Source organism: Eubalaena glacialis, chromosome 1 (assembly GCF_028564815.1).
Source record: "Eubalaena glacialis isolate mEubGla1 chromosome 1, mEubGla1.1.hap2.+ XY, whole genome shotgun sequence".
NCBI lineage: Eukaryota > Metazoa > Chordata > Mammalia > Artiodactyla > Balaenidae > Eubalaena > Eubalaena glacialis.
In genome coordinates this window covers 13078748-13222926 of record NC_083716.1, presented here as the reverse complement: position 1 = coordinate 13222926, position 144179 = coordinate 13078748, and the positions used below count along the sequence as shown (strand labels likewise).

The 144179-nt window shown below is 39.7% G+C and overlaps 1 protein-coding gene across 3 annotated transcripts; it reads right to left on the bottom strand.

The window, feature by feature from the left end:
* Positions 1–37845: 37845 nt before the first annotated feature.
* RAB11FIP2 (RAB11 family interacting protein 2) lies at positions 37846–131464 on the bottom strand. 3 transcript variants are annotated; one of them, XR_009701231.1, is made up of 6 exons: positions 130565–131463; positions 124712–125154; positions 123532–124000; positions 99705–99750; positions 48193–48334; positions 37846–37908 (listed from the first exon to the last, which is right to left on the bottom strand). XR_009701231.1 is itself a non-coding variant. In XM_061192840.1 (5 exons), exons 1-5 carry the CDS (start codon positions 130915–130917, stop codon positions 93701–93703), a joined length of 1539 nt encoding a protein of 512 aa, XP_061048823.1. In that variant the 5' UTR covers positions 130918–131454; the 3' UTR covers positions 92883–93700. The 3 variants fall into 3 exon arrangements, 2 of the variants coding, with proteins under 2 accessions (XP_061048823.1, XP_061048835.1); XM_061192840.1 differs by lacking the exons at positions 37846–37908; positions 48193–48334 and adding an exon at positions 92883–93928 and having other exon boundaries at positions 130565–131454; XM_061192852.1 differs by lacking the exons at positions 37846–37908; positions 48193–48334 and adding an exon at positions 119647–119717 and having other exon boundaries at positions 99704–99750; positions 130565–131464.
* Between the last annotated feature and the right edge of the window lie 12715 nt (positions 131465–144179).

Genomic DNA, 144179 nt, shown 5'->3' with positions numbered 1-144179 from the left:
TTGATCCAGGGTTCAAATGCTGTGCCTGAGATCCAGTTTTTCTCTTTCCGTTGCTCAGTTCCATATCTTTGGTGCTGATTTCTTTCTGTGGTCCCACTTGGATGTAAGGTGACTGCCAGTGGTTCCCAGGAATCCTATGCAGTAGGAGATAGGAAGATCTGGGTACCTCACTCCCACTCAAAATCTCCTTGACCATGGATAGGACAATGTGCGCTCATCAGCTTGATCTAAGCCACGTGTTCCAATCCTGAGCAGGGGATGGAGTCAAATGTACCAGAAGCATGTGGACTGAAGGGGAAGGGAGGAGTGACTTCACAAAAGAAGAGAGAATGGATACTGTTGGCAGAGATGCAAATGTGTCCCAGTTATAAGCTAACTCGAGGACAGAAATCTCAGCTCCTACTTCTGTGTTTTCCCCACACTTGAGCACCGTATCCTACATTTAGTAGATGCTTCATGAGGGGCATCAATTGATTGATAACTACCTATGTAAACTTTTGGACTAATAGCACCAAAACCAGAAATAATAAACATTTTAAAAAGTGTAGCTAATCAGAACTTTGCCTTGATGCCTCTTGTCTTTTGGCCGGCAAACGCCATCCAGCTCACAGTGATGGTGACTGTAGACACAAGCTCTGTTTAGTTGTCACATGTTTTGACAGGTGCCTGAAGCTGCCAAAGCAGATGGCCTGGCAAGATGCTGGCGGTTCCCCAGATGATGTTTCCTTTTACTACATGAAGTCTTCCACGTCCTTGAGAAGGAACTGTCCTTGGCTTCGCATTGACTGTTGACTGTCTGCGATGCTGGCTTATTCGTCACCTCTGATCCTGGTAGAAGGATGCATTTCTCTTCCTGTAATAAAAGTCAGAAGGGGGAGAAAAGTACTGTGACTGGGGTTCTAGATGATAGAGCAATACTATTTATTTACTTATTTAACAAAACATGGCTGAACTGGTGGCTGCAAGCAACCCTTGATGTCCCTTGGCTTGTAGACACTTCATTCCAATCTTTGCCTATGTCTTCAGTGGCCTTCCCTTCTGAGTCTTTGTGTCTCTGATCTGTCATTGGATTTAGGGTCCACCCAAATCCCGGGTTATCTCATCCTGAGATCCTTCACTTAATTACATCTGCAAAGATCCTATCTCCAAATAAGCTCACATTCACAGGGGCCTGGGATTAGGACTAGGATATAGCTTTTGGGGGGAGAGGTCACTATTCAACCCACTATAGGGAATCTTACTGTATCTCACTACCTGCCCTCCTAATGTTGATCCCTTGCCCAGTGCCTCTCTACCAGTTTTGACATTGTGCCTTTCCTGGCTTCCTGCCTTTCATGGCTTGCTACAAAGACTGTCTCAACCTCACACACCCCAGCCACCCTGGCTCTGGGTCCTGATGCCCTGATCTAGCCAGTTCAGACAGAAGGAAGGGAACCCGATAACCCATGGCCAGTAGTCACTGAGTGAATGCCTCTTAAAACTTTTCGAAATAATAGAGTGAAATATAACTTCCATTGGCAGATATCACCTTGAGACCTTAACAAACTTTAAATGTCTGTGGTTTCAAAGGAGAAAAATAACTCAAGATGTTTTAGCAGGGAATGACTAGTCTCTGGTGGATAATTTGACGTTGTGCTACATTTATAAATTAAAAGAGAGCAGACAAAATCTAGAGAATTATCCACAGTTGAGAAGTAGGAAGAAGGCTGTGATCAAATTTCTGAGGCTAAGACTCAACACTGAACCGTCGGATAAATTAGGCACCCACATCAGCTGTGGACCTCTCACCTAATTTAGAAAAGTGATATTCACAAACATTGTCAATATTTCTGAGTTTACAATCACACCTTTGACTGTTGACTTAAAGCATCTAGTTTGGTTCAGGCTACTGGTGATGTTTACACTTCGGAATCTATTATGCATAGAAAAATTAGGGATTATCTTTGACCTGGGTACCACATATTCTTATGCAAAACTAAGTAGGGTTATTTATTCATTTAATCAATTCCATATGTTTGCTATCATCATCACCATGTAGAGCAGATCTGATTTCTGCTGAGGTCAAACCAACATCATCCTGTGCGCAGGGATGGTAGGTCTGATTGCGAACACAGATAGCCTGGTTGGCATTCAGACAGCGTTAAGCCTTCCTGACTCCTGCCACACAACGGCCTCGTTTTTTCCGAGAGGTCACGTGGCATTCAAAGGCAGAATCAAGAGAAGATTTTTCTTCTTTGTGAAAGTACAATTTAGGGCCTAATATGTGGGAAAGATTTGACTTGGCATTTGCTTTCTAGCTCAACCTGGGGTATGTGGAAGAACGGAACATAGACATCGATGAAGAAAGGCCAGTGAGTATTGCAACAGGTGAAACTGTGACCCAGAGAGATTACATTTAACTTTACAAAATCACACCAGCCTCATTGCTGACTGTGTTCCAGGCACTGACCTCGGCCCTGGTGCTGCGAAGATGAATTTTTACCTATTTTACCTATTTATCCCTAAGGGAGCTCTCAGACAGACAGACAGACAGACACACACACACACACACAGAGAGAGAGAGAAAGGACGTATAAGGGCTAAGGGGATTTGTATGAAGAACCATTGATTCTATGTGGTTGAGCCTGGAATGGAATTGAGGAGGGGAAAAAAACAAGAAAAAGTTCAGATAAGTGTTCTATCTTTATGTGATAGGTTTAATAAGTTGATTATTTGGGCAAGGCCAACAGAAACAGTCCATGCAGAGGGGACCACGTGAGCAAGGCAGAAAGGTGTGCAAGTACGTGGTGTTCGGGCATTACAGAGATTTTCATGTGTGCGGGGTGCATGGGGCAAAGAACTGGGAGTGAGGGACCAGGGCGGTGATTTGATAAGAAATCCAAGAGGGGAAATAAGATGGGCTGTGAAGGACCCTTTATGAAAACCTATGTATTTAGGGCTCTTCCCTGCAGCTGATGGAAAATCAGGAAAGACTTTAGAACAACAGTGAAATAGTGCTTTAGGAAGATGACTCAGGAGAGGGGAGCATGGTGGAGTAGGGAGAGGCTGGGGCAGGTGGGCCCATTTGGAGGCTGTTCCGATCATCCAGGCATCGGGAAGTAGGTAGGGAGAGACTGGGGCAGAGATGGGGACGTGATAAATTTGAACCTGGGACAAGATGAGGTTCGTCTGCCTGAGGGGCATCAGGAGCCCATGCCCAGAGAGCAGAGGCACAGAGCTCTGGAACTCAGCGGGGACAGGCTCTACCAGATCCATCAGTGTCTCCTTGACCTTCATTCAACCCACTCAGCAAACATTTGTCCAGCATCCAGTATGTGCCAGGCATTCTGCTAGGCACCGGGGATTCCAAGATGAAGAATGAATGAATCCCCATGAAACTTAATGGAAATCCAGAAAAAGTAAAGGGGAAAAATGGTTTCTCTCTCTAATGATTAAAAAAGAACAAAATAAATTGAGATACCATTTTCTAAATATTAATGTAGCTTTTAATAATTTTCCAAATGACAAAATTTTCCGCTGACCGGGTGGAGCCTGACCCGTGTGCTTCCGTGAGGCGCCGCATCACGCACCCAAGTAGCCTCTACTCAACAGCTGCCATGTTCCTGCCTGCCTGGCAGTTTGGGTACATTCTTGCTGGCTCTGGGAAATTCTCAGCACATGGGACCTGCTTTCCCCAGCAGATGCCAGACACCTGAGCCCTCCCTCACCCCCTCTCCACCGCCGATGGTCAAGCCTGGTCCTGAGCAACTGAGCAGGTGGGCCCACACGTCCACGTGGCTGGTGAGAGGGTGGCAGCGGTGCCAGGCCACCCCTGGAGCAAAGCAGGCACTAGAGGGGCCGCAGCAGGATACAGCGGAGGTGATTCCCCTTCAGGCCGGTTCCTGGTGGCTGAGAAGCTACGTGTTCAGTGGGGTTTAGGCAGCTGCATTTCATGAGGCCAAACAAGACAAGTGTCCTGTGTTTGGGGAATGCCTCAGGAAATTATGGTCCATCCGCATAATGGGGGTCTCATGCAGGATTGAATCTTGAAAGCTGTGTTGAAGTGTGGAAGAGGTGTGTCAGTGGTAGGTCTAGTGTGTCAAATATATTGGAACAATCAGCGTACCACCCTGTAACATGCAAAATGTACAGCTGTGAAAGGTTTTTTCCAAATCAAGGAATTAGCTCTCTTGAGAGAGTAGAGCTGTGAGGGCTGCCCTTTTCATTTAAGAGCACACTTAAAGACGCCCTCCCTTGGCCTTCCCCCTGCGTTGGCAGTGACCTGCTGGCTGCGCTCACCCCGCTTCCCAGGCCAGCATCTCAGCCTGGCCACCACCACCTTCTGCCCCCGAACCTTCAGGACCCATCTCCCCGGGCCTTTTTCACCTGTTTACTCATTGGCCACATGAGCCCAGGCTCCCAGGTTTCCCTTTATCCCCTAGGACCTCATCCTGGGGGTCCAGGGCAGGTACTGGCCAGTCTCAGCGGCCCTCTGCATCCTCCAAGTCTCCCTGAACACCCTCCATTTTCTCGCCCCGCGGACCCCCTTCTCCCGTAGTCTCTCAAATAGAGGGTCCTTCCTCTTCCACGACCTTTAGACCAGTGGGCCCCAAACAGGTAAGTTGGCAGATTAGGCGGCGAGGATGGGGTACATTCTCTTCTGATGGCTTCTATTTTCTCAGCAGGTGAAAGTAAAGGGGGGATGTGTTGGAGGTTTGAGGGGAGGAGAAGTAAGGGGAGGTGTGGATCTTCTCCCCAAATAAACACTTGTTCTGACTCATATTCACACTGACGCACGCGCGCGCACACACACACACACACACACACACACAGAGTTTTGCTCAATTTCAGGAAATCTTCAGAAACCCTGGCATTCAAGGGTGTTTGGGAACTAAGACTAAGGATTCTTGTCCTAGAGGAAAAAAAGACCAGCCAAACAGAGTTCAAACAACAAAAGTCAGAGCAAAAAGAAGCTTAAAAACAAGCATGAACCGATGATGCAGGTATAGTACTGTGCAACTCAAACCAGTAATAAATGAATGTGTTTAACACTTTTATGAAACATAAAGCCCCTGATAGGGTTAAAAAAATCCAACTCTCTTCTTTTATGACACATATACCATCATTTCTTCTCCCTGCCCTCCTACAATTTGATTAAATATAAGAATAGAAGCAAAATGTAACAAGTAAATATAAAATAAAACAAAACAAGGATAGACATTTTAGCCTCAAAGTCCAATTCAAACCAAAAAAAATTCAATGAGTCAAAGAGGTCATTCTATGTTGGCCAAAGTCACAATCTTTAATGTATCTTCTGAATTCTATTTTTTTTCCTCCAAATAAGCTTCCTGTACTAGAGAGACAAGAAAAATAATTTTTAAAGCCTTCATATTTTGCAAAGTATCTATCTTCAAGATTTTTAAAAATCCACAATGCACAATAAAGATATATCAGTTTGTGTACATTTAAATGTTAAAAATTAAAATTAGAGAACACAACTTATTAAAAATACAATAAGAAATTGGTAGACTGATTTTTGAACTGGGTATTTTTTTTAACATCCCATTCTTAGTCCTTGTCTGATTAAGTTCATTAAAAATCAATAAATAGAGTATTAGAATAATAAACTAAAGTTGAATCAACAGCTATAAATCTTGCACCTTAAACACAGAATTCAGCATAATAAAATTTGAGTTAAAATGCATGCTTTTTATGCATAGAAAAAGTGTTGCAAAATATACAGCAAAATGTTAATATTTATCATCTTTGAGCAATGTGATTACTGGGGAAGCATTTTCCTTTTATTATTTTCTGTATTTGTAAAGTCTTTTTACAAATTTTAGGTCACTTTTACAATAAAATAAAAACTAAATTAAAAATAAAACAGTTACAGAGGACATTCTTTAATATCTCTCTTCTCAAGAGCCGTCAGTGTAAACATTTTTTCTTTCAGCACCAGGAATCATGTGAAAGTTGTATGGAAATTTTTGCCAAAACACCTGCACTGGAGGGCTTAAGATGTTTTCCAGTTTATTTTTCCTCTTTGTGGCGTGTCCACTTGTACTTAGAAAATTCTTCATTTTCGTCTGATGCAGAAATTATTAAAAGATGCCAATTTCATGGGACTGCTCTCTCTTTCTAGATCCCGGGCAGAGTTTTTCAAAACTGTACATAGCCATCCAAAAGAGGAATGCTGTTTTTTAATCATCAGGCAGTTTGCAGGTGGATGCTGGGTTCCAAGTCTAGGGAAAATTCTTGTGGGTGAAAGAGTTCTGCAGGATATCGTATGGCATAACCAATAGTGTAAGAAAATTCCAGAGATGGAGGAAAGGGTAAGTAGGGGAGAGCACTGAGAATTCTCCTTCTTATACTTGGTTCCTTTGTGGCCAGTCTTTATCAGAAGAAAAGAACAGGTGCAGAGGGAGTGTCCCCTCAGAATATGCTGGTTTTATTCCACATATTTTCAACCAGCACCACTGAAAGGAACTGGCTTCAGGGTGAATTCAAAAGCAGAGAGAAAATAACGTGATAGAATATTTCTCAAAAGATTTAAGAACAAAAATCCTCACTTCCCACTCTTCCCAAGCAGGAACGATAAATTACAGGTGGACATTCAGAAAGTAGCAACTTCTAAATTCAACTGAATTTTTACCAAGTTGGCCACAAAAAGTTAGGAATATTAGCTACTTAACTACAACTGATTTCAGTGAAAAGGTACAAAGAAAAGTTACCTATTTCTTCACAATAAAGAGTTTTAGTGCCTCTGCTACATTGCAATTTCAAAAGCAACTCTATATTCAGGTACACCCTGGAGGGGTGGAGAATTTGATGAATGAAACTATCATGTATAATTTATATGGTAGCAATGGTAATAGATGGATTGGAGGTGGAGTGTATATCTCAATCAACCCCTTCAATATTCATGAAACGTTTGTTTCAGCATCATCATGCAACCTGAATTGAGCAGGAAATTACCTAAGAAAGTCATCTGGCTGACTCACAGCACTGAGTTAGGTCAATAGTTAATTCAGTGGCTCCCAACCTTCTCAAACACAAGGACATTTCTTTTAACTTCAGAAACCTTCTTCAATTTAATATTAGTTGTAATTTTAATGCAAGTTCTTTGAAAACAAGTACTTCAAGGGTAAAAGCTACTATGAATTCAAGAATAATTTGAAATTCAGTAAAACACTTCTATAGCTATTCTAAATAGAACTACATTTGTCCAATATATATAGTAATTTGGGGGTCTTTAGACAGTGCTTTTAGCCAATGTGGAATCATAGACCCCTGGAAGTATTGCTGTGGCCCTCCAGAAGTCTGTGGCCTCAGGGAAACTCCAGGCTAAATCCTTGTGCTAGTTATTAGTGCTGTTTCCCCCAAATATCTAATTCTCTTCCTCCTAGGTACAGGGTAGAATTGCACTTTCCTGACCTTTAGTGCCTCATGACTTGCCTTGGCCAGTCAAATGTGAGTGGAAGTGACATGTGTAATTTCCCGGCAGAAGCCTTTAAGAGCCAGTATGTGGTTTGCCACTCCCCTTTTCACCTGACACTGACTGGCAAAGCCCCAGATGGTTGAGGTTCCATCAACCAGTCTCTGACTGAGAATGACATGCAGGAAAGCCCCCAGTCACACTGGTCATACTAAGAGAACTATGGAACATTAGCTAGATATAAACCTGTGTTTTTTTAAAGTCACTGAGATGTTAGAGCTGTTTGTTACTGCAGCAAAACCTGGCTGATCCTGACTAGCCCAGTTCTTTAGGATGGAGAGTTACTTGTTCTTTATGGGCAAATCCTCTAATCCAGTGTGCCAATCACTTATTCCAAAGTAGTATGTATTACCCAGTTCGTCTAAGATCTTCTTTGTAATCTTCTACAAGCTCATAGAAGATTCCCAAATGTATTTCTGTTTACTGAACTGCCATCTCCTATGGTTCAGGAATTTTTTTCTCTTTAGAAATCATCTATCTTAGCCAGAAAGGTTTTTGGCTAAGTAAATTTTTCTAGAGGACAGAATGTGGAGAAGAAATGATTAACAACAAAAATAAAACATGCTGGGCTGAATATGGAGGCCAAAGGGAGGACGAGAATGCCCCAACTATCAAATGGAATTCAGGAGAGTAGCTTGATGTGGAATCAAGACTTTACCAAGAAGGGTCTGGCAACACCACTCCTTCAAGTTCATTCAACAGCCCCCAGGCCTCCCATCAGAATTTCTCTAGGCTGCTTCCTTTCACACATCACTCGAGATCTGTCCTGGCAGGCCTGGCATTCTCTCCCCATTCACTTAGTTGTTGCATTAGCTTAGCTTTTTTTTTTCCCTTGGCTGCACCCAGAGGGATCTTAGTTCACATGCAGGATCTTAGTTCCCTCACAAGGGATCGAACCTGTGCCCCCTGCTGTGGAAGAAAAGAGCCTTAACCACTGGACCACCAGGGATGCCCCTGCATTAGCATTTCTGAAGTCCACTTTGACTTAAGACACTTTACCCGCAGAGAGTAGACTTTAATACTATCTGCAATCAACTGAGGAGGAGCATATTTCTTCTCACAAAGAAGCCCAGTGGCTGTCAACCCAGCACAGCACGTTAGAATCTCCTGGGCAACTTTGAAAAATACTGATGGGACTTCCCTGGTGGTGCAGTGGTTAAGAATCTGCCTGCCACAAAAACAGAAATATAGATCAATGGAACAGGATAGAAAGCCCAGAGGTAAACCCACGCACCTGTGGTCAACTAATCTATGATAAAGGAGGCAAGGATATACAATGGAGAAAAGACAGCCTCTTCAATAAGTGGTGCTGGGAAAACTGGACAGCTACATGTAAAAGTATGAAATTAGAACACTCCCTAACACTATACAAAAAAATAAACTCAAAATGGATTAAAGACCTAAATGTAAAGCCAGACACTATAAAACTCTTACAGGAAAATATAGGCAGAACACTCTATGACATAAATCACAGCAAGATCCTTTTTGACCCACCTCCTAGAGAAATGGAAATAAAAACAAAAATAAACAAATGGGACCTAATGAAACTTAAAAGCTTTTACACAGCAAGGGAAACCATAAACAAGACAAAAAGACAACCCTCAGAATGGGAGAAAATATTTGCAAACAAAGCAACTGACAAAGGATTAATCTCCAAAATATACAAGCAGCTCATGAAGCTCAATATCAAAAAACAAACAACTCAATTCAAAAATGGGCAGAAGACCTAAATAGACATTTCTCCAAAGAAGATATACGGACTGCCAACAAACACATGAAAGGATGCTCAACATCACTAATCATTAGAGAAATGCAAATCAAAACTACAATGAGGTATCACCTCACACCAGTCAGAATGGCCATCATCAAAAAATCTACAAACAATAAATGCTGGAGAGGGTGTGGAGAAAAGGGAACCCTCTTGCACTGTTGGTGGGAATGTAAATTGATACAGCCACTATGGAGAACAGTATGGAGGTTCCTTAAAACACTAAAAATAGAACTACCATATGACCCAGCAATCCCACTACTGGGCATATACCTTGAGAAAACCATAACTCAAAAAGAGTCATGTACCACAATGTTCATTGCAGCTCTATTTACAATAGCCAGGACATGGAAGCAATCTAAGTGTCCATTGACAGATGAATGGATAAAGAAGATGTGGTACATATCTGCAACGGAATATTACTCAGCCATAAAAAGAAACGGAATTGAGTTATTTGTAGTGAGGTGGATGGACCTAGAGTCTGTCATACAGAGTGGAGTAAGTCAGAAAGAGAAAAACAAATACCGCATGCTAACACATATATATGGAATCTAAAAAAAAAAAAAAAAAAAAAAAAAAAGGTTCTGAAGAACCTAGGGGCAGGACAGGAATAAAGATGCAGACATAGAGAATGGACTTGAGGACACGGGGAGGGGGAAGGTTAAGCTGGGATGAAGTGAGAGAGTGGCATTGACATATATACACTACCAAATGTAAAATAGCTAGCTAGTGGGAAGCAGCTGCATAGCACAGGGAGATCAGCTCGGTGCTTTGTGACCACCTAGAGGGGTGGGATAGGGAGGGCGGGAGGGAGATGCAAGAGGGAGGGGATATGGGGATATATGTATACATATAGCTGATTCACAACTAACACAACAAGGTAAAGCAATTATACTCCAATAAAGATGTTAAAAAAAAAAAAGAATCTGCTTGCCAAGGCAGGGGATAGGGGTTCTATCCCTGGTACGGGAAGATCCCACATGCCACAGAGCGACTAAGCCCGTGTGCCACAACTACTGACCCTGCGCTCTAGAGCTCACGAACCACAACTACTGAGCCCGAGTGCCCCAACTACTGAAGTCCGTGAACCTAGAGCCTGTGCTCCGCAACAAGAGAAGCCACTGCAATGAGAAGCCGGCACACCGCAAAGAAGAGTAATCCCCACTCGCCGCAACTAGAGAAAGCCCATGTGCAGCAACAAAGACCCAACGCAGCCAGAAATAAATAAATTTATTTTAAAAAGAAAAAGAAAAATACTGATGCCCAGATAGGACCTGAAATCAATTAGACCAGACTCTCCAGAGATGAGAGTCTCTAAAAAAAAATTAGTGAAAATATCTTTTTGTTTTATTATCTGTAGTCTTAGAAAATAACTAATTCTGTTCCTATAAAAGTTTTATATTTATAAGTAAAGCTGAAGAAAGAATTATGCCCCAACTTTCTCTCTAACAGCTAATCCCAAATTCATGACCAAATTCCCGGACAAAACCTCTCACCTTTATATTATTTGGTCCTTTGTATAGGTATCTATCGCTATGTAACAAATTGCTACAACCATTGTGACTTAAAACAACATGCATTTATTATTTCACAGTTTCTACGGCTCAGCCATCTGGGTCCTGTGCTCAGGATCTCAAAATAGTGTGATCAAAATGCTGGCTAAGTTGTTTTCCTTTGTGGGCCTCAGAGACTTCCTCAAAGCTCATGAGTTGTTGGCAGAATTAGGTTCCATGCTACTCTAAGACTGATGTCCTCATTTCTTGCTAGCTCTCAGCTTCTAGAAACCACTGCAATGTCTTGCCACATGGCCCCCTCGCAGGACCGCCTACGGTATGGCAGCCGACCTCTTCATGGCCAGGAGGAGAATTTCTTCTAAGCCTTTCACCTGATTAAGTCAGGCTCACACAGGACAATCTTGCTTCTCATTAAGTTAAAATCAGCCATTTGGGAACTTTCATTACATCTGGTAATTCCCTTCACCTTTGCCATATTCTATCGACTAGAAGCAAATTACAGGTCCAACCAAACTCAATGGGAAAGGATTTTAGAGGGGCTGGCTCACCAGGGGTCATTTTAGCCACATCATTTTAAAAAATCATTATAATTTTTGCATAGTTTCTTAATATTATGATGGCTCAAACTAGACAATATCATCATCATCAGCATCATCATCACTATCATCATCTTCATCCTCATCCAAATCATTCTCTGAACAATGGAGAAAGTACTGTAAAGATAGATTAGCCCCTCTTTCCCTGCCCCTGGTCTAGTTCCTAGCCTATTGTAGTAGGTTTATGGTCAACAGCTGTACCTTTCTGGCTCATTTTCAGCCTGTTCCCAATTATGACCACCACCTCCACCCAGTCTTCTGAAAGTTTATATTTAAGATCCATGCACAAGAATCAAAATTGTTTCCTCCAACTAAGAAGAACTTGCTAGCCTGACGATACCCTAACACATGCCCACATCCAATCGATGTTAGAAATCAGTCTAAGTTAAATAACATAGATCCTAAAATGATATTATCTCCTAAAATAACAAAAAGCTAATGGTGACTACTAGGCAAAGAAGATATTAGTAATTTGATGTGGGAAGGCCCTGGATAAAGATTAGGAAAGACCTCAACGGACAGATTTTAGACACTAAGTAGTAAGAAGGATATTCTTCCTGGTTTCTTTTCAGCCCAAGATTTCTGACTGTTTTCCCACAAAATACAAAGCAGGGGGGGGGGGGGAAATATGAGATACTGATTATTTCATACTTTAGTAGCAATCATGAAATAGATTGCAACCTCTTCTCTGTCCAGTAAGTGAGCAGGAAGAGTGAAAACAAAAACAGAGCAGTGTGATAGAGATATTAGATAGAATGCTAAAAAAATTAACACCCAGGGGAATTTTTTTTATAAGTTTCTACTTTTCTGAGATTCAACATTGATATGTTTTTCTCATTTAGGTTCACTAAGATATGTTTATTATTAATTCAAATTCGCAATATTGAAGGGGAGATATTTCCCATATGGTTGACATGTTGCTCTGGAGGTTCATAAATTTGGAGGAGTTTTGATTAACACTGACAGAAAATCCTTTGAAAACATATGGCTGTATATACATCATGTCATTTCTAATAAGATGACACATCCTTCTTCACTTTTCCCTAATAAGATGAGTTCAGTTGTATTTAAGAAACATGATAATACTTTGTTGACTTTTCTTTATGGGGAGAGAAACTGAGTAAAAATAAACTATTTTGTTGTTGCAGCAGACGCTGAAAGCATAGCAGATAGTTTGTGGGAATTAAAAAAAAAAAGAATGCTATCTCTAAATACTTTTTATAGATGCAATTAATATGTTGTAAACTTGGAGTGATTTTTGACACTCCCCTGCAGTTTCCTTCTTGGTGACTCTGGTCGTGCATTCCACCTAACTGACTGGAGATTCATCTCCTTCTCACCAGGTTTTAGAACTGCTCTCTGCCGTCCTCGCTGATCACAGCTTTCATACCATTTTGGCTCCAAAAACATTCTCGTCCTTGGTAGCTTACATTTTCAGATGAACAATTATCTTTGTTTCTTGAACTGATTTGTTTCCACTTCTTCTGAAACCCATTGCAACAAATTCATTTTTGAGAGTTCGGACATTAGCTGTTGGAAGTATATTTTAAAATACAACAAATATGGAAAGCAAATTGGCAACTTGTATCAAGAATCTTAAAAAAAAAGTCTAAGCTGTTTGACCCAGTAATTCCCCTTTTGGAAACCCACCATAAGGAAGTAATTTAATACGTGAAGAAAAATTTATTATCAAGGATGTTTATAATAGTATTATTTATTATAACAAAAAATTCAAGAAAAACTTACATGGCCAAAAAGTGGAAGGTGGTTCAATAAATATGGATGATCCACTACAAATCATTTACAGGCTGCAGGATAATAGTAGAAAATTAAAACTAACTTACTAAAGCATATGCAACCCAGTACCCAGTGAAATGTACACAATTAGTTTTTATAAAAGGATAAAAATTCAGCAGCAGCAATTAAACAAGAAAAAAATTCATGTCATAAACTACTAAAGTGGTGGCTAAAGAAGGAAACAAATGATTTTGCTGTGCCAGTATGACCACACCCCCACACAGCTCTGAAGAAAGAAAGCAAGTTAGTGAAATGCTGAGATGTCTCATTAATACCTTTCAATTTGGAGAGAAGACTGAGAAGTGAGTAGGTGACCTGGAGAGACACTAGGAAAACTCATTTCTTATTGCATCCCCTACATATCACATGGATGTCAGCAGAGGCAGGACAGGGTGCCAAGGCCTACCATTTCCACAGTGTCAATTTGGGAAACAAGCTAGTGTATAAGATCCTTAGCAGGACCTCGGAAGAAAGAGCAGAGCTAAGTTCCCCTAATGAGCTTCCTGCATCTCTTGTTCCACTCCATACTGTTAAGGTGAGGGAAAAAAAGAACAGATAGGAATACCCTCAAACTCAGAGAACACAGAGAGGCCCCAGAAAAGCTAGGAACATTATAAAGGAGAAATTACCACACCATACTGTGGCATAAAGAAGATCTGGGCAACCATGCAAATGTCCTTTAGGAAGGAGAGGGTACAAATTTTCTGCTATAAGATGAATAAAGTCTGAGGATCTAATGTAAACATAGTGACTATAGTTGATAACACTGTATTATATGATTGAAATGTGCTAGGAGAGTAGAAATTAAATGTTATCACCAAAAAAAAGGGATAAGTATGTGAAGTGATGGATGTATTAATTTGCTCAATGGTGGGAATCCTTTTACACTGAAAGAGAAAGAAAGAAGAAAGAAGAAAGAAAGAAAGAGAAAGAAAGAAAGAAAGAAAGAAAGAAAGAAAGAAAGAAAAGAAAGAAGAAAGAAAGAAAGAAAGAAAGAAGGAAGGAAGGAAGGAAGGAAGGAAGGAAGGAAGGAAGGAAGGAAGGAAGGAAGGAAGGAAGGAAAGAAAGAAAGAAAGAAAGAAGACGGAAGGAAGGAAGGAAGAAAGGAGGGAGGAGGAAGAGAGAAAGAAGAATGAAAGAAAGAAGAAAGAAAGAAAGAAAGAAGGAAGGAAGGAAGGAAGGAAGGAAAGAAAGAAAGGAAGGAAGGAAGGAAGGAAGGAAGGAAGGAAGAAAGGAGGGAGGGAGGGAGGGAGGAAGAGAGAAAGAAGAATGAAAGAAAGAAAAAAGAAAGAAAGAAAAAGAAAGAAAGAAAGAAAGAAAGAAAGAAAGAAAGAAAGAAAGAAAGAAAGAAAGAAAGAAGGAAGGAAGGAAGGAAGGAAGGGAGGGAGGAAGGGAGGGAGGAAGGGGAGAAAAAGAGAGAGAGGGAATGAAACAACAAAACATAGATGAGAAATCCAGTCTGGATGAAAACAATTTAAAAAACAGAAGAAATCATTCCAAGAGATTGTTTCATACTATAGAAAAACTTACAAAGTCAATAAAACAAAACAGCAAAATGAGAATAATAAAATACCAGAGTGAGAAGAAAAGATCTGGTGCAATAATTAAAACATTGAGAACTAAAACAATAACATTACAATAAATTAAAATTAGCAAGGAATAGAATAGATGTAAATAAAAATTAAAATTGCTGGAATGGAGAAACTCTTGAGATCACCATAGTGAACACAGAAGTAAAAGCGGAGAGTAAAGCAATTTAAAAAGATGGAAGATGAGGATAATCCAACATAAGGATAATTGGTTTTCCTGAAGTGATACTCCAGAAGAAAAGGAAAAGTTCTTTTGAGGTATAATAGTGAAAACCAAAAATCTTTGAAAGGAAGAACCAGATCTACAAACTACGTTTCAGAAGAAAAACTGACAGAGGAGTCCACGTGGAGATATGTCTTGGTTCAAATAGTAAACTCAAGAGGAAAGATTTTTTAAAATATATTTTTTATTGAGGTATAGTTGACTTGCAAGATTATATTAGTTTCAGGTGTACAACATAGTGATTTGATATTTTTATAAATTACAAAATGATCATCATGATAAGTCTAGTTACCATCTGTCACCATACACAGTTATTATAATATTATAGATTATATTCCTTAAGGAATAAAGAATTCTTCAGGCTATCATGGAGTAACACAAGCCACCAGCAAAGGGAAATTATGAGGTTGGTCTTGGACATGCTATAGATTTCAGTGTCAGAAGGTGATGGGGAATTTTTACAAGATTCTAAGGAAAACAAAATGATTTTCTAAAACATGAAGCCAAGACAATTTATTGTTTGAATATAAAAGTCACAGGCAGATATTCTCAAACATGAAAAAATATGGTGAAATATAGCATCCATAACCCATTTTTAAAACAATTTCTAACAGAAGGAATCAGCCAACCAAGAGATGAATCAAATACAGAATTTAAGCATAGAAAAGTTGTGGTTTAAAAGGCTGGTGACAAATCATGAATCCGACTAAATATGGTCTAAGATCTAAAGTGAGAATTTAATTGCAGAACAGAATGTATACCTTATTAATCTGGAAAAAGTCTGCAAAGCTATATAACCAATGAAATTGGGGGGTGGGTTTTGGGGAGAGAGATGGTAAGAAATATAAAAGAAATAATTTTATCTTTTTAGCAGATGAATAAAATGTGTAATTAAAAACTTAATGACTCCAACCTCTTAATTTTTTTCATAATATTTATTTTAAAATTTAGAGTAGGGGCTTCCCTGGTGGCGCAGTGGTTAAGAATCCGCCTGCCAATGCAGGAGACACAGGTTCAAGCCCTGGTCCAGGAAGATCTCACATGCCGCAGAGCAACTAAGCCCGTGCGCCACAACCACTGAGCCCACGTGTCACAACTACTGAAGCCCGCATGCCTAGAGCCCGTGCTCTGCAACAAGAGAAGCCACGGCAATGAGAAGCCCGCGCACCGCTTCGAAGAGTAGCCCCCGCTCGCCGCAACTAGAGAAAAGCCCGTGCGCAGCAATGAAGACCCAATGCAGCCAAAAAAAATTTAGAGTGATCATTTAGGAGACAAATCTTTATGGTAGAGAAACATTAATCTGTGGTTTAGGATTTCTTTATGTTTATTCAGTTTCTTTTTTTCTGTTAAAAATAAATAACACTTATCTATAGTGTGCTAAATCCAGTATGGTACCGTGCATTGGATTGTGGAATGTAAAAAAGGACAGTAGTGGAAAAACTGGTAAAATCCAAATAAAATTTGGAGTTTAGATAATAGTAATGTACTGATGTCTATTTCTTAGATGTGACAAACCTACCATGGTAATATAAAATGTTAATAGTAGGAGAGTTTGGGTGAGGGTGTGCTACCTTTGCAACTTTTCAGTAAATTTAAAATAATTGCAATATAAAATGTTTCTTTAAAAATATTATGCATCATATCCATATACCCTTTTATCCACATCTTTATGAAAAATGAAGTCTAGGATAAGGTTTATAAAAATTCAACACTGGCTATTTCTAGGTCAGTGGCTTCACGGTGATTTCTTGCTTTTGTTTTGTATACTTTTTGTATTGTTTGAAATTAACACAGATGAATATCATTTTTATTACAAATGTTATTAATATTCCAAAGTTTTTAAAAGAAACAAATAAAATAGTGTTATAGATGAATATTAACATAGGGAATGTTTATGATAAAATATTTCATGAAAAAAGCAGAAGACAAAAAATAAATATAACAGTAATAATTTTATTTCAAAAAATATATTTATGAAAAAAATGACCAGAAAGAACTGCATTAAGTTATTGCTACTGATTGATTTGGGATGAGTAAATTTTAATTTTTTCTTTATACATTTTCAATTTTTACAGTGGTTTAAACAATGAGTATACCTTCATAATAACTGAAAAATAAACGTTACAGTTTTACTGTTATCCATTGAAGTTGGAACTGGCAGTTGGCAAGTCAACTGGAAAAGTTAATTAAAGCAGTGAATCATAAAATGTGATACATACATACCTTAAAGATTTAATTTTAACCTGAAACATATGGATGCTCACTCAGTTGCCACTCTTTTGATGTTATGCCAAGGCCCTTTCTCTGTGCTGGGGTCTGCTAATCAGAGTCCCAAGCCATCATTCTTTCAAAACCACCCATAATGCATCACCCAGAAGTTCTAGTTTTGGTTTCCTTAAGGCAGAATGAGACCTTTAAGACACTCACAAAGCAACTTTTCTACATTTTTGCTCTTCCCCCAGTCTTTTCTGTGTGTTTTACATACACCTTATTTGATAGCAATTTACTATAGCAACTTGTCATCATCAAATCTTTCATCACTTTACACAATAGTTGTGTAAATAATAAGCATATAATATTTGCATATTACAGTTGCCAGCACAACTAGCGTAAATAGGTTTGGGAACACACATGGCTGACTTTTGGTCATCACAACTGGTGGGAAGTATGGGGGCTTAATAGAGAGTAGTCTAAGCTGCAAGAACTCAATGTGCAGTGGGCATTATTTGGGAGGTTTTATTGAGGAAAGTGGGACCCATACCTTGTCTGACAAATTGATGAAGTTGAGGAAGGTTATGAGAGTTCCTATAGATAAATGTAAAAATGGCAGACTCTAATACAAGTCTTGCTACCTTAAGTGTAGCAGGAGGAGGCTAGCATCAGATTTTTTTCTTGATCTGCTATTCTCTCCACTTCTTACACTGGATAGCTAGGATACCCTCTTATGGTCCCTTCAACATAAGGTACTGATGAAGGACAAATAGGTCACTTGGGCCTTTTCTAGTTGGCCCACTCTGTAAGCTGGTAACGGTATTCCATGGTACAGATGAGGAAACTGAGGCACTTACAAGTGCCCAAGACTATGGTTACTCATTGACAGATCCAGGATTCATACCTAGACCTGTGTTCTGACTCTAAATGTACTGCTGTTAACACTCTACCACAGTGACCTTCTTCAATGGTACAGACGGTCCCCAACTTAACAATAGTTCAACACGATTTTTTGACTTTATCATGGTGCTAAAGCTATACACAGTCAGTAGAAACCATACTTCAAATGTTGAATTTTTTCTAGTGATGTGCAGAGTGACACTCTGTTGTGTTGCTGGGCAGCAGCAGCGAGCCACAGCTCCCAGTCAGCCAGGCCATCACGAGGGTAAACAACTGATACACTTATTACCATTCTGTAACGCTACAACCATTTCTGCTTTTCCCTTTCAGTACAGTATTCCATAAATTACATGAAATGTTCAATACTTTATTAGAAAATACTTTAGATGATTTTGCCCAACTGTAGGCTAATGTTAATGTTGTGAGCACATTTAAGGTAGGCTGGGCTAATGTGTGATGTTCGGTAGGTTAGGTGTATTAAATGCACTTTTGACTTACAATATTTTCAATTTAAGATGGGTTTATCGGGAAGTAACCCCATTGTAAGTCGAGGAAGATCCACATAGGGTTAATGATTAAATAAAGACATGAAATCACACAAAGAAGGAAATTTAAAAATTGTCACATTGTCAGTGTAGAACAGCTTTGTTCTTACAGTAGCTGATAACATCTTATTTTTCTGAGTCTTAAGATCATCAGTGATATAGAAATAATGCGAGTGCTATGCCATACACCTCTGTCCTATATATTTAGAAGAATTCATCTCCATCTTTCTATTTGGGGCCCATCCTACAGGAATCCTATTCTCTAGGACCATCCATGTCCCAGATATCCTTAATTTCACAAACTCTGTCTGGAGTTCCAACTTACATTCTCAGCCTGAAGATGTGCATGGAAGTACCTGATCCCTTCATTAAGCACGGCATCAACTATCCACGGTTTCCCTAGATTGGCAGGTCTGATCTCTTCTGCATCACAAGTTACATCTCTGTACCCTCTTACCAGCTGATGTCAATTTTCATAGATTTCTTTCTCAGTATCATTTCTCCATATTATTCCTCCTTTTTACAGCTAAGCTCCTCCAAGGAGTGACCGAAATTTGATCTCCATTCCTGCGCTTTGTCTTCTGTCACTTCCAGCATTTAAGATCACCAATGGCCACCATTTTTCCAAATCCAACACTTTTCTGTTCTCATATTTCTTGACCTCTCAGGAGCAGGCAGTCGACATGTTTGTCCACTCCTTCCTTCTTCAAAGACTTTCTTCTCCAGAACTCCAAGACATCATATTTTCCAGGCTCTCCTCCCACCTCACTAAACTCCTTTGTCTCCTCTCCTGGGCTTTCTTCTGTTCAACCTCTAGATGTTGGAGGAGCGCAAGGTTCTTTTCTACATCCTAAATTGATCTCATCTAGCCACTGGCTTCAAATACTGTCTCTATACTGATTACTCCTACATTGGTTTTTTCTGCCCCTTCCTTTCCCCTGAGCTCTAGATGGATACGTCCATCATCCTAATAGGTATCTCCACTCCAGTGTATAACAGCCATCTCAAATGGAACATATACCAAATGAACTCTTGATTACTCCCAGTTAGAATCTACTCACTATCCCACATCTTGCCCAGTGGGTAAGTGACTTCACAATTCACCAACTGGTCACGTTAAAAATTTAGATGACATCCTTGATTTCTCTCTTTTCCTCACCCCCAGTCACATTAGTTTATCAGCAAAGTCTATCAGCTCCACCTCTAAAATGTCAAACGAATTCCTACCTCTCCCCATAGCCAGAGCTATCCCTCTTGTTCAGGTCAATATCATTCTCTCCTGGCCTGGTGTGGTGCAAAACCTAAAGGTAAGACCCTATATTATGAACTGCCTTGACATATGGTGAAACCAGAGAGCCTCAGATGGCATAACCACAGGTTTTCCCCCCCAGCTCTGCTCCTGCAGATAAGATCTATCCAGACAACTCTCCTTATCCAGGGGACAAGGCAGTTCCTGCTTTTCCCCAGGTAGCAGGTTTCAGTTCCCTGCCAATCCTCGGAATTATTCAAACAAGCCAGTTACATCCTCCTGCAGAAACCCAGGATCACCTCACCCTCTTAGTTCTGCAGGGCCTGCCTTCCACAGCCCCTGGATGTTTACTCTGTTCCCCAGTACAAGTCCTGTGTGGCCTGCATGATGTCCTCTTCTCCCAGGCTGTAAGTATATGTAACTAATAAACTTCCATCTCATGTGTCCAGTGTTCAGTGTCATGTGTTGGACTATCCTTATACTCTAGGATGGGAATTTCTTCCTCACCACTGGCGTAGGAAAAAAGGCGATGAAAACACTCAGCTGTCACTGAAATCTCAGTTCAGATGATTTCTTCTCTGAGGGGTCTCTCTTGACCACTCTCTATCCCAGCATTCTCTCTCATTTTCTGCATGGCACTTGTCACTGTCTGAATTATCTTATTTATTTACTTAGCACATGTTTCATCTCTGGCACATTCCACTAGACTGTGAGCTCCACATCCAACCTCAGCAATCTATCAGATCCGCTTTAAACGATACTGTGCGAAGAGACTTCTGCCACCAATCCAGCCTTCATCTGAGCCCAAGCCATCACCACCTCTCACCTGGATTATTGCACTCACATCCTCGTCAGTCTCCCTGCTTCCACTCTTGCCCCGTTCCCCTCATAGTATCCGGAGGGACCCTTTAAAGATGTGAGTTAGCTCATGTCACTTCTCTGCTCTACAGCTCCGCCCTGCTGCCTCTGGGCTCCCGCCTCACTCAGAGTCAGTACCTGAGTCTTTATCATCACATACAAGTTCTGCTCAGTTCAGCCCCGGTGCCCTCTTTGCCCTTCTTTCCTGATATCTCCCCTTTATCACTGTGCTCCCAGCACCACAGTCTGTTTGGTATTTAGAGTTTTGTACTTCGCTTGTCTGGTTCCCCCACCTAGAAAACCCTTCCCCCAGATACTTGTATAGTGGCTCCCCACTTCTGCTCAAATGTTACCACATCAGAGAAGCCTATGGTTCCTACACTCTTCACTCTCCATCTTGTTACCCTACTTTACCCTTCTTACTTTTATCACTCATATTTTTGCTGATTTATTTATACTTTGTCTACTCTGCTAGACTGCAGGGAGGAATAGGGGCTCTCTTTGACATCTTTGACTCAATACTGTGTCCCCAGAGTCTAGGACTTCAATTAGGGGCTTAAAATATATTTGTTTAATTAATACGTTTGTGTCTTGCTTACTATTGTATCCCTAGAGCCTCAAACAACATGTGGCACACAGTAATAATAACACTAAAATAATTTTTAAATAATAAGAAGAGCTAAAACTTATCTAGTATGGCTACGTGACAGACACTGTTCTCAGCTCTCAATATATGCTATTATTTAGTCCTCACAACTATAGGGCAGGTACTACTATTATCCCTGTTCACAGATTAGGAAAATTAAGCTTAGAGAGTAGAAGTAACTTGCTCCAAGTTACATATACAGTAAGTAGAGTAGTCAGGATGCAAAACTAGGTGGTATAATTTCAGAGCATGTGGTATTAACCACTTAAATAAATAAATGACTTATAAAACGGTCATCAGTAACCTCTCCTTGTGACATCATCCTCAGGCCGATCCGTGCATGAGGATAAGATACTTGTTGACTGCTCTATTTACTAGTAGATAGCAATGGATAACAGTAGGAGAAAGCATTAACCAATATTATATTCCATTAAAGTACTACCTAAAACATCAATAAATATTATACTAGGGCTTGGGAAATTTTGTAAAATAAAGATTATATATTTTAATTGCTTTCTTAACTGTCAGAAGGGTTAAAAGCCACTGATTTTCAAAAAGGAAACTTCTATATCCTAATTTATACATATCTATCAACTGTCAGTAAGAATGCAAAAGGTCACCTCAGCCTGCACCAAAAGGTGTTTCATAAGTTAAATGGTGATAAAGAATTAGATCAGCCCAAAAGCCAACCTAGAATGGAAATGAATATGCACTTGCAGCAAGCCATTCCTCACAGGATATAAATTATAACCACTTCAAGATATAGTAGGTGTTCACTCAAGTTTCTCTCTGGGTTTTCATAGCCCTTAGACCATTACGTTTGAAGTAAAAGTTAATAAAAGTCCAGAAACAAATTTGAAAAGGTATTGGTACCAAGAGATTAATTCAAGGGTTTTTAAAGAAAGTACCCTCCACCTTGAATAGCTTTGCAATGAAAGAGGAGTGTCGTTCCACATATGGTCTCAGGAATGCCCTAAGGCAGAGTCAGTCACAGCACTTGTGGCCTTACCAGCTTCTCCCACAGGAGAGAAAGAGACCCTGCGCTCTGTTATCGGCTCTTGGCAGCAGGTAAAATCAGCTTAAGAGTCCCTTATGCCACCAAGAAGGCTCTGTGACCTGCAGTCCATCTGGAAAATCTATCTTTCAAACACAATCAGGCCCACAAAGGTAAGAGTCAGGAGGCAACGCTTTTGACCTTAAAGACCTGAAGGATATATCAGTGGGTTTTGTCCACAGAGACCTAATGCAGCGAGGAGTTAAGACAATTGCCAAGATCACTCCAGCCAAAAGCAACACTCCTCCTTGAATTCTGACCAACAACACTCTTTCCCCCCAAAACAAAACCCAAAAACTTATGAAGAAAAAAAAATACTGACCAGCATGATCGACACGATGTATATTGGTTGACTTCACTAGAAACTCTAGGGAAAAACAGCCTCAGGGATTCCTGGGCCAGGGACCTAAAGATTACTAGAATGGCAGTGCTGAGCGTTTAGGATGAAGCCCAGTGGAGGTGGTTGAGGCCGCACAGGAACAGTCACCGTCAGTAAGATTGACATTAAAATTGGACCAGTCTGGAAGAGTCACATTATAGCTTGGAGCCAAGCAGGTAACTCCAATAACAAATGAAGCTTCTATGAGAGGCAAAACCCAGCAATTTTCACTTCATTCTTTTCTGATGTATAACAAATGTTCCAGCCTGATGTGACATTTAAACCTCGCAATACAATATTATGGAAACATGAATGAAGCACAGCAAGGAATTTTCGAAGGGGCTACTAGGAGGTTGACTTCGGAGTTTTCGAGTCAAGTTGGTTTACAGTTACCTAATTACAGAAAGAAACCCCAATCGCTATTCCTTGAGCCCAAAACTTGGCTCTACTCAAGTTTGAGGGAATTCATTGGCGCTCTCAAGGTGCCCAATGGACAATCAGTAAAGGTCTCTGGAATTTTGCCCACATTTAAGATAGAGTAAAACAAATCCAGAACTTAGTTTGAGGGTGACTCTAAATTTAAAATCTGGGTGACATTCTGAAATTATCACATAGGAGCTCAGGATTTAGATTCTACTCTAATGAGCTCCGTGAATGCCAGTGAGAGGGGGCCTGGCTCACCTGCCCTTTCCACTGATCCAGATCTCCAGTTCCCACCAGGTCTCAACGTAACGGGAGCCTCGCACTGCCACGTGGACCCTAAGATGGGAGCCACCACCGAGGAAAGCCCAGCTGAGTGGACGTTTATGCTGCACCATGCCGCATCTCCTTGGCCCACCTGTTTCTAGCGCAGCTGTAGTGGACCCTCATACCCTGTTGCAGGGTCCCATGTCAGGTGTGCCCTAGAAGGCCACCCAGGCACAAGCAGGCACAATCCAGAAGTAGGGGGGGTCCTAATGCCCCTGGGAGCAACCCTCAACCAGTGGGAGACAGGGATCTGTGGATAAGTGTCCTAGCCGCCCCTGTCCTCCACTGTGGAAAATTCTGTAGAAATTCTGAATTCTATATGGCCCCTTCAGAGGGGCCCCAGCAGGACTGAGGCCTGGTTGCCCCCAGCAGGACATATTCAGCTCTTTACTGCAGTACCTGCGGGCTCTCCTCCTTTCTCCGTCTCTTTCCTCACTTCCACTTCCGGGGTCCCCTTCCAGATAAATTAGTTGAACTTCGGTCCTTGTCTCAGACTCGCATTTCAAGGAAACCCAAATAGGATGTCAGCCAAAAGAGATGAAGCAGGAAAACACACCTACACACACACACACACACACACACACACACACGCACACGCACACAATCCCCTGCACCCAGCAGTACTTATCCCTCAACATTTCTGTCCTTTGAGCCAATAAATCCCCTTCTCTTTTTCTGTTTTACACAAGGCAGTAGGCATTAGGTTTTTCATCACTTGAAACTACCCAAGTCCTGAATAGGACAAGCACTTGGACTTTGAAAACAGATGATTACACTTTCCTACTAGCTCTCCATTGGCAACATCTTTGTGTGTCTACCACTTAGTGCGATGCCTGGCGCCCAGTAAGGCTCAAAGATCATGCATTAGATTAATGAATCTCTAGTATATGTTTTTACTTCCATTGTTAAGAAGAGGTAAGACGAGAGCTTGGCATTTTTATGTGTCATATAGTGAGAGATCACGTTTAGCTGGCACACACTGGTATGGCCATGCTGTAAACAGCACCCCCCCCCCGAGTCCCCAAATAGCCCCCAGCACCTCCAGTCACCCTAGCACCCCCCAGAAATCCCTGGGCCTCCCCATGATCCAGCAAGCGAAATGTTAACCCCTGGCACAGCATCTGCTCTGATTGGTCAGTTCCAGCCATGCCGATTGTATAATATTTGGAATATTACCCTTGCATAAGGCCTGATTTTTTCACTCCCTGAGCTCTTTTAAAATTAATCCTCATAAAGCTTGAAAGTAATGCAGCACAAACTCCTTAACACGAAAGAAATGATTTTCCTCCAGACCTACCATACTGCTAAAAATACAGAGGAAACAGCTTTCTTGATAGTCTCCACATGAATATTAATACTAGTACAATATGCCTGCAGATGTAGTCGTTGGCTTTTCATCTGGCCACATGATTCACTGAGAAATCAACTGTTCTGCAAAACTTTCTTCCTTCCTTAACACAGCTCCTCCCGTGAACGGCAATGGTGATTCTTTCGCATTTGCTTTGCCCCACAGCTGGTACCGTTCAAGGGATTTTTGGGCACGAGAGGAAGTCCCATCTGTGTCCCAAGTCCAAAGTAATCAAGAAGTTTTAGAGTTCATTTTCTTCATGCCTTTTCCTTCCTTCATCTTCTTGAATTTTCAGAGGTGAGGTAGTTCTTCAACTCTAAAAGCCAAGTCTAATGATGGCCTCTTTGGAGGCAACACAGTATATTTTCTCTGTACAGTAGAAAGAAATGTCTCCGATGGGTTCAAAGTCGAGTGATCATACCAATTGGACCCCGGGTGGGATTCTACAGTAGGTGAGCCCAGGGATGGAAGGGAGCATGTGGAGGACCCTTGCAAGTGTGCCGCTAGGAAGCCTCCAGAAAATTCGAAGAAAGACCCAGAGACCGCTCTTGAATCTACCCTTCCATGGACAAGATACGGGAAAACACAGAACAGGAATGGCTGTGTTTTAGACATTTCAGCTAAGGACAGAGCTGGGTCCAACCGTCAAGTGCAGATGAAGCTATTGAGAAAAAAATTCTGCAAGAGATTTTGCAGAACGTAGGGAAATGGGAGAGGAAGAAAACAGGAAGTCAGGGTGGTGTTAAAATGGATTTCCATTTCAGATGAGATTCCCCACCACACACTCACCGGCTCTGTTTCTTCTCTATCTACCAAAGGATATTCCTCTTTGAAAGAATCTTTTCTTCCTAGGACCCCTCTATGTGTTTCCTGGGGCTGCTGTAACAAACAGCCATAAACTTGGTGGTTTAAAACAGCAGAAATTTATTCTTTCCCGGTTCTGGAGGCCAGAAGTCCAAAATTGGTATCAATGGGCCAAAATCAAGATGTCAGCAAGGTTACATTGTTACCCACCTGGGTCCTTGGACTGTTTCATCAATAGAAATTGATGAGAGGTCAGATGAGAAATTCTGGCAAGCCTTTACTGGGGCTCTTGCTGCAGCACAAGGGAGAGAGAACAAGTGACAGGTGCCCTTGCCAGCTCCTGGGGGGCAGGGGTGGTGAGCTGGTTCCTTAAGTGGGGTGAAGGTAGGGACCGATCAGTGAGTCGGGCGGCTTAGGTGGTGTGCCCACCCCTGTGGTGGTGCCGTGTGCAGGGATCATGCACAGGACCCTTGCTTTTGCTCCCAACACCTCAGAAGTGGCAGTTGGTTTTGGGTCTTTTTGTAATTTTTGTAGCCCAATTGCACATGTGTGCAGTTATTTTTAGCCCCTTTATAGTTTTTTTTTTTGTATTTTGTTGCTGGAGATGTTTGTCCAGGTGCAAGCTCTGCAGAAAGAGGTCCCAGGTCCCAGGTCCCAGCCTGTCTCAACACTCCCTTCAGAAGCTCAGGGAAAGAGAGTCCAGCCTTTGCCTCTTCCAGCTTCTGGCTGCCAGCACTCCTTTGCTTGTGACCACATCCCTCCAAGCTCTGCCTCTAAGGTCACGTTGCCTTTTCCTCTTCTGTCTGAAGTCTCCCTCTGCCTCCCTTATAAGGATACTTGGAGTTGCATTTAGGTCTCACTCAGATAATCCAGGATAATATCCTCATTTCAAGAGCCTTAATTTAATCACATCTGCAATGTTTTTGCCCTGTGAGGTAACAGTCACAGATTCCAGGGATTAGGACATGGACAATTTTTGGAGCGTTCAGCCTATCACAGACGGGATGGTAGAAGGCCTGTGTTCCCCACCTGTGACCTCAGCCCTAACCATTTTAGTCTGTGCCAGTGGCATTTGACTGCAAGTACGAAGACTCTGCCCTTTGGGTGTTTTCTCCGGGCCGGAGGACCAGGAGGTTAATGTTTCAGAGAGTAGCCTTCAGGCAAATCCAGATGCGGGGTTAGAGGATAAATACCAGACTTCCTCTCTCCTCAGGTGGGGCAACTAGGAGATAGTCTAAACTGTCTGTCACTGTTGCCAGTGAGATGGAGAGCTAGCTGCCCCGAGGCAGCCTGCTTACTGGTCGTGTGCCTTCACTAGCTTCTTCCCTCCCCGTGCCACTTCCCCTCCCCTGGCCATGCTTCCTAGGGTGGCCTCTCTCATAAACTCCTTGCAGTCACATCTTTGTCTCAGGATCTGCTTCTGGAGGAAACCACCCTAAGACAGATCTCCTGTCCTTACCTGGTGATTCAGCACCATTTTCCAGGCACCTGGGCTGTGCACTCATGAAAGGCAAGACTTCGACTTCAACAACCTTTCCCTTCTCTTGCCCAGGCCTGCTGAAATGAACGGCAGAAAGAATAAAAACCATCTTCACAAGTCCTAAGTCTGAGGACCGTGGGGTCCAGGGCTTGGGAGTCACGTGACTGGGCCCCTGCGAGGCAGACCAACCTAGAACCAGGGTAGGGGTCAGGATCAAACTCTTCTCTAGTAATATCCTAAAAGGAGAATTGTCCTATTAAGAATTCAGGGCATTCTCCCCCGGTTCTTTTCATGTTGGAGGATTTCACTGTTCCCTCTGAATGTAGACCATGGCAGTATTAATCTCATATAAATAGAAAACGGCCCCAAAATGTATAATAATTGCGTACACCACTCCTTTTGTCAACTTTTTGATTTAGTGCCACTGCTGCAGAGCCGGGTTTTATTGTATTATGATACGACAGTAATCTTTCCGAGGCTTCCACTTTATTTTGTTACATTTATCTAGCGCGCCAGATTCACACTCCCACAGTAACCATATGGGGAAAAGCCACAAAAGCTGTTAAGTACATTTAATTACTGTTTTGATGAGCTCATATTTTAATTATGTTTATTGATTCTGTGTATATTGAAATAGTTTGAGCATTTCCAGAAGAAAAAAACGGAATCAATACGCAGCAATTACTGAACATTTCATGATTGTGTGTGTAATTAAAACTTTCATAAACTATTTTTGAAGACCATTTCCCCTCTAATCCTATAGTGGTGATTAACTAGGTTTCTGACTGTGTTTAGGTAAGCTTTGGTTTTTCTTCTATGTAGAAGGAAAATAGGGTTCAGTGAGAAATATGTTCACAGTCAAATATTTCTGACTTAAATTGTCTCCCTTCCAAAACAGCAGAACGCACATATTGTACCTTCCACGATTTGCTAAAACACCGCTAACAATGATAAAACACAAATTTAAACTTCCTGACAATTCAATATTGCCAGCGCAAAGATTACTCCGACTGTCCGCCATACATATGCTGTTGCTAAGTGACAGATTAAAACAAAGAAAAACCCCCCGCAATCCTTCCATCCCTGTTTCTATCCTTTTCTCATGCGCGTAGACATTTTTACAGATCTTAAGGAATTTGTACTTGAAAAGATGAAACTGCACAAACCCCACATTTTCTTCAGAGAATGAAATTAGTGTCATTTTCATTGTATACATTTTATTACTCTCAGTCTGTCCGTGAGAAAATGATGCAAAATAGGGAGTTGTCTCTTTAAAAGGTGATGACAGATTGTCTATCCAGGAAAAAATATTTCTAGCTCAATTTCTAATTCACCTGGGTCCAAACCACCATGCCTCCAGCCACCTGCATCAGCATCGCCTGGAGGCTTTGGAATGTCACAGATTCCTTGGCCTCACTGAAGGCCACTGAATCAGTCTCTAAAGTCAGCCTCAGGAATCTGAATTTTAAATACCATTTCCAGCTAAGGTTTATGAGTCTTTGACCAAAGAGGCTTCTACTGACCTTAACTTTCTCATTCTAAAGTGGACCCTTAACAATGTCCTCCAAAAACAATCCTGGTATGGAGCTACCTGATGACAGATCATTCACTAAGACAGCGGAGTAGGGCAACTTCATCCCCCAAAGGGGCTCAGCCTACCTTGGCCCCCTCTCTCCCAGCAGGGGGCTGCCTGCCAGCAAATGCACAGAACATCTGTCCCCTAGGAAAAGAATTGTCTCAGAAAAGAATTGTCACCTCAGAAAAGAATTGTCTAGGATCCGACCTTACCAAAAGCCTGAGTGAGGTAAGTCTCTTTCTTTCCTGGGCTGCCGTAAAAAATGACATTATTCTCGCACAGGTCTGGAGGCTAGAACTCTGAAATCAAGGTGTCAGCAATGCTGGTTCCTTCTGGAGGTGCTGAGGGAGAGTCTGCTCCAGGCCTCCCTCCTAGTTACTGGGGGCTGTTGGCTGTCATTGGCTTGTAAGATGCCTTACTCTCATCTCTACTTCCAGCATCACGTGGTGTTCTCTTTGTGTGTCTCTGAGTCCAAACTGACCTCTTCCTATAAGGACACCAGCCATTGGTAGGGCCCACCCTACTCCTGACCGTATCCTCATGTGATTACATCTGCAAAGACCCTGTTTCCAAATAACATCACATTCACAAGTACCAGGGTCAGGATATGAACATATGTTTTGGAGGGCTACTATTCACCCCACAGCAATGAGTGATGCTTACCAAGGGTTGTTTGAAGACTGTGCCTTCTGTTCAATCTTCTCGAGTCTCCCATGTACCCCATTTTGTCTTTAGATCCAGCCAGCCCCATCAAAAAGCCGCATGCCCAGATCCTATTGCTTTGGGGCCAGGCAGAAAGGCTTTCCTGAAATGTATTTTGGTCAGCTCCTACTGAACCTTGCTGACAGTGCTGGAGTAGAGGAGTGCTACTCCTAGTGTGGCTTGTAGATGGAGCCAGTCCCCGTACCGCAGCGTCACTGGTGCCCAGAGATGGGGTTGGGGTCTGGTGCCTCCTGCAGCTTGTCGAGAAATACTGTCTGCATTACTCTGGTTCCCAGCAATGCTCCTTGGAAGAATTTTCTTTTACTGTTTAGTTGTAGTTAAGTCCTTCCCAGTTGAGGAACTGGGATGTTTATTCCTCTTCGACAACTGACCACGTGTCCCTTTTCTGTCTGACTTTAGGAATCGTAATTAGTGTAATAAGGCAAGCCAGGCAGGTAATTAAATGAACAGTCTGAGCCTGTGGCAACGGGGTTGAGTGGTAAGAAGGGTGGCGGGTGGCGACTGTATCAAACTAAAAAGCACATAATCCACCTCAAGACAGTCATAGCCTAAATTTTTTAAATATACATGATGGAAATTTTCAAACAGAGAGGTACAATAAACCCTCATACACCCCATCATTCAGATTCAAAAATTATCAACGTTTTGCTAATCTTGTTTACCTACCCCATTTAGTTTTTTATTTTTGCTTGTGTATTTTAAAGTAAATCTCAGATATCTTGTGGTTTTACCGGTATGTATACCATTATCATACCTAACCAAAAGAACAATAATTCCTTAATATCCTCTAATACTTAATGCATATTCAAAATTTCCAAGTCCAAAACCAAAGCTGGTTTTACAGTTGGACTACACAAAGTCCACACATTGCATTTGGTAGTTACAGCTCTTAAATCCCTTTTGTTCTGTGTTAGTGTCTCCTCCGACTGATTTGTGAAACAGGCTAAAATGTAACTTCAGTTGGGTTTGTCTCAGGGGCTGCCATTTTGCAATCTCCAACGCAGTCTCTTGGGGGCCAGATACGCGCCTTCCGTTTTTCTCCTAGGTTTGACTTCCTGTTTTAAGTTCTACTTTCCCTGGTTCAGATTTTTAAATCTGACTTTTAGGTTACCAGTTCATGATATGTGTTTTTGCCATAAGCCCTCAAATCCCTGACAGGATGATTTGGGATATAAAGAAGTTGAATTACATTAATAAATAAGATAAACTCAACATTTTCTTTCTAAGTGTGTTTGAGAGAACAAAGTTCCCAGTAAGTTGAATCTCACTGTTTAAAATTTAGAGATAGTAAGCAGATTCTGGAATTTGGCACCTGCCCAAGAATTCAGCAGTGTGTCTGATATAAAATTCTACTGAAAGCAACAGAGTTAGGATAAAGAGCCAAGATCTCACTGGCTTTTTAACGGCATTTTTGGAAGATCTTCATATAGTACTACACAGAAAAAATAAAACAATGAAATCGAAACAAAACAAAAGCAAAGTAAGACTTGTCAGCAAAACATCTATGGTATTTCTTATTTTGAGAACTGGGAAACTTCCAGGCCTACTTAGGATACCTTTGCTAAAGGGTTTCCTTATAAAAAGATTTATCACCTTCTCTCTCTCAGGATTCATACGTAACGTGTATGTGTAGGGCAACGGCTTATGAGTCACTCATAAGGGAAGAACAATTAACACGTGCATTATTTTGACAGCACGTGTTCATTGGGCTCCTGCTGTGCACTCAGCATTATCCTGGGTTTTGTGGGGACTTTGAAAAAGTATGAGGCAGTTTCTGCAATGCTCTCTCCAAGGATGCTATGCTTTCCCCTTTCTGAATGGAGGACCAACCACCGTGATATAAGAAACAGAAAAAGCTCTGGATCCAAACCGTCCTGAGTTTGAATCGCCATCATTTATGGGCTGTGTGACTTTAGGTTATTCATATAGAGTCTCTAAGCCTCAGTTTACCTATCTATAGAAAGAGGATAAAAATGATACCCACTCTCAGAGTTGATAAGATAGGACATCTGTGATGTGTCTGTGGTGTGGCCACCTGTGGCCCTCAACTCGGTAGCCAATTTGATACTTCTGGACTAATTTGATCAACCTCACCCTCTCACCAAGCTGGGTGAAAATTCAGGAGCATAGCTTGAAAAAGAATGGGGGGGGGGGGTCCCAGTCCTAAGGAGTTCGAGCAGATGACCAAGTCAGGGACTCTGGGAGCAAAATGGAAGCTGAGACAGCAGACAGGGCCCGGGGTCAGAACCAGGACAGCAAGATGCATGGTTAGCGCCCCAGCCCCAGGTGCTGGCCTCCACTTTCCTGGCCTCCTGGCTCTTCCCCTCCCTCCTCCTCCTCCCCCAATCCCAGAGGGAGCCATCGGAGACTAACCAGAGCTGCCTCACCCAGTAAACCATGCTCACTCAGGACTGAGGCTGTTGACAGTCACTGACTTTGCCACTTGACTCAAGCTCTTTAAAAGTCCGATTTCATAAGAGAGTGTTGTGATGCCGGTGGCATCTGGGAGGTGCGGCTGCCTGTGTGTAATCAGGCCCAGACCAGCTCAATGTGCGTGGCAGGGATTCTGGTCCAAATGTTTTGAAAGTTTGCCCAATGCCATCAGTCTAAAGAGTAAGAAGCAACAACACTGAAAGGCTTGAGGGTCCAGATAGAGGGAGGAGACGACAGGGAGCTCAACCAAGAAATTGAATACGGGCTGAGTAACTGTTCTGCGCTCAGAGACTCGACACTTCCCCCCTCCCCCCCACATACACCTTAAGTTCCTGCAGATCACTGTGTATCCCGACACAGCAAACGCAGTATAGACAACTAACCATACTGGGCAGCTCTCCTTCTGTGACCTGGCTCCGAGAATCCTCTTTCTGGTAATGGCTAACACACTTATGTTCAGACACATAGGACCTCCTTCAGAAATGATGAAAGCCATGAGAAACAGAATTCAGGGCAACGCTGGCCCATGACTCTGGGCAGATGAGGGTGCCTGAATTTGGACCTGTAACAGAATTAATATTTGAGACAGAAGAGAACTAGGGACCTCTGTATGGCTCAGCCATCCTGCTTCCTTTCTCAAGTCATTTTCATCCCACAGGTGGTCCAGTTGGCGCCAAATATGGTCAAAGAGCTGGCCCAATTTCTCCCCAATACACAACAGCCAACAGCCTTCGTATAACCGTGTTCTGCTCAACGGGGTTCACGGACCATGTTCCTCTCATTAGCAAGTGTTTTTCTATAATAAACACAGCAGCAGTCATTTAATGAGAACATAATATATGTCAAGCCCAGTACTAAAAACCTTATGTCATTGCCTTTAAGTTTAATGACAGGATTATATTAATTATACTATATTATATCCAAGCAAAAATTGTTATTATTAACGTATTACAGATGAGAAAGCCAAGTTTACGGAGGCTAAGGAAAGGGCACACAGATAGGAAGAGGAGGAGTTTGGATTTCGAAGGACATTGTCAGTTTCCTTGAAACCCAAATACATTCATTCTCTTGCTACCCACGTGACACTTGGCTTCACCACCTTGGAATTTCCCAAAGTGGGCATACGTACGTCCACTAATATGACATACTATGAAGACCGCAACTTCACTAGGCCATGGAAGAAGTCGGTCCCCAGTTAAGTTCCACAAGTTAGATGTGTTCTCAGAATAAGATCCCTCGTGTTTACCTGCCTGGCCTCCTGATCCAGCACCTTGCCACTCCTGCTATTCGACATTGTCACTGCTGACTGAGTGTCACCTGCCTATGCCAATGACTGCCCCTAACACCAGCATGATGGCCCTGGGGAGAGTGTCCTGCCCTCCCCTCTCCATTCTGCCCCAAGTATGAACCAGGCTGTATTCATTTCTGAGGGCTGCTGATTATACAGTACCGAAGACTGGGTAGCTTCGGCAACAGAAATTTATTTTTTTACAATCCCAGAGCTTAGAAGTCTGAGATCAAGGTATCGCAGGGTTGTTTTCTCCTGAGGCCTTTCTCCTTGGCTTGCAGATGTCTTGTCTTCTTGTGTCTTCACTCCGTATCACCTTCCACGGTCTTCCTCTGTGCATGTCTGTCTCCCAATCTCCTCTTCTTATAAGGACACCAGTCATAGTGGATTAGGGTTCACCCTAATGACCTCATTTTAACGTACCTCTTTAAAAATGCTATTTTCAAATAAGGCCATATTCTGAGATGCTGAGGGGGTTAGGACCTCACTGTAACAATTTTGACTGAATTTTGCAATTCAGCCCCTAACACAGGCCCTCCCTTTAATTTCCGCAATAGAACTGCTACCGTTTCACAACTTTTAATATGACTTCACTGATAGTTCGGAGAAAACGATAGCGAGCACATCTATAACCACTCCTGCACAGGGGCGTCCTCAAAACTCACAAGCCTGTACCAAATCCCCTGGCTACTTGAAGGACGCTAGCTTGCTTAACTCCTGCCCTGTTACTTGGCAACAGCTCCTCTCTTAAGCCATTGAGATGGAAATCACATCTGCATCTTCATCCAAACCCAACCAGGACAGCCCAGAGGGAGAAAGATGTTTCTCCGTCTCTGGTCTGAGGCTACTTCTCCCGCCCTCCCTTCCTCTCCCAGGAGCAGCCTCTTTCAGGGTGACTGAGAGTGTGAATATTCATTACCTGATGGAAAAAACACACACTTCTTTTCCTGCTGCTCCAAGTTGGACAGTTTTATCAGAACATAATGTCCGTTGTCAGTACATTTCCCAGTCTAGACTACTGACTCTTAAAAACACAGTGTGTTGGATACTATGGCAGAGGCTGCTGGCTGTTCCCCCAAGATTTCTCTTTCTCCTTCCTTAGTGCAGAGACATGTACCATTTCCCTTCCACCTAGGTAAGACAACAGGGCTGATTGTCACCTGTGGAATGTGAGTGGAAGTAACAAATCCCTTTGGGGCCACAGTGGTTAAGGAGCAGGCGTGTCTTCTCCATCATTTTTCCCCCATTGACTGGCCGGATGTGAGGTACTCCAGGGCCCTAGAAAAGGGCAGAGTCACAAGATGGAAGGAGTCTGGTTCCCTGAATCATCATGTAGAATGTCAACTGCCAAACTGACAGCTGGTAAATTGCATGATTGCTATATAAGTAAGAAATTGACCTATGTTGACTTAGGCTGCTGGAATTCAGGGTTGTGTTAGCTAGCAGATATTATTTACTTTAATGAACACAACTACCCATAGGACAACCCAGATGGAACTTCATCAGGTCGGGTTCAGTTTCTTTTCTTGATCCTCCTATTATCATGATGACCGGCCCACATACCCTCCATGTAGTCTTGCATGACTGCAGCCATGATAGCCTGTGGGTTTGCCCAGGATACACACATGTCTCCAAGAACAAGCAGTAAGTTAAAGGTACACCCATTCTGTGAAAAGAAACATGTCTCAGAGAGGTTTTAATATATCAGTTGTAGTCAACATTTAATGTCTACCTCCAAGGAAAATTAACCTGCTTATAGATTTAAATAACTACTCTGTTTTGCTTCTCATTTTTGCCCATCAATGCTTCTTGCTGCACTGAATGTTTGTGTCCTCCTTCCAAATTCCTATATCGAAGCCCTAACTCTCAATGTGATGGTATTTGGAGACGGGTCTTTGGGAGGTAATTAGGTTTAGATGAGGTCATGAGGGTGGGGCCCCATGATGAAATTTGTGTCCTTATGAGAAGAAGAAGAGGTCAGAACTCTCTCTCTCTCCACCATGTGAAGACACAGGAAAAGGTAGCCACCTGCAAGCCAGGAAGGGGGCTCTCAACAGGAACTAAATCAGCTGGCACCTTGAACGTGAACTTCCCAGCCTCCAGACAGTCTGGATTATGAGAAATAAATGTCTGTTATGACTATGAGAAATAACTATCTGTTGTTTAAGTCATCCAGTCTATGGCATTTTGTTATAGCAAACTGAGCTAAGACAAATCATAAGATGAAATCTCGGCAGAACTCTGATTCATTCTGTTCTTGGTGATGTTCTCATCATGGCAGGCTTCTCTCTTCACCAGCTTTGTGAGTGTATTAGCTTTCTATGGCTGCTGTAAGCAATTATCACAGACCTGGTGGCTTAAACAACAAAAATTTATTTTCTTACAGTTCTGGTGGTCAGAGTCTTACAAGAATCTCACTGGGATAAAAGGTGTTGGCAGGCCTCTGTTCCTTCTGGAGGCTCTGGGGAGAATCTGCTTCCTTGCCTGTTCCATTTTCTGGAGGCCTCCTGCATTCCTTGGCTTGTATCCTCTTCCTCCATATTCAAAGACAGCAATGTTGGGCCAAGTCTTTCTCAAACTACCTCTCTAGTTCTCTGGAGCGTGGAAGATTCTCTGCTTTAATGTTAATGAGAAAACTATCAAGACAATGAAAAACAAATATTGGGGGGAAAAAAGGACTCACAGGGTTAGATTAGGCCCAACCAGATAATCCAAAATAATCTCCTCATCTCAAGGTCCTTGACTTCAATCATATCTGCAAAGTCCCTTTTGCCATATGAGTTATCATATTCAGGGGTTTTGCCAATGAGGACGGGAACTCTTTTGGGGTGTAACTGTCACTTTGCCCATCATGGGAGTTTCTACACGCTCACACACCTTCCTAAACCAGTTTGTAAAACATAACAAAACAAAGCAGAAAACTCCTACATCTGTTTCTCCTGCATCTGTACTTCTTCCCTTGAGTCAGTATTTGTGCCTCGATATTTCACAGAACCTCTAGTCTCATTTCAGTGTTTGTGGCAAATGGAGACAGAATCCATGTACATCTAATACTCCAGCTGTTCCCCTGTGTAGGCGTAGAAAGAATCGGGCTGGGGCTTCCGGAAGCACCGCCTGGTGAACAGAAAGGAGACCCCGGAAGCGAGCTTTGGGTTGATCAGGATTGATCGTTGGGTCTCCTTGTTTGTAAGACAGGGAGGAGAAAGGGTTCATTCAACGCTTCCAAGGCCTCCTTCACTTTTCCCTTTCTCCAGAGTCTGTGGCTGTGTGTTTCTGCTCTGTTCTCTCCTATCCCTCCTCCGAGTTGCCTGTTGCTATGGAAACGCGCCCTCAGGGTCCTGCCTCTATCATTCTATTCTCATCTCTCGTTTTTCAATTCTTTCTTAAACTCACCTCCTGCCATCTATTTCAATATTGTCCTCTGGATTCATTCCTTGCATTTTTGTTCTCAGAATCACCCCTAGGATTTAGACATTCACTCATTTCAGGTGCCTGGCTCATTTGAGACATGATCCCTCTATAATTGTAATATGCCTGGGCTTGCGCTTTCTGTATGATTAATCAAGTTATGACCTCGGCAACACAGGCCTGTTTCAAACTTTTATAAGATGCCTGGGAGTTCCAATGCTATTTAAGGGACGATATAAATAGGAATTGTTCATTTAAAAGTCCTCCCAGGTGTTGAAAAGCAATCACCTGGTAACACCAAGGTACAGTATTAATATTTTTTCCAGAAAGACCCTATTTCTACTTGCAGATTTACAGATTTCATACTTTGCAAAGCTGGATGGAAGTCTTCATAGGCCCATCAATCAACACTTATCTTTCAAACAGCCTTCTGGACCTGGGTCAGGGGAAAATTAATTTCATAATAGAACCACAGCTTTCTTCTTAGGAATTTGAGATGTTTGTTCATTGCCAAGAGCACAGGGCTATAAAAGATAGTCCCTCATGTAACAGATATTACTTCATAAATGTGAGATCAGGGTAATCCTTTAGAATTTGGGGAGACTTTTCCAAAGTGGTGGAGCTAAAGGCCACAATGGTATCTGCTTCTTTGGGTGATTGCCCCAGGCAGTGTCATAGCGCTTTGGCAATGACTCAGCATCAGTATGCATAGTTGACTCCTCCTCATCCATCGCTAGTTTCTCTTGTGAGATTCCATCTTTCAGTATTGATTGAGAGCCCATCATGTGCTCAAGATGGTCAAAGTCTTGAGCATCTGGCCAAGAAGTCCTGTGGCCTTTCCCCTGAAATGTCCCCATGTCTTCACCTCTACCATCCCACCTGATCTCCTTGACTTGCAGCTTCAATTGCTCCGGCAAATTAAATCAACATACCACCTGCTACCAGAGTGATCTCCTCCAAACGCTCATGTGATAAAATTGGTTTAAAGTCTGTTGTTTGCCCATACCCTTCTAGACAATATCAAAACTCCTGAACATGGCCCCCCACTCCTACCCATCTGGTCTCACCTGCTCGCAACACCCATCTTAAGCCCCTCCTATAACTCTAGGCTTAAGCAGTAAGAGAAACTTACCTGAGATACTCTTCCCTCTTTTCTACCTTCTGTACTCTGGTTGTCCTTCAAGACTAAGTTCAGTTTTTTCCTCCCCAACACGTTGATTGTTGGAGGATCAAGGAAGATGTAGAAGGTTGCACATCAATGTTTGCTTTAACATCCCAGGAGCAGGATGGGCAGGAGGCTGGGAAAAGAGAGAGAAGTAAACCAAAAAAAAGGTTACTGTTTATATATTTTTAAAATATAATATCTATTTACATAAAATATATTTCTGGGCATGTTTCTCTTCAATAAGAGATGAGTGGAAATATGGCCACCAAAATAGGAATATCTAAGGGTGGCGGGAGTGCAGGCGATTTTCGCTGTTCACCCTCCTCTTTTTCTGAACTGTTCCCCTTGATTTCAGTGAGTATGCATTGGTGGTGCTCAGAGTCGCAATGCTGACCAAAGTATAGAGGCATTTCCTCTGTGTTCTAGATGCTTTACATCTAGTACCACATTGGAGCCTCACAACTGATACAGGATGACATCAGTACTACTGTTGCCCTCAGTTTGCAATGGGGTGCAGAGGCCCAGAAAAGATCATTAACTTGCCTGAGTCACATGGCTCGTATGTGGCAACACCAGTCTTGATCCAGATTTAACCAGGAGGCAAAACTGCTTTGCTAATTAAAAAAAGACATTAACGCCATTTTCACGCTGGGAAAGTGAAGGTCCTCCTTTCTGGGTGTTCTTTTCATGATCTGCCCTGTAATCCACCTGCCAGACACCTCTGTGTGGCCAGAGGGCAGCTTCATCGCATCTTCGTCCTCCCATCCCGGTCCTGGGCACAGAGCCGGCTCCTAGGGAAAGTTTACTTGAGGAAGGTTGCTAACCCTTACTCTCTCTTTCCAACAAAATGATGAAGCCAGAGAAAGAGTTTGAAACACAGTATCTCTTGGTTTATAAATGCTAGTGTGGATATAGAGGAAAAAAAAAAAAAAACACCCTGATTTCTAATATGTACCTTATTAAAGTTATTACTGGGTTTTAAATTGCATGTGAAGACTGAATTCAATGACTAGAAAAAGCTATTAAGCCTTTAATATAGAGTGGAAGTTGTTGTTTTTAAAAATGCACAGTCTGTGTAATATACACCCTGAATCAGACCTGCCAGAGAAATGGACTACTTTACAGTTATCATTCATGCAGACTTCAAGGGAAAGCTGACTGACTCAAGTTCCTGCTTGCTCAAGGGCCATATTTCACACTGCAAACTTTTAACCATGCTTTTTGCAAGTCATAATTAATGTTAAAACGAGCCTAAAATTCTCACAATTTTTATGGTGGTTAATTAGGGAAACCCATGAGTAGCTTCACCACAAACATTAGGTAGAACCATATTTTGTATTAGTCACTGAATAATGTGCCCATTAGAAAGATGCTTGGGATAAACTGGACTTTATTGCACCCTCATCATTTCATGAGCTGCAACAAACTGCAAGAGTCAGGTCAACTTGCAGGTCGAGCTGCGTGGGAAGTTCTTTTAACACCGTGCTGGGACCTTTAACGATGGGTGTTTTTAAAGGGCTTGTGTGATTAGGTGATGTTCTCTCAAGATAACCTCCTTTTTTAATTAATTCGAAGTTAACTGTTAAGGGACCATAACTGTATCTCAAAATCCCTTCAATTTTGTGTGTGTGTGTGTTATTTATTTTTATTTTTTTAATTTAATTTAATTTGTTTATTTTATACAGCATGTTCTTATTAGTTATCTATTTTATACGTATTAGTGTATATATGTCAGTCCCAATCCCCCAATTCATCCCACCCCACCACCCCCCGCTTTCCCCCCTTGGTGTCCATACGTTTGTGCTCTACATCTGTGTCTCTATTTCTGCCTTGCAAACCAGTTCATCTGTACCATTTTTCTAGATTCCACATATATGCGTTAACATACAATATGTTTTTCTCTTTCTGACTTACTTCACTCTGTATGACAGTCTCCAAGTCCATCCACATCTCTACAAATGACCCAGTTTCATTCCTTTTTATGGCTAATATTCCATTGTATATATGTACCACATCTTCTTTATCCACTCATCTGTCGATGGGCATTTAGGTTGCTTCCATGACCTACCAGGCTATTGTAAATAGTGCTGCAATGAACATTGGGGTGCATGTGTCTTTTTGAATTATGGTTTTCTCTGGGTATATGCCAGAGAAATGTATGTGCTGGGTCATATGGTAATTCTATTTTTAGTTTTTAAGGAACCTCCATACTGTTCTCCATAGTGGCTGTATCAATTTACATTCCCACCAACAGTGCAAGAAGGTTCCCTTTTCTCCACACCCTCTCCAGCATTTGTTGTTTGTAGATTTTCTGATGATGACCATTCTAACTGGTGTGAGGTGATACCTCACTGTAGTTTTAATTTGCATTTCTCTAATTATTAGTGATGTTGAGAAGCTTTTCATGTGCCTCTTGGTCATCTGTATGTCTTCTTTGGAGAAATGTCTATTTAGGTCTTCTGCCCACTTTTTGATTGGGTATTTTGTTTTTTTAATATTGAGCTGCATGAGCTGTTTATATATTTTGGAGATTAATTTTTTGTCCATTGATTCATTTGCAAACATTTTCTCCCATTCTGAGGGTTGTCTTTTTGTCTTGTTTATAATTTCCTTTGCTGTACAAAATCTTTTAAGTTTCATTAGGTCCCATTTGTTTATTTTTGTTTTTATTTCCATTACTCTGGGAGGTGGCTCAAAAAAGATCTTGCTGTGATTCATGTCAAAGAGTTTTCTTCCTGTGTTTTCCTCTAAGAGTTTTATAGTGTCCGGTCTTACATTTCGGTCTTTAATCCATTCTGAGTTTATTTTTGTGTATGGTGTTAGGGAGTGTTCTAATTTCATTCTTTTACATGTAGCTGTCCAGTTTTCCCAGCACCACTTATTGAAGAGACTGTCTTTTCTCCATTGTACATCCTTTATCATAGATTAGTTGACCACAGGTGCGTGGGTTTATCTCTGGGCTTTCTATCCTGTTCCATTGATCTATATTTCGTTACTGTCGATTTCCTCTTTTAGAGCTGTTAACAGTTGCCTTATGTATTGAGGTGCTCCTATGTTGGGTGCATATATATTTATAATTGTTATATCTTCTTCTTGGTTTGATCCCTTGATCATTATGTAGTGTCCTTCCTTGTCTCTTGTAACATTCTTTATTTTAAAGTCTATTCTATCTGATATGAGTATTGCTACTCCAGCTTTCTTTTGATTTCCATTTGCATGGAATAACTTTTTCCATCCCCTCACTTTCAGTCTGTATATATCCTTAGGTCTGAAGTGGGTATCTTGTAGACAGCATGTATATGGGTCTTGTTTTTGTATCCATTCAGCGAGCCTGTGTCTTTTGGTTGGAGCATTTAATCCATTCACATTTAAGGTAATTATCGATATGTATGTTCCTATGACCATTTTCTTAATTGTTTTGGGTTTGTTTTTGTAGGTCCTTTCTTCTCTTGTGTTTCCCACTTAGAGAAGTTCCTTTAGCATTTGTTGTAGAGCTGGTTTGGTGGTGCTGAATTCTCTTAGCTTTTGCTTGTCTGTAAAGCTTTTGATTTCTCCATCAAATCTGAATGAGATCCTTGCTGGGCAGAGTAATCTTGGTTGTAGGTTCTTCCCTTTCATCACTTTAAATATATCATGCCACTCCCTTCTGGCTTGTAGAGTTTCTGCTGAGAAATCAGCTGTTAACCTTATGAAAGTCCCTTCACTTTTGCCATATAATGTGCACTCATCACGGGAGTGAAACCCCATCATATCACAAGTTCTGCCCACATTCAAGGGGAGGGGATTACACAGGACATGTACACAGGGAGGCAAGAGTTTTAGGGGACATGTTGAAATTCTGCCTCCCAGTCACCCAGTAGGAAGTGGCATTTCTGTGACATGAAGGCCCATACACTTGACATCAAGGTCTGGGTTCAGAAACACTCTGGAATATCTAAAAGATGAAAGAATGGTTATGAAAGCACACTGCAGGCTGCAAAAGGCTAGGAGAATGGGGGTTAGTATTACTGTTTCTCATCCATCAGGGTCCCCTCTTTTTCCTCCATCTATGCTATAAAGACCTTACTGATCTCTGGAGTTTAGCTCACCTGATCCCTGCCTTCTCTGAACGTTGTTTCCCTGCCTTAGTTACCTTCATGCCAACAAGTTTACTTTTTCCTTCGTTGATTTTCTCTCATTTGTCCTTTTAGTAGGCTGGATAATGCCTCTAGAGATATGAGGTCCTAAACCCTGGAATCTGTAAATGTTACAGATTTGGAAAGGGGGTGTTTGCAGATATGAGTAATTTAAGGATTTTGAGAAGGGGAGATTATCCTGGATTATCCAGGTGAGCCCTAAATGTAATCACAAGTGTCCCGTAAGTGAGAGGCAAAAGAAGATTTGACACCCAGAAAAGGAGAAAGCTATGTGAAAACACAACAGAGAGAGATGTAAAGATGCTGGCCCTGAAGACTGGAGTGATGTGACCATAAGCCAAGATACGCTGGCAGCCACTGGAAGCTGGAAGAGGCAAGGAACTGATTCTCCCTTTGAGCCTCCGGAGGAAACATAGAGCGGCTGACACTCTGGTTTCGGCCACTGATATTGATTTTGGATGTCTGGCCTCCAGAACTGTAAGAGAATACATTTCTGCTGTTCCAAGCTGCCAAGTTTGTAGTAATTTGTTATAGCAGCTACGGGAAACACAGTCTGTAGGAGCCTTGAGAGATTTCCTAGAATGTTGTGTAGTCATTAAAAATATTCAATGAGACTTTGTAACCACACGAAAAACATTCACGCTACAATGTTCTCAAACAGCAGGGTTAAAAATAAAAGTTGCTGGTGTAGTAAGCACAGCTATGTAAAAATGCAGAGAAAAGAGACTGGAAAGAACAGGGAGTAGTACTAGAGCTGATGATGTTTCCTCTTTCTATGTTTTGTTTTCAAAATCTAGTGAACCCTATTGCTTTTGTACTGGGAAACTTTGTAATTTTTTAAGAGGAGGTGCCTCTGGTAGCTTCTGAAGTGCTGTCTACTGCTTGGTTATCATGCTGGGCAATAACAAAGATGCCAAGGTCTAGACTCTCCACTGTGGACTGGGTTAGAGTGAGACAGGGACTGTGTCTGCCTCGTTCACTGCTGTACCCTCCGTACAGGGACGGTGCACGTTTGTTGACTGACAATGAGCAGTTGGACAAGTGTTCAGGGCCCTGCACGCAGCACTAACTTCCTTTAAACAACACAGGTGAGGAGAAGGATGCCTGGAACAGAGCTGGCTTGCATACAGAAGGCACTCAGCATTGGATGGATCAAACCACATGGCAGGAAGTTATCCTGGGCAGGGCATGAGTGCACTGCAAACATGCAATGGGACATGACTGGGATACTGGCCACATCCTCCAGATTAGGAAGGTCGGTGTCTTAGTCTGTTCAGGCTGCTGTAACATAAGACCATAGAGTGGGTAGCTTATAAAAACAGAAGTTTATTTCTCACAGTTCTGGAGGCTGGAAGTCCAAGTCAAGGCATGGTCAGATTTGGTGTCTGGTGAGAGCCCACTTCTTGGTTCATAGAGGGTCTTCTAACTGTGTCCTCGTGTGGCAGAAGGGGTGAAGGAGCTCTCTGGGGTCCGTTTTATAAGGACACTAATCCCACTCATGAGGGCTCCACCCTTATGACCTAATAATCATCCCCAAAGCTCCACCTCCAAATACCATCACACTGGGGGTTAGGATTCAACACATACATTTTGGGGGGACATAAACATTTAGCCCATCACAGTCAGAAAAGAAAATATTTTGGTGGGGGGGCAGAGAGGATCCTTTCCTGATGCTTAAAATGCACCCCAGCCCTGGAGGGTACGTGTGTGTGAAAACATAAAGGTACCTCCTCCTTCCTTCAGCTCTCTCTGAAAATCAAAGATTAGGTGCTCCCACAGTGACTGGGGAGTAAACTGAAGGACTGGAATTAATGAAAGAATAAATGGCCAAAATTCTGAGTTTTACAGAACACATGAGCGTAATGAACATGTCTGTTCTCCTATTATATCCCTAGCATTTATCGTAAGGCCTGGTACTTGCAAGACACTTGGCAAATATTTGTTAAATGAATGAAAGAAAACCCAGGAAGTCCCCTGAGCAGTGATGGGAAAGAGGATTCTCCTCCATCCCCTTCCCCACTCACCAGGGGACAGGTGCCAGCACACCTGGGAGAGCCCAGAAGCACAAGAAGAAGTCAGGCAGGGGAGAGCCAGAGCCTAGCAGCAGAGGGTTGAGCCCAACACTCCCCCTCAGCCTCTCCTCCTCAGGAAGGAAAGTGCCCAGGGATCCTGGGAAACCCTTGAAACTTTGGCTTCTGGATTTCCTCACTCAAGGAGTGAAATGGGGAAATTAATAGTGACCTCCATTCCCCAAGATTATGGGGATTAACTCAACAAGACTTGCAAAGTGCTTTTAAAATTCAATTTTCAGGGCTGAGGAGGCAGGCTGCTGCGGTAGAGGAGATGGGCTTTCCTTCTCATGGGGTCACATCTGGGGCCTTTGTCAAGAAGGAAAGTAATTTCAAGATAGTGATCAGCAAAGGTCAGACCAAGGACACCAGAGATCAAGGCAAGGGAAGGAAGGGGGCGGTCAAGGGACAGCGAGAGGAAGGCAAGGACCTTGTTTTGAGCAGTCCCCAGACAATCTCTACAATGGTGAGAGGGAGGCAGGGTACCCAGGGCCTAGTCCAGTCAGCGACCTTGAACCTCAGCTTCCCATCTGGGGGAAATGAAAGTGGTTGGATTCAATATGGCTAAGGGCCCTTTCCGATTTGTCAATTGATGCTATTTCTAGCTTCTGGGGTGCAGATTTTCCAAGAATAAAGGGGAACAGAGTTTTGAGCCACACCACACCCTACATTGATAACCTCATCTTTGATTGGATAATTTGAGTTTTCCAGAACTAGAATTTGGAAACATGAACAATTTTGGAAGCAAACAGTTGTTGAAAACACAGACCTAGAACTTACGACGTTAAGCCCCTTCAAATTCATTATCCTTTTCTTTTTGTTTAAACAAAACCAAAAAACCCCAACAGAAGGGGAACCAATAACTTTAACTCCCTCTTTTCGAATCACAAGCTTGAAAACTACCTGGCTGATGAAGCTCTGTTGAAGTTTCCAACATTCACCCTTGGATAGCGTCATGTGGTGGAAGGACGTGGCTTTGCAGCTGCCTCCGTGGCCATGAATGAACTGCGTTGGATGAGCAGGTCACCAAACCTTCCTGACTCACTGTTGTCACCTCTGACATGTTGGAGTATGATGTGGATTAGTACTAATTTAGACAAAGTGTCTCGCTCTGTATTGGCCCAGGGTAACTCCTTAATCCATTAATATTATTATTTTGGAATTGTAATTAACAATTAAACATTTGAAGTATGTGATGCTCTAAGTATTACAAACGTAAAAGATAGAAATTCCTTTGTAGATACTTCCAACTCTTCTAACTACTAAGACAACAAAGGCATTAAAACAAAACAAAACCCCTGAACGTCCACACAGGGTTCTGATCACCCAAAGAGCACAAGTTGCAAAAAATCACTTTTTTCCCCAACATCAGTAGAATTTAACTCAAAGCATGGTATCATCTTCAGAAAACTCACAGCATGGGAGAAAAGTGCTATCAGCCTGCAAGTGCCTAGATGTCACCCCCAGAGTGCCAAAATCTGTGATACGATACGATGATGTGTTGGTGCAAAAGGGCAAAATGTTTTTCGTTGTTATTGCAATGTGTTGTGTGTATGTTTCTTTTGCCCCCAGTTCACATACCATCAGCAGAGCCGAATAACTATTCATATTACCTGGAGGTCATTTTTCCTCCCAAGAAACTCAGAGCAGGTTACTGAAGGGAAAGGGAAATAAGAGTGTTCCTGATGATGGGGAGAAATCAGAGAGGATACACAGTTTCACTCAGCATGGCCCTCGGAGGGGTCTCGGCTCGGAGGGCAACCTGATAGCGAAGCTAGAATCTCCGTCTATCGATGTACTAAATTGATGGCAATGAAAAGAATCCTCCCCAGACACAAAAGTACACTTGTTTTCAGATTAATGTATCCTGAATGTAAGCTTTTCAGCCCCTTCTCTGAAGGAGTTAATGCGTGCTTGCTTCAGGCAGAGGCAGAGCCTTGGTAGTGTTATTTTTTAAAGTATTTGCTTGCAGGAGTGACCTGACCACTTGCTCGTTAATACACAGAAGGACTGTTCTTTCCTAATATCTCAGGATACAAATTCACGAGGACACTAAAAAGTTTGTTTAAACTGGTGGCGACAGAGACAAGCCATGGTGCACGCTGGATGGAGGTGACATGCTTCCCCCTGGCAAAATCTAAAGTTGTCTCTACTGGGCCCCCATTTCCTCCTTCCACTTGCTACAGAGGATCTCAGTTACCTGCTGTTAAGCATCTTGGCCTTATCTTTGTGTAACCAATGCCCATTTCTCTTTTCAAAAATGACTAACAGGAATCCAGGGTATTGTGTTGAATTTTAATGGGTTATTTTGTTCCTGGTGTGTTGGTTTCCAAAAATTCTGAGAGTGGTTTCCTCTCTCCTGGTCCTTTAAAAATAAGACTAGGAATCCTCATCTCTGATGATGTTGAGAGTCGACGTCTTTCTAACAGCTGGGAAGGCTCAGTGGTGTAAGATTTTGGAGAAAAAAAAATCATATGGGGACCTATATTTTAGGATCTTTGAAATTAAGATACAGAATTTGCATGAAGTCTAAAGTGAGAGAGGCCAGGGAGTATAGACACCACCCTCTGGATGTGTGTAGTTGTGGGACCCTCTCTCTCAAAAAATGATTAGATTGACTTCTCACAAGTAACAAAATGAATAATTCCATACTCTTTATTAAAGCCATCTCTCAGCGTTTGAACATTGGAGGAGTATAGGTGTACTTTATGGAAATGTGTAAGACTAAGGGGTTTTCTTTTCTTTTTTCTCCCTCCCTTTTTTCTTTCCTTCCTCCCTTCCTTCCTCCCTCCTTCCCTCTCTCCCTTCCTTCCTTCCTTCCTTCCCACCTTCCCTCTCTTCCTTTCCTCCTTCCTTCATTTCCTTTTTATTTTTGTTTTTTGAGAAAATAAATCCAGAATTTTGTCTTTAGAGTTCAGTAATTTCCTAGATATCATGTCATGGAAAAAATTCTGTACCCAATGACATTGGCTTAGGTTGAACTTGCTGTGAGTCATGCTGCAGTTCCCATGGATAGCTATCACCTTGTCCAAGATCACTAGGAGGGATTGTGCTTTTTACAGTGCATGTGTAGTACATCTTTCCCCTAAACAGAATTTGGTCTCAACCCGAGTATAAACTCCTTCAATTTATTTTTTAACATCTTTATTGGAGTATAATTGCTTTACAACGGTGTGTTAGTTTCTGCTGTATAACAAAGTGAATCAGCTATACATATACGTATGTTCCCATATCCCCTCCCTCTTGAGCCTCCCTCTCACCCTCCCTATCCCACCCCTCTAGGTGGTCACAGAGCACCAAACTGATCTCCCTGTGCTATACGGTTACTTACCACTAGCTATCTATTTTGCATTTAGTAGTGTATATATGTCCATGCCACCCTCTCACTTCGTCCCAGCTTATCCTTCCCTCTCCCCATGTCCTCAAGTCCATTCTCTACGTCTGCGTCTTTATTCCTGTCCTGCCCCTAGGTTCTTCAGAACCATTGGTTTTTTTTTTTTTTTTTAGATTCCATATATATGTGTTAGCATACGGTATTTGTTTCTCTCTTTCTGACTTACTTCACTCTGTATGACAGACTCTAGGTCCATCCACCTCACTACAAATAACTCAATTTCGTTTCTTTCTATGGTTGAGTAATATTCCATTGTATATATGTGCCACATCTTCTTTACCCATTCATCTGTCAATTTGACATTTAGGTTGCTTCCATGTCCCGGCTATTGTAAATAGTGCTGCAATGAACATTGTGGTACATGACTCTTTTTGAATTATGGTTTTCTCAGGGTATATGCCTGGTAGTGGGATTGCTGGGTCGTATGGTAGTTCTATTTTTAGTTTTTTATAAACTCCTTCAATTTTTAGAGAAGCTATAATGTCCTAGTTTTGAAAGCTGGGGGCAGTAGAATTAGCTCTTCTACATACAACAATTGGAGGCTTTTTGCACAGTTGGGATATACCATATAACTAATGGTCTTCTATAACGTCATTTTAACACATGCATAATTTTTCTTGTTGCTCAAAATCTTGTTTGGATAACTAATATTTTGGACAAATGCAAGCCTGTTTCAAGAAACACATCTTTCATTCATTAACAGATAATTCATAGGAGTATTCAACTCCCAGGTCCTATTTATCATTCTTCCTCTTTCCCATGAAGCTATAATGAGTTAGCACCCATCACACACAAGTAACGAAGCAAAGGCTGCTTACCTGGGTTGTCATAGCAGCCAGTGTTCTCTCCCTGCCCCAGTCCAAGAACCATGTCACGCCCCATGCCAGCTACATATTCCCAAGTCGAAGTATATCTAGTCCATCTTCTGGCCAAAAGTTCTCGTTTTGGTTCCATCTATTCCTAGAATATTAAGTAGAAAGACTTCTGCTTGCCTTTCAAAGCCTTCATACATGCTCCCAAACCACCTTCCCATCATCTTCCCCCTCCTCTTCCACTCTGAAACTGGATGCTTTGTGTTGTCTTGAACACACTGTGTACTTTCTATCTGCAAGTTCTGTTTACATTGTCCTTTTCATCAGAAGTCCCTTCTCCACTCCCAGCTTCTGCCTGCTGACATCCTCCTATTGGTTACCAAATCCCATTGGTCCATGGAGGCTTCCTAATTCCCCTCACAGATGTGGCCTTTGCCTACTTTGCCAATAGAGACCTTCCTTGATCACCCTTATTACAGCCATTTATTCACTGGAGATCCCACTCCTACTTGACTGTACATTTGCAAAGGCAAAGTCAATGTTATCTCTGCAGTCAACAACACTTTGCATTTAGGAGGCCCTCACTCTCTGTTTGTTGTAATGAACTAAAGGACTCAGTGCTTCCTTTGAACCCATCATAGATATTTGCATATGAAAGGACCCTAAGCTGGCCCAACTCTTGATGCTCCAACTGGATAGAATCAGCTGGGGGTTTTGTGACCAAGGATTGGGCAAAGTTTTCTTAGACACGGATGTCTCAGCCATGATATCAAATGCATGATCCATAAAAGAAAAAATAGATAAACTGGACTTAACCAAAATTAAGAATTTTGCTCTTCAAAACACCCTCTTAAGAAAATAAAATGATATGCCTCAGAGTGGAATAAAATATGTGCACATCACATATTTGACAAAGGACTTGTATCCAAAATATATAAAAAGTACTCTAAATTCAACAGTAAGAAAACAAACAACTCAATTAGGAAATGGGCAAGACTTGTACAGATGTTTCACCAAACAAGACATATAAATGGCAAATGAGCACATGGAAAGGTGTTCAACATCATTAGCCATTAAGGTTATGTACATAAAAATAGAGGCATAATGAGACACCACTCCACACCTATTAGAATTGCTAAAATAATAATTTAAAAAAAAACATTGTTGATACCAAGTGCTGATGAGGATGTAAAGCAACTAGACCACACCTCATACGCTGCTGGTGGGGATGTAACATGGTACAGGCTTGCTAGAAAACAGCTTGGCAGTTTCTTATAAACATACACACAACACACACCCTTTCAGTCACACTCCCGGACATTTATTCAAGAGAAATGAAAATGTATGTTCACGCAAAAACCTCTACACGAATGTTCATATAAGTTTATAGTAATAACCCTAACCTGGAAACAACCCAAATATCCTTGAACAGGTGAATGGATAAACAAACTGTGGTACATCCATACCAGGGAATATTACTCAGTAGTAAAAGGGGTCAAATGATTGATCGATGCAAACAACCTGGATGGATTATGCTGAGTGTGAAAAGCCATTCTTAAAGAGTTACACCCTGTATGATTCCATTTACATAACATTCCTAATGTTGTAAAACTGCAGTAATAGAGAACAGGTCATTGGTTGCCGGGGGTTAAAGCTGGAGAAAGGGTGCAGCAATCAAGGGAGTTTCTTTGTGGTGAAGGAACAGCTCTGTACCCTGATTGTAGCGAGAGTTTCTAGAATCTAAAATTTCATAAATCAACACACAAAATATTCATGTAAATACTGTTGAAATCCAAGTTAAGATTTTTACCTGAATTAATAGTATTGTACCCTGTCGGGTCCCAGCTTTGACAATATACTGCAGTTATATCCCATATTATCACTGATGTCATCAGCAGAGAATCTGGGTGAAGAGTACGCAAGAATTCTCAGTACAACTTTTCCAAAATCTTGTGAGTTTTTACTTCAAAATAGAAAGTTATATTAGAAATAGCACATAAATACGTATAAAATTACAATTATGTTGAGTGCTGCAAAGGAAAGATACATGATGTGATGGAAACCTGCGCTAGCGGGATTGACCTGGTTGTGAAGGTCAAGAAAGGCTTGAAAATGAGCTGAGATCTATAGGAAGGGTAGAGGTTCATGAGGTGAAAAGGGCTAGGAGGTTGTATCCAACTCCCTTGACTTAGGAAAAATTCAATAAGGTAGGAAAATAGTTCTTTACGTGAACCTCCAAAGCTGAAACACATAAACATACAGAAAAGCAGTGATGCCTCATCTAAGGTGGGTTGGGAAAGAAGGCTTCTGGGACTTAGAAAACCCCTAAGCTTCTGGGCAAATTAGAAGGGCAGGGGGAGGGGTAGAGGGGGGTGGGTGCATACCCCAAGAGTTCAAGTTAGGAGCCCTCAGAGCGAGACCCCAAATCACTGCAGGGCTGCTGAGGTAGGTGCTAGCCCCAGCCATTACTCGTGAAGGGCCTGCCCATTTACCCTCCCCTTTCAGCCTGGACCATCCAGCAAGGCACTTGACCTCTTTGGATTACAGCCTACTCATCCATAAAGTGAACTAGACCAAATGACCTCTCCGTTGACTTAGCCTCTGCATTTGGTGATTCTAGTTTCTGATTTTTGACCTCTGTATTCAAATTATACTTTCATTTTTGCCTAATAGCTCACCCTTATGAATACTTAACTAAATACGGAGGGAAATTGTCATGTCTATATTATGGAAAGACATTTCCTTTTAAAGTCATCCTTTTGCTTGGGAGAGTTCAGTGGTGATCTGGAAGCTCAGATACAAGGCACAGACTGCATCTCTGGATCTCTGGAAATGATCTCGTTGGGTCAAATACAGAGAACCGTTCACTCAGTAAGTTCCAATGAAAACGAGAAACTGGATGTGTCGCGATATAGCCTTCCAACCAAGGGAGGATTTACATTTTCTCTTAATAGTAATTTGACTGAGCTAATATTTATACATTTAATAAAATTTTCAACATTTTAGTTAAAATGCTATTTTTATGTAGTCCTCCAATCAGGAAGATTTAAATTATATTCATTAGTGATATCATGTTCAGTGGCTGAAGCCATAACATTAGAGGGAGCCCAACTGATGGGCAGAAATATATTTGCTTAACCAAAAAAAGAGAGAATAAGACAAAGGCAGACATGACTAGGAAGAGATTTTTTTTTTGGAAGGCTGACATTTTTCTACTGATCCTCCTTCAGAGCAAATTATTACTTACCTTTCCACCTAGTCTGATAAAATAATCACAAATATTTTGAATGACTGCATTGAAAGGTGGATTTAGAACATTTAGTGCTCACAATGGTCAGGTCTAGGGATGCAGAATGGTTATGTATGGTTTCATTTTAACTCTCAACCAACCAAAACATAGGTGTTTATCTTTAAGCCTGTGGAGCAGAGCATCTAATTGATCCCACTTGGGAGACAGACGGTGAATAATGGGCCATTATATTTTGACAGACACACAATTGCCTTGAACTTGTCAGGAGTTCAGGTGTGGGGATCCAGCTACCTGGGGCAGTGTCTGGAATGTGATGGTTTCTGAGCTCCTGATCACGCATCTGCCCGCTGCAGCCCTTGTAGGGCCCAGCTCCATTTCACAGGAATAACTCACCTATTCATGAACAATGAGGTTCAAATTGTACTTTCCTTTAACACAACATTAACTCTCAAAGAGCTGGAAATTCAGCACTCGGATCCGTGAGCTTAGATTGCAAATCAGTCACTGAGAACATTATATGAGCAGTAATCCCATTAAATATATCATCTTGCAAATATCTAAATCCAGTTAATTAACTTGTATTGCAAAAGAGCTCGGAGATATAGTTTTCAGAGAGCAACCATACATTTTAGGGCCCTAATTATACTTAAAGCAAATTCCAGGCTCTACTTTTCGTACAAAATAGGTGGAAAAATGCCTTCTAAGGAAAAAATGGATTGATGGAGGGCTCCATTTAAGAGATTTGAACAGAAATGATATCCAAACATCTAAAAAATTAACTGCTTTCTTGCATAAACTTTTTATTTGCATTGTAGGGAGATTTTTTAATAAAAGGATTAAACAAAGTCTGCCATTTTAATTAAAATTCATAGCAATACAATGTCATCTTTACAATGGTCATAGAAATTAACTAGATCCTGGATTTAGCGATCCTTCAGAGTTCAGAATAATATGACTTTAGCATGATACCAAAACCCTCAAGATGTATAAACTTTAAAATAATCATAGCAAGGACTTAAAAATAAATAATAATAATTTCACCTAATGAAAATCCCTTTACTGAGTTAGAAATGTATGACAAAAATGCTGAATATGTTTTTAGTGGTCAATAATTATCTGGAATGTGTTTATATGTAGTTATACCACTGTCTGAGCTGTATATATAAATGTATATTTGCATATGTGTATTTTGTATAAAATTTGCATAAAGAGAGAGAAAGTGTATGTGTGTGTCCTCTGATGACACCTACTCCCCTTCATGCTTGCTTTGTACCAGCCCCAAACCACTCACCACAGTAGATCTTGAGTAGTATTTGTCAGTACAATAAATCCTCCCAATATATGCTTTTCATTATGTGTCATGAAAAATCCACACCCTCTAAGTGTGAAATTCAGGACTGACTTATTTTGAAATAGTTTAAATTGTGGTTTCTCTAGACTATTGTTCAATACAAACATATATATGTTTGCTATCCTAAGAAGAATAGTGATGAAGTATAAGAATACTTTTAATATAAATAGTGCTGTTCTTCCCAATAGCTCAAATTCTCATCCTACGCATTAAATCCATTTATATCTATGAAGAATATATGAAATAAAATGTTTTTTAGAATCTCAGCTTCAGCTGAAGGCTGGGGGTAGACACAGTTTTTAAAAGATGTCAACAGGATCGGATTTATTTATTTATTTTTAATTAATTTATTTATTTATTTTTATTTTTGGCTGTGTTGGGTCTTCGTTGCTGTGCGTGGGCTTTCTCTAGTTGCAGCGAGCGGGGGCTACTCTTCGTTGTGGTGCGTGGGCTTCTCATTGTGGTGGCTTCTCTTGTTGCAGAGCACGGGCTCTAGGCGTGCGGGCTTCAGTAGTTGTGGCTCGCAGGCTCAGTAGTTGTGGCATGCGGGCTTAGTTGCTCCGCGGCCTGTGGGATCTGCTTGGACCAGGGTTCAAACCCGTGTCCCCTGCATTGGCAGGCGGATTCTTAACCACTGTGCCACCAGGGAAGCCCAGGATCGGATTTATTCATGCTAAAATCCATGACCCCATTTGGGGTTCATTATCCTGAATAAAGTCCCCCAGGTAGTCAAAGATTCTTCCTAACAGTATCATTCTCGCTATCCAAACATCACCAACATAAAGCATGCTATCTTATTGGGAAAATGTGTCTTACCAGGTGCTTATTCCAAAACAGTTTTGAGGAGCTTGTGGTATTCAAAGCAGACTTAGAAAATAAAGACTTTAGTTCACCAACCAGCCTTCTTTAGGCACTTTGCAACTGGAATCTACAGAAAGTCACTTAGCCCTTAACCTCAGAATAGGTTTCTTCATCAAAAGGCTATCAGGTACTTCCGATAGATTGATAATTTCTGGGGAACGTAGACTCACTTTAAGAAAACTTTTTAAAACTACCACTTCACAACCATCCTCTTAAGTGTTTGCTACACATTTTCTAAGTACTGTTTAGTACTTACGTGAATTATCATGTATTCCTCCAAAGAGCTCTGTGAAGTAGGTACTATAATGAATCCCGGTTTTACAGCTGAGGCAATCTACTCCTAGAAATTTGTAATCTATCCAAGGCCAAAAATCTAGCAAGTTAACAGGCTGAGATTCAAATCCAGATCCATCAAACACCAAAGCCTATACTTTCCCCCTCTGAGCTGCACCCTTCTGAGGACAGACACATTGCCTTATACCCTTAACTCTGCAGAACCTGTTTTGCTTTTGTAAACACACATGAGAATTAAGAATACTAAAGCACTGTTGCTTGGTCATTTGTTATCCAGTGGTGCAGAGGTGGTTAGACCGATACGTTCCACAGTAAACAAGGTGTCCGTTGGCTGAGCTTGGGCGGAACTTTGGGACATGAGAGAATGGAAATGCCACGTATGATATGGGTGATGGCTGTGTGAACATCCCCTCACTGATACGTTTTCTTACAGCAACACATGTATCACTTGTTTGGACACATTTTACACGTCAGGTGGGAAGGACACTCTTGGGTTCCATGATTTGAGGATGTAAGCTGTGTGCATCTAGCGAAAGGGTTAAGTGCCTTCCAGGCCTCCCCGCTTTCCCCGTCTCCTGGATCATGTTGTCTAAAGGCAAGGCTCCCAGCCCCACAGCAAACCGAAGACATATCCTAATGACAGTATAATTAGAAGTATCATTGTGGTAATGATTCTTTTCATCTGGAGCACAGGCTGCACAGAAAAGGCCTCCCATTCAGCTCGCTCCCCCTGTCCATCCCTTTGCCTTTCCCTAGGTCAGTAGCACAGGGTTAATACCAGGTGTTTGACAAGTCCTCAGACTTGGGGCTCATCAAATTAATTAAAGAGAAACACATCCAAATTCTAGTGAATTATTTTACTTTAAAAAATGCCTCCCATTCATCTGGCTTGGTGGGTTTGATTAATGAAGATGACAAAGAAACTCTTGTTTCTGCAATCCACAGCCACTTGGTTCGGGTTCAGTGGGCCCAGGGAGAGGCATCCAGGCCTAAATCTGGTCTTTCTTTCCTACTTAAAAATCCAAAGAGTTGAGAAGTTTCTGATTTTATCAGACCCGCCAAGGCAGGAAAGGAAAGACGAAAACATCTTGATTCACTAACTTGATGTAGCCAGAATTTATTTGCTTAACTTAAATACCCCTTAGAAGACTTTTCTTTGTTTTTGTCACACATAGAATAATCCAAAACATTAGGAAAGCATTAGATTAATCAGTATATTTTAATATCCCTAAAACTAACAAACCCTAGAAGGACGCCCTTCAGAGAAACCCTCGAAGTACCTAGCCCCAGGCCTCCATCCCAGGGCTATCCCATTGTGTCCCCATCTCCCTGGGAAAATCCCCACTGGTGGTAAATATAATGAACAAGGATATGTCAGGGTGTGAATTTAGGAGAGAAAAATAGAGGGTGTGATTCTTAATGGGAGTGATTTGTTTTAATCAAAGATTTTTAATTCTTGTGGATAATTAGGCATCCAAAGTACATCTTGGATAGAGTTGTTTGCTGCATTAGCAAGATATGTCTGCATAATTAACTAAGTAAAGCATTTGAAGATAAATTGGAGCATTTAGATTAAATTTAGCTTAAAATACATATGTTCCTGCCAGGTTAAAAATAAAATCCAACAGACAGCTGTACTAATCAACTTAATATATTAACTAAAGAATAGATACTTAAGATGTGGCTTTTAATAACATTAACCAAATTCATCATGAGATTATGGTTTTAAAGCCCATAAGCTGTAAATACCTTCTTCAATTCTCCAAAACCCTAAAATGCCAAATTTTCCAATCCAATACCTACCCATTTGGTGTTGAGACATTAAATGACATTTTATGATTATCTTTAAAATAATTATTTAGGCATTTGAACATCATTTTTAATTTCATCATTTATTCGAACCTAAAATTTAAAAGAGAGACATTTTCTTTCACTAAAGTTACTCTTAAAATTTTGAATTTATTTCTGGGAACTTAAATGTAGTGCTGATTAAAACTGTTTAATGAAAAACATCTTTTCCCTCCTATTTTTAGGCTGAATGCAAATCCAGTCTTGTCAATGCCATCTTAACCAGCTTTGACTAACAATGAAAATTCTTTTATATCTGAGAAATGAATTCACACCTGTGATGCTCGAAAGTTTCCAAATTTAAAGTTTTCATATTTAGTCAGTCAATCCACATTCAGGTGATTCTCTTGTTTATCTGAAAAGAACAGAAACTCAACAAATAGATTAAGTGGAGTCACTTAGGACAATGTGTCCTATGGGGTTTTAAGAAATACTAACTCTGTAGGATGTTAACAGGTATTGTGGGGGAAAAAATAAAATAGTTTTGCTTTAACCCATTATTATAAACATTTTAAAAATACAGAAAAGTTAGAAGAATAGACAGCTTACAAAACTTCCTCCAGGTGAGCAAAGCTCAGCGGCTTCCTTCACTACAGGCCTTCTCAGGGCCTTTAATATTCCAATATACACAATCAGTTTTCAAGAGGAGAACAGAAATATACATCATATTCCAAATTTATTTGCAGCTTCTTGCACGTTTGATGTCCCATTTAGTATCCTTGAGGAATGCTGGTTTATGGCAAGTGTAGAGGTTTTAGGATTTCCATTTAGAACTCTACCTGAAAAAGCAGAGAACTTGGTGCCAAACAAGGTTATAAAAAAGAAAGATGCTCTGGAGAAATCATGGTTTGAAAAAGTGATCAACATCTGAAAGGTTCACAGTGTAATGTTTACAAAAGAGTTGGGAAGCAGATTATCTTGCAGTTGATTGAAATAAGCTACCATGTTCTAATTTGCTAAACTCTCCTTTCTCAAATGGACTCAGGTTGTTCTAAAAACCAGGCAAGGATTTGAAACTGGCAAGAAAATAATCCAAATGAATAAAGGTCTTGTTTCTCCTTAATCCTACCACTACCTCATAAAGTCCCTAAAAAGAGTGAAATGTGGCAAAGTTAGATTTTTTTTTCAATTTAATGTGGACACTGAAAGTAGGATTGTTGATGGTTAAGTCAGCTACAGGCTTTGGCAAAGGTTATTCTGAAATCCTCCTATGATTCTGGCTTTACAGTATGGGATCAAATCAGTGCAAAACGTCAAGTCCTGTGTTGCGTTTCCCTACTTCCTTTAAATGTTAAGTTGGATTTTGGAATGCATGAGTATTCACATGTTAATGGTGAAATCAATTCATTTGTGAGCATGTTGTAAGACACAATAAGAAAACTGTTATCTGAAGACAGTTGTAAACCTTTCAAAATTTCTTACTATTACTTTATTTCACGTCTTGCTGTAATCCTAACAAGCGCAAACTCAACTCCCTTAACCAGCCTCATAGAGAAATTATTAATATCCAAAAAACCAAATCTTATCTTTCACTCTTATTTCCATACCAAAATAGTTTTTTTCTTTTTTTTTTTTCCAGCGTCTTCTTTTACCACCTAGGGAACAAAATCCCAACTATGGATTCAAAATGACAGATTTTGTGGGTTTTACTTTTCAGAGATGATGTCATTTGCGGGGAATTGTTGGGTAAACCATACACCCTTTTCAGAAACCTGCAATTACCTCTCTGAATAAAGAGATCAATGTCATGTTTCTAGAAATAATGGCTAATGATATGTCTCCCAAAAGGAAGTGGCGTTATTAATTACCTCACTGCGAACACACAGTTTATAGACAGCTCTGAGGGCCACTCGCCCAATTAAGTATAATGACTAAAGCTTCAGTTAGTCCATCTGTACAGCCTCCTAGATTAACAAGCCTGCAGCTTTACCAGGCTTGTAAGACTGATAGGCAGTGAGGAGAGCTCAGAGGCTGTACCTGGGCTGCCTGGGAGATTTGCTATTATCTCACAGCAGGAGGGGGAAACTTGCCCTTCTTATTTTTAATCACCCATCTTTTGTTTTCATGTGAGCTGTGTTGATATTGATCACCCCTCCCCCCTTTATATGCCAAGGTGCACTAATTCATAGTATACACTTATATGTATTTAAATACGTATAAGCATTTTTTAATTTTAATATTCTATTTACATACTTATAAATAAATTATGTAAGTATAAATATAGAAATTTAAAATATTATATTCATATATTTATATGTAGACTATAAAAGTATATATAATATAGAGTAATTTATATACAATTATATCTTAAATTTATATATAAATTATAAAGGTAATTGTATAACTACATACTTACATTTTATAAAAATATAAAATATAAAACTATAGTAAAATATATAAAAACATAGAACATAAAATATATAAATCTATTATATATTTTATATAATACATATAAGATAGTATATATAAATATTAAACATAGTACATAAAAATATATTAATACCCATTCACACATGAAGGTGGCAGGAACAACACATTATAACCAAGGCAGCCAAGGATAGAAGCTAGAATTTACCTTGGTCAAGAATAAAGGCATGAAATTTTTAAAATAGTGTATTACAAAATATGTATATATACACACATACATATTTGTAAACACATATTTATTACTATTAAATGCCCTTGTTCTTTCAAGCAGTAATGTAGGCTGATTATGGAGCCCTTACCATAAATCCATGTTTTAAAATTAGTTTAATTCTTTTAAAGGAATAACTGTTCCTTTCCATGACAGCCTCAATATAATTTATTGCAACGGCCCTACATTGTTCGCTCTCTTGTTTTTTTTCTACTTGGCTACGAGAGCTGCCTGTTGAGCTCTTAGGAATGACAGGCAACACTTAGGGATGGGTTTTCAGGTACCAAAGTGTGGGGACACCTGGGCCCGGCACCTCGGCCTCATTCCCAGGCTTCCAATGACCTCAGGCGAGTCCCAGAATCACACTGTGACAAGGGCTGCAGCTGGACCCTGGGCCCACGTTTGGACTCTCAAGTACGGAGGATTGCTGGGCTGCCCTGGGCTCCCCAGCCCCCTGATTTACAACTTCCACAATGAATCAGTCCCTCCCCACCTGGAGAGAATACCACCTCCTCCCCAAGGGCTTGGGTGGATTAGGGATTCCTATTTATAAGTCTCTTTGAAATCCTGCAGTGAAAAGCAGGGGGCCGGCCTAATATCTGGGGGCTTCCTGAGCAAGCACAGATTGGCCCATGCCATGTCCTTACGGATGGAGGGCAACGGCAGCTCTGCCACCTGTTCCTTTACTTTAGGTCATTCTGAAGGTCAGAAAACGTGATGATTCACCCAAGACAGGTGGCCACGCAGCGCCCTGGTCATTCCCTGCAGCAAAGACATCCTGGCAGTTTCCAACCTGCTCTTCAGCTCTGCTACCAGGATCAGGTCTGGGTGCAGGGGGGTAATCACAGCTCTCAGATAATTAAAGCTGGATTCTTGAGCCTATTGGAGTCTGGGTTTTGTTTTGTTCTGTTTTTAAGCACAGTCTTTTGTGTCTTTTTCTTCCCTTCATTCATTAGCAAATATTTTCTGAGCACCAACCACGTGCCAGGCATTATCACCGATGAAGAGAAATGATGAGGCAAGATCAGAACCCCACCTTCACCATCTACTGACAGTGACCTTGAACAAATGTCTCAACCTCTATGACCCTCAATTTGCCCACCTGCAAAATGGGGACTATACTCTGTATGCCAAAGGGTAGCCATAGAGATTACATGAGATAACAAAGTACTACATGTGACTCGCCTGATGATTTGTTTAACACAGTTGAAGAACTTGGTAAATGGGTGTTCCTGCAGCGTTGCTCCCAAAGGCTGGTGAAAGCATTGTGCCTGTCTGTCACTAAGGAGACGTCACACTCCCCAGCTCGGGAGAATGCTGGGCTCTCCATGGCTCCCACCTGGGCCAGAAGTGACTCTTTCCTTATGGGTGGGTGGGCAGCTGGTGTGCAGAAGAGTTAGAAATATTGTATGTTTGTGTGTCAAATGTGTTGTCCACCCAACTTGGACATCAGGGAACCCCTGGAACATTCCTTTGGCCGCTTTAAAAATGCCTGTGTTTTCATTTTATAAAACACGCAGATTTAAATTATGTTCTCTTATGTTTGAACATGTATAGCATGAACGTGACCCAAATTTCACTCCTAGAGAAACACTTGCATGTGTACACCAGGAGACCTGGACAAAATGCCTATGGCAGCATTGTTTATGGAGCAAAAATTAGAAACAACTGAACTGCTAATAACAGTAAAATTGATAAACAGTGATATAGGTACTCAAAGGAATACTATGCAGCAATGAAAAGTACTGACGTATATCCATGTGCATAAATCCTAGAAACATTGAGTAAAAGTATGTCACACAAGCATATATAGGGTATGGGTCCATTTATCCAGGTAAAAACACACAAAAATAAAAATATGCATATATGTATATTTTAGGGAATGCATACATGTGTGGTTAAACTATAAGTCAAGGGATGCCAATCACAAAATTCACAATAGTGATTATCTCTGGAGGGAGAGACCAGGACAAGTTCAATAGCAGTCAGGGAACAGGTATAGTCAGGGGGAAGGGAGAGCTTCATACGTGTTGGTGACATCCTAGTTTCTGAGTTGGGTAGTGGGTTCACAGGTGTTAATTCCATAATTATTTTTTAATCCATACATATGTATTGTATATACACATGTTGTGTTATATTTCATAATAAAATATTTAAATGTTTCCCATTGCATTTGATTCTTGGAGACCAAGAATTTCCTAGGAGAACGAACGTGTATGCATACAAAGATGTTCCTTATAGCATAATTTATAGAAGTAAAAGTGGAAGCAACTAGAAATATTCCAATATGGAAATAGACAAATTACGGCATGATCACTTTTTAAAGAGAGTTTTTGGCTATTGGCTTGTAAGAATGGAAAGCTAGAGAATGAATAAAACTGCCACCTTCCAAAATACTACTGAGGACTAGAAATTAGAAGGTGGGATTCCTCCAGTGTTTGGTCTATTTACTGACCAGAGATGTTCATTTAAATGTTATTTCTGCCTTTATCTCGAGCCACAAGAGCACAATGATAAGTAACACTAAGCTCACACTTTTAAAGAAAAAAATTATGAGTAATCGCTGGCAGAGACTTTTTAAAGGCTTTCTCAAAAAAAAAACTTACATAAGCAAGGGAATTAGACTTTGAATCAAGAGTCTTAAAGAAATATGATGGCTGCATCTCCTACCAGGATGGAGGTTGATGGGCATGCAGGAAGTTCTAAACCAGAGCTCAAATCAGTAAAGACTGCTGTGCTAGAATTTTCCTTCCCTTTCTCCCACCCACAGCACCCTCTCTGGACACTAGAGAGTCAAGCAGTGATTCTCCAGGGCCCCGTCCTGCATGTAGCTCTTGATTTCTTCACAGCTACGTTGTCTTCAAGTGTCTACTGGTGTTAAGATGTGAACCTAAGCTATTCAGGCATTTCCTGTTTTGATACACATTGGTTCAAGCATCTTTATGTCATTTAGTAAATGATGACCAAATCTTTCTTCCAATCGCCGAGCTCACCCTAGCATTCCTCCTTCCCCCACCCCAGATTGGCAGGGGACCTGAGGATTACTTGGTCCAGTAGCCGCCTGCTGGTCAGCAGGTCTAAGATGGATGGTCCTCAGTCTACGTCACTCCCCTTCTGAGGTCTCAGGATGGGAGCTCTCCTGGGTGATTCGGACTGTCTCAGACTCAGAGAACATCAAATCCAGCCTCAAGCCACAGTGGCCATGGGCAGTAGGCTGCAAGCTTTGTGATGAAGTGTGGCAAGGCCAGACACTCGGAGAGAGGTTCTGTTTAGAAAATGTGAGTGGTTCACCTCCCATCCAAGAGTTCACTTACTCATTCACTCAGCAAATATTAACTGCGACCCTACTCTGTGCCAAGCGCTGCCTTGGTTGCTGGTATGCAATGGTGAGCAAGACGAACATAGTCCCTAATCTCAGGCAGTTTACAGTCTAGCAGGAAAGACAGAGAAAAAACAAATAAGCAAAAGCCAGTAAGTAAAAATTACACTTTCTCTGGCCAAGGGCTAGGAAAGAAACAAAGAAGAAGTTGATATAGAGAATAATCAAATTGGAGAATAACACACTTTAAATAGGTGGTAGATAAAGCCCCCTCTATGATGGTTCTTTAAGTTAAGAAGGATGAAAAGAAATAGGACTTGGAGAAGAGAAAGGGGGAAAGAATCTTCCTAGAATTGGAAAGAGAAGACACAAATCTTTGAAATGGACAAGTATCTGGCATGTTGGATACAATGAGTGAAGCCCAGTGGGGTGGAGGGCAGTGAGTGAGGGGCCAGAGTGGGCAGGTGGACGTGGGCCAGATCACGTGGTTCCCCTTCCATGTTGCGTAAGCTCTGCTTACCCAGCACATGGGTCTAAGAGACAAGTCAGCTCCTTCCTCCTGTTCTTGCCAGGTGACTTGGGCCACCATCAGAGGACCAATGCTCTGTTTAGATTTAGAGGGGCTCACTGGCCAGTCCTTTCCAGGCTGTGCTGTAGGAGGCTCACGCCCGGGACAAGCTGACTTCCAGGCTGATGGAGACAGCCTCCTGAGTGGTCCTGTCAGCCCATTCCCAGACCAAGGGCACCCCGTAGCCTTCTAGAAATGTAATCTGGGAGCTGCTCTTTAGGAAAGGTGGGTAGGTAGGCTAATCCCCATAGTCAGCAGTCCCCCCAGCTCCTAACTGCTCATCATCAATTCCTCCTTATGGGAACTGAGTCATCCTAAAGCATTCCATCATCTCAGGCCATTCAAGTAGGCTTGCTCTTCATAAAACCCAAAGGAGGCCCAGCGCAACTGCTGATGCATCTGGCCAGCTGAGGATTAGATAATTCTGAGAACGCAGAGCTGTGAACAGAGGGAAATCAAAGGGTCTGTCTGGCTCGCAGGGCAGATGGAGAAAGCAATGCTTTTCCAGTCACATGCAGCCCCTCCTCTTCTCTGGGCCTGTGGCTAAAATCCAACAGTCAAACGATGGTGGATGAAAGGCACAAAAGCTAAAAGTTCTCGATGAGAACTTTGTAAATGCTTAATGGCAGCTTTGACTTTTCTACTATGTTTTTTCATTATATATAAAATATATATATATATATATATATATATATCTCTCATACCATGAAATAAAGTGTAGAAGTTTTTAAACCACCTGTAATTTCACTACTTCAACATAAATATTTTCTTCTTTATATAGTTACTTCTAGTCTTTGCCCTTAAACTTTTTTACATAGTTGTAGTCGTATATGTACATACTTGTGGTTTTAAATTTTATATTGTACCATAAACACTTTTCCATATTCCTTCCACCCTTTGTAGCTTACATTTTAATAAATACATTATTATATTACCAAGTAAATGGACTATAATTTATCTAAGCAATACCTTTCTTTTGGAGATTTATGTGATTTTAGTATTTTGCAATCATGGATAACCATGCATTGATATTTTCACACATATAACTTTTTTATTTCAAATTTTGTTGGAAATATGATATTATTAATTTTAAAAATACATTTGTTCATGTATGTATTACCATATCTTCTTTTCAACTGTCCATTATTTTTCCTAAAGGTACTCCCAAATGAAAGCAATTTGGTGTGAAGCTGCCTTTTGGTGAAAAATTGTCTCTCATAATGACTTGTGATACTAAAGATTCAGATGTTGCTTTGGTCAACTTCCCATTCAGACTCAATCCAGGATGTCCTGTGCTTTTTCTTTGTGGAAGAGAATTTGGGGCAGAGGTCTTCTCTAGTCTCAGTTCTTGCAACAACTTTTCCCCTCTTAGATCTACATATACAGCTTCACAGAATGAAGAAGTTCCCCTCCCTTGGGAGAGGGGAGAGGACAAAGGGGCCTGTCCTTAGATAACAGTGGCCCGTCACCAGGAAAGGAGCTCTAAGCCAGAGAACAGTGATGCCCCATGCAAGTCAGAAGTCCCTCCAGCAGGGATGGTGTAGCCTTCCCTGCGAACATCTTACACTCATTCTTTCTTAATCTGCTGAGTTAGAGGCATTCGCCCTTTAGTGTGATTCTGACACTGCTGAGCAAATTTCCCAACTTTTAAATCTGTGTTTAACTAATCCTTAGCACTTGCAAACAAGGGCACCAAAAATAGAAGTATTCTCTTGATGGGGTTGCTTAGGGAAGAATTTTCTCTGAAGATTTTTTTTTTTTTTTCTTGTGAAGGAAAGTGTTAAAAAAGGAGGTGGGAAGGAGGTTAATGGGCAGAAAGTTTCCCTTTGACAATTCTGTTAAGATTACCTAATCCTATTTTTAGCTCTCCTAAACAGATGGGGCAAGAAGTTACAGCTGTGGCAACTTTGATTAATCTAAAGAGGGACATTTCTGAGACTGACTTTTATCAATCTATCCATAATTATCAATGGAGAATTCATGTTACTATAAAATAAAAAATGCCAAGGAATTCACTTCTTTACTGTCAAATTGAGATTTGATGGAAGAAACAGCCAGGCAATTAATTATATTTAGGAACCATGCATCTTGGCTTTGAAGTTAAATGTATTTCCCTGTGGCTTTATATTGAGAACAGCTTTTATTAAATTCAATTACTTTTCCCTCTGGTCCGCTCCATAAAGGTGCACTCGTAGAGAAGGATGGCTCTTAACGGAATTATTTCCACTGGAAAAGATGATGATCGAGTGGGGTTGGTCACTAAAAGAAGTTGGTCCTTTATAAGCAAAATAACAGATGATAGGCTGTGTTCCTAGTGGTCTTCAAGTTCAACTGCTTTCTCATTAGCCAACAAAACAAAAAAAGAAAAGAAGAAATGGGAGGGTCTCCTTATTTTCCATTTTGCTTCTTTCTTGCCTATATCACCACCTAACGCCTTACCATTTTGCAGAAGAGATCAACTCAACTCATCTATGAACCCATGGACCATAAGATTCCTCTCAAGATGCTCCCAGCATTAGAACATTGTTGGATTTGGAATGAGCCAAGAACACAGTCTGGAAAGATCAGTGGAATGCAAGTCATCAATTCTAGACCCGCCTCTGTCTCTAGCCACATAAGACTTAATCATTTCTGTTCCATGAACAGTATTTTCTTCATCTGACCAGTAGGCACAGTGACTCTTGCCCTCCCCATCCCATATGGTCATTATGAGGATCAAGTGAGATGGGTGAGATAACAAGTGATAGTTGCAAAGCTTTAGCACCATTGTTAATTATAACTTATGAACTAGCAAATTTCTGTTTCAATGCCATTTAAAATAAACTGTGGCTTTGTTGAGTAATTTTCTTGTCCAAGTGTGCTCAGTTGTATCTTACTATATCTAAAGAATGATTTTTCTCTCCCTAAGCCACACAAGCAAAAATGTTTTAAAAACCTGATACATCATCTGCTTAGAAAGCGACTGCAAAAGTTGACTGCATCATTGACCAGTCTGGTGGCAGCTCCCAAGGAGGGCATTTTCTAACCAAAAGAATAATGCATTTCTGTAATAAAATGACCAATTTTACAAGTCCCAGGCATTGCTTTAAAAATGGTTATATTAGGATCAAAAGCTTCAGGGCCACCTGGGACGAATAAGTGGTCTGTTTCCTTCAGAAACATCATCTACTTTAGCCCCAATCCTATGGTTCTGGCTCAGTGAAATTAAGAAGCATGAAAAACACAAGGTAAGCCCAAAGAGCTCGTAGAAGAATTATGTAGGTAAAATTCAATATTATGGGTAGGGAATTTTCCTCCAAGTTTGTCACAGAAAGGAGCCCAGGTTATAGCTACAATCAGCATGCCTTCTACCAGCAACACACTTCCAAAGCTGGATTCAAACGCTCAGCAGCAAAATCTACAAGTGGCCTGGCTAAATGCCACTGAACTTGGTTGTTCAGTCATGCTGTCCTCCCTCATTTTTCATTGCTGATACTGTTGGGGACATGAGTTCCAAGCAGTGTCCGTTTCACCAGGTGTATCATTACCACCACTTAGGGAAAACCTCCTTAATGACAAAAGATAATTAAACTGCCACATCAGGACATCAGGTGGATGGAACATATCTCCTGGCACTTTCTTTGGGTACACTGGGCTCGGCTGTTCTGTTGGCTTTAAAAGAAATGAAAAACTTAGACTCCAGATGTGTTGACATCACAGCACAGTGATTAAATCTCTGAGAAGTTTTATGCGTGGTTTAGTCAATGGGATCAAGGTGGGGCATTGGAGATGGTTCTGAGCTTAATGTGCTTGGAACATAGTATGATCACCATGGAAGGTTAAGCAGTAACACGGGTGGTGTATCCTCATTACCAAACTATTATGTTGATTGTCTACCATATACAATGAGTTTATCTAGGGTCCTGGGGAAAGACGCAAGAACGCTGCTGGCTTGCAAGCTGCATTAGGCAAAGATCATGTCAGTCTTGTTAACTTATTTATCCATAGCGAGAAACATAGGGCCCAAAATGTACTGTTTTCAATGAATGCTTTATAAATAGAAGAATGAACAAACGACTAATGTTTAAGATATTAGGGGTAGGCCTCCAATAAGATGATGGAGTAAGTACAGATGTCTAACCACACTCTCCCAAATCCAATCATCAAAAAATACGAAAAGAAGTAAACTTACTTCTGGAAGCTAAGAAGGGTGCCATTTCCTTACCAAACATTTCAAGGTCCCTTTCACATAGATAATTTTGTCTTTGCAAGAAGACTGTAAATGTGCTCATTCAGTATGTAACCTTTTGAGATTGGCTTTTTTCACTCAGTATAATTATCTGGAGATTTCTTCAGGTTGTTGTGTGTATCAATAATCCATTCCTTTTATTGCTGAGCAGTGGTCCATTGTATGGATACACCAGCATTTTTTAACCATTCACCTGTTAAAGGACATCACGGTTGTTTCCAGTTTGGGAAATTACAAATAAAGCTGCTATAAACATCCATGTACAGGTTTTTACGCAAACATACACTTCTATTTCACTTATTTTTTTATCCTAGAACCAAAGACTTGAGATTACCTTATGGAACCAGCTTAGGCACATGCCTTCTTTAGAACCAGTCACTGTGGGGAAAGGAGAAGAAGAAAATAAGTGCTGATTGGCTTCACCTGCATCAGGAGCTCCACCCTGGGGTAGGAGGCTGGCGTCAGCTTCCCAAGAATCATAGGAAACCCCGAACTGCATATGGATGGTCAGGAAGACGGCAACATGGAGAACTGACCACGGTAACATCACTCAGTGTGGATTCTACGCTGTGAGCAGCTCACTCTCCCGGTGAAGGTCTAATCTCAACTTCAGCCTTTGCTCCAAATTTCTGCACATGAAATTTGAGAGCACGTGGCGACCAGTCCCCTCTTGTTCTCCTTCTCCTCCTTCCCACGGCTACCTTCCTCAGCACACACCGAACTGTCCTTGATCCTTCGTTCCTGTCCCATCACCTGTGTTCAATGGTCCATCAGGGTGAACCTGCTCCCACCCCGTCTCCTTCTGCTTCCCACCCCAGACACTATCCTTTCGCCTCTGCATGACTGCATACTCCATCATCTGCAGGGGCAGACTGTTCCAGAGGGCTGCCAGCCTCTGCCTTGTGGATCTCAAGGTACATTTCCTTAGAGGAGGAAGGAGCAAGAAGGAGTGGGAAAAACCAGACCATCACCAATAGAAACTCTACTAAGAGCCCTGCCCCAGGCTTCTTGGGGACAACAGCCCATCCTTACCTTACTCTGACTCGGTCTCCATTCCTCCTGCCTCCCATCAACCAGGTCCCTTCCATACCAGCAGCTGACATTTACCAAGACTACATCTCATGCCCTTTTCTAGGTATATCACGTATATTTCATTCTCACAACGACCAATTGCTCCACTTTAAAGATGAGGAAACTGAAGCTCTGAGAAACTCACTGACTGCTCCAGGCCACACAGCTAGGAAGCATCAGAGTCAGGATTCAAATCCAGGCCGTCCAGCTCCAGAGCCCAAGTTCTTAACCACTATGCTGGCTTCTCCATCATTCGGAGTTACCATGGCTCATCACTTTCACTCAAATTTTTGGGAGCTAACCAACTCAATAACTTCCCTCAGCAATGCAATTAATGATAAAAGAAGATAACAAAAGCCAGCAGTCATGGAGCACATACTCTGTGCTATAGGCTCTACACTAAGCACGTTGACTATAAAGCTGCTCGTGTCGCACAGAAATACTGTGGGGAAATGAGGCTTAGAGAATGTAAGTAACAAGTTCAAGGTCATTCAACTAGTTAGTAGGGGAGCCTGGGCTTAAACCCAGGTCTTTTGATGCCAGACCCCATAACCTTGGCCACTGGCCTGTGGAGGGGCTGCACTTCGGTCCCTTGGTCAGGCTTAGGTCCAGGGGGATCACAGTTTCTCTCTCAGGAGGATTTTCATTACCCACAACCCCAGGAGTTCATGACACCAAAGCAGGGCCCTGATTGCTCAACACTTCCCCAAACGGACACACCAAGTGGTCGATTTATTTCAAGTCCAGTGTTTTAGATGGCACCACCAAACAGACTGGATTAATTCTGAGCTCAGCTCCTTAAGAGCAGGGCTCATGTTTATTTTATTCATTAGTTTATGCTCAATTATTAGCACAGTGCCTAGCATATAATAGCAGCTCAATAAATACTCAACAAATGAATAAATGAGTATTATTATAGCCAAAGTGTTAGCATCCTCTTTTTTTAAAAAAAAAAACTTCTTCCCAGGTTATGTGGCAGGTTTGCACCTTGCTGAAAATACATGTCACAGACCAAAGCAGGAGAGTATGGAATCATAATCCATATAGCTCAGTGATTAGACCTTAATGTGACTAAATTCAGCTGATGGAGACTAGGTGTTTAGTAACGCTAACGCTACCTTGATTATTTTCCAAATGATGAAACCACTGAGAAAAATAAAATAGGAGGAAAGCCAAGGAGAAAGAGATGCATACAGGAGAACACAAGAGCAGAAAATTCAGGTCAGAAGTTCAAGAGGAAAGAAAAGTAAAGACTAAGACCAATAAAATAGAAAACACAGAATAATCCCAGGCAAGGGGGTATCCGGAAGAAGCTCACGATGCTGGGGCCAAAGCAAAGATTACAGAGAAGCTTTGGAAAAGCAAAAGGTCAGAAGAAAAGCAAAAGTCAAATAAATAATGAAACCTGCATGAATAAAACCTGCACTGGGGCCCTGATAAATGTAACTTGTCACATACAAAGGAAAGGTTAGCAAAGGAGGGTGCTAAGGAGATAGCAGAGATAACCTGGGGAAGAGTTTTGCTTTCAGGATTTGATTTGCTTACTCATTTTTAAAAAGAAGGTGAGCACAGATGTTCAATGACATCAATTTCCCAGGAGTGGCTGGCTCCTGTTTGCATACCCACAAATAAAAATAAAGAAAACTCGCTACATTCCTGGCCTATTTTACTGTGGTTTTTAAGACAGAGCAAAAGATGGGCTTTCACTGAGTATTGATGGCTTAGAAGGTCCCATCAAACACTTTGATATTTGCCTTTGAAATATTCTTACCTGTTCTCTGATGGATGTGGGGTTGTCAGGGTTGTCTCTGTGGTCCAGAAATGGGTTCCGTGAAACTCATACAGGGGCCTGGCTACTGTGCATTGATAACAACTTATCTCTAAGAAGGAATTTGCCCAAGGTCACCTGGAGGGTTCACTGCAAGATGTGGCCCATCTTGCCCCCCACCAAGCAGGCTGGCACAATCAAACCTCATGTCTTCACTGCCTTTGATGAGCCTTTGGGGTTACTTTGCTTCATTGATAAGCAACCAACAACACTGTGTTGTAGCGCCACCTGAAAAAAGCGTCTGTCGTTTTAAGGGGTATTTTTCAAAGGAGGGTATTCCCTAGGAAGGTGTGGGGTTAAGTCAAATCCCACTGTCCACTCAAACCACACCTTTCCCCTCTTCCCACTGGGATTACCCTGATAAGATCCGGCCATAAGAAGACCAAGAATGACTGAGTAACAAATGCAGTTACCAATGGCAACCTGGGATGAAAGGTGTGGGTGTGAGCTCCTTCTCTCCAAATGGCTGTCTTTATGAGTCTCCACCAATCGCCTTCACCCTAGCCAAAGCACTGAATGAAAAGATACGTCAAACTCTTTTTCTGCCCTTCACCTTCACACGTGCTGTTCCGTCCGCCCTTCCCCCATCACTGGGCTCAGTCTTCCGTCTTAGGACCCACATAGAGGTCACCGCCCCAGGGAAGCCCTGTCAGATTCCTGGTCTTAAGTAGATTCCCTGACTTTACAGACTCACAGAAGTCCATTCTTTCCTTCCCAGACGTACTACTACTTGTACTCACGAGCCGGGTTATCTGATTGTGTGTTCAGTGCCAGCCCCGGCGTCCCCTGGACTGGAGGCCCCATGAGAATAAGGGCTTTGTGCTCATCTCTACCACTGGATCCTCAGAGCCCAGCAGCATGCCTGGAGCATGTAGTGGGCCCATCGCACATAGTGGGTCTCCAGACACTTGCTTCACAAATGCTTGCACAATCCTAGAAGTGACACTACTCACAGATGTATCCGTGACTCTGTGAAGCATTCATAAAGCCGACAAAGCAAAGCAGCTTTCAATTAAGAAAATTGTAAGGTTAAAATATAGAAAACTACACATTCACTCTAAAGAACAAATTCATCAAGGATTTACTATCAAGGATCTATAACATCTTACGCAACCATTTTGTACTTGTTTATAAAGTACTTGTAATAATGCCCAGCTCACACAGCCTTCGAGGGGCAGAACTGGTTTTGAACCCAGTAGTGTGGCTCCAAGACCCACTAATCTAAGATTCATAGAGTAATCCTAATTAAAACATTCAATCCGGATTTAACCTAAAATTGAGGTACACCTGTATTTTGAGGATGGGAGGGAGGGCGGGAGGAGAATGGAAGTAAGTATAAGATAAAATTGACCTCATCCTACACAAGAGAAAAGTAATCGAAAATGCCTAAAAATCATGATATGATGGAGTGCACTATACATTTAACAGAGAGAAATGGAGATACATGTCGGAAGAAAGAAATAGAAGAGGCCTCTAGCTAAAGTAGGATTCGACAGTGGGCAAGGAGGGCATGGAACTATTATTTTTAACTTTTTCCCTTTTAGCAATTTTTGACATTTTAAAATTATTTGCATTTATTACTTTGACAAAAATGCATTTGAGGGAAGGAAAAAAAAAAAAAACTTGCACCAGCAATAAAAGACATGTTGAGTGACCTGGTTCTTAGTTTGCTGAGAATAAAACAAAGAATAATTTTGTTATTATGTGCTGTGTTTGTTTGTTTACTTATTTGTTTATCTATTTATTTAAAGGAATTGGCTCAAGAGTCTGTAGAGGCAGACAAGTCCTCCAGTCTGCTGTCGGCAAGCTGGAGACCCAGGAGTGCTGGAGGTGTAGCCCAAGTCCAAGTCTGAAGGCCTGGGAACAAGGGGCGCTGATGGTGTAAATTCTAATCTGTGGGCGGGACCAATGTCCCGGCTCAGATAGTCAGGCAGGTGAAGTTCCCTCTTACTCAGCGCTTTTGTTCTATTCAGGCCTTCAATGAAGTGGCCGATGTCCACCCACATTAGGGAAGGGGCAATCCGCTTTACTAAGTCTACCCCTTCAAATGTTCATCTCATCCAGAAACACCCTCACCAACAGACCCAGAATAATGTTTGAACAAATATCTGGGCCTCCCGTGGCCCAGTGAAACTGACACATAAAATTAACCATCACACATGCCATTAAGAGTTTACATCTACTTTATATACAGATTGCTGTAGTTGAACTACTATACAGATTTCCAATATTCCCAATTTCATCTGCACTTTCACTAAAACTGCTCAGCATCATATTTATTTTTAAAAATCTTTTTAAAAATCATAAAAATAAAAGAACATTAGAGATCGTTACAGTTCCATGGCTCCCCTCCCCTGCCCCACTCTCCCTGGTCCCTCTCAAAAGGCTGTGCCTCATAGATTCATGAAAAAATACGTTGCATTGTTTTGCATATTCTTTTCAATAAACATGAATATTCTTTTCAATAGTCATAAACAGTACCATACTACACAGGCCATTCTGCAGCATGCATTTTGCACTTAACGTGATTTTTTTGAGCTCTATCCAATTGACTATTGCTCTAGGAAAAATATAAAAGTATGCTGCCAGGGAATTCTCCTAAATTTTCATATTTCATTCACATTCCCCCTCTCAACAGAGATTATTTCATACCTCCTTGTTTTCTTTTTTTTTTTTAAATCTCCCTCCCCCTCTCTATTTCTGCACTTTCCTTGGGTCATCTCATCCAGTCCCAGAACTTTAAATACCACACTTCTGTTGATGGTGCCCATTGGTTTTCCTCTAACTTTGACCTCTCACCTCTCCCTAGAACTCCCCATTCACACAGCCACTGTTTATTTAACTGTGCCATCTGGATTTCCTAAGGGCATCTGAAACATCTCCTGATGAAAAGGGTGGGGGGCTCTTGAATTTCCCCTCAAGCCTGATCTTACCTGGGTCTCCTTCATTTCAGGGAAAGGCCCACACCCGCCCAACATGCTTTAATCAGTTTTAGGAGTTATCCCTGTTCCTCCCTTTCCTTCACTTGGTCTGGTTGAACCAAACCTCTGAGAGGATATGGCAGGAAAAAGGACGTGGAAGGCAGCTGACATCTATGTCTGGCAGCACCAGCTCAAGGCACAGGTAGGAAACAGAACGGGAGAAGCATCTGGTTTAGCACATAATGCAAAGGTGATTGGGAGCTGACCCTCATCCTCTGTCAGGGATGCGGTGGGGTGAGGGCTGTGATGGCCAGGAGACTGCAAGCTTATTTTAGATGGGGCAGTTGCCGGGCACAACTGGGGACTGAGACCCTCAGCCCAAGCTGGTTGGATCTTTTAAGAGTAGTTGAAAAGCTGGATTTTAAGTCTTAGTAACTAATTCAAACCATTTTTATGTATTGCATAGGCCAAACGAAATATATCCGAGGCCCTGATTTGGCCCATACGTCACCACAGGGCAATCCTGTGTCTGTGTGTGTGAGAGAGAGAGAGCTGGCGGAGAGGCGGTACTTGAAATGCAGAGGTCTGAGCTCATCATCCTCAGCTCATAGTACACCATTACACCATACGGTATTTATTGTTCTATGCGTGACCCCCTTTTTCGTATTTTTTAATTACACTGTTTATTTATTCTTTATTCCCTACTCCTACTGCCCACCCCTACCATATGGAATCACTCCAATTGACTCGAAACTTTTGTTTGTATGTGTTCTTGTAAAATGAATACTGTTTTGCATGTATTTTTAATTTACATAAGTAGTGCTGTTATATAGATCTTACTCTGTTTCTTGATTTTGTCAGGACTATGTTTCCAAGTTGACCTATGTTGCATTGTAGATATCTATTCTGTTATTTCCAATTGCTGCAGGGCATCTGTGGTATGCCTCTCCTCCTCTCCACCCCCCACCTCCCACCATGCCCACTCTTCCCAGCTGCTTCCAAGTCCCACTATGAGAAACAATGCTGCAATGAACGTCCTTGTACCAGTCCTGGAGAAACCTGTATGAGCATCTGCTTGGGACACACCTTGAAAGGCAGAATTGCTGAGTCATAAGGCACTCATGCTTACTGTGCACGGCACTGCCTTCTGGTCTCACAGGCGGGGTAGGAAGATGCAGAGATTCCTACATCCTCACCAACACTTGGCATCGTCCAACTTTCTTCTTCCCAGTCTAATGGAAAGTGATACTTCATTGCTCTGAGTCCAATGAGTACTTGCAGAATTAACACAATCATTTTTCTTGGGGACCTCAACAGACTTTAAAAGCTCTTTGTGTTCATCCTCAGACCTGAAAGGTAGGTGATTCTCCCCATTTGATAGTTGACTCACTACACACCAAAAGGCAAAGCCAAAATCTTATTATACCTCTTAAATTGTGAATTCCACCTACTGGCAAGGTGGGATGGATGAGAACTGCCTTTCTAGCCATTGTATTCCTCCATCTATTCAGATCAGTATTCCAATCACTAGAATGTACTTTCAGCTATGATGTTTTGTCAAATTCAAAGAAAAATGAGTTACATAAGTATTGAGTTGGCCAAAAAGTGCCTTCGGTTTTTAAGTAAAAATAACAAGAGACGTTTTTCATGTTCACCAAGAACTTTATTTAACAACGTATTCACCCTTTTGTTCCACTACCTTCTGCCATTTTCAGGCAACTTCATAATTCCATCTTCCCAAAACTTTTTATCTTTTTGAGCAAAGAACTGTTCCAGGTGCCTTTTACAGTATTCCAGAGAATTGAATTTTTTTCCATTAAAAGAATCTTATAAAGACTGAAATAAATGGAAATCTGAAGGTGCAATGTCTGGTGAATACAGCGGATGAATCAGAACTTCCCAGCCAAGCTGTAACAGTTTTTGCCTGGTCATCAAAGAAACATGCAGTCTTGCGTTATCCTGATGGAAGATTATGTGTTTTCTGTTGACTAATTCTGGAGGCTTTTCGTCGAGTGCCACTTTCAGTTGGTCTAATTGGGAGCAGTACTTGTTGGAATTGATCGTTTGGTTTTCTGGAAGGAGCTCATAATCAATGACTCCCTTCCAATCCCACCATATACACAACATCACCTTCTTTGGATGAAGACCGGCCTTTGGTGTGGTTGGTTGGGGTTCATTTCGCTTGCCCCATGATCTCTTCCATTCCACATTATTGTACAGTATCCACTTTTCATTGCCTGTCAAAATTTGTTTTAAAAACGGAATGTTTTCATTACGTTTCAGTAGAGAATCACATGCGGAAATACGGTCAAGAAGGTTTTTTTCATTTAACTTATGTGGAACCCAAACACCAAAGCGATTAACATAACCAAGCTGGTGCAAATGATTTTCAGCACTCGATTTGGATATTTTAAGTATGTTGGCTATCTCACGCGCGGTATAACGCTGATTGTTCTCAATTATTGTTTCGATTTGACCACTATCGACTTCAACTGGTCTACCCGACCGTAGAGCATCGTCCAGAGAGAAATCTCCAGCACGGAACTTCGCAAACCACTTCTGACACGTTCGATCAGTCACAGCACCTTCTCCATACACTGAACAAATCTTTTTTTTGCGTTTCAGTTGCAAAACGCAGTTGCAACTTTTTCAGTTCCGTTTTTACCTTTCTTGAAATAGTAAAGCATAATATGCCAAAAATGTTGATTTTTTTCTTCCATCTTCAATTTTAAAAAATGGCTACACAAAACTTCACCAATTTTGATGTCCTTTTTTAAATGCACGCTGATATGACAGCTGTCACATACAATCTAACAAAATTGTTTCGAATGAAGTTAAAGACAACTAAGTGCTACTAGAGCCATCTTACGGAAAAAACCGAACAAACCTTTTGGCCCACCCAATAGAAATCCAAAGCATAGTCTGTAAAGTGAACTTTTTCAAGTGACTTAAAAAAAAAGTCACAGTCCCAATTTGAGGTGAAATACACCCTGGACACAGAGAGGTTACTCTAATAAGAGCATATTATGATTATCTGGTCCAGAGTCTTTACTGATGTTGCCTTGTCATTACAGAAGTTGTTTTTTCCCTATTCACTATGGCATAATATAATCCCCCAATACTTAGAACTTAAAAAATGTTTTCCCTAAAGCAGCAGGGGTGATGATCATGAATGACCAGTAAATTTGTCAGCATTAACACACCAAAGTAACTTGCATCAATCTACATGAGGCTTGTCAGAAGGCTGGAAGGGCATTGCTGACACAGAGGCTGTCAGCGCTGGAGCAGGGCTGCTTGGGTGTGTGCTGTGTTTTGTTTTCCATTCTGCCATTGCAAGAATATTATGGGTAATTTAATATTTTCTAAAATATTGAAAATCCTTTTAATTGAATAAATTTACTGAAAAGCTTCATAGATTTAAATGGTCTTATGAGTCATTTACTAGGAAAGATTGATTTCTTTAAGAGGATCCAGCTGTAACTCGCCTGGAGCATTGTACAAATTCTTTAGGGGAACTGACGACTTTTTTCTTGTCAGTCTAGTTGAAAATGATGCTCAATAGTTCTATTTATCAGTGGGGAAAACTTGTTTAAACACATTCAGAATGCTGCTCCTGTTTTTACTGAATCTAATCCTTCTGTTTCCCTTATTAAGAACATTTAAATATAAACACAATCAAATTTGTTCTCTGTGAGTTGTTAAAACCTAAGTGTAATACAAAGAGGACCAAAATAGCTCTGCCGTAATTCACATTAGAAACGCAACGCTGTTTACTTATTTATAGGACACAATGATAACACCCAAAGAGATTAAAAAAAAAAAAAGAGTGAGGAAGAACCCCATCCACAATAAACCTAATGAAATTGAATTTCATAATCCTAGACTGCAGATTTCTCAGGACAAAGACCAAGTGTTAGCCTTCTTATAGACTCAGTTCCTGGAAATGAACCTGGCTCCCTGTAGGTACCTATTGAAATTGCAGCGACCACAATAAATAACACCCCCTTCTTCCCTGCCTGAGATACACAGAGGAGTCAGACAACCGGAGACAAAAAAATCAGCTTTATTCAAGATAAAGCTAAATTAGAGGGCATGGTGGCATTGTGAATAGAGTGGGCTTCTGAATCCTTCACCCTGAATTAGATGGAGTTGGCCCCCCAGTCATAGGCAGCTCTGGCCAACTGGAAGTCCCCCTACAGATGTGAGTCTGTGAGCTCACTGCGTGACCGAACGCCCCAGAAGGCAGGCAGCCTGCGGCCAAGCTGCCTCGGAGCCAAGGACGCGCACCTCCCTTCCCAAACCTGTCAATCAGGTAAGCCACGCCCCCTCTTGGCGGGGGACAGGGGCGGAGAGAAGCTGGAAGCTTCCAAAGGCTTTTTCCTTCTGGAAGCAGAGTGGGAATTGTTGCCTTTCTATAGAGACATACACCCGTGGAGGTGAATGCTTCGTAAAATAGAGGGAATGTGGTGTTAAAATGATACCGGCTTCACTAGGGCTAGAATTCTCAACTCTATTCTTATTGTGGTAACCAGAATACGTGTTAGCAAATACCCCTCCAGATTTAAAATTCACCTCATTCCTTAGATCCATGTTTTAAATCTGCCTTCTATTTAGATTAAATTATGTAATTGTCAAAGGAATTACTTGGTCATACTTTTCTCTCTACCTGTTCATTTTACTTCTGCTCTGTTTCATGACTTAGTATACTCTTTCCGTAACCTGTTGCTGGGGAAACTCAGTAATTCTAAGCATAGGCAGCTATCTGAATCAGGACAGTGCTCCTTAATGACCTGAACAGACTAGAAAGAAAACTCCTTGTTATACTGCTTTCTGTTTTGGGTTTTAGAATTTCCGGATGTGTGACAATTTTAAACAAACGATCACTCTGATTTGGGATTTCGGGCTCAGATCAAAGTCACCATCGTCAAACACTTAGGGAGAGGTGATGAAATCGTGCAGGGCTCTGTGGTGTAGAATGCAGACACGCAGGCGTGGGCATCCAAGGGTGTTTGCAGAGTCGCTCCCCTGAGCTTCCCATCAATAAGGAAGACACCTGGGTGTCGATGCTCTGCAGGTGTCTCCCACACACTGTGGTCTTTGATTTTCACAGGGTTCCTTTTGTATCATCTTAGCCCTGGGTTCAGATCAGGGTTGACGGCTCAAAACTGAGCTTCTCAAATTACAAAAAACAGTAAGACCTCCTCTCGATGTTTAAAAGGCACTTTGTAAAAAATAGAGGGGAAGAATGTAAAACTCCAGACGTGGACTTTTAAGTCTGGGGGAGACTTTGGAGATCATCAAATCTACCAGCCCTCCAACCCACTTCCTCTTTTTATGAAATGGGAAAACAGAAGAAATCAAGTTTAGGAACTTGAACAAAATTGCAAAGCTCATCAGTGGCCAGGTCACGGCTAGAACTCAGTTTTTTGGATCCTCCATCCATCTTTATTCATCTCTGCTTCTCAACTGTTGGAAACTTTAAGGAAGAATATCCAAGAGTCAAGAGAAGAAGGCAGTGTGACTGCTACCTCGTTACCTGTAGCTGTGTTTACTGCTCATTTGCTTAAGTATTTCACTAAGGTCAGCAATAAGTTGTAGATTGCACGTTCTGGCCCAAAGCATGACTGTCTCTTGGTCCCCATAATTTTCCAGCCTTCATTTCTCTTCACAATACACTTTATACTATAGTCACCGTACTAAGGGTCCAACCCCATCGGCCAGATCACAGCTCAAATCTGGGAAATCCAGGTAAGAATTGATCTATGAGTTGGCTTCCTTGCTTGAATGGACCCAGAACGTAAATCATTAAATTAGCCTTGACTGTTTAAGATTTATTTGTTTTGGGTGTTGTTTTGGGGGTCCTTGGGATTCCAGTGGAATGACAGGAAAGCTTTTGGCATTAAATTTCAAAGTGTGAAAGTGAAAAGGTCAACACCAGGGTGAGAAGGGGCAGGAGGGCCCCCAGGGAGGAAGAGGCAAAGGCACCCCTTCCAGCCACATAGGCTGACACACACACACACACACACACACACACACACACACACACACACGTGCCCCAGCTCGAGCAGTCAACCTAACGGGCACCCATGTTTGGAATCTGTGTCTGCAAAGGCGTGGAGGCTGTCCCAATCGGGTCTTCCTGGTTCTGAAAAGGCCATCAGCAATTTCCATCACAGCTAAGAACCGGACACCTGGGGCAGCCACAGGGCCAGCTTGCGGGAAAAGGAGGGCAGGAAAGGCCAAAGATGCTGACAAGAAATTCATGACAGCCCCAGAGGGGGAAAAAGGGAAAACCCACCCAAAGAGGCCCAGGAAGGAAGACCTGGCCAGGTGGCACCACTTCAGTTTAATTAGACAAAGGCAGGAGGAGGGGGAGAGGTCTGAAAGAAGAGACACCTGGGGAGCCAAGGGGGTCGAGGGCAAAGGTTGAGAAAAACAAGCCACCTGGGACCCTGATAGAAACACTCTCCACTGGGATGAGGTGTAAAGGAGGCAGGTCAAGGAGCCTGGCAGAAACCAGAGTGCAGAAATGGAGGCCTCGGAGGGGCGGGGGCTGCCCATTAGGCAGAACAGGCCAAAGGAACTAGGAGTGGCAGGGACGTTACCAAGAGAATGTCCTCACCTGGTAACAATAAGGGATAAATGTCAAATCAGGAGGATGGCACAAAGAAGCCTAACCTAAAAAAGTCTTTTTTCTTCTTTTATTTTTTATTTTTTGCTATAACTGTTTACGAACAGTATGATTTTTTTAAATTGAAGTATAGTTGATTTACAATGTTGTGTTAATTTCACAGCAAAATGACTTAGTTTTATATATGTATATATATATATATATATACCCATTCTTTTTTATACTTTTTTCCATTACAGTTTATCACAGGGTATATTGAATACAGTTCCCTGTGCTATACAGTAGGACTTGCTGTTTACCCATTCTCTATATGTAATAGTTTGCATCTGCTACCCCCAAGCTCCCACTCCATCCCTCCCCAACCTGTCCTCGCCCTTGGCAACCACTAGTCTGTTCTCTGTGAGTCTGTTTCTCGAACAGTATGATTTTATGAGTCAAATTAGATTTTTTCTCTCCATTTTTTTCATTTAAAAATTTCAAACTTTCTTAGAAGAGTTGAAAGAAAAATACAGTTTACACCCATATATCCTTCATCTAGATTTACAAATTGTCAACATTTTGTTAACATTTGCTTTAGCTTTCTAGCTGTAACCTTTCCCCCGAGCCATTTGAAAATAAGTTGCAAACACCAAAATGCTTCATTTCTAAATATTTTAACATGCATTTCCTAATAATAAGGCCATAACCATCACATACCTGGGAAAATTAATATTAATTTTATTTAATAATCTATAGTTCATATTTAATTTTCTCAACTGTCCCCCAAATATCTTTTTCTGGCCTCTTGTTCCTAATCCAGAATCTAATATTTGGGCAATAATATTGACCAATACATTTGGTTGTATCTCAGGAGACTATTTTAATTTGTAGCAACCCTTTTTTTGTTGTCTATTGTTTTTCATGGCATTGAGGTTTTATAAGATAACTGACTAGAATAAACTAGGTTCTGGATTTGTCTGATTGCTTTCTCATGATTAGATTCAAATTAATTTATCTTTGGCAAGAATACTATGCAGGAGATACTGTCTTTCCTAGAAGGAAAACATACCTTAAAGGTTTCATCTCACCTACAGGACAGAAGAGGTTCTAGTCAGAGTAGCATTAAACCTGTTCTTTTCTTTACTATTTACACTGATGTCATGGTTTCTCCAAAAAAAGATTTTCAATAAATACCTTGGTCATAAGCAGATCATTAAAATAGTTATCAAAAAGCCAGTTATGAATTGAACACTGATTTTGATGTTAAGATTCTAGGCAAAGAAAGCAATGTGGTAAAGAAAGTCAATTCTAGAACTTCACTGTCCACCTCCTATAGAAAATTACAAAAGAAATTCCTGGGCTGAATTCTACCAGAAATGTATCATAAGAAACATGATGGGCAGCACCTTCCACTGTGGTTCTCCAGCAGAAGCAGCATCAATCTTCATGGAGGGCCTGGGTCATGGGGATTCTGTTTTCTAACGGGAAGGGCCCCACGTGTTCTGGATGCCAGATGTGTGAGTGGGAAAGCTGGCGGTTTTGCAAATGGAGGAGCCTGGCTCGTCTTCTTGACCACATGGTGAACCACTCACCTCAGCAGGGTAGTGGTTTACTTGAGGCTCTGATACAGGCCCCCAAATCATATAAGGGTGGCTGAAGTCTAAAATCAGGCTAAAAGTCAAATATTCCTAAATTAATCAAAAGATGTGTCTTATTTAATTCTGAAAATGGCACAAGAATATGATGAAAGACTAAAACAAACCAAAAGGGATTTATGAGAAACAAATTTGTCTCCTCTGCAAACCCAGCATATTCTTCAGAAATAACCACCATCTCAATATTCTTCCAGCAATGTTCCTACAAATGCATACATACCCATACGTATTTTAAAATGCAAATTACTGGGGCTTCCCTGGTGGCGCAGTGGTTGGGAATCTGCCTGCCAATGCAGGGGACACGGGTTCGAGCCCTGGTCTGGGAAGATCCCACATGCCACGGAGCGACTAGGCCCGTGAGCCACAATTGCTGAGCCTGAGCGTCTGGAGCCTGTGCTCGGCAACGAGAGGCCGCGATAGTGAGAGGCCCGCGCACCGCGATGAAGAGTGGCCCCCGCTTGCCGCAACTAGAGAAAGCCCTCGCACAGAAACGAAGACCCAACACAGCCATAAATAAATAAATAAATAAAATTTTAAAAATAAAATAAAATAAAATGCAAATTACTAGAGCACTCTATCTGTATTTTTCTGTTGCCTTTTTCTACCCCCTTAACAAAGTAATTGGGTATTTTGGCATACCAGCTTATGCATGGATCTTGTGCTTTTTACTTGCTTCATACTATTCCATTAGACAACATAAAGTGTTTGACTAGTGGCCAATTTCTAGTATTTTGTTACTATCAACAGTGTTGCAGTCAACATCCTGACAAATACATGTTTGTATACACTTTCCAGAATATTTGTAAGATAAATTCCTGGAATAAAATTGCTGGATCAAAAGGGATGCACATTTAAGATATTCATAGATATTATAAAATTGCCCTCCAAAGAACTTGCTTCAAGTTACACCCCAAATGACCTAGTATCCGTGTCCCCTTTTCCTGGCAAGCCTGTGCTTTAACACAGCTGAGCAACCTGATAGGTAAAACATGGCATCTTCTTTGTCTATTCTAATTTGCAGATGTTCATAAGGCTATTTGGATTTTTCTTCTGTCTGCCTTCTGAGTATTTTCCTAGTGGTCTTTTTCTTATGGGTATATGAGGGCTTTTTATATTATAGAGAAATCAGACCTTGTCTGTCATTTGTGCTGCTATCTATTCCCCTTTTTGCCATTTGCCTTTTGATTTTGTTTATTGGATTTTTGGGTGGTGTTCAAATGTTTTAAAAGTTGTCTGTGGTCAAATATATCTATCTTTTCCTTTATAGCTTTAGGTTTTGTGATTTGAATAGAGAGGTCTTCTCTGCTGTAAACCAAACAAAACAGAACAAAACTCCCACATTGTTTTGATACATCTCATATTTTATGTTTCAAATTTTAATCCATATAGAATTAATTTCGGTATAAAGAGTGAGGTGTGGATTTGAACTTGTATATTTTTCCAGATGGAATTCAGTTGCCTTAAGTCTATTTATTGACTGACCCACCTCTTCCCCATTGCTTTGATGTTTGTTTTTCATCTTTTGAAGGTAATTACTCTCAATTAAAAAGCTAAATCAGACTCATTAGATCCTGGGTATGAAACATTTTCAGTTAGTTTATTTGATTTAGAAGCTACTGGCAAAAAACATCCTTTTAAATACAATTCTAAATCCATTCAGCAGTTGGTACTTATTTTTCTCCAAACCAAAAACTCATGTGTCATAAATGTTGATGAAGTTTTCTTAAATACAATTTACTCTCATTCATCTTTCATTTCTCAGTGATACGGCTGCAACCCAAGTGGTGAATGAAAATGAGTTCTCTGCAATGCAGAAAAGGATAACATAGACCATTCACATCATTACCTTTAATTATCCAAGAAATGTCCCTATACTGGAGATAATTCTGTGGTTTTTCTGTTTGTTCCAATCTCGCTTGGAACACCTCTCAGGTTTCAACTATATTTTTTAAAAAAATTAAACTCATGGGTTAACAAAGAGAATCATGGAAAAATTGCATATGAGCTCATCATTAGTTCTTCATGCTACCAGATACATCTACCATTACCTCATTGTCTAGGATCAGTATTTGTCAGATGACATGAAGTTCTACCCTCACAAGAAGGCAACACTCAAGTGCAGTCAGTTGGTGCTGCTATGATTAACTCGAGAGTACTTTACTGGTTACTCCAACTTGAATAGGCCTTAAAAGATTCAAAAATGCTCCTTAAAAAATGGGGGCGGGGCATGGACTTCATGAGCCCTTGGTAGACATCACTGATGGATCAGGGCCCTATTTCCGTTTGTCCATCTTGCTCAACTCTATCATTAGCATTTAGAACAGTGCTTTGCACATAGCAGGTATTCAGTTTGTTGAGTTGAAGGATGGAAAGAAGGGTGGATCAATGGGTGGCTAGGAGAGCCCAGAGGAGGCGTCACCAACTTCCTTGACACAGCAGCTGTTGATTGAGCAATTAAACACTCAAGATGAAATCTATTTACCGCGCTGCACTGAGGCTTTATTCTGGACTCATTTTTCCTGACTATTCAACGAAACACATGTATATTAAAGAAAGCACTTCACTTAGAAAAGCCTATCTTGCTTGGTGTTCTTATCGAAATGATTTATTTATTTTTGTATCATGATATAATTAAGAAAACTGTTTTTATATCTAAACTTTCCATAAGACTCCTGAACAAAAGTGGATCAATGTACTCCCTGTTTTCAATTAGGGACCACTCAAGGTTTCTTTCTTTCTCATTAATTACAAATATAAGCCAAATTAGAATGAGAACGCCTCCCTTCATCAAGGACAATGGAAAGTGTTTTCGTAATAGCCATGGTTGCAATATTTTAAAGTACAGATAATTAAAATCTCAGCATGCTGCCAACCAAATCACATACAACGAAAAAGTACAACCTTCTTACACCATATTTCAAAGCACCAGCCATTGAAGTCCTCCCTCCCCTCCCTCCTCTAACAGGCATTTACTGAGGACCTGGAATGTGACACGTGAACTCTAAATGGGAGGGCAGCAAAGGTGACCAGCTAGCTGGTTCTGTTGGGCTTGCATACAAACGAGCAGGGCGTGTAGACAAGGGAACAAACATGAAGAGCTGCAGGTGACCAGCCCCCACTAAAGTAAAGGAAGGAGTGAAGTTGACTAACATGCTTCTTCAACTCTGGTAGACGGCCTATAATTTAAGACGAACATTTATTTCTGCCTGTTCCCAGTTTACACTGGCGAGGTTTTGGTAGCAATCATGTCTCCTCTAGATCCAACTTCCACTGCTTGTTAAAAACCTTTATTTTTATTCATTTCAAAGGGGCTGGCTCCCTTAGAAGATAACATCACTGTTGATAACAGATGTTCGTAACAATAATACGGATGTTAACAAAAAATAATCTGATCACTCATTCAACAAATGTTATTGAGTACCAACTAAATACCAGGCACTGCGCTACGCATCGATGTTGGGGATACGATGACTAGAGGCTCAAAGTCTTTGCCAGGAGTTCTTTGTATATAGTTTTTAAATAACTAGTAGACTCAAAAACAAGGACAAATAAATGTACAAGACGGTGGTTTGCTGGAGGTCAGCAAAGATCAGTTGGGGCACTTTGCATGCAGCGGAATGAGAAGGATTGGAAGAAATGCCAAATAAAAAATTTATTCATACGATGCCCCATCCCACAGAAGAGCTGAGGTGATTTACAAACATACATACAATTCAAAACGATGAAATAAATGAGTCAGGACAAAGAGAAATATGGGTATAAAAATAATAAAGGTAGGAGTAAGTTTACTATGCATACTGAAATGCATTCAGCTACTAGAGAGTGCCGAACACTACTGACTGCCAAATGGAAGAGAAACTTAGGTGAAGCTTGTTCAACTGGTTGATTCCCTCCACAAATAGGAAGAACTCAGCACAAAGACAACTGAAAGGCACTTATAAAATGATTGGCCACTCTGTGGAAATCAACAGAAGGAACAGTCCCAAATTATTTTAGGTGGATAATAATAAATACCTAGGATGTCTGTGATAAAAAGAGTAAGGATCAGACAAAAGGTTGAAATAATATGCTAATATCCCCAAATAGTGAGTTGTATGCAATAGTCAATCAGAAATTAAGATGTGGTACATAGCTGTGGTCTTATTAAGGCTTTTGACAGATGTGCCTTTGGGGTTTGAGGTCCACCCAATGAGTGAGGTTACTCCTGCTATTGTGAGAACAAAAGGTTAACAATCACTAAACAAAGAGAAGGTTTGATTCCGAGGACATCTGGTTTAGGCATCAGAACACAAGAGTTGAAAGCAGTTAGAGAAGGCACCGCTAAAGGGTGAGTACCAGGCTTAAGACTTACCGTTGGCCAGACATTCCCGTGGCCTGGTGGGAACTAAATTTTGTCCCACGTATATACCATTCTGGCCCATTCTTAGAGGCAGGAGGCATCATGACAGGTGTCTAGGCTACAAGCTCATCAGGTGGTGTGACCCTTAAGTGACAACAAGCCTCCTGGGAGTGAGCGAGGCTCCTTAGAATCACTCCCAACTAACAGGTGGGTGGACTAAGAATCCAGGTGTCTACATGCAGCTGAGTGACTTAGGAAACCTTTCAATCTTTCACAACAAGGTCCCTTGCTCTGGGGAGACGCACCCAGGGCGCCAACCTGCCCCCACCCTCCACCCGTTCAAAGGAAAGAAATAAAGAGCTTCAACCTCCAACAGGATTAAAGTACCCTCCAAGGCCTAGGATTTCGCTGAACCCAGCTCAGTGTTTCCAAGACTACCAAATTCAACCTGATGCTCGCCCCAAATCCATCCTCCAGGGATGACCCCGAGGCACCCAGGTTGTCCTAGTCCCAGCCTCCCTCTTGGGCCCGCTTCACAAAACAGCCTGCTTATCCTGGTTCCCATGCAGCTGCCGCCGTTACTCTGCAGTAACTTCTCACACTTAATGAGGGATGCTCAGAAGGACAATTCTAAGTAGTACTAATGCCAATATTTTTATTTACGATCTATTCACTTAAAGTCAAAGTGACATCTTAAGGCCACTCAGCAGAGCAATTTGCCCAGAATAAGAAAAGAGCTTCAGTTTTGGAAAGACTTCCTGCTAGATTTCAGACCACATTTTTTTTTTTTAATTAAAATGCAAGGACTGTCTTCACAAACTCTTCCTGAATATTTCATGTGTTTTCTGCTTTATTTGCTGTACATATCTTCACAGTGTGCATATTATTCAAGTATTCCTAACAGATGGTCTCAAGTGCTACATATTATATAGCATTAAGTGAATAGCTTGGTAAAAAAATGAGTCAAGGATTAAAATATTTTATAGCTTATAAATCATGAAAGATGTTCAGTAACAGTATATTAATAAAAAATCTTTAAATGTAAACATAAAAACACTAAATACTGCTATTGGATCAGTCAACAGTTTATGACAAATGACTTATTTCTTAAAAGTGCTTGTCCTATATGGTTTCAGATTATAACCTAAATTAATCTGAGGTTGGCAACTAGTTTTCCTGTGAGCCTGGCCCACTGCCGCCTTCCCCACCCAATTCCCCAGGCTTTTCCTGCCATTTCCCCCTCATTAATGCCTCCTTCATAACTAGGAAAGGAAATGAAATTCATAAGCCAATGTTGTTACTCTTTGTCTAACTTTAGCAAAATTTTGCTGAAAGAGGTTGAAAGCACAGGTTCAAGTTGAGGATTCAGAATCGGCCGTGATTTTAATGACCTGTGCTCTCTAGTTCCCTTTCTGCCAGAGGCTAATCTAATGTTTGGCACTGAAGTTTCCACTGCGGGTTTGAGAGTGATGATTGAAACAAACAAGACAAAAAAAACCAACAACTTTTGCCAGTGTTCAGATGTCTCTGAATCCATGTTACACTGTTAATGTTCTAGCCATTTTTCCACCGAGGAATAAAAACCAATAAAATACTCTGCTATTGGATGTTCCTCTCTCATACTACCCTTATTTTAAATTATGTTATTTTTAACCTAATGCATAATGGTCTTTTCCTAATCATCCAGTGTTTCTAGTATCTGATCCAAGATCTAACAAGACTCTTACATTTCATTCTAGATTTCCCTAGAAACGAGAAACCGACTCAGTTTTGATTGTGAAAATAATGTAAGCTTTTTATGAACTATTTGACAAAATGATTGTAACTAGCAAAGTTACAAAGTGCCTGTTAAACAGAACCTCTCACTTCAAGTCACAAGTTGGCTTCACTTGTTATATTAAGGTTCATTGCCCAATTTCACACATACATTCAAAAACTTTATTCTACCGCATTCCATATGTGCCTGTATTTTCTGTTTCCTTTCTACACTAATGTCTTTTACCTCAGTTTTCAAGGCCTCTGTGAGGCTGAGAAAGATGCCCTCCTTAATCAAGCTTGGCCGCCACGTCAGAACAAAGGAAGACATTCTGGCAGTTTCGCATTAAGGCCCATGTGCATTTTTGCCTTCCCCATCACAACAGCAAATCTTACTGCACAAACAAAACATCGTATCAAAGAATCAACGGTATTAACTATGTATCTACTCTGCATAACGCATTGTGCATTATCTTACAAGCATTCTATCTATATGAAGTTTCATCAGACTTGTTTCTTTAAAACACAAAATATTCATTTTATCAAAAAACTAAAAAAACAGGTTCATAAATAAATTCAGGACTGGCAAGGAAAATTACATTAAGTTAAAAAAAAATTCTCTAAAGTACATTAAACTAAGAAAAAAGGGGGCGTGGGTCTCTATCTCAATGGTAGTCAGATTTGAATGTGCATTTGAAACACCGGGAGGGCTGGTTAATAGAGCTCTCTGGGTCCAACCCCCAGAGTTTCTAATGCAGTAGGTCTGGAGTAGGGCCTGAGAGTTTGCATTCATTCTCCCAAGTTCCCAGGTGATACTGCCATTGCTGCTCTGGGGACAACACTTTGAGAACCAGTGATCTAACTATCCAGCTTTCCTGATCTGGCTGGCGTCCAAAAGTACAGTAGAATTTTAAATGGTGGATGTACAAAATCAAAGAAACTACGGAATCCATGACCATTATATTTCAATTGAAATATGTATTTTATACCCTAAACACACACACACACACACACACACACACACACACACAAACACCACACTGACTTTAGATGACCGGAAGTTGTCACATACCATACATGATGTGACCTTAACACAGGACAGTATTAAGTGCTAAACTGATCTTTGGGACACTAATAGTTTTTATACAGATTTTTACCAAAAGGCAAGACCGTCATAAATAAGATACTGAAAAATCATAATTACCACAAAAGGGTATGTATCAGATACTAGATAACACTCTAAAAGGCTCTAAACAGCAGAGCGGTGGCCCTTGGGCTGTAACTCAGATTCACTGTGCTGTTCTCCCTCTGAAAAGCATCTACACTGCCAGGCTCAGGGGCGGGCCTACCTGGGAAAGGCTTTTTCTTTACTGCTGTCAGAACATTTCAAACGAGCTCTACCCTCGTAACAGATTTTTACATGCACGATACAGTATCGTTAACTGTAGGCACCATGTTGCACAGCAGACCTCTAGAACTTATTCATCTTACATAACTGAAACTCTAGAGTCACTGAATACTTACTCCCTATCCTCTCCCCCTCCCTCCCAGGAGTCTTGAGCTGTAATTCCGTCTTACACATCACACATGCCCCGCACGCCCCTTGGCCAAGTCAGGTTTTGATTAAACACAAGATCATCTGTGGCGGAAGTAAACAACTATACTCTGCACTGTTCTGATGATGATGACGATGATTGTCCATGAGAAACACTGACTAAGGAAAAGACTGCACACTAGTGGCCTGCGGTTTTGTGGGTTTTTTGTTTGTTTGTTTTTTTAAAGAATCAGTTGCTAACACGTGGAAATCATATTTCACATAAAATCTATATTTTCAGGCTCTGAGATGATCGGGTTTAGCAACCCTGGCCTCGCTTTCATTTCCATCTGGCCTTTCTGAGAGAGGCACGGCATTAGAACAAACCTATGTGGAAAACAGCCACTTTAACAGAATAATAACTCTCTACTCTCAAATTACCTCAAATATCTCTGTCTCAGTAGACTAAGAAAAAATAAACGTGTGTGCTGCAGATAGGCAGAAAGGGGAACAATCCAGAGAAATACCAGGGGAAGTAAAAAGATACAATAAATGGGCCTCTAAAATTGAGGGCAATTAAGGACCAGGAAGGTGTTCTGGCCTGCAGAGAACTCCCTTGTTCCAAGAGTGTGTGACCTAATTACGGGACCACTACGTGTGGATCACGTCTCATAATCTAGAATAATACAACTACTTAACACTCTGCCACACCCACACCCACACCCACACCATCGTCCCAGGCCCTTAGATTCCTGCTTCCCTCAGACAGCATCTGGAATGGACAGGCATATACCTGGACTGCAGGCTCAGAGGGCTGGAAGTGGGCATGAATTAGTGGTCTCTGCCATGAGCTGGACACTAACAAGTAGTGAGAAATGCCATGGCTTTGCCAACTCTACTCTACTCTTGAGTTCCACAAATAGCTGTTTTGTTAGCTGTCTTCAATTTCCTCTGAAAGCTTGTACAGTCCTTACCGTAGAGGGCTGTTGTGAAGAATAAATGAAATAACACATAAAGAGAAAGCACTCAGCATAGGTCTCAGCCTCTGTATAAATACGCAGATGTAATTTGCTACCAAGCAGTAAGTTCTGTCCCTGTGAGGGGACGTCTTATACACAAAGGGCTGCTAAACAGTGTCCACGCTAAACCTTACTTTCCAAAACTATTTTCACAGTGAAGTGAGTCTGTAGGTCTTACAGAATACTTGCTGCCATACATCAAATAATAAGAGGCATCCTACTGTATTTTTAAAAGGAGGGCTCATGTACAAATGAATATTCATGCTGTTTTATCTGCGATAAATTATGACAACCAAATTAAGATTAAACATTTTAATCAACTATAATAAACCAATAATCATATATAAAAATTCTGATTCATGCATCCATCAGATTACATAAATTATACAACTGTCATGTTACATAATGCTTACATACTTTGGAGTTTGTACCTGCAAAAATGTATACAAGTTACTAGAGCATTTTACTAAGTGTAATACTCTTCAGTTATAAATAACGCTTGTATCTTTCAAATACCTGCTAAATATATACATTTCTAGATCTGCAGCATTTTTTTTTGTACCTCAAAATCAAACCACCCCTAAGATCGAAGATTGACAGGCCCAAATGTATCATTTGTTACAGACTTCAATTCCATTGTAAGAGTGTATTTTTTGACATGGAAAATAAATGAAATAAAATGTCAACTCCAGTTTAATGCTTGAAGAGCTTCTACATTTCTTATTAAATACACCAGAAAACCCTTCTTATGCAGATTAATTAGTTAAGATGCTACCTATTGCATATTAAATACCTCTAATGATTGCATCTGGATTATTAAACTTATAAATCTGTGAGAATGGGGGCTTTCAGTGTGTGCTGACAGACCCTTCCAGGTACAATCATGAACCAGCAGCACTGCGATCCTTTCCCTTTTACTTCAAAGAGATCGAGGGAATGAGCATGCTTCATATTTCATTTACACACACACAAGTGACACCAACCATATCTATAAGACATATGGGCACACAGACATCAGAAAGTTTCACCTTGTTTTACAAATCCAAGGTAGGCTGCTTTTCCTAAAAACCTAAGAGGAAGAAAAAGTTCTAGCGTAACAATTTCTAGATATATTAAAGACAGCAATTCTTCTTTTTTTTTTTTGAGATTCTCCTTGCTAAAGAATAAGCACCCTTATGGGGGTGGTAGGCAGTGGGGTGTGAGGGTGGAGGAGTTGGTGAAGGATGTGAGGAAAGCAAGTCTGTCAACTAGCGAGCTGAGTTTTACTTAGGTTTCCATTCATGAAACCCTTTAAATACAGGCGACATTTTCACAGCTGGAAAATTACAACGAAATCTTCACTTACTGCTAAAAGCAATAGATGTAGTTATGTATAATCTATGGATAATACTACATTCATGGGAGGATGGCAAAACTAGGCTCAATGCAGAATACAGCAGCAAAAAGCAATACTTAAATATTTTTCGTGAATGGGTGACACATCATTTTATATACAATTCTAAGATTTATTCCCTGGTATTTAATAAATGAACTTGAAGCCTAAGTGGTAGGACAGTTATGTTCAATACTTTGAAGCTGAATTTTAGAACTGGGAGGGGAGCTGGTTGTAAAACTATACTGTTTTAAAAATATTGGCAGAAATATTTTTAATTATGTAACAGAAGTATGTTAGCTTAAGACAGGTTTGAGACTATTATAAACTCTGCAATTTAAAAAAATCCTCTTATTGGTGGAAGTATTTTTGAGCATGCCTTTTTTAAGCATAAAAGCAAAAGTAAACTCTGTCTATAAGTCTATTGTGCTGCACGTTATTTAATGAGTACATATGTTTTATTTCCTTGTCTAAGTTACTAACAAAATATACCATTAGAATACTTAAAAGTTATAGTTTGCAAAAATAAACTAATGTGATCTTTTGGCCTTTTTTTCTACAACGCTAAAAATTAAAACTACTCTATTTGCACTTCTGCCCACAAACACAGGAAACACTGTTATGTTTACTTAGGAACTCATTTTTACTTTTTGTTTTTAGTTCCTTATATTGACCGATTGATTATGAAAATATATATATAGTCAGTTTGATTCCAGGTCACGAGTGAAAGAAAGTTCATAAACATCGGAACAGAACATTTCGGGCAGTGATAAATGCAGATTCAGTTTTCAATACAAGTCTTGTCTCAGAATTAAAGATAAAAATATTGATGCAGTTATAACCAAATCATTAACGTATGGATAAGTCTAATCCTTAACAGTTTTTATACAGGCAAAGAATCCTCCTTAAAAATGAATTTCCTCATAAAAAGAATGGCAGTCCCTTAACCATACTTTTTCATGAGCTCTATTTACATAAAACATATCCCCAGTACAACACTGGCATCGTGGTTCATTCTATAAAGAGTAAATTTGGCCAAAGCATATTAAAATATCTGCAGATAATGTCATAATACTGCAAACACATGGATTTTAGTACTTTTAAAAGTGTAAGAAGAGCCTCAGTTATACTAACAACAGAAAAAAACAAATACTAAGAACTGTGCAACATTTAATAAATGTTAACTAAAAATGGCACCATATTAAAAAGAACTACCAAGACCTCAAATGGGAAAATAAAATTCTATACCAGATTGTGAGGTTTATTACAGAAATTTGGAAGTGGAGGAAAAAGTTGGTGAAAGCTATTTTTCCTTGTCTCCTATTAAAAATTATTTAATTTTTTGTATTTCAGAAAAATTTTCAGAATTTCAAAATTTATGCTCTCATAGAAAAACTGAAGAAACTCAGAAAAATACAAATAATAAGGGATTTTAGCTTGTGAATATAAGCTTGGCCAAGTATTATCTGATTCAAAATATTAAACTGAGCAAAACTATTTTATGTGCTTTGTATTTAACTCTCAATGAAGTCTTAGTAGAGATAAATATTAGACAGAAATGCATTTGGTAAAAGATTGGGGAATATATGTCTCCATATACAGGTGAGTTTTTCATCTTAAATTTCCTTTAGAAAACACAGATTCAGTATTTCATAGTATGTATTTCAGACTTTTAAAGTTAAAATATCAGCAGATGATTAGTAATATTTTTATATCATTTTCACTTTAAAGACTAATTTTGTACAAATATATAAAGAAAATTCATGAGAGTAGTCAACATTTTTGGGGAGCAGACTTAAAAACAAAGCTGACACAATTTTGTGATATTGATTTATTCTTCCAGGGTGGCTGTAGAATAGTGTAAAATGTCGTGCTAGTAAAGATCTATTCTAAAAACTCACCCCTCCTTTAGTAACTCTTATTTTGGTTCAGAAACCAAATGCAACCATCTGTTCCATTATTTATGTAACTTGAAACCAAGCCTAATTCTTCATTCCTAGAATTTGTTCATTGCTTTGGGTTATCAGGCATCAGAATGATCACCTACTTTCCGCCCCCCTCCAAATTATCTTCAGATATAACTTCCTAATATTTTCTTTGCTAGTACTGAATATTTTAAAGACATTCAGAATCTCAACAAATCACATTTGCTTATCTTCTGCTTACAGCTCAAACAAAACTCAAATACTAAGATAAAAAATTAATTCAAGAAATTCATGCTGTTGCAAAGTTAATGAAGTTTCCTAAAATACATCGTTCTTTAAAAAGGGGCTTTAGATCATTACTTTTGGAAAAAGAGAAAAGATTTGATGCTGGAATAATATATAGTAGCAGCTTATTTTGAAACCAAGGTTCACATAGTCAAGAGTGATTTGAAGCAGCTTCTGTGTAACAACCCATCATAGTAGCAATGATGATTTGTTTTGCATTGATAGAGCACACATATATTTTCAAATTAAGAAATCCTAATTGGTATCCTAATTTTAGAGGCAACCAGTTGTCTTTAAATGTTCTAAAAACACATGTATATATGAGGTATATGCATGTATTTTATATACAAAGATACATGAACAGATTATTCATGTACATATATGCATATAAAATATGAACTTTTTTTTTTAGTAGTGTTTATAACGAGCAGTATTCCTGCAGCTAAATCTGTACAAATTGACTTCTGAGAAACCAACCACAGTATCAATTCTGCTTGATGAGAAACCTGTTCCTGAGGAATAAGTCATGTACTTCTGAAGATACTTCTAGGCCTATGGCAGATTAGTGGGCCGGCACCAGCACCTAAGTGAATCCTAAGGAACTGCTTGTTCACGAGAATCTGGCCCATTTTCACTTGAAAGGTTTAAATTATTTAGCTCACTTCAAAGGTCACTCTTGATAGTCCCTGCTAATATTTACAGGTGAAACAATTCTTCACAATGAAGGAGAGTATGTAACAAAACCTGATAGTGTGGTCTCTCTCAGTAACAAGCTTTTCTTCTATTTTTTCTCTCTCTTTCTTCCTTTCTTTTTTCCCCAATTATAAATGCAGTACCATTGGCTTATTAACTATTGGAGAATTTGCCAGCTTTCCTGGATGGTTCGTATGGCACTCTGAGAATACTGGGCGTTTCCTCCATTACCCTTACAAGGAGGTTGTCGATGTAGTCCTCCAGCTCCCGGATGTGGGAGTCTTTCCTCCTAAGGAGCTCTTTGTGTTTTACCAGCTCCTGTAGTACCTCCTCGTAGGTCAGACTACGATAGCCTGCAGTGGCATCAAAAGGGTTGCTGTCCTAGAATAGGATAAAGACGGTCACTTTAATAGATAGCACATCAGGGGCAAATTATGAGTTATTTTGAAGTTCAACTGTTTCAAACCCTCGTCAAACTTTTCTCTATCCTTGGCTAGAACCAATGTGACAGTTCACAGAATGGCTAGCCAGTTCTGAGGAAGGGACTAAAGCAGATGCACCAAAGCCTTGATCACAACTCTAAATTCTTAAATATAAGAAATTGACCATGTAACTTAAGATTAAGTTAAGAGATAAAATGTTCAATAATAAACATAATTAAAATAGACAAAATCAAAAGATCTGCAAGAATTAACTTTAGGAAATATTAGAAGCTATTGAAAACTATACATTTGGATATTAGTCTAGTCCTCGTGGAATTGCTTCCGCTGAACTATAGTTTAATGTTATGCCTTTGCCTTTTTATTGAAGATGGTAACAAGAAACAGCAATATCAACTCTGCCTCTCCAGTTTGCTATGAAATGTTGATGGCATTCAGAATTAAATCCATGAGCATCCCTTATAAGAAGCTCCATGGGAGTAACTACTGTTTTAACTTATAGGCAAATAGAACCTTTTCTCCTCTGAGTAACTAGTCTATTTTCTCCTCCTAGTACTAATACCTAAACAATTTATTTTATTTCCCTTTTTGCCTTGGTTGTCAGGAAACTCAAGAGTTCAACTACAGTCATGCTAACACTTAAGATTAGTATATCTGCATTCTCTCCCATTTCACTTACTTTATTTTGTTTAACCTTATTCTATTGGTGAAAATTCTCTTAACACAAAGGTACAAACATAAACCAAAAAAAAGGCATTGATTCAATTCATTTTCATTACAAAGCATTCTAATATGAAAAGAAAAATATTTCTCAGAAATTTAATCAAAAAGGCACTGTAACATCATCTATTTAAAGTGCATATTTAGATGTTTCATTATGTAAAATATAATGCCAAAATATAAAGTAGCAATCTTTATGCCTTCTTATATATAGTTCTATCACTACATTCAACAACTTAAAATGGTTTTCATCACTTTCTTTCCAAACATTTCCATTTGGCTTTAAAGAAAATATACTCAAATACTGAGGAAATTGGCCTTGCTCTTAAGGACTAATAGTATCTAATCTATTCAGTGGAGGACGGAGAACGAGGACTGGTGAACGTAGAAAGGTCTTTTTTTTCCTTTTTTGTCATAAGAATTAAATTTGTCTGTATTCATTTTCAGGATCTATTTTAATTTGCTATGCATCCAGGAGTTTTCATCAGTAAAGCCAAAGTGTAACTTTTTATCCCCTCCTCCCCAGCCCCCATGACTTTGCTGCACCAGAGAAACAAGCTAGAGCACAGATACCAATTTGATGCTTGTGTTACCCAAGCACACTCCCTTCTCTCGGATAAAGGCAAAACAATATTCCTGGCTGAAAACTTCTCCAATCCATAGAATCTCTCAGGTTTTGCACAGAAGATATAGCTTGCACTAGGCCTTCAAAGATTTTGCCAGGCAGAAATGCGTAATGGGCATCTCAAGCAGTGGCTCTGCTTGTTCAAAGGAGGAAGCAAGGTTCAAGGCACAGTGGCCAATAAAGGTGATCAGTGGAGTACGGCTGGGAAATAAGGTTCAGGACAGGGCACAGAGAGAGAGGCTGAAACAGTGGGTTCCAAACAGACCATCAGGGATGTCTGATGCTATCACACTTAGTGTTATGGGAAATAGAAAGCCCACTGAAGGTTTCTAAACAGAGGAAAGATGATTAAAGCTAAGTTTTAGGAAAATGGCAGCAGTGGGTAAGATCATTTAGAGGGACCGCGGTTAGTTACAAAGCTATTTAAATAGTAAAGACAAAAGTTAGGAGCCTCTACTAGATTAACAGAATAGACAGGATGCTAAAAGGAAGTTTAAAAATGACTTATTTTACCATTAGAAACTGGGTATAGATACAACTTTATGCATTAGATTACCTTTGTCCCCCAAAACATTTCAGAATATTGCTTTACGACAACTAAAGGACAATTCTGGAGATATGTGTTGGTTTACTTTTTATTCTCTTCTCTTTCAGATCAATTAACTTTTTGTTAGAATAAATATACACACCTATTTACTAGTTTAATTGGTCTTAAGTAGTCTAGAGATACAAAACTTAGATTTTCCTAAACACATTCCTATTGCCATTTATTATACTCAGCAGGTTTCTGTAGAAAAGATAAGACATACCATAGAGCTAAGTGCATTTTAAACATTAATTAAAAATAAGCTAAAGTTTCTTACTTTAACCTAAGTAATTCTGCACAAATTTGAGACAGAAACCCACCTAAGTCTCACTTTCCTTCTCTGATAAATGAGATGTTCTCTAAGGTCCCTTTCAACTCTAACATCTCCTGGTCTGCAAAGAGGTTTTTCAGAACCGCATTCTAAAAAAGTGATTATGTCCAACTAATGTGATTTCATTTTTCTAATACAATATTTACTGAAAAATAGCAGTTCTTGTGAGAACTGCAGGGATTAATGAAATTAAACTAAATGGGATTCATTACCAATTGATTGTTTTACTTTTTTTCTGAATTTAACATAATAATAGCATCAGACTGGGCCTCTCTTAATCAAATTATACATATATGAACTGATTTCTCCAAACTAATTAAGTGATAATATGCAGTTAGAAAATCATTTATATTGTTACATTTAACACTATACCAGTGCTACCACAGAATGCAGTTAAAATAATTTTTTAACATTTCTCTACAGACAATGAGGATGAAAGACATGTCAAAAAATTCTTATTTTGACATAAGGAGTTTAAATTAATGCCATGATACAAATCAATCTAAAATTTAATCTCTCAAAATAATCAATTATTATCCCACAATATTGTTCAACACTTAAGATATAAGCCATAATCTAGAATATACAAATCCATTATTTGGCTTATTTTTCCCCCTCACAACCATCTAATACTTATGGACAAACAGATTTCTTGGAAATACAGTTCTGACCTGAACAATAAATTTTCCATTTGTCCTTTTATGTGAAAAATTTACCCCAAATTTCTGCATCGAGTTTTTATGCAAAAAAAATCTTAGAAACACATGTACTATAAACTATATTCTGGAAAAGAATATAAAATAATTAAAAACAGTTTTATGCTTAGTTCCAGATTTTATCCCATATTTGAAAATCATGTAAACCTTCTAATTTTAGGCATAAGATTCTTAAATTGACTGATATACTCAATAAATACATCTATCCTTCTGTTTGTTGATATAATTCCAAATAAAATAAAGATTAATATTAACTAATACAGTAGGAAATTAAAATATTTTCTGGTTACAAAAATTATTTTGCTTAAAGAGGAAAACTCTCAGGCAAATATAAAAATGAATTATTTTTTCAAAAGATACTTCTAATACTATTCTTGGAAAAACTAAAAATGAGAAATCTCCAAACTGGTAAAGACTCAAATAACCTAACATGGGACTCCTAAGTACTCAATAGTTTTTCCTCTAGCACTCGATATAGATGGCACATATGTTTTTAAGATGTCTTCTTATATTGAAATTTAATGTAAATTTTTCTTCTCTCTTCCCCTTTCATAACCAATCTTTTTTCATTCCTACCCAAACTCTGTTAAAAATTTCCATATGCAGATATAAGAAAATAAGAGTTGGGTGAGTGAACAGAATTATTACATTAAGTTATCTAACTGGAATTTTAAATAACAGTTGTGCAAAATACTTTGAGAATTACTAGTGATCTATTTTTACTTTACTCACAGTCTAGCCTTTTAAACTAGGAAATGTATATTTTTTACAATATTTAAATTTCAACAAAAGCAAATTATCAAGACTCAAAATAACTGAAGATTTAAAGAAAGGTTGTCCTGGTAACCAAATATTGGTGGGGTACTAACTGACATCCAAGGCAACTAGAGGAGAGAGAGAGAGATAAGATGAAGGCTTGGCATTCTCTGATCATCTCATTATTGTTCTAATGAGGAACTTTGCTCTGGGAATATCATCTCAGCTACTTTCACATCTTTTGTGCTACTCCCTTCATCTCCCTTTCAGTTCTTAATTAGGCCTTAAAGAGCTCACACTGCCCTTTCAACTGGCTACTGCTCCTGTTTAAACACTGCTTTCACAGACAGGTGTTGGCACTAGCATATAAGACATACAAACTTAATTACAAAATACTATGTCCAGAAGGGGAAAAAAATATAACTTGGTGGACAGCTATTACTGAAGAACTTAAGGTAAATTACTTCAAACATCTTATAATCTTCAACATAAAACTTGTTCAAATACTTTTTTTCAATAACGATCAGTATGAGGATGAGCTTTCTCCTCTTAATTGTATCTTGCAGTAAATTAACAACACCTAGTAATCCTTTAACTGTCATTTAGAATAGTTAGTATTCCGGAGAAAAATAATCACACATCAAGGATTCTTTTATCACCTTTAAATCCCTTACCTAAAACAATTTTCACATTTTATTTCTTTAAAGAATTCTAAGGATGCTTTTACAGCAATAAATTACAAGATTTGGAAAAGTACATTTACAAGCACATAGAAATTGTAATTAAGGTTACTTAATAAACAATAGCTGCACATTAAATCGATTTTTTGATGTCGCATTTTGTTTGAGATTAAGTAACCGCCTGATAGAATTCATTTTACTATCTGATCAAAGGCTGACTTCATATATTCTGACGTTTCTCGCCAGTCTGCCATAATATAAAGACTTGAGTATTTATGAAACATCAAAACGTACACATCATGTACATTAAAACAGCAAAAACACAGTACAAAGTCCTCTGCCTCTTAATGTTTTCTACCATTTTAAAGACAAATGACTGCATTTAGAACGGTTTACACAACACCATGGTTTCTTCTCAGCCTATCACACCATAGAAGATTGTGATATGTTATTGCTTTGAAAAATTCTTATTATACATCTGGATCACACACATTAAGGACAGATGGTTCCAACAGCAACCACCAGCCTCTTGGAATAAAGGCTCTATTTCTGTTATTCAGTGAGAATTTAGTTTCCTACCAAGACATGGTGACCATATTTTTGTAAAGCAACTTATTCTCTCTAGGCTTAGTATAGTATTTAGAATAGACTGAAGATGTACTGAAACTCGGAACAGAGGTCGAAAACCGGCCTTCAAATAACAACGAAATGAAGTTAAGATATCTGAACAATCCTTGCAAAATATGTGAGTTAATTTAGCTGGTCGCTACGAAGCCTGTTAATATATTTGGTTTTGTTCTGACTTGGAAGGTAAGTGTTCTAAAGGATCTTTCACACGCACTTCTGGTTAAATGGGTCTCTGGCCAGGAAGCTCTTCCTACTGTTAAATGTTCACAAGCAGGTTTATTCTCCCCTCAACATGATTTACAACAACAGTAACAAAATGCTAGCTTTCTCCACATGCTCTTATTTCACAACTATAATGTTGACCTGACATACAGCTTTCATATCGATTTTTAAACAGTCTGCAAACAAAATCTGTATATTCTAAATTGGCTTCAATTATAACTATAATGTTTGCGTACACTTCCATAGATCATACATAAGTCACACCCTATGGTATATTAAAGATAAAGTTTGAATTTTGCTTTTTTTCTTTCTCCCTAAATCATCACACTAAGCTATAATCTGTGGGTAACTGAGGGATTCAAGGAGACGGAGGCCTTTTTAGAAATGTGCCCCAGACAGAAAGACAGCTTGTGGCTTGGTTTTTGGTAATTCTCTAACCCCCTCTGCAACTTACCGGGATTTTCCTGAGGTCTTCATTACTTGTCGGATTCATATGAAAACTGAGCCATAAAAGACAAACATAAATGTTAAAAGCGTATCATAGTACACGTGGGAGGAAACATAAAAACAGAACATTTTAACCAACATTGCAATAACAATTTCTAAACTCCTATGTTACCTGAGTGAAATTTAATCCAGGATGTAAAAGAAAAACAATATTTACTAAACATTCTAAAGCAGCTACAATTTTCAACTTTGAAGGAAAACCCTTCAGTATTATTAGAACTGAAGAACTGTACCTCTAACATGTAGTTTCTAAACATCTTTAAATATAAGCGATTTTACCTAGTGAGATATTTTATAAAATTAAATTCTATAATGTTATTATTCATTTTATATACACACACTCACTTACCTTAGGCCTTCTGATATAAAACTATAGAGACTTAAATAAATTTAGGTTACCAAGACTGTAGACTAAAAGAGTTGAAGCAATCTTTTAAAACAATTATTTCTATAGATATTAGAAAAATTAACCTTTAAATGTTATCCTATCAAGGAGAATGAATTCGGAGCTGTGTGAACCATTTCTGTCATTAATGAATTTCTAAGTAGCTGGTCTTCAAAATTTAAATACCCAAATGCACCAAAACAAAATGGATTTCTTGCATGCACACAGGACGAAAACATCACAGCTGAATGCTGTAATCGTTTTCTTCTTTGAAACATGTCCATTAGGAAGGCGGCTGGAACCAAAAAGAAGCTAAACTTCAAAGCCATCTGGTGAGTAAATATTTCATCGTTGCTATTCAAGTTTAATTTTTACCCGGCACTTAAGAGTATTAGCCATTAGAACCTCTACAAAGCATTACTGTCCTAGGAACCTTTTCATTCCAAAAAAAAAAAAAAAAAAAGACTTAACTGTAAAATATATTTTTTCATTATCTGTGCTTTATCAGCCAAATAACTGGAATCCTTTGAAGAAATTCACTTTTAAAACTTTTGACTGTATGCACAAAAAGTCTGGACACTGAAAAGTACCTATTATTACAAGTACATATCCCCAGCTGTAAACCTACAGGGCATGCAGGCATGTACAACCACCTCAAGAGAATTTCTCACATATCCAAGGTTTCATTTGTTATGACTAAGATTTGTAGTACTAGCTTCCAGAACTGGTTGCTGACCTTTTCTATCTAGAACTCCTGTGGATAAATTTGGTATTTCAGTAGAGCTGGGTGACATGGTAGGGAAGATTGAAACATGTTTTAAACACCTACGATGCACCATTTACAGGCCGACTCGGCTGACACATTTTCCCATTCCCTGTACCTCACCGTCTTTATGGTGTTCCGTATGGTCCCAGACTAGAGTCACTGTACCGGAAAAGTCTCAAAAGCCTGACAGAAAAGTGGCTTAAAAGAAAACAAATACAAACCCAAAATACATTATCACGTGGTACCCCTAGGCCTAGAGTGCCGGGGGAGCAGCTGGTAACACGCACGGTTCCCAGCCTCCCTGATTTTCAGTACAAGGAGGTCAACATCAGGGACCAGTGGGACTAATCTCTCCTCGCCCCGTGATCTCACAGCATGTTGCTCTCTAATAGGTCAAGAAACGCATTCTGCTGCATCTCTCTCCATCCGACTGTGACATTCTCGAGGACAAACTGATTTACATCCAGTGTAACGGCACACCGTACTGGTTACAGGCAGAGAAGTGCTTGAGGGCCCTGGAACCAGGTGGTGTGAACTCAAATCCTGGTTCTGCCCTCTACTTACTTGCCTTTGAGTGTGTCTGGGTTCCTTCCTCTGTAAAATGGGGATGGTAACAGGATCTATCATGTAAGACTACTGGGAAGATTAAATGAGTTGACCACATGTAAAGCACTCAGCACAGTGGTTAACAGACAGAACATGTTCAGTAAATTATTTTATTTAATAAACATCTGCATAGCACTTAGAAAGTGCCAGATACTGTGCTAGGCACTTTACCAAAATTAACTCATTTAATCTTCATAACCCTTAAGGTAAGTATGATCTTCATTTTCAAAAGAAGGAAATGAATCACAGAGAGGTTAGGTAGCTTGTGTGAGGTTGTCCAGTGGGTGAGTGTTGGAGGTGACACAGTCCTAGCCCTGTGTTCTGCTCATAGATCTACCTAGTGAGCACAGGCCACACTGCTGAAGCCCTGAACACACAGGACACGTGGATTAATCTGATGTTTTGAGTAAGCACACAGGAGAGATGCCCTTGTAGGGCGAGAGCACTCCTGAGAGTTAAATTCTTAGACCACCCAGAGGAAGGAAACGTTCTATTGCAGCATTAGTCAAGGAAGGTCTACTAAGTCAAGGAAAAAGTAGAACTTAAAATGACATGACGGTTAGGTTTGGCAGGCCAGAGAAAGAGGCCTCTGAAGACACATGCTGTCTGGGGCTGCCGGACAGCGGTGCCACTGCAGGACACGGAGGAGACTGGCACGCAGGCAGCAGCATGGGAAGGAGCCCTTGAAGGGTTGTCATGCAGAAGATGAGGCTCTTAGAGCGGATCCATAGAGCAATAGGCCATTTTTGACAAATTTAATCTTTCATAAATGTTATTTAGATGTTTCATTATCTATCCTATCACATCCTTGAAGAGTAAACAGTCTTATGACTGTATAAATTTCATTATATGTCTCAGGAAGAAATTATTGAACTGAGAAATAGAAATGCTGGTATTATATTTATTATAATAAGAGTTTTGAAGGAACAGACATTTAGGACAAAAATTTTATCAAAATCACAAACCTAACCATATGTACTATCCAACGGCTTTAGCCTATGGGACTAAAGTGAAACTCAGTGACAACCTGCAAAGTGTCTGAGAATTCTCAAGAATGGTCACAACTGTAAGGGAAAGAGGTATGGAGCACAGCGAGCCCCAGCTCTTTGCCATTGTACCTGAGTGTAACCTAAGCTCGCCCACACTCTCCAGCAGCCCAGTGCAGCGATCTGAGGCCAGGGCTCTGGTACTGGCCATTGTCTGGAATCTAAAGGCAGAACCCCTCCCCTGTGTTCGGCTTTATATTCACAAACTGACGTGTCAAATACATGACCAACTTAGTCATTCACAGCTGCTTTTTTTGATCTGTCCTTAAGTGGGGAAAAAGAGTTAACTGAACTGGATGAATTAGCTCGGGGAAAAATGTCTCTATCGAAGTGTGGCACCAATTTGTGCTATCTTTCTTTCTGGACTGCTTCCTCATGTCAGACAAGATGCTGAATAACACAGTCTGCTCAGCTGAGTTGTTGACAGGTTAAGGAAAACGGTGTTTTTAATCAGGTATAAAAATAAACTTAGACATGCTCACACTGAAAAAGTCTACACAAATTTAAACTTCAGAATTCAAAAAAATTAATTTTTGAAATCAGAACTGAAAGAGTTTGATGGCAGCAGAGGATTTTAAAGTAACTTTGAGACTGATAAAAATATTTTTAAATTCGTATTTTTAAAAATAGTTTAAACCAATAAAATGCTTTACCTTAACATTCTGAAGTTTTTAGGTTTAATAAAAGCTTATTTTTTACCTTGTGATATTTCCAAATTTTAAAGAATTTTTCCTGGTAAACTCTAAATTTTAAAACTAACAGTACTCAAATGTATTTCAAGGAATCATTAGTATCTCTTCAATAACGTCACATTAATTTACTTTGAAGTTAGGATAAATACTGAGTAAGTAAATTGGTGAAACTTGAAACTGTCCTTCAACTTCTGCTATGGACTAGTCTTCCACAGATAAGCCAGAAAAGCAAACCAACATTTATAAAGTGATAAAACTGACCACTACAGAAATCACTAAAGCATGTGTCAGTGATCAGAGTTTTCTTCTATGTCTTTCCTTTTCTCTTTTTAAAACTCTTTTTGCTCTCTTTTGAAGCAAGAATACCTAAGAAAGGGAAGAGACTATTAACAGTGAAAAAGTCCGTCATGACAAAAAAAAAAAAAAGCCCACAGAAGAACAAAGATCTGTTAAAACTGATTAACTAGCTGCCTTGTCAGTATAAGACAATGCAAACTGTGTAAATTCCTGGCTCTAGGATTTTAAATCTTTCAGGAAGTCACGTAACACCACCTGAAGTTCTTTCCAAGGCATTTAAAAACAACTATTATTACATCTTCCATGTTACCTCTTTCCAAGCCCTGTTACTGCTAGAATTATAAAGCTAAGTCTACTTTGGCCTACAACTTGACTCATTTTGTATTTAATAAGTCAATTCAAGTTATTTGCAAAATTCAGGAGGTGTCCTGCTTGTCTGGGAGGGGGGGCAAAGAGAGGAAAGCGGAGTGGAGGAGTAACTTTCTTAAACACCATTCAATTGCTTACGGTGTATAGGAAATAAGGATAACTTTATCACAGAACTTCGGATATTAATTCTTTTCAAAGGAGAGTATCCTACTGATCTTCTTGTTTAGCTGACAGAGTGGGCTCTGGAGACCTGGAGCTTCACTTTGGTGACAAATGTAGTTGAGGGGAAGGGGTGTAAACTGAGAACTATAACATAATACAAAACCTTTAATGAGTCTGAAAAGAGGAAAAGAAAAATACACCATTTACAGCGAAGCAAGGGCAGAGAGTAATGACACCAGCCTAGCAACGACTGGTATTACTGGACTTTAACCATGGTACCAAGCACCTTTGTGAGGACTCTGCATGTTAACCCACTTAATCCTTGAACAATCTTACAATGTGAATTACAGAAGAGGAAACAGGCACAGCGAAGTCAAGAAGCCTGCTCAAGGTAACACAGTTACTAAGGGGCAGAGTCAGGATTCAAAGACAAGCAGCCAGGGGCTTCCCTAGTGGCGCAGTGGTTGAGAATCTGCCTGCCAATGCAGGGGACGCGGGTTCGAGCTCTGGTCTGGGAGGATCCCACATGCCGCGGAGCAACTAGGCCCGTGAGCCACAACTACTGAGCCTGCGCGTCTGGAGCCTGTGCTCCGCAACAAGAGAGGCCACGACAGTGAGAGGCCCGCGCACCGCGATGAAGAGTGGCCCCCGCTTGCTGCAACTAGAGAAAGCCCTCGCACAGAAACGAAGACCCAACACAGCCGTACATAAATAAATAAATCTAAAAAAAAAAAAAAAAAAGACAAGCAGCCAAAGACCACCATCCAAGCTCTTTAGCCATAAACTGCACCTGTCCCACACGGGCGTTCCAACGTCTTCAGTCCTACTGGGAGCTCAGACACAGCTGGATTCAAGGAGGCCAACACAATTTCCTGAGGATTCTTCCAATCAGAATGACTAAGAAAAGTGCAAGACTTAGACAATCTTAAAGAGATAGAACAAAGGCTGAAAAGCAACAGGTACTGAATTTTTTTTCTGTTTGCCCCTCCTGCTCCATTCTGCCCCTCCCTGCACCCCAGAAGGCTGATCTCTGGAAAGGGCATCGCCTGGGTCCCCTTGCCCATTGGCTTCCAGTTGTGCTCTGCCACTGGGAGGCACCTGCAAGAGACTGGAGGACAGAAAGAAGGGGAGACAGGGTATTTATTCCAGCCCCATCCTACCAACCTCTTCAGCCCCCCTGCTGCACTGCAGCTTTAGCAGTAGCTTCTGTACAGACAGCCGCAGTGGCTCCTTCACACCGAAGCATGGCAGCCCCTTCCAGACACTGCCGGTCCCTAGTGCTCTACCATCTCTTCCTTGGTGTCCTAACCCTGGCCACCCCTCTATAAATGATATCTTCACTAAACTTTCTTCAATTACTCGTTTTGAGTGTGTCATTTGTTTCCTGCTAGGACTTTAACTGATACAAGAATATATAATAAATGCCAAAAACTATTCACTTAATAATTTAAAATAGGAGAGAAAGAAAGGAAGCCAAAGAAAAACTGCAGTTTTGAAATGGTATAACCGAAGTGGCTGGGATTTGAATAGTACCGCTGCACGTTTATACACTGCCTTACAATTTATAACACATCTTCACAAACGGAGTTTCTCTCAACTGAGGAACAGCAACCAATAAGGTGGGATGCGATCACTCACAGTAAGACCTCATACAACTGAAATTCCACCTGATCCATCTCACCTTCCGATTCTCCCACTCCCTCGCCCCATCAGACCTGCTCTGTGGACCCCCGCTGTCATCCGAGTCGTTTCCTAACCTGTTTGCATTTCCTCACCAGTCTCACCAGAGCATACTTAGAGTCCATTACCCCTCAGATGTTCCACCACTTTTATTTTGCCCATCTCTAATCCCTCCCAGGTCCCTCCCAAGTAACTCCTGCTGTCTTCGTTACTTCACTGCCTCACCTGCTATAACCTGAAACACGTCCCCCGCCACCGATACTCACTGCCAACAAACGACTTTTACTTAAGGTAACAGCCTCATTCTCTTTAACCTTTCAGCTCCCTTTGATGACTGTTCTTTCTGAGCCTCTCCCCCTCCGTGATATGTGGTGGCCTAAATTTTCTCCTATGTTTCTGATTACCTGTCTTCTTCCCCGTTTCACCCTAGGGGGGAAACACTAGCTATTTCTTAACGTTCTGTTTTCAAACCTCTTTTTCCACTCTATCTTGGAAACCACTACTTCAACTGCCACCACTATATGGACGGATGACTGCTAAATCTTTAATCTTCAACCACAATCACTTTATCCTTTGCAATACTGCCTTTACACATGTCTGTTTAAAGTCTCAGACTGGATATCTTACCTGCACTTAACTTACCTCAAAGTTCTCCCAAACCAGTCATCATCTTGACTTTTCTATCAGTTCTGTCTGATTTTCTTCCTTCTGGTACAACCAGTCTCCTGGTCACCAAAGGTGAAGCCTCAGAGGCACCCTTGACTCCAGCCTCCAGCTTGTATGCCTCATCAACAAGCTGCCAGATTCTCGCCATTCAGCTTCTGGACATGGGTCTCTCACCGTTTCCTCACTACTCATTCTCACAGCTACCTTTCTGCTCACGAGACCACACAACCACCTGGACTGACAGCCCGGACCACTGTGACAGCCTCCTCTCAGTCTCTGTCACTCCTCCTTTGCCCCATCCAGCCTATGCAACATGGCTGGGTAGGACATTCTAAAGCTGAAGTCTAACCTCATTATTCTTCTGTCAAAAAACTTCTGACCTCCACCTTCCTCTGGAACAATAACAAAATTTCTTAGCCTGGCTTTCAAAGCCTATTGGGCTTGACTATATTTATCTTTCCAAACCTACTGCCCACCACCCAGTACCCAGGTACAACCTATTAAATTGCTCTAAATTTCATATTTTATTTTTAATCAAGAAATAGAAATTTCACCACCTGTTTCAAAGAATTAGGATTAAAAGAGAGTTAAAATGGAATGTTTTGTATGACAAAGTGCTATTCCAATGTCAGATATATGAACCTAGATACAGACCTTACATAAAAATCAACTCAAAATTGATCACAGACCCAAATGTAAAGCACAAAACTATAAAACTCCTAGAAGATAACACAGAGAAAATGTAGATGATCTTGGGTATGGTAATAATTTTTTAGATACAACACCAAAGGCAGGATCCACGAAACAAAGAATTTATAAGCTGGACTTCATTAAAATGAAAATTTTCTGCTGTGCGAAAAACACTGTTAAATAGAATGAAAAGACAAGCCACAGACTGGGAGAAGATATATGAAAAAGACATATCTGATAAAGGACTGTTACCCAAAATATACAAAGAACTCTTAAAAGTAAACAGTAAGAAAAAAAAAATCCAATTTAAAAATGGGCCAAAGATCCCAACAGATATGAAGATATACAGATGGCAATAGGCATAAAAAGGTGTTCCACATCATATGCTATCAAGGAAAAGCAAATTAAAACAATGAGATACCACCACACACCTACTGCCATGGCCAAAATCCGCAACACTGACACCACCTAATGCTGACAAAGATATGGAGCAACAGGAACTTGTACCATAGGATCCAGCCATTGCACTCCATGGTATTTACTTAAAGGAGTTGAAATTTATGTCCACACAAAAACCTACACACAAATGTTTATAGAAGCTTTATTCATAACTGCCAAAACTTTCAAGCACCCAAGATGTCCTTCAGTAGGTAAATGGATAAACTAGTACATCCAGACAATGGAATATTATCCAGTGCTTAAAAAAAGAATGAACTCTCAAACCATGAAAAGACATGGAGGAACCTTAAATGCACATTACTTAGTGAAAGAAGCCAATCTGAAAAGGCTACAGACTGTATGATTCCAACTATATGACATTCTGGAAAAGGCAAAAACTATGGAGACAGTAAAAACATGAGTGGTTTCCAAGGGTTTGGGGGGAGGGACCAGTCAATAGGCAGAGCACTAAAGATTTTTAGGGCAGTAGAAATACTCTGTATGATACTACAAAGATGAACACACACCATTATATTAATACATTTGTCAAAAGCCACAGAATATACCACACCAAGAGTGAACCCTAATGTAAACTATGGACTACGTATAATTATGACGTGTCAACATAGGTCCATCAATTTTAGGAAATGTACCACTCTCGTGGGGAATGTTGCTAATGGGAGAGGCTACGTGTGTGCAGGTAAGATGTATATGGGAAATCTCATACCTTCTGCTCAATCCTGCTGTGATTTCAAACTGCTCTAAAAATGAATTTTTTTTAAAGTTTGCATTTTGGGTATCTATGCTAATCCCTGGCCTCCCCACCTCTTTCTACTACAAACTGCTTAAAGGAAGGAATATCTCAATCTTTTCAGTCCTAGCATCTGACATAGTACCTAGGGTATGGCAGATGCTTAACAAATGTATGCTGAACAAATTAACAGCCAGTGCTTAATAAAAATTGGGCTAATAGCTGACTGAGTAAATCAATAGTAGGTCAATACAGGTTTTGACAACAAGGTATCAAGTCCCCAAAGAGCAGAGGATATCGTTTTTCTGAATAACAAAGATCACTTTTATCTAGACCTGACAGCATATTAATGGAATATTTTTCCATTCTTTTTAAGACAGAAAGAATTACTCTGATACTTAAAACTGCCAATATGAATTGCAATAAGTTTCAAATTGGTGACTTCTAATATAATCCATTCAACTAGCCGGTTTATCCAGTTTACTAACCAGGTCTACCAGTTTAGGTATTTGACCACAATACAGATTCAATTGAAAATTTTCTGGTAAATCCTGAAAACATTTATTCCATAGAGGTTCAATGTTAAAGGAGTTTAAAGAAATGTTCTTAATGATTCCTTTTATAAAAGCCCTAAAAAATGAAGTGTCCAAAGAGAGATTCCACTAGTAAACTCAACCTTTAGCACATTTCAATTATGTCTATTACACATGCAAATAGGGCTTAAGAGCCACAGTGCAACTCAATACTGCTTTTTTCCTTTCTGTTTTTTTTTTTGGGGGGGGGGGGAGTGAGTACCAAATCAAATTAATGCTATTATAGATTAAAATACTCCATTATCTCTCCTGGGACTGGGCATGCACACTAATACCGCGATGGCAAAACAGAACCTAATTCATAAATGTCTATGGGGATTAACAGTAATTTACTTATTATTATTCTCACAGGATATCTTTTATGAGATCTTGTAGGCAAGACAATTAGGAAATTGTGGTCAGTGACACCAAAGATCATGGACAGCAAATTCAGACCTAGCTGCTTTTCCATCATGAAATGGTAATGACGATACTGTTGAAGAAGTCCTAAAACTTGAAGACTGAAAGATATCCATGAAATTAAGGCATGTTTCATCAAGAATATCACGTTCAATCAAGTTTAACTTACTATTTTCTCCTGGTGAAGAAAAGAAATGATTATTTAAAACACAGTCAATCAAACAATTCCCAAATTTCCAAACGTAATCTCTATGAATTCCAAAAATTCTCCATTTCTTTAAAACTAAGCTTCTCAAACTTTGTTCTCTTTAGTACCCCTGATCCATGAGAATAAATCGGACAACAAGCATAAAATTGCCTTGACATCTCAAATTTAACTTAAAAATTCAGGTAGATTTTTACGTTTTACTCCCTATCATAACTGTGCTTCTCTTAATAGAAAAAGAATCTTTTCTCCTTAAATCTTTAGGAACCTTGTCACTCTGGGAAACTGTGTTGTGATTATCCTGTTGCTCTGAGTAGACCCTGGTCCACTGTCTGCCATATATCCACTAGAGTCTATTTGAGGGTACGGGGGAGTGGAAAGCAAGTTCTGTTTACTTTGGAAGCCAAACAGTGAAACTGGACAAAGGCGATGAGAACAAGGCACCAGGGCCCCTGACAGGGCCTGACGGAGCACAGGTTCTGTCTGCGATCAAGGCCAACCCAGCATCCTTGATCAGCCTTCTCCCGTGAGGAGAGGCTGAAGACAACCTGGGCAGAGGTAACTCTTCCAGGAAGGTGGGGGGCAAAGCAAGTTGGCCCACAACACCCTTGGCCAAAAGTACCACAAGCTGGCTCTGTACCCAGGACAAAGCCAAGTTCTAGAAAAGAAGCCTTGGTGCCCTCTGGTCACCAGGAAGGCCTCCAATGTTCAAGGACACCCTGCAATGAGGCCCCCTGGCCAGAAAGCAACTGCTTCCTTAACCTGTCATCTCTGCAGACGCTTCAAGGAGAGGCACTCAAGGCAACCAGACTTCCTGGGGCCCCTCCATTGGGTGACACAAACCCCCAACTCCTGTGCATCCTCCTTGGAAGCAGAGCTGCTGGGGTGACTGGGGGATTTCTGGCCATGCTACACCCTAGGCTGAAAAGCCCAGCCTTAAAACATTCTTGGCAAGTAAGAGCTGGTTTCGCAGGGCTACAAAATTAATAAAACTTTGCTAGAAAAGAATTTACTGTTTTGTGTAAAGATACACTCTCCAGCCCCCTCCCCAAAACAGATAAGTACAATGATTTTACTGGAAACTGTACATTATACTATCTCTCAGAACGCTGAGCTCGGAGACTACTCGAGTAGAATCTTATGCTCTTGGTTAAAAAACAAAGACAAAAGAGTGTACTTTCACTGACAAAGAAATGAAAGAGCCAACTTCTAAACCTTGGTTAGAAGGGATATACTACCACCTGGGTGAATTTCCTAAGGCAGGGACCCTTTTCCCAAAGGGGACTCTGAGGAGTTTTTAGTAAGCGGCATTTATCCTTCTTACTATGATAGTTTTGAACAATTTAATTTGAACTCAGTCATGTGAGTTTATGAAAACCTCATCATGCTTTAAGGTAAAGCCACAGCTTAGATATTTACCCTGCACTGTCCTTATTAGTGCTATGTGATAATTTCTGAACACAGGATTTTATAGCAATACTGATTAGAATACCTTTGCCTTGAAAGTCATAAAATAAATTTTCTACTTAATACAGGGAATACTTTTACTTAATTTCAATGTGGTTTAGTTTATTTCATCAAAGATTATTACTGAACATACATCTTGAAAAAAACTTTTATCCAGTTTATTGTTTTCTACCAAATGTATGTCCTTTATCAGTCAGTGAAAAACATGAGCTCCTAAGTTCTTTTATTTACGGTTTTTAAAGTTGAGAATATATTGTTACTTGTAAATAATTTCATTTAACTTATTTAAAGCAATTGTTACAGATTCTGTAGATGCTTTGTAATAAGATCATAGCAAGAGCTACCATTTCCAGGTTCACGATGTGGCAAACCTACCTTCAGCACTTTATGTGCCTTACATCATTTAATCTCGTCCACAACACCAAGGTTGTTATTCCATTTTACAATGAGGCTTAGAAAGGCTAAGTAAGGTCATATAGCTATTCCAAAGACTCAAATCCAGACCTGAGTCCTAAACCTGAATTCTTAAACCTATCCTATACTCGCTTTAGGATATTCTACTATTACTGTATTTAGATATTCTATAACTATATTTATACTTTCATGTAACACTGAAAAATCCTCAGGCAGAAGTCGTTAATCAAATATACCTTCTGAATCAAATATTAAATTATGTTTGGTATGATTTCCATTTTAAATTTATTTGGGGCATTTAATTTCTTTTAAAGTGAAAAAAATCTACATGAAACAATATATTGTACACCTCAAGTAAACAAAATATGTGATTAACCTGAATACCCCCATTCCCACACCAGGCTCCATAACAAAGAGGTTGTTATACTTAATGCAGAGCTGCTGCAGGGCACTCACTAATTGGCTCCTGGTAGCCTAAAGTATAGCAAACATACTTCCTCAGGAACCTACCAGGCAGGGAATGACAGACAAAGACTATAGCTCCAACTAGAAAAGCAATGGTAAAATTACTAAGTAGTTAGCAGACAACTAATGATATAATAGTACACAGTCACAATTTACAAAACATTCCTTCAAAATGCATCTCACAATTTTTAAAATAAGCTTTCTTGCTATTTACTAAAACAATTGTCTATCTACTCATTCCCCAACGTAAAAAATCATGTTCAATGGTCAGGAACAAAAGTTCAAAGGCCTCTTCCTTGAAGAAGCATTTCCCAATTTCTAGCAAGCTGTTCCTCTCCCTTCCCGCAGCAAATGCTGTGTTCAACACAGTTCACTCTGCCTGGATTACAGGTCACTGCTTACACATCCCTCTCCCTGGTTTATGAGGCTACTAGTAACCTAAGAATCTTATCTTCAACCCATCCACCCCTAGCCCTAGTAGAGTTTTACAAACATGTCTGTGAAAATAATTTTAAAAATTGGCAATTTGAATTAAGTTTTATCCTGGACAAGTTGATCCATGTAATTGCTATTTAAGTGGTATTAGCACTTTTGTCAGAAAGATATCTAAGCTTAAAATAAATATATAAAATACGTAAAACATTTTTACTTGATGTATAATATATTCAAAATAGTTACATAATACTGTAGTTTAATATTTATATTAATTCTTACACTTTTACATTATAATTATTACCTGTCATGTAATAATACTGAATTATATTTAACGCATCAAATAATCAGGTAACACTACCACCATATATTAAATATATAGAAACAGCACCCGTATTTTAAAAATTAAAGCTTCATTGCTATGAAAAAAGGTAACCACAGGTGATATGGTCACAGTAGTCCAAAAGGAAATGTTCTAAACATAGAAGCAGGAGGCCTGAAAAAGTGGTATACAGAAGTAAGGGAAAAGTATAAAAGAAAGAAGTTATTCTCTTAGTGAGACGCTAACAAAAGGGGGCAAGGTTTGGTAAAGCCAAAAACCACTGGAGAGAAATACATGGAGTAATTACAGTGTTAAGGTGAACACATTTTAAATGCATTAAGTACACAAGCAGTTACAGAAATTTGCATTCTTGGGTTCAAAGAAGCCAAAATATTTTCCAGCTTTCAAAAACAAATTCTCAAGAACTCTTATTATGTGGATACTAACTTGCTTGTCTTGAATAACTCAAAACACATAATTCCTATTCTCTAAAAACAAAATTCTAAAATAAACAAGACAGCACCTCACTAAAAACACAAAAAAAGTAACCATCTCCATCAAGACTGAAAATGCCAAGTTTGATTCTAGACTACAGACCTGACATTGCTGTAATACAGTTTTTACAGTACTGTGATTCATCAAATTGAAGACACCGATTGAAGACACATCATTGGAATAATCCCCCTTGTTTTTTCTCCTTTACTAGTCCCCCACCATCCCTCCCCTCCACACACACACACACACACACACACACACACAAAGCAGAATGGTTAAATCCCATCTATGTTAGCCCAGAAATGTATCTCAGAGATGTTCCCTTCTTCTCCATCCTCACTGTCAAGTGACCTCCATCAACTCTCACCTCAACAATCATAGTTACTTCCTAACTTGTTCTCTTGCCCCAAAGCCTCCTCCCTGTCCCCACTCCTGGCCCCAGCAGACGCCCCCCCCCCCACCATGCTACAGAGTTATCTAAGATATTGCTCTGATCATATCACAACCCAACTGAAAAGTCTTTCATAGTACCCCAATGCCTATACAACGTCCAGTCCTGAGCATGGAATTTAGACCTAATATTTACATGCCTGCTTTTATGAGCTCTAAGAGCAGGATTTATATCTTAATAACCTCTGCTGTCCTTGTCTATAGCAAGTATTGCTCTATCTTATTCAAGTACTGCTGTTCATCCCAAAATAATGAAAATGAAAATATCATTTGATTATCAGATCTGAAATTCGGAAAAAGTCATACTGATGGCCTGGAGCAGCCACACACCGGAAGCAATGGAATGAATCAGACCTGCAGGGCTTTCTTCATATTCTTAATCTTCAGAGTATAACATGTTTATAATAAAGGTTCGCTGACTGGGAGTTTTCTGAACCAGAACTCGATTCATACCCCAACAATTTCAAATTTACACTGGAAATAATTAGACCAAGTATCTGAAATTGGGACTCTCGAGTCTCAGACTTAAAAGTACCATAAGAGCATGACCGGAGGGACCTTTGCATATTATGTAAAAACCAAACTGAGGAAGGACAGTCTTCTCTCTGCCCTAGATCCTGACAGTCTTAAACTGGACAAGGAAAGTAGACTGCCAATTTGGAATAGACAATTTTAGCCAAGAGGCCACAGGTGAAAAGTAAACGGAATAAAAGTCTAAATTTAGAATCACGTAATTTATGTCTCTCCAATGTATTGCTCTTAAAATATACATGTTCATTAATGGCAATTAACGAAGATTATTAATCTACATGTAACAAGCTTCTCTGCTTGTTGATTTTACAAAGAAATAATCCTCTCAAATTCTATCTTAAAGCAAACAATTTATATATGATTTACAAAAATTAGTGCACTAAGGTCACTGGAATATAATCTTAATACTCTATCAGAAACTTCAAGAAGACCTACATACTACATCTTGTATTTGATCATATCATAACAACCTGTTCTCTTTAACTATTGGACTCGCTATGTGTTATCCTGTGTCCAGTGCCTAAGAGCTCGTTAATTACCTAAACTATATCTCCATAGGTCTTCTTAATTACCCGTCTCCTGTCTCAGAGGACCTTGTTAATAACTTGTACAGTCTCTCTAAAGAGGTCCTAACAACACATTAAAATTAAAGATGCTTTTCTTTTAGCACCTGTCAAGTGCTGTAAATTGAGAAATTTTCACATCAGTTTATTAGCCTACAGTAGTTTCTGTGGATTTTTTTGGCTTGTTTTCTTCTCTCACAGATTCTCTGTGTATCTCAATCTCTCAGCTCAAAATAGTAATAATGATAATAACTTAGCAAAGTCTGTCTTTTTGTTAGAGCTTTTATTGTTTTCAATTTTGAAGTCTATAAATATCAATTTGCATTAGTAAGTTAGCAAAAGGGTGGCATGGCTGGTGTCTGCAAATTAACCCACGGGGATATGCACCAATTAACGAGAGCTATTAGAATGAGCATTAGGATGACAAAGGGTAAAAAAGTTTCCAGTAGTGTCTGGGGAGTTAAGCATAAAAGTTCTAGTTAGTGTTAAGGGAACTAATCACATCACATATTTCATGCTCCTAGTCATTGTTTCATTAGATACATTCTGTAAATCCCTGGGCACTAATGGATTAATGGCTCCAAAAATCATGTCAAGTTTTTGTTTTCTGTCTCATAAATGAAGCTACAAATTTTCAGCTGTGTAAGAGAGTTATAGGCTGCTATGAATAACAGGGAGATTATCTTTAATATTAGACAAATAAGGATAAAAAATAAATATTGCTATTAAAGTAAACCTTATGCAGGATAAGGTTTATTAAGCCAAAGACTGAGCTTTAAACTTATACAGGAAAAAAAAAAAAATGTCCATAAGGAGCATTATAAACATGAAGGTTTTAAAACTATGAATAGGTCTTTTCTTTAGGATCATCTGTTTACTATAACTTTTTAAAATAAAAATATAAGTCTACAGTAAAGTCTTTTTTATGGACATATTATACAACTTCATAATAATGGTTACATGCTTAAAAGCCTATGGTGATTTTTGATTTGAGAAAATTAGAGACACATTTAAATATACATTCTAGATAACTAATTTTTTTGCAGCTTTTAAGAAAGGTATGGTACAATCATCACCGGAATTGATTAAAGAAAGCAGGGACGGAGGAAGGGAAAAGAGAAGTAGGTTAACCTGATCCGGAAAGGAAAAGGCATACTGTCATGCAAAATTATAAAATATTAGTGATAAATATGAGAGCGTCATCTCAGACACTTTTTTTTTTTAAATGAAAGCTTCTTTCTTTATTTATTTATTTTTGGCTGTGTTGGGTCTTCGTTTCTGTGCGAGGGCTTTCTCTAGTTGCGGCGAGCGGGGGCCACTCTTCATCACGGTGCGCGGGCCTCTCACTGTCGCGGCCTCTCTTGTTGCGGAGCACAAGCTCCAGACGCGCAGGCTCAGTAGTTGTGGCTCACGGGCCCAGCCGCTCCGGGGCATGTGGGATCTTCCCAGATCAGGGCTCGAACCCGTGTCGCCTGCCTTGGCAGGCAGATTCTCAACCACTGTGCCACCAGGGAAGCCCTCAGACACTATTTATGTACTGCCCTAAAAAATACCTGTTTGGCCTAAGTTCAGAGCAAAGTAGAAGAGAGGTTCTTCCACAGCAAATACTGCAAAAGGAAATATATGCATATATGCTCTAATAAGATCAATGATACTAGGCATGTTATTATACAACATACCATTAAGTTCTCGTAGCGCAACTAGGAGTTTGCTATACGGTATTCACAACTACAACAAGGCAGGAAATAATGAAGGGAAAGTGTGTTCTTTGTGCAGGTCATAAATAGAAGGATGTTCCCAAAACAAAATTCTCTGGTAAAAATATCTCCCGTAAGGTCCTGCTCTCTGATGAGCTACCTGTACCATCAAACATTAGCTCCTCCTACAGAGGATGCTTATATTATTGACTATGTTTTTTAAATTTCAGAATAAGACGTACACCACAAAGTTTCTCCTTATACTAATGAACTCTCTTAATTAACCAGGAGGTATTCTTCCATCCTAAACTGGAACCTCAGAAGAATATACCTCACAAATGTAGTCTCTCTTCGATTTATTATAGGTAGCATACAAACACAAGCATATTTTTTAAATGTTGTTCATCACTACTGATGCCTTGGTGTTACCTGAATCCTGAAAAACAATCCATCCACAGATGCCATAAATATTTAACAGTCAGACATTTCTGCCTGGTCTTCAATGCCTAAGTGAATTTAGATGTTTCTTAGCCATTCAACCAAATCCATACTCTTCTCCACATCCCTGTTTTAGTCAAGCCGATCTCCTCACTGATCCCTTTACTTAGTTAGGGCCCTGTAGACAAAGCTAATATGACTAAACTGTCCATTCAACTATGACTTTACCAGCAAGACTCCTGATTCCTATTCATAAATAAGTACTTACTGAACTGTTATGAAATAGATGATATAATTTAGATCAACAATTTTTAAGCCTGAGAATCAGCAGGAAGTTTTTTTTCTTTAAATGTTGACTTTTATTTCAGGGCCTACTCACTGAAGATTCTAATTCAGTCTGAGGTAGGACCCAACAAACCGTAGTTTAAAAAAAAAATCCCCAGGTGCCCTCAATGATCAGCACTGATGACATGCAGTGATCTAGGTGCTGCAGGCACCCACAAAAGAAGATTCAGCACAACTGTTCAGCAGTTGACACAGGTTAGTTGGGACAACTAAAACTGAGACACAGTGAACATCGTACAGCAATTATGTTCTGTATCAGCAGAATTCCACAGAAGGGAACACTATGTTATCAATCAAAATAGGATTAAAGAGTTTTCAACATCAAGGACAGCTAGGCTTAGGACACTCAGAGATGAGTGAAGAGTGCATTCCACAGCTGAGCCAAGGAACAGAGTTGGCCAGGCTTATAGGGACCTCAGGGTAGAGAGGTGCAGTAAGGAAATGAACTCACCTGGCACAGAAAGGTGAGGAATTGTAAAAGAAAAGTTGGGTAGTTAAGAAAAGCCTAAAATACAATAATCCTTGAAAATTAGGAACAGGAGTTTGGATTTGGTGTTGCACACCTGTGGTTCTGAAAGGTTTTTGAATTAGGCTTTCTTAAAAAGAACAAGAGGCACTATGGCCTCTGTGCCGTAAATGATAAATAATAATGATGCTAAGTGCTATAATAAATAAATGCAAAAATCACAGTAACTTAATATTCTGAAAATTTATCATTCAAGACAAGGTTCAACAGTTATTCTTGTTTATCAGGTGGCCTTCCACATGCATTCAGGGACCCAGGTTGTCCCTATCTTATGGCTCTGCCCTTCTTAAAGACCTCCATCCAGCTAGTACAGGGTTCAGCAAACTATCTCTGTAAAAGGTCAAATAATAAATATTTTTGGCTTTGTAGGTCATACAGTCTCTGTCATAACTACTCAACTCTACCATTATAGCACAAAAGCAGCCATAAACAAATGGGCGAACTGCACTCCAAGAAAACCTTATTTGCGAAAACAGGCAGCAAGCCAGATTTGGCAACCTTCAGCCTAGGGTATGGAGGAAGACAGGCAATATGGAGGACTGTATAGGAGGTTTTCATGGGACTAGACCTGAAACTGGTATACAGTCATCCCTCGGTATCTGTGGGGTATTGGTTCTAGGACCCCAGGAGATTACTCAACTCTCTGGATGCTCAAGTCCCTTATATAAAATGGCGTAGTATTTGCATGTAACCTACACACATCCTTCCCATATACTTTGTTAGTCACCTCTAGATTACTAACAACACCCAATACAATGTAAGTGCTATGTGAATACTGTAAATACAATGTAAAGGCTATGTAAGTAGCTGCCAGTATGCAGCAAATTCAAGTTTTACTTTTTGGAACTTTCTAGAATTTTTTCCCCCAAATATTTTCGACCCGAGATTGATTCCACGAATGCGGAACCTGGGGATATGGAGGGCCCACCGTACATCTCTTCCACTAAGTCTTCAATAAGCCAGAACTTGGTCACATGTCCCCACCTAAGTGAACGGTCTAGCTGTGTCTCTGTAAAAAAAAAGGGAAATCTGGTTTGGTGAACATACCCACCTATTTCCACTTTCCAGAGGGAAAATAACCCAGTATTAAAGAAGAACTGGTTGTGAACAAATTACTGAAAATGGTATAACAAACATTCAGGAATATTTGTTTTTGGAAAGTTAATTACTGCTGATGCAAAAAATCATTATTTTACAAATTGTAGGGTTAACCACATAACAAATTAGTTGATACTGATTCTGCTAAACTACCTGTGATTTGTCATTAAAAAGCAAGAGGAACAGCAATTTTAAAATACAAACAACTCAATACCAACAGTAAATTAAGAAACCATTTTCCTGAAAATTATAAGAATCCCAGCTACCCTTTCACATACATGTGTAGTAGGACTTTTACAGCATGCCAAGTGTTAGACAGTGTCCAGACTTCTTAGGACTGGCCTCCAGGACACACACAATATGGTACACTCACCACACCCAATTCAGTGTTCTCTGGGTCCACAGCTAAACCATGTTTCTTAACTGGCTGCACTCAGGTTGGGACATGACTGAGCGCTGCCCAATGGGACACACGTGGAAGTAATGGGTACCACTGCCAGGCCTGGCACATAAAGACGTCCCACATGTGACCCTCCACCCTCTCTCCCTGCTGCACGGCCTTGGAGGATGGGTGTTAAAGGGCGGCATCACAAGAAGGAAGGCGCCTGGCTCCTGAGCAACTGCGTGGAGCTGAGCAATAGCACGGAACAAAGCAGCCACTTCTTCCAGCCCCGTCTCAGAGAACTCGATTGTGACAACGAGGAAAAATTAGCTTTTACTGGAACAAACCAATGAGATCTGAGGTTGTTTATTGCAGCTGATAACCTGTCCTAAGTAATACAGAGTTCTTAACAAACTCCAGAAATATGTTAATTAGGATATGAATATTAAAGTTCGGTAGTCCCTTAAAACTCACTTAGATTTCTAATCATGTTTAGTTGTATATAAAAAATGCACACACCTGTCTTTATGGATCTGTTGTTGGTCTATCAGAAAGACCTTCATAGCCCACACTGAGCTGGAAGCAGGAGACTAAGGGAATGAGAGAATGAAAGTAGCATTTTAGGAAATCCATCTGCTATACCGTGTTCATTTATTCAAAAAATGCTTTCCAATACCAGCTACCTCCCATCATGCTGGAGATGAAGGGTTGAAAGATGAAGGAAATGCAGGCCCTGCCCTCATGTTGTTCATGGAGGTGAGAGGGAAAAAAAGTGGCTGGTCACATTAGTGAACAATGAGATGCCCACAGAAAGGAAGATCTAGGTAAGAACATGCTGCAGCACAAGGAACAGCTACCTCTTCCTCCAAGAGTAAGAGAGGCTTCAAAGAAGTGGGGGAAGGAAAGAGGAAAGAGACTGAGAATTAGTAACTGCAGGGAAAAGTGTAGGTTTTCATGGGACTAGACCTGAAACTGGTATACAGTCATCCCTCAGTATCTGTGGGGTACTGGTTCTAGGACCCCAGGAGATTACTCAACTCTCTGGATGCTCAAGTCCCTTATATAAAATGGGTTATTTCTTTGTTGAACTAACCCAACAAAAAGCCTAAGTCATTTCCTCTCTCAGTTTTATGTAAGACTATGGGATCTATTCCAAGAACAGAACCAAAATGCAGTAATTTTTGTGATTACTACGTGATTTCTTCAGGTGGACTTTACTTACAAAGAAATAAAAACTCTAACTTTCAAGAAAGCGTTCCTTAGTATTTAAAATTTTTTTGGCATAAGGAAAATTCTCTGGTTGTAATCATACACATTATTCACCCAGAGGGTAATAAATATGGTTCCTGTGTACCTGCAATCACAGCGGAGACAGTTCATTAAAGAAAAAAATCCAGTTCCACAGCTACATATTTTACCCTTCACTTTGTTCAGCATTCTCAAAAACATCAGTCACAAGTGTTCAGAAGAGGACTTCCCTGGTGGCGCCAAGTGGTTAAGAATCCGCCTGCCAATGCAGGGGACACGAGTTCAAGCCCTGGTCCGGGAAGATCCCACATTCCGTGAAGCAACTAAGCCCGAGCGCCACAACTACTAAGCCTGCACTCTAGAGCCCGCGAGCCACAACTACTGAGCCCACGTGCCACAACTACTGAAGCCCGCGCGCCTAGAACCCGTGCTCCACAACAAGAGAAGCCACTGCAAGAAGAAGCCCACGCACCACAACAAAGAATAGCCCCCGCTCGCCACAACTAGAGAAAGCCCACGTGCAGCAATGAAGACCCAACACAGCCAAAAAAATAAATCAATGAAAATAAATTAAAAAAAAAAAAAGAGTCCAGGAGACTCTGTAAATGGATCTATTTAGCACTACAGAAAAAAATAATTCACAGCATGTGTCCTAGTGATGTGAGTCTACAGCTTCAAAAGTGCATTTGGTTTAGATGTTAAGGTGAGAAATATAAAATGTCCCATATAACTGAGGAATGATACTGGGAGGATAAATATGAATAGACCAAACTACCTCAGACTATATCCTTCCTAATTCCACTCGAGACAAAGTTGCTTTCCAAAAATTTGAACTGCACTCTCTTCCTAGATCTATTTATATTCAATCCTTCTTTTTTTATGCTATTAATTAGACCTACCCCTTTATTGCAAATGTTTTACATTTATCACAAAGATGGTTTGTGACACAAAAAGGAAGAGTAACTTCGCAGGAATCTACAAATGTTTTTGTCCTCACAGCTGGCATCTCATGAATATGAAGACGAGAAATTCTTAAAGTTAAAAAAACCTATTGTTTTTCACATATTTGCAATCATTTTATACAAACATCATGAAACAGCTCTAATTTTGATACAGTATTAATACTGAAGTAACCCAAAACAAAGCCTGAATTTCACAAAATGCCACACTCACTTTTAAAACATTAATTTTTAAGTCCACGTAAATAAGCCCAGGTATAAGGCAATTAAAAATTTGAGGATACCTATTTTTCCATATGCTGCCATAATTTAAAAATTATTTTCCTATCATTTCCCATTTTTCTTGCTTTTCTTTGACTCTAACATTATGTAAATTATCCAATCTCTAAGTTATCTCAGTTCTTTTTTTTTTTTTTTTTTTTAATTTATTTATTTATTTATTTATTTTTGGCTGTGTTGGGTCTTCGTTTCTGTGCGAGGGCTTTCTCTAGTTGTGGCAAGTGGGGGCCACTCTTCATCGCGGTGCGCGGGCCTCTCACTATCGCGGCCTGTCCTGTTGCGGAGCACAGGCTCCAGTCGCGCAGGCTCAGTAGTTGTGGCTCACGGGCCCAGCTGCTCCGCGGCATGTGGGATCTTCCCAGCCCAGGGCTCGAACCCGTGTCCCATGCATTAGCAGGCAGATTCTCAACCACTGCGCCACCAGGGAAGCCCCTATCTCAGTTCTTTACAGTAATCCTCTTCAAAAAAAGTTCAGTTAAAGAGGGGAAAAAAGCAAATACGTTTCTATTTACCTCTGTAGCTTAAGACTTAACGCAATATGTGAAGTACACTATGTAAAATACCAAAATGAAATGTCTGAGAATAGCATAACAAAACCATGGATATATGGTTTAACCATATGGTTTAACCATAAAATATTAATACCATATGATAAAAACATATTTCTTTGGAGGACGGTCTATAAAGAAAATTGAACAATACTTTCTAAAGCCACAGCAAATACCCATTTATTGATAAAAGAAACACAAACTTTCCCTGGAAAACTCTAAATGCATGTTTTAGAAGATCAGAAGACAGGCAGGAGATCACAAGCCTAAAAGGGCAATTGTTAGTACTATTTTCTGTTTATAGTGGGACAAAACAAAGCACTGTTCTTGAACAAAGTATGACATGGCAATGTAAACAGCAACCACCATTTATGGGTTCCCTATTTGGGGCCTGGCTTTGTACCATGTACTTTATCATTTATCGTCTCCCAATCCTATCAAGTAGGTATCATTTTCCTTATTTCAAAGATGGAGATGCTGAGGTTGAGAGAGGTCGCAGAGCTACTAAGCCAGGTTTCCCACTGGGGTCCGAACACCATACGTCCTTGCCTTGGGAAAGAACGTCTATGTTACATGGCAAACAGTCTACCATGCTCTTCCATGATGACTGCTTAAGATTCCAATAAATTTATCTTACTCTTTGCTTGAGGTTTCCTTAATCAGCTATTCCACCATTCACTTCTGCAAAATCCATCATTTTATTTAAACCATACAGTTCCAACCTGTACTAAGGAATTACAAAAGTACTATTACATAACTGAGAACAGATTTTGAAAATCTAAACCTTATCATGATAGATTATTTCTATAAGTCATCATTACAGATACTCTTTGATGTATTTATAGTACCCACAAGGTTCACTAAATTCCAATAAACATTCACAAATAAAAACTACTCTAAGTAGCCATTTAATAAGGATAGTTAACACCTATTATGAAAACCATTAATACTTAAGCCAGCATTTCTTAAAGAATAGTCCATAGGCTGCTATTGGTCCATAACTAATCTCCGGAAAATAACATCTAGAAACACAACTTATCACCTAAATTTCTGGCTTGAATTAACACCCACTGGTGATTCACTCCCACTACATCTCATCAAAAGCTATGCTGTTTTCTCCGTAAGTTTCGGTGAGCTTCTGGCTAACATAAGTAGAAATAAACTACAGTGGGGATTAAGAATCTTTTATCCTTCTAAGATAAAAAGTTCAATTCCAAAGATGTATGCAACACTGCCCGGCTCCAAAATTAATTATAAAAATAAGATAAGAATTTTTTTTCAAGTAAAATAAAAGGAATTTAAAAAGGATATTTGATACTTTCAAGTACGATATTTTCCAAAATAGCACAATTTCCCCCCGTTAAGCTTACCTTGAAGATGGCATTATATTTGAAGCCCTGAATTTTGCTGTAAACGGATTAGTTGACTCATAATCAAAATAGTCCTGACGATTTTCACTAAATGCATTAGGTGATTTCAAGTCACAAGGGCTATCAGATCCCCCATTGTTAAGTCTATCAGATCTTCTGCTGTCTTTTTTTCCAGTCACTCTTTCAAACAGGCTAACTTTCTCCCTTTTTTCTCTTTTATTTTCTTTTCTTACTTCAGTTGATTTTGAAAATAAATTCATGCTGCTGTCCCATGATTCGCTGCTTTCTTCAAATGGATTTTTCTTCCTTGGCAGTGTTGCAAATTTTTGGGGTAATGAAGCAGTCACATTTGTAAATGGGTCATTTTGTCTTCCGAAAGACGATTCACCTTCACCCACACTGCTGTCAGGTTGGTTCATTTTAGAAGTATCAAAGCTTAATGTTCTTCTGTGTGGAGATCTGAGACTTCCTGCAAACAATTTTGTAGTTAGTACATAATCAGTGACACATTACATCACACTATTTGACACGTTCTGTGTGCATACTGCTGTTTTTAGAATGAGAGCAATTAGCTATTTAAAGATATTAACCTTTTAAAATAATCAAGGAAAACAACCTTAAAATGCTAAGGTACAGCGGTATGTAGGCTAATAACAATTAGTATCTTGCTAGACAATTAGTAATTTACTCAGCTCAGAAAGAAACAATCACATAAACAAATTATAATGTCAAAACTAAAGGTTCTGCTTGGCATCATAGTGCTATAAATTCTCAGACTTTTTTTCATCATTAGCATTAAATTTACTTTCTTACTTCTGAACATTAAAGGTTTCTTTTCTAGGAACTTTCTGATGAAACGGAATATTCATTTATGCTTCAGGCTTTTGAGACAGGAGAAACGGCAGTTAAGAAAAAGAAGCCTGGCCATGAAAAGAAACCAAGACTCATTTTTATTCTCTAATAATATAAATACAGTACTGAATGCAGACAAGCTCTGCCTTTAATAAACTTACCAATTTTGAGTACAGTAGGTACTCAATAAATATTTGATGACTAAATTTAGAAAATACTAGCAAGAAACTCCAATTTTTATTCTCTAACTTTGAAGTCAAACTTTAAAAATTAAGAGGGTAGTTCAAACCACGGAGGATCAACAAGAAAGAATGCATGAGTCACTTACCACTTTCCAGAACTGCTCCAAAGGAATCTATCTGGTGTCCGAGAAGATGCGTTTGAGCAATGGTGCCAGACTTCAGCTTCTCCGAGGATACATGGGCCCCAGTTAAATCAGACATTGAGTGCGCTGAAGAGAGTCGCTGAGGACCCAAAAGGAAAGGCTTTTTTGGTTTAGATTTCATCTGTATTTCACTACTTGAAAATTCAGTATTGGCATCAGGCATGTGAGAACTTGGAATGATTGCAGAAGATGTATCAGAAAATGTCCCATCATTTTTTCTACCTTTCATCTTATCTTTTAATTTTGCAAAAGGAGATCTTGTTTTGTCCTTCATTGATAAGTCAAACATACTTGCTGTCATATTGTTCCTCATAAATTGAATATTGACCTTTATCTCACCCCTGTTTTTGGCTCTTTTTCCTTGTTTGGATTCTAAACTAAACCACCTTAAAGAGAAGGAAAAACTGGGTTGTAACATGTAATGAAGAGAGGATTATTGAGCTCTGTTGTATACATATAGCTTTTTAGGTAAAGTTACTCTACATCAAGGCAATCTAAGCACTAAAGGAGAAATTGTCAGCCAGAGTGCTTCTGGTTTTATTCAATGCTTCATTTAAAAAACAGGTAAGTCTCTGTCATGTGGCATATACAGAAGGAATCAGTCTTTTTTGAAAAGCTACTTAGACAACTTTTTCTTTCATGATTTGAAAATCACTCATCATCGAAAATTCTTACCAACCATAGCCTATTATGTTTCCATCTGGGGTAAGTGTTGCTAATGGCTGAAGAACATTTTTTAGCATTAAAAGACACTAAGATAGAGACCCTGAAATAATTCATCAATACAAACTATTTTTGAGCACCATAAAATGATAATGACTAATTTTTTAATAAAATAATAAATATTTAGCCTCTATCTCAAAATAGTTCCTCTGCAAAAGCTATTAAAAGAATTTTGTTAATATGGGAAACTACTCCATATAGTTTGCTAATCATGAAAATCGCATATGATATAATTTACATTCACATAAAATGGGTCAAAGCCTCTTCCTGAATAAAATATGCAAATTAAATAAAATGCAAGAAGTGACAAATAGTAATAAATCTTGTAAAGCATTTTTGATGAAAACAGAAAGCTTACATGCTTCCTCTTAGAATCTATTTGTTTGTTTCATTAACTATTGCTACTGTGACAATACCAAATAAAACTTATTTTAACTGGAGCCATATCTTATGCTTTTAGTCACTTCAGTGAATTACACTGCCCATTTTTAAATGATGTGTAAGAAGCAAAGTTTATTTTGGTTTTGTTTACAGTATTTTTATCCATGAGAACTTCTCCAGCTGTTGGTGTCACAAGTGGTCAGTCTACAGGGCAAACAGCCAAAAAAACTACAAACTCCAGCCTAGAAGAGAGTTTCCACAATGTTTTCACATTACTTAACAATGAAGTATATTATCCGTCCCTGAGACAGGTCATCATTTAAATACAGCTCTGCAAGTGTTAAATTTTCTTAGCTACAAAAGGAACTCTGATCTAATTTTACAGGATATACCAGAAGAAGCTACATTTACTATCAATTGGAAGACTGGTTCAAAGGCCTTTCCAGGCAAAAGAAAACTGGCACATAATATATATACCAGCTACATCTTAGCAAGTAACATGCAAGAGAAAATATTTTCTATTTAATTTGAAGCAATTCAATCAATTAAGATCTAGTTGCATCAAAACAAGCAACTTTTTTAAAAGAGAATACCTTATAATAGAAAGCATTAACCTGAGACCCTAGAGAAAATCCCTTATCTGAGGCAAATGGTGAAATCTGAAAACTCAGAGACTAGAAATAAAAAATTACAGCAATAAATTCTGTGGAATAGAGAACCTTCAACAAAACAAAGCTGAGCACTCGAAAAGCCTGGAAATGAAGCAAGGTTATATACCCAATTATTAACTCACAGTTTGGGGAAACAGAGCATTTTCCATGGGGGAGAAATCCTTCCGATGGATGGCCCATGAGAAATGCTCTATTAACAACTCAGGTTATATAGAAAATAGGTGAATCCACTTTGCAAGAAATGCACCCCCCAACCCCACAAATCCCCAAACAAAACGAACCAAACAAAAACTCCAAGCATATAGGGTTTGCATGTGTATAACAAGTCAAAGCAAATCTGAGGAAAAAATGAAGCAATAACCCAGTAAATGTAAGGGAGTAAGGGTAATCGAAATTCATAGAATTTTAGAAATGAGACCAAATAAATCATCCAGTCTAACATCCTTATTTCACAGATGAGGAAACTGAGGCACAGAGAATAAGTAACTTCTCAATGTCAGATTGGAGTCAACAAGGAAAATAGCCAAAATTGATGAATAACGGCTGCATGAAAATAGTAGTTCTTTTGTATCTAATGAATCACACACGTTAATAAGGTTAAACGCATACCAGGTTGTACCTTACAGGACACTGTATTTAATCAGGAGACAGGAGAGCCAACAAAGAAGGCAATGTAGGTTTTGTCCTGCTAGAGTGTAAGCTCCTTGAAGGCAGTTTGCCTTGCACTAAATAAATGTTTACTGAATTTTCATTTCTAGAACTATATTCTTAAAACAGCCATGCTACAACTCCGTGTGTGTGTGTGTGTGTGTATGTGTTGCACTGTTTTGTTCTTTGGTAAGGAAAGATAAACACTTAGGTAAGCTTTAATGGATAAAGCAAGTCAGTGTTTGAATATAAACTGTAAAAACAGTATTTTCCTTCCTCCTAGTCAAAAAAAAAACCCTCCAAAAACCCAACTGCGAAGAACTTTAACAAATATACCAACTGAAAATATAGGCATGACAAATAACTCTAGCTGCTTTGTTTTGAAAGTGATATAATAGGGAAGTCTTAATGAGACCTTCAAGAATCATTCCAGAGATAGCACTTGTTTTCCCAGGCTTCAAAAAGATAAAATGAAGACATAGCATTTGAGGCTTAGTGGATTAATGCTGATCTTTTTTTCACCTCTGGAGTGCTGGATTTAAACTGTATATGGCCTCTGTTCAATTTTTAGTGGGCACAGGTCCATGTTCAAAAACCACCACACATGTGGGAACTATTCCCAAGCAATTGGTACTGTGTGGTCAGAAATGGGACAAGATTGGCAGTAAGGGTGCCAAAGGCCAGGACGCAGGTGCACTGCAGAGCCGCACACAAAAGTCCTAAAATCTGCATGTGTTTGAGTCATACCTAACTCTAGGGACTCTGATGGTTACTACTTTTCATGAGCATTTAAAAAAAAAATCAACATCACCCACTTATGCTGTTAAAAAAAAAAATCAACATCACCCACTTCTGCTGTTAAAAAAAAAAATCAATCGGTATTACATAACAGCATGAACTATTTTACCATTCTATTATTAAATACTGTATTGTTTCCTTAAATCTCGTGCCAGAACCGACCCAGACACCCATTAAAGTGGGAGATACAGAAGTTCTCTTTCCATGCCCCACTCAAAGTGTTCTGGCTCAGGCCCCTCTTCCCCTCTCCTTGAAAGAAAAAAAAAAGGCTTTTAATTTCAAGGTATAAAAATAAGTAAAATGATAGTTTTAGCCACCACACTTCTTGGCCTATCATAACACAACTGGAAGACAAGCTGTAAATACTTGTCTTCAGTGTCAAGAGTAGAAAGTGTCACACCCAGCAGTTCCACGGGACTTCTAAATCAGCTGGTAGCCTTCATCACTCATACCGGTTTTCTAAAAAACACTTGGGAATATGCTGACAAGGCTCAGCAATGTGCAGAATATTAAATATCTTTCCTGCAATACACTGGTGACTTAAGTCTGTCTCTTACTGGGCCATATGTACAGCTGTGCTGGAAAAGGAAGCTATTAACTATATTAAAAAACTAGAAATATTACCAATAAAGAGATCTCATCAAATATGTGGTCCCCATTTATCCACAAAGAAAGAAAATGTTAGGGATTTAATAACGTATGAAAATCACTTTGAATGCAATAACATCACAAGCGCTCTTGATAACATTTAGAAGCGTTTTCCTCCCCGAAAGTTCTAATCCATTCCATATAGTAGCCAATAGAGAATTTCTGTAGGGAGACTACGATATTGGAGTATCGCTTACAGCCAACTTTATCGTAATTGTGATCCTGCCAAAGATAAGGAGTAAAACAGGAAGAAACTTTAAAAGCTTATTTCATCCTCAGACTCTCTGGGTTCACACAGTTGGGCCTACTTTCACTTGGAAAACTTATATTTCAGAGAAGGCCTGTAGTATATCATCCATTCACACTAAAAGTACTGTAAATGCAGTATGAAATCTGAAGATGCAATATACTTAAAAGTTTACATTCAAAACACTTCTAAATATTATTTAGTAAGGTCATCTAAAATTGGCAGTTTGAAATAAATTATTTGGTGATTATCCATTTTTCAGTTTAAATTTGATGAAGAACTCCTCAGAAGTAACTGAATGCTACTTTGTAGGTATCAAACAGTGTTATTAAAATCATTGACATATATTCAACTTTACACTTTCTTTAAACCTTTTTCTCTCCTTTTAAAATATTTTCATCTCTTCAGTTAAATATTTACCATTTTCCTCCAGCATTCCTAGTATTACTTATCTCTCTACCCTTTTACCCTACATATATTAAACCTTAGGTAAAGACCTGATTAAAAAAATTTTTTTTCAATAAAAACTCCAATCAACAGAAGCTTGCAGGAAGATATGTACAGAAAGAACATGAGATGGCTGTTTTAAAATATAAGAAAATAACATGAACTTCAAGAAAGTTATTATAGAAGTTCTTCTTAAAAGCATAAATAAATTTCAGTTACAACTGAAACAGCAAAGCTATTTTTGAAATCTGAAGTCCTCTTATAAATTCAACCTATATTTTTCTCTCACTAATTCCATCAACTTTAATGTTCTCTCAGACTAGAGAAATTATAAGTTTAAGCAAGAGGTGAGTATCTGTATCTCAGAAAACATACTATTTTCAATTTAAGACATATATCCTAGTTTTAACTTATATTATGGTTTTTTAAATTAGAATATATCTAATCTAAGTTTGGAAGTCATATTAAAAAGCCCATGTTTTTATTGAAGATGTCATTAAATCATTTCATCACAAGAATTTAATCACTGTCTCCGATCTGACCAGTATTTAATATGGTCTAAACACACTGGCTTTACAGAACTAACTTTGAAGTAATTGCATTCAAGGTTGAGGATATCTGTACATACTTTTAAAACTTTTTTCTTTTAATAGCTTTAGACTCCATCAAGATGTACTGACCCTTAAATTTGAGCTAAAATAAAAGCCAACTGTGTTTATAATGATGAAATAAAATACTGAGTTCTAAATTTGGTAATTTACCACTTGACAGCTTCAGAATTCAATTAAAATATATATATATGTATATATGTAAAAGACGTCATATTGGCAGACTTAATTTTCTGATGTTCCATTTTCTGAAAAACTGTTAATGTTTAAAGATTGTAACAATTTACATACATGTTGTTTTAACTGGTCAACACTATGGTCCAGTCCTCTTATTAAGTAGTGAAACAATGTTTACTTAAAATCCTGCGCAAAATATTCAATTATTGAAGATGTTTACCTCAAACAAATGAGAGAGTAATGGATCATTAAAGACTCCACTTAAAAAATGTTTCTTCACAAGGGCTATTTTTACTTCAGATTCATGCAAATATGGTGTTTAAAACTGGGTCATATTTCAGTCCAAAAACCAATGCCCCAGATAGACAAATAATTTCCAAGAACAGGAAATCCATAAATGAGATAATACTTAAACTCCCCCCAATTCAAAATAAATTACATAACTTACTCTGTTTTCCTTCTTTGTTTGTCCTCAAAGATGTCATTGAGATTGATGGCCACCTGCCCTAAAAACTTATCCAGACCCACCAGGGACCTGTGCATAACTATGAGGAAAAGGATGTATTTCTCTGGATTCCCCTGCATTAGCAAACCAGGCAGCTCAAAGGAGGCCTCTTCCTTCCAGACTGGCTCAAGGGTTTTCTCAGCTACAGAGGTGGAGTACTTTTCCTTGCCCAGCTGAATTATAGTGTATGTGTCATTGGTGCCACTTTTGCCTTTTGGCTTAAGATCTTTGGCTTGGAGCACTGTGACCTGCACGTGGGTCGGAAACCACTTTTGGGCTTGCTCGGAAAGCATCATTCTGTCCTTTTTCTCTGCACCGAGTTCACCAGCGCAGGCAGGGCCCCTCCCGCAGGGAGAGCCTGACTCCTTAATCACTGCATCCTAAGGACACTTAACGGAGACAGGCAAACTCACAGCTGCCCGACTTCCCTAGGGCTGATGTCCAAACGCCTTGCTGGGGCAGCCTGGGGGCACAGCTGCTCTGGGGGTCCCCTTTCCTCTGGAGAACCACAGGGGCCCACCATCACCTGGCCGCGCAGTCCAGGCCTCCGCGCGGAGGCCCGCGCCTCGCGTCCGCACCTCCACGCTCCGCCGGCCCCCGGGACTCGCCCTCGGCGGCGACTGGTGGCTCCCAGGCCTCCGGGCAGGTGAGGCCAGGCCGCCAAGGCCCGAACGGAGGGCGACGGAGGTGGGAGGGCGCCCCCGCCCCAATTCGCAGCCCCGGGCTTCCCGCCCGCCTCCTCCGCGCCTCCCGCCCGGCCGGCGCTGGTCCGCGGGCCCGGCTGGGCTCCTCCTCCCGACCCCGGTAATACGAACCGCCGGCGGCTCGTGCGGCCTCGCTCCCTCTCGCAAACCTCTCCCTCCTCCTCCCCCTCGCCTCGGCTCCTCCTCTCGGGCGGGCCTGGGGGCGGGGGCGGGTCGCTGTGGGGTGGAGTGGGACCGGGGGCGGGGGACGCTGCCGCTCCGGCGCGGGAGGACCGCGGGGTGGGCCGCTGGCGGAAGGACGGCGGGCGCGGGGCTCGGCCTCGCCGAGCCGGCGGCTCCTAGCACCGGGCGGGCGGCGGCACTTCCGGGTTGTCCTTCTCCATCTTGATCTCGGGAATGCGACGGGGCGGGGCAGGGCCGGGCGGGGCCCCGGGGTCAAGGGTCAGCACCTCCCCGGTTGCCGTGGTGACCGGGGGCGTGTCGCGCGGTCGCTGAGGCTGTGAGCTAGGCGCCCAGTGCTGGATGTTCCTCGAGCAGTTTCGTGCCCGCTTTGGGCCTGGCACCGTGCTGGGCGCTGGGAACGTGGGGATCTGCACGGGCCGGCAGGGGGCCTCTGGGGACAGCGGGAGACTGCTCCGAGAGGAGGCAGTCAAGGCCCGGGGCACGCCCGGTCTTGGGAGAGACCCAGTTTCAATCTTTGGAAGCTGTCTTTGCTGTACTGTGGATGCCCAGTGCCTGGCACCGAGCGGGCGTTGGATGAATGGTGGTGAAATAAATCAGTCCCTTTAACTGGCCGAAAACATACTTTTCCCCAACCCCTTATCCACTCTTTTCTTTTTGAAACGAGAGAAGGCTGCTAATTGACTGGAATGACATCCCCCACTCAGACGACAGGAGAAAGGGAAGCGGATAAAAGATTCCAAAGCTAACACAGGGGTTAATAAATTAGATCCCGGGAGGCACTGGGCTGGAGTCAGAAGACCTGGTTCTGATCCCACATCTGCCACCATCGAATGTATGACCTTGGTCAAGTCATTTCCCCTCCCTGAGCCTCGTTTTCTTCACAGGTAAAACAGGTTTCCGTAAAGTCTGAGACGCCATCGCCACTCTGTGGGCTTACGCGTCCAAAGGACCCCCTTGGGCACTCACAGTCTGTTAGTCTATCTAACTTCAGAAGCCAAACGCAGAGGTGATTCTGGTGTATTCAGCTAAGTCAACTAAGAAAAGCAAACAGCCTCCCTCACCAAGGGCAACGGACAAGTTCCTTACCTGCCCTGAGGGCAAGTCCTGAGGGACACCAGCGCTGTTGGAATGGAAGGGACGGTGTTAAGAAAATGTGGATGTGTTAATACTGCATTTTTTCTGAAACCAGCCTGATCTAATGGGAAAAGTTTGGGTAATGGCTGATGAGTCAGGAGGCTTGCTTGATGTCCTGACTGCCAGAAATTCAGTACAAAGCTTGTGATGGGCACTTAGCTTCCTGAGACAAGGAACTTAGATTCTGGGAGCCTGGATTTCCTAGTCCATAAATTGTTGATAAAATTGCTACTATAGAGTTGGGAGGGGTATTAAAAGAGATTATACATATTCATTTCCTGGCATAGTATGGAACATAATTCTAAGTCTCCCTTCCTCCCTCTATTTATTGCAAGAGACATTCTATCTTTATTGTATTTATTTCTGTTCATGTCTTATCTTCCCAAGGAAAGTCTAACCTCTTTGGATTGCCTTGTGTATCATGGATCATCCCTTCACAGTGTTTAGCAGGCAGTAGATGCTCAATTATTAAATGCCCTTCTCCCTTTACAAGACTAATTTTGAGAGTAAAACAATATGATAGATGTGCATACACTTTTCCAACTTAAAATGACTATAAAAGTGTAAGGTATTGTGTTTATTATTTTCAGGCAATGTTTAAAACTTTTCAATTTGGGGAGAACATTGTGTTCTCCATGTTTTCTCGCTATCCTCATGGATACTAGCTGCAGCACTTAAAACTCTTAAGAAACAAGGGTCTTTTCATTATTTTTTGAATGGAGGTATGGGAGGGACCAATGCATTTGTGTCAGAAGAGCAACCATACAGTTGGAAAACCTTAGGGGGAGAGGGGATAACGTTATATTTTATTTTAATCTTGTGGAAAGAAGATACTCTCCTGACTCTAAAGGACAGCACCACAAACCTCAAAACTACTCAGATTCCAGCACATTCTTTCAGGGACCCACTGACACTTGCTCGCATCTATAGATTTCATTTATTGGAAACCACAGTTTTTTAGTGCTGCTTAGACACAGTGGCTGGTGTATGCTCTGCATGAAGTAGGCACTCTAAAAAGAGACATTAGATTAATTTACCACCAAGACATTCAGGGAACCAAACTACAGATGAATCTTGAATAATCTTGAGCCATCTAGAATGAAAAGACCTGGTTTTAGGTCATTCTGATGAAAGTTTACTACAAAATGTAAAAAAGAGGCAGAATTTTCCATCTCTGAGACCCAGTGTATGAAAAAGCCATGTGTAGAAAACAGAACAAAATCATCATACTGTTAATATTGCACCTGGATCCCAGAGTGGGCAGTTGTCAACCTGAAAGAAAAATATTCTCAGGGATTTTTAAAGGGTGCATTGGAATAGTCAACAGTGAAATTTCAACCAGGATGTCCATGGAGAAATAAATTGACACCTGAAACTTACAAAAACAAGATAAACATCATGAAAAAAAACAAGTGTAGAATTGTTATAAATTGCATTTTAAAAGTCCTCATGTCTCTATTAAAAGTTGTAATTAAATAAGAAATAGGCAACTGTAATAGTGAATGTGTGTTTCTAAAGATCTTAAAATTGTTTGGTAAGCTTTATTAATGATTATAAACTTGTTTACAAGTATCATTTCACCCATCTGAAATATAGCCATCTCTAGGGTAGAAGTTGGCAGCAATGGTTTACAGCAATGCAGTAACAGACTCCAGCAAAATTCAGGGAATACTCTAAAAGCAAGAGCTGAACAAATGGAATTACTAACATCTCTCCCTGTTGGCACCTAAATTTCTTCTGAGTTTTCCCAAAACTTGGCTAGATCCAAAATTGTTTAGTTTTACTATCTGGCAAGATCAGAAGTCATGACTTAATGTTCTAAGCCAAAATAAGAAAATAGCGTATTTTTGCACTGGAGAAAGCAAATAAACAAACAAATCAAAATGAACTAAATAGAATCTTGAATTGCATTATAAAAGTGTTTTTCTATAAGAAAGTGGTTTTTTTTCTTTTTTGATTATTTGTATTAAGAGTAAAAACATGTCAGTCGAGTCAAATATATGGTTGGCTCATTATGAAATATAATGGTAATTATGTAAGATCTGAGATCAAAGTGAGATCAAAAATGTTTATTGTCTTACAGTTTAAAGATTCTTTTTACTAATTTTAAAATATACAAGGACCATAATTTAAACAGGGAAAAAGGATTGCATTCATAAGGACAACATACCAGAATTAAAGGAGTCACTTTTTAAAAATTATCCAATGACTAATGATATGTCCAGAAATGTTTGGTGTAATTCCAAAAATCAAGGGCTTGGGAAAATAACATATCTTAAAGGAGGAAAATGCTGAAATTTCTAACTGTTAACAATACTGCTGCAATGAATAAAAATGATTTGTCCAGAAAGTAAAAATAATCAATATTTATTCTTCAATCGCGGAGGATTCCACAGATGAAAATATTTACTAAGTGCTGCACCTTTAATAAAATCCCATAAGGAGACTTATTCTAAGCATCATCGTGAATCTTTCAATTTTTTTCCCCCTTTGGGCATCAGCATCTTCAAAATTAAGACTTGCAAATCTATTGTAGGACAATTATAGTGCTCTTAGTTTTTAAATAGCCCACATATACATTGCATAACATATACATTATGTACCAGATATTGTTTTCCAGATGGAGGTTCAGAAACATAGGGCAACAAGAAGCTTTCCCAATGTACCATTACAATCTTCAGACTTCAGATACACACACACACATGCTGCAAATATACATACAACTCAATGTATATAAAATTTATATACATATACAATATGGCAAAACTCAGGGTTATGTTGGAGATACGTACATAGATAAACTCCACATAATCAGTCGAAAAGTAAACTTGGCAAGCCGATTAGAAATTATAATAGCTATTAACTAGTATTGGGGTTTTTTGGTGATTGTTTTGTTTTTATCACTGATTAATTTGTCTCTGGGATTGGGCAGTGTATGGACACAGTTTGTGTTGCAGGAGAAGCAGTGTGGTGTGTAGTTTAAAGTGCTGTAGTCAACAGCCTGTGTCTTAATCCCAGGGCTACGGATTCCTAGCTACATATCTTTAGGGAAGTAATTTTCCTTCTTTGGACCTCTGTTTATTCATTTGTAAAGTAAGAGTCTATAATAGGAAGCACTTAAAGCATTTTCTATCATTTAATAATTTTAAGTAGTACATCCATAACACAAAGAAGCAAATTGCATTATCATTATCTAATTGAATTTGGTCAATATACTAAAGCAGATCCCCTTTTTATGTAATTTATTAATGAAGGATTTTCTAATTCAGGAGAAAAAGATCTTCAAAATGAGAGCTCTCTCTCCCAGATGAAAATGATCATCACAGAAAGGAAGTAAATATAACTTTTATTTATAGACCCTGAATGAGGAAATTGACACTAACTACTCAAGATTTGGAAGAAATTACATAAAGGGGTTTTGAAAAGTATTAAACTTTTCATTTGTAGTAATAAACCTAAATTCTATTCATATCACTTGTAGCTTTTTCAATCTATGAAGACATGCTGAGAAGGGTAAGAATTTGTGGACCAGAATACATATTTGTACATAAAAATGTTTTGTATGGATGTTTTTTAATTTCCTCTTCATGGTATCTTTCTATTATGTTGTGCAATTTTTGTTTCCTCAACAAAGTCAATACATGTTAATGAACAGAACGTGAACTGATTTACTTTAATACTTTATGGTATTGGGTCAAATGAATAAGCCCAATTTGATCTTTTCTCCTTCCAAAGGATGTTTAAATTGTTTCTAATTTTTCAGTATCATAGACAATGCTGCAGAGATATCCATATATGTCTCCTATGCACATGTGCAGGGAATTTTTTTTTTGGTAATCATGCCTCTTTTTGACAACTGACAATGAAATTATTAGGAGTTTGTGAATGATAGTGTGAAAAACCCATGGGCCTGAGCATCAGAAGACATGAGTTCTAATTCTGGCTCTGCAACTAAGGAGTTGTAGACGTGACAAGTCATAATCTTTCTGTGCCTCTGAGGCCCCTTCCACCTCCAGAATTCTCAAAGTTATATATAAAAATAAATAGATAAAATACTTTACATAATATATTATATATTACATATATAATAAGCATATAACATATTATAAATTTTACATGTTGTATATAGTATATAATATCTAATAACATATCATATATGCATACATAATATGTATAATTTATAATATAATTTAATAGATATCATATATTATAATGTATCATAATGTTATATGTTAATATATATGATTTGTTTCTATGTATACATATATTGTATATATTGATAAAATAAACTAAGTTTATATATGTATACAATTACTGAAAAGCAGAGATTATTGCTATTGGAGAAAGATTTTGCAAATACACAGGTATCTGTCTTCAAGTTGTGATTGTATCACCATCATGAGTCTTACTGAAATCTTCCAGAACATTGCTACTTTTATGGATTTATGTGGAAGTTAACAAGGATGGGATAACTTTGATTATTATTGAAAGAAATGTTTATCAGAGTTACATAAACTTATCATCCTTGTACTTTGTAAACATCTGTTAATATTTTTTCATGACCAGTTAAAATCCAAGATGGAGGATTTTTTAAAACAAATAATAAGGGATTAGAATTACAGTATTTCGGGAACTAATATATATGTTCTTTTGGAGAGCATTAAACTGGTGAGCAGCTGGCAAAACCATTTGATGGGACGTTTTTCTCCCCCTACATAAGATCTAGTGCTCTCTCTCCCTTTCTACTTATTTAATCTATCCAAAACAAAGTAGAGGACTTTAAAAGTATTTGTTATATTTTGTGTGTTTGATATAAAGCCTGGGGAAAAGCATTTCATTTTGAGGGCTAGACCCAACTCTTCTTGTTCCAAGGTCAGATTTCTGCCAAGCAGTTTTCAATCAGCCTGAACAATGTTTTAGTCCATCTGAATGTCTGATAATAAAAATAGTTTTGGCTTAGAACCGGGTGCTTATCTTTTACATGGTCTGGATTAGGTCACCTTCCGAGCACTTATAGGTTATGATATAGGGAACGATGATTTCGAAATCACATTATAATCATTTTCTAGTTATTGAAATGATCATTGATGATCTACGTAGCCAAAATTAAGCATCAGACTTAGTTTGGCAAAGTAGACCTAAAAGCAACACTTGCTTCCAAAAAGTAAAGGAATAATGGAAAGAATGTTGGACTGAGAGAGGCCATCTGGGTCAACCAACCAACAGTATGTATGACCTTGAGCAACTTAAATTCTTCTTTAGTAAAATAGCAACTTGTACATTTCTTCCACTTCCAAACTTGGATCTCAGGTTATCCAGAACTACTTCCCAATGGACTCACATGAACAAGCAACTGTGTTTTACCGTGGTTGTTTATCAGGCTTACCCAGGAGGATAAGGTATTTAGATTGTGTAATTTGTGCCTGTAACTGTGCTCTTGTAACCTGAGGTCTTAAGAAAAATTAAGGAAGTTTTTTTTAAAAAACTCCTGTCCAAACTGCAAAGTGCATTGTATGAATTTCTAAGCTCAAGTTTTGACTAAATCATCTTTGTAATTTCAAGGGGTTTTGTTTTCCTTTACTACACACACTTGGACATTGGAAAGGAATGGAGCAAACTAGCTTTGTAAAAATGAAGTCCGGTGCATTAGGCACCTCAGGAATCAAGGGCTTGCAACATTTTCTAAAACAAGACTTTCTCCAAAGCTCCTGGGATACAGGCACTCACTCAGATAGAAACGTTCACTCAACTTTCATTGAGTGCCCATCCCAGGAAAAGTTTTGTCCCTTAGGCACTAACTACCAGTGTGACCTTTGGAAAATGATGTAAACTCTCTAAATTTAGGTTTGCTCATCTGCCAAATGGGTTGTTGGGAGGATGAAATGAGGGATCATGTAAAGTTCAGAGAGGGCCTGGCACATAGGGAGTTCTCAAAAGATATTCATTGCTATTGGGTTGGTGGTACAATTCCACTTCTCTTTGCAACGGCTTTCCTCATATCTGAAGACAACGGCTAGCAGCACGGTTGTTCTGGGCTATTCTTCACCAGGGGGTTAAGGATCTGGAGCTGCAGGAGGTGCTTCTCTAGCTCAGCGGAGAAGCTGAGACAGCCAGGCAGTGGAGACCCTGAGTTACTTTAGTTTCAAGCCAAACCCAATGTTGTTAGACACTTTTTTCCAAATAAAAATAAAATAACTCCTTAATATTTCAGACCTTCATTTAATATTTAATACTGACTTTTTAAAGTATCATTTTAACAACTTAATTAGACAGATTTTGAGTTGCAGAAAAATAACGAAGACTCCCTAAATTATGTACCTTCTATCTCTACAAGTAGCTGAATTAGAAACTTAAGTAATAGATCATATACCAGATAATATTGTAATATACTATATTTTTACTTAGAATTGTGATGAATTTAAAAACAAAAGTACGACATCCTTTGGTACACCTAGTAACATAAACATTCAGCGACTAATCAGTGTTTTCGAACTCCCATGTACCACTCTAATTTTAAGCATGTTATCTCTGTACTAATAATAATAGCTAATATTTGCTGATTGCTCACCTTACGCTAAATTCTTTAACATTGCATTCTCATTTAATTGGAAAGAGATAAAGCTACAGCCAACACAGACATCACCATTGCCTTTTCCTATCCCATCACAAAGAAGGAGGAAGGTTGTATGGTAGACTGTCCTCTTAGGCATCGCTCACATCAGGATGAGGCAGGAAACTTGGAAACCAAATCCTTCATATCCTTTGAACAACTCTTGTACCTCAATTGGCTTTAAGCATTATCGTAGCATCCTTGACACAATCCCAGAGCCTAACACTGCTTTAGTGAAAGCGCAGAGACAAACAAAAGACAATTGGTCTGTTTTGCAGCTCATGGCATACTCCCTGGGGCAGCAGCCTGTTCTGTGGTGTTTGGCATCCATAAACTGCAGAGGGATTGTAATGCATTAGTGAACGCTATCCATTGAAAAAAAAGTCACTTCTGATATCACTTCATTCTTCTGCTTTCATAACCCAATGTTGGGAAATTGTTGGGTTTTCATTCAGGAGACCAAGGCTCACATACCACCTCAGCCTACTAATTATGTTTATTAGACATTTGCTGGAGAGTAAAACACAATAATGTATGGAAAAACATGCTGTAAACTATAAAGAATTTTACAAACATGAAATTTTATCATAGTTTTTAGTCCTGTATCTCTTACATGCGTACCTACTAGCATTCACACTTTTTCTTCTAGCATCAATAGTTGCTTAGAAGGATAAGTGTTGGACAGATTTAAAAGAAAGAAAATTCTAGTTTACCATCATTCAAGCTAAGTTCAACTCAATCAAATTTATAAGGTAATGAATAAATAACAACTTGAAAGCTACATAGATAAATATATATGATGGGTCAAATATACTGTAGTTAGACTAAATTTAAATTTATTATGGAATGAGAATCCCAGTGCCCTCTTGGAAAAACACACCTTAGCAAGCTCATGTGGTTGTAAGGTTGATAATAGGTTGATAACTCCTTACGTGCTTCTCATTCTTAGTTATACCTGGTCCCCTTGTGACTTTCCTCCTAGTTTCAGGCAGCAGCTAGGAAAACCAGACTTACTGCACCAGGGTCCAGTATCAGCTTTGCCATGTCAAAGTAAGGGAAGAGGTAACAAAAGCCAAGGTTTATGCAGTAAACAAAGAATTTTGGAAGAATGCAATTGATGGAAGAATTAGACTGGACAAAGATTTTACTGGTCAGGGAGAAGGGAAAAAAATAAGAATACTGGCACAGAAGGTCAAGCTTGTTTGATATTTTTTAATGTCTCCATGACATTTCTCTTCCTGCTCTTGTTGAGCATAAGAATTGGGCATATTGTTGACAGAGCCTCCAGACCAAAAGCGGTTATCACTTATATCTTGTCTCCTGGGAGGGTCCTTGAAAGTGAGCAAGGTACTAGAGCTCCCCAATCCCTTGCACCACGCTGCCTTGGAGCAGCAACTGTAGCAGTAGAACATCAGGACAGGGGAACCCTAGGTAGAGAAGATCCAAGGTAACCCCCTGAGCCTCCTGTCATCAGAGAGGCACCAGAAAACTTCTGAGAATTTCATCTTCCCCAGAGAGGTGTGAAAATGACTAAGAAACCACTGGTAGACTTAAATGATCGTCCAAATCAGGACTGGAAAGGTTTGGAGTACATGGATCCAAGACCAGGAACCGACCATGATGGCACCTACACATATTTCTATACATAAGGAGATGCTATTTGGAACGGATTCCAACAGCCATGGACGCACCCTGGCTGGTCCCCTGGGCCTCAAATTCAGTTCAGCCCTTAGAACTTCAGTTCCGTCCCAGGGAGAAGGGTAGGGAGGCAGAAATTATTACCTGAGTTTGAAACCTGAAATTATTAAATTTATCCAGTTATGTTTTCTGGATGAATTTTGACAGGGATAGAAATGGGAGAATCAAAACAGAGATTAAGTTGAATAATAGGGAAAATAGTTACATTTTTTACATATCACCCGAGGCTGTGGCCTAAAATACTATACTCACTACAAGGGGTAATACATTATAAGCAAAGTGAAGTGATTGCCAGAGCCCATGGATTTGAGGGGTCCCTCCATGATGTTATAAGATGGTGTTGGATCCCCTTTTCTATCAGCTTATGGTGGTACATTAGGACTAAATGTTAAAATGTATTAACATATATAACAAACACAACAAATGTATTAACCTGAAGTGATGTCTCTAGTGAACTTGGTCCTAAAAATCACCTGCGGTGGATTGGACACCTGACCTCTCAACAGCAAGCAGGGAAAAGATGTAGAGCCTTGGATGATTCCAATGGCAGTTGAAATTGATATTGTGGTGTGGCTTTTTGCAAAGTTATTGCAAATTTTGCATGCATTAATGGAAATATGGTTCATGAAGGTGCTCCAGTATTCTCCTTCACTCTCCTCTCCTGTTGCAGCGGATCACTGATCTGTGCCCCGGCCTGAGGACATTTCCTCTGCGCAGGTAATGCATCTCATCCCTTGTCGTCTCAAGGTTTTGCATCTTCCATTCTCCCTTCTCCCTCCTGCATCTCAGCTGTTTTCTTCTCTACTGTATCAAATCTCATCAATATACGTATTCTCTAATACTTCTCATATTAAAACAACAATCGCTCATTTGACCTTACATCCCCTCCAGCTACCACCCCACTTTTCTATTTCTTTTTGGAGGAAAACTTCCTGAAAGTCTTGTCAAAATTTGCTCTCTCTTTCTCCCATTTTCTACTGAAAGTGCTCCAATCAGATTTTGTCTTCCCTACTCTACACCTACATGTTGCCAGGGTCAATGTTTAGTCCTCATCTTATTGGACAGATTAGCAACATTTGATACAGTTAATCACTTAGAGCTTTCTTTCATCCATGAGGTAAAACTGATGTTAGAATTTAGGGAGCAAAGACGTCTTAGAACAACACCAAGGTTCAAAGTGATGGCCTACTCTGTTGTAGTATTGGATGTATTATAGTTTAATGTCATTGCGATATATGATGATTAGTAATGAAAATATAAACCAAGAGCTATTTCCTGTACTCATTTAGTGTATTTTTTCAATTATGTTTAAAATATGTTTTATATCCACCCACTGCTTCCACCATAAAAGTTATCAAACAGCCTATACTAGGTGCTTCTCTAAAAAGCATGATCACTAAAGACAACTCTTATTTGGTAGCTCTAACAAGGGACTTGGAGCTTGGACTTCAGGTGTAAATATCTGCATCCTGGGACCTTGCTCTGGTTTGGTGATGTTAAGAGTCTCACAGGCCCAATTCAACTTTTCTTGAGGCAGGGCATATCAGAGTAGCTCTGACTCTATCCCCATGGCTGTGGCTGGATGGAGGGAGAGAGCTGGGACCCCACAGTCTGTAGAGGATTTCGCCTTTATTAGGGAAGTGGACAGAGCCAATTCTCTTGGAGTAGGCTGTTGGTAGGCAGCTACGATGAATGACATATAAAACATTAAAACACAGACATTGAAGACTTCTGGTGTGGGTCAAATTTCAAGGTCAAGCTTCATTTAGGAACAAAAATGCATTCTACTTCTCAGCTTAATGAAATAAAGTGTTCACAATCACTAAATGTAAGCTCTTGTAATGTCGATGTTGTATGATCTAAGCCGATATTACTCCAAGTATTTATTTCTATATTCTATTAGTGTTTGTAGATTTTTTTCTTTCAATTGTTGGACTAATACTGACTGCAAATTATAATTGCTAATATTCTCTAGAGTAGAAAGCTTTCAAATCACCTACCAGCATTAATACCTATTAAAAAAAAAAACTGAGTTGCATTTGGAATTTCCTGGATTCTTCTGTTTGTCATGCAAATATTCAGCTCTATTCTTTTTATGATAATATGAAATAAAGTAGTTTCTCATAGTAACATTGTAAATCATTTGCTTTCTATTACATACAGCTGGTTTTATTACTGTAATGATTTTCTGTGAGTGCCTATTGCAGAACGCATAAGATGCAATGTGATATTCCTTTATTCAGAATTTATATGTAATTATTATTTGCCGAGAAATAATGAGACAATTTGGAAATACAGTAATTTATTGTAATACATTTCTTTTTAATATGTATCTACAATGAGGGGGAAAAAATCTAAATTTCTAAAAATGACATGCCATCTCTTTTTGTTGTATAGACTAGAGTTTTCATCTCACTGAAAATTCAGAATCAAAATCAGAAACAGCTGAGGTAGTTACTCGGGTGCCTTCCTTCAGCTTATTCAAAAGAACATAGGATGAACGGTAAGAATTAAGTAAACCACAAATTATTTTGGAGTGTCTGGTTTGCATTATAAATAAATTTTTCACTGCTGGTTGTTTTTTCAAAAATATTGCCTGTATTTTTGATATTCATTCCTGTGATCTAATATAAACTATGTCCTACCAGTTTAACGTATTGTTTGTTCATGATTACATTTTTTTATTACAGTCATATGCTGTAAATATTTCTCACTCTGCTCTTTTGGCTCTCCCCCAAATAGCAATAGTCTTTAAGACATGTCATGGAAAGTGTTATTAAGAAAACTATCCCGCTTTCATGTTGGCACATACTAATTTCACACCTTGAATAGAGTCTAACCACATCAACAACGACGTATCCATTTTTAAGACATGGAATTAAAGTTTATTTATTAAGAGGCAACAACAACAAAAAGTCAAAATAGAGCATCACTCTGGCACCAAAATTTTTTTCCTTATTGGTCTGGACAAGAATTTTTAAATACTTGATGGTAAATTTGCATTAGTTTGTAGTTTGGTTTTGAAGTCTAAATGTTCGTGAACCTTTTCTTATATACTTGAAAATGGTAAATTTAGATAATATTCTCATATTTCATTCTTAATTACAAAGGTAGTATCACCATCACAATGTATCCTCTATAACAGGGAAGAAAGAAGACTTCTAGTTATTGTCTGTAGGCCATATATTTTAGAAGTGCGTTTAATTCTCACTACAATGTTCTGTTTTAT

Excerpts from the sequence above, each read along its gene's own strand:
- RAB11FIP2 (XM_061192840.1), bottom strand. The coding sequence starts at position 130,917 with ATGATGCTTTCCGAGCAAGCCCAAAAGTGGTTTCCGACCCACGTGCAG. Across the intron at positions 124,001-124,711 it reads TGGAGCAGTTCTGGAAAGTG|GAAGTCTCAGATCTCCACAC; the intron begins GTAAGTGACTCA and ends AATTGTTTGCAG. Across the intron at positions 99,751-123,531 it reads AATATAATGCCATCTTCAAG|TTTTCATATGAATCCGACAA; the intron begins GTAAGCTTAACG and ends TTTATGGCTCAG.